The 144179-nt window shown below is 36.9% G+C and overlaps 2 long non-coding RNA genes across 2 annotated transcripts; one reads left to right on the top strand and one right to left on the bottom strand.

The window, feature by feature from the left end:
* Positions 1–39121: 39121 nt before the first annotated feature.
* On the top strand, positions 39122–119327 carry LOC311431915. Its single transcript, XR_014689704.1, has 2 exons — positions 39122–39301; positions 118794–119327. It is a non-coding gene; the product is annotated as an uncharacterized lncRNA (long non-coding RNA).
* On the bottom strand, positions 39124–120308 carry LOC311431914. Its single transcript, XR_014689703.1, has 2 exons — positions 118802–120308; positions 39124–39309 (listed from the first exon to the last, which is right to left on the bottom strand). It is a non-coding gene; the product is annotated as an uncharacterized lncRNA (long non-coding RNA).
* Positions 120309–144179: the final 23871 nt, after the last annotated feature.

Below are 144179 nucleotides of genomic sequence, written 5' to 3'. Positions count from 1 at the left end.
ACTATGAAAAAAAAGGAATCACAAAGGAGAGAAGACCATAGGAAATAAATACTTTGTTCACTCCTTTCTGTTTCCAAATGAATCTCATAGTCATTTGTCTTTCAGTTACTGCACTCAGCTCCAGCAGAGACTTTTTGACTAGCTGTTCTTATTGCTGCTCATTCATATTATATAAGAAATTATCCCCACATAAAAACGGAGATTCTTGTTAATTACATCTGCTGTAGAAAATGTAATTTGTCCCTTTTGAGTTAGATTGAGTTAGAGTTTGAATTAGGATTTCCAAACCCGTAGATTTGGAAGTGTATAAACAGTATAGATCAAGACTTTATGACTCTCCAAAGACAGAAAACCTGGAATTATTGAATGAAAATAAATAAATAAATAGATAATAAAAATTGAACGCAAATCCTTAGCAGATTATGAAAAAAAAAAAAAAAAAAAAAAAAAAAGTAATGAAAGGGGGAAAGGAATTATGCACAAAAGAAGAATCAAGAGAAAAAAATGAAGAATAAAGAAGAAATGATAACATTTGTTAGGACATTGTCAGAGGGAATACAAAAAATGGTGTAAACATTAGAATCTTCTCCCAAAGGCCCCAGATAAAAATGTCTGGAAGCTGGTGACCCAGATAAAACATGAATGAATACAAATGATCATCTGTGAAGGGCTGGAGATAATCCAACATGAGGATATGGCAGTTTTTGAAGTCAGTGATTAATCAGTGAAAGCATCTGCCTCTGGGGCTGCTGATTACATATACATGCCTACAGTTCAGAGGAAAAGCAGTAACTATCCTGTAACATGTAAAATTTTGGAGGATAGAGGTTAGTCTCAGGTAAAGCTTTTCATCTCACTAGTCTGTCATGATTCCTTCTTGCCTTTTCCATAAAGAAAATTGCCTTTCCCAAAGGTTCCTGAAATCACAGGCTCAACAAATTTCCTGATAGAAACTAGTGCACTATGAAACAGCTCTTTAGGAGCAGTAGAAACTGTAGGGGTTTGTTTTGTTGTGTTTTTCAGAAAAAAAAATCAGGAAGTGAGGACTCTGTTTTCATGCCAATTGTTGAAAAGAACTTTGTAATTTCACTGCCATTATAAACTTCATAAAGATGCTTATACCTTTGTTAAAAATTAACCAAGTTTGTAGGAGAGCACTTCACTTGTGTTATATATATATATATTTGTTTTCTTTCAGAAAAGCCAGTGTTACCCATTTCTACATGTCTCTTCCTTCACCTTTCTGTCTTTAGTGATATTGTCTAAACCCGTGTCCTGGTTTCAGTTGAGATAATTTTCTTCATGGGGACTGGTATGGTGCCATGTTTTGGATTTAGGAGAAAAATACTGATGTTTTAATTGTTACAGATAAGTGCTTAAATGGAGTCAAGGACTTTTCAGTTTCTCTTGCTTCCCTGCCAGCAAGGAGGCTGGGGGTGCACAAGAAGTTGGGACAGAACCAGGACAGCTGACACAAACTGTCCAAAGGGATATTCCATACCATATGGCAGCATGCAGAACAATAAAATCTGGAAGGAGTTGGATGGAGGGGAGAGGGCACTGCTCAGGACTGGCTGGGCATCATTTGGTGGGTGCTGAGCATTTGCATTGTGCAACACTTGGTTTCTATATTAATATTAATATTAATTACTAATATATTAATATTAGTGTTGTTGTTATTATTTCCATCCCTTTTCTGTCCTATTAAACTGTCTTTATCCCAGCCCACGAGTTCTGCTTCAGCCGCCTCCCTCCCTCCTCTCCTCCCCCTCCCTAGGTCTATCCTATCCCCATTCTCTCACCCATTCCCTATCCCACTGTGGGGGAGTGAGCAAACAGCTGTCTGTTTAGCTGCCTACAGCTAACCACAACAATGTGCTATATTGCTTCATGTTTAGCCCCTGTTGACTGTACCTGTGATGTTCCTGTTAAGCATGTTAACTTAAATGTAAGGGTCACCTGTCCTTGTCATTAAGAGGCATCCTGTCTTAAAGAAGTTAAAGTCCAAAGAGCAACATATCAAAGAGGTTAACAGCAAATGAAATGGTGCATTTCAGTGTTACTTTGGAAGTTCATTAACATTTAGTACTTGTTATTGGTATTTTCAAGATCTCAATTTCCATTGAATCATCTGATTTTGCCTTTCTAGTTTCGTTAATAATTCAAAAACTTTTGTTTTCAACACCTCATGTCAGCATCTCTGCCAGCATCATGTTAATAATTTTAACTTCACTGGAATATATATATATATAAAAAAAAAGATTAATACAGACACAGATTACGAAGCATAAATTTCAGCCTTGCAATAGTGATCAATCAAAAGAAATGTATTTTCGACTGAGGGACACTTGTAGGCTAAAGAGGATGTTAATAAATGAATAAAGAGATAAAAATCATATTTTTAAGTATGCTAAATAAAATCATATGTTTGTACCGCAGAAAACATTCATATAATGTTTAGCTATAAAATGCAAGCAGATCTTATCATGGAAACATACCATAGTTTGTTATTACCTACTAGTTAGTATCATATTACCAAACACTGACATTTAAATGGTGAGAAACAGAGTGACTAGATAAAATGAGTGATAAAATGTGAGAGAAAGAGGGGGGAAAAAGAGAGACTGTGTGTAAACCTTTGTGTTCTGATTCTGCTATTAGTTAGGCTTATACTAGGAAAGGAAAAATCACCCCAGAAATAATAATACTTTATCATAATTTCCTGTTTTTTTTTGTTTGTTTGTTTGTTTGTTTGTTTTTTCATTTACACTTACAAACTGCATTTATATATTTCATCTCTGCAGAGATGTCATCCATGATTCCTATGTTCTCCATGTGAAAATTGTTTTTCAAAAGAGAAATAAAAATATTTTCATAAAAAGAAAAAAATGGCTGTCATACATGTAAAATTAGCAAACTCCACCAACCTTTCTTGTTCCTTTATGCACTCATAAAGGAAATCTTTTCATATTTTAGTAGACTCCTCTTTAGGCTGAAAAAAAAAAAAAAAAATCTTTGGTGATAGGATGGAAACTTCCAGAAAAACTTCAGTCCTGGATATGGGGAGAGCAGACTTCTGGCTGTCAGGGGGCAATTTAGTAAGCTACCCTCAGAAACTGCTTTTGAAGACATTGGGGGTCCAGTGCTGGCCAATTTTTAAGAACCACTTAAGAACACAGGAACAAGTAATTTAAAAACGTCAGAAATCAAGCAGGTGTGACAGAAGTTCAGTTAGGCTGAGCAGGGATCTTCTAGATCTTAGGTAGAAAAAGAAAGTGTATGGCCTCTGGAAGCAAGTTCAGGAGGGCTACAGAACTGGTCCTTGCCATTGTAGGGAAAAAAATGTGAGGTTCAATGAGAGTTGAAGCTGGACAGTACTGTGGGGGACAATAAAAAGTTCTGCTTTAAGTATGTTAACAGCAAAAATAGGAGATAACATTGGTCCATTACTTGGTGAGGGTGGTCACCTCACAAATAAGGATGTAGACAAAGCAGAAATATTTAATGTTTTCACCTCTGTCTTCAACATCAATGATGAGCCCCGGGACCCAAGGTGCCCTGAGTTGGCACGGTACTTAGAGAGCTGGCTGATATCATTGCAAGACCTATCTCAATTATTTTTCAGTTGTCTTGGGAATCTGAAGTCCCAGTCAACCAGAAGCTGGCAAATGTTGTTCCAAGTGTCAAGAGGGGTAAGAACCCCTTAACCAGGACCCTGGTAATTACAGACCTCACTTCAGTGTCTTGTAAAATTGTGGAGCTTATTCTGGGAGTTATTGAAAAAGATCTGAAAGACAATGCAGTCCTTGGTCAGAATCAACACAGGTTCATGTGGAAAGCAGCAAGTCCTCTTTAACAAACTTAATTTCCAATTATAACAAGGTCATCCACCTAGTTGACCAAGGAATGCCAGCTGATGTAATCTTTTTGGATTTTAGCAAAATTTTCAATACTGTTTCTCACAGAATCCTTCTGAACGAAAAGTCCATCATACAGCTAGACAAAAACATAATGCGATGGGTGAACAATTGGCTGATGAGTTAGGCTCAAAAGGTTATCATAAATGTGGTTATATTCAGCTAGCAACCAGTCACTGGTGGTGTTCCCCAGGGCCAGTTCTCTTGAATGTTTTTTATAGATGATCTGAATGCAAGACTCAAATACAAATTAAGTTTACAGATAACATTGAACTGGGAGACTCCATCAGTGGTAGAGAGGCTTTGCAGAGAGATCTCGACACATTAGCAGGCTGGGCAATCACCAACGTCATGTAGTTGAACAAGAGCAAATGATGGACTCTGCGCCTGGGACAGGGCAACCCTGGATATATGAGGAGGGTGGAGAGCAGCTTCGTGGGAGCCAGCATTTGTTATTGTTAGTTACTGTTACCAGTCATCGTTAGCCAGCAGACAGAAGTGCCTGCTCTACTTGGAGCTGGTGTGACCTCACCTTGAGTAGTGTGTAGTTTGGGGTGTCACAGCATTAGAAAGACTAAAAACTATTAGAGAGTGTCCAAAGGAGGGCTACAAAGGAAGCTATGATCCTTCTCAAGTACCCGTTTCATCAGCTTATAGAAGAATAGAAATATTCACACTGAATTTGTTTATCCATTAAAAAAAAAATAATAATAATAATAATAGCTGTTACTCAAATGATTACAGAACAAAGAAAATATTTAAATTTTGCATAAAGTTTTTGCACATTTTACTTCCTTTCAAATGTAGAAGGAAAAATTGAATGACATCAGATTTTTCTGAAGAGGGAATTTTGGGAAATCTGTCACAGGAACTAGTAAGATAGCACGCTATCAGTAACAAATCCCAGACTTATTGCTATAACCATAACTGTGCTGTCATTATGGCTTCTCTATAAGGTGTTTTTGAAATACGTTCTCTGGCAAAGCCAGTAATAACTAAGAGACATGGAATGGATCTATGTGAATAAAAAATATCTGTGGGACAACATCGCACAGCTGTGAGGTTCCTGCTCTGACAGCCATTTAATTGCTCCTGGTTTCTGGATTGCCTCCCTTATGGAGTCACCAGCTCTTGCTGCTTCCTGACATTTAGGCAAACCATCAAAGCAAATCTTGGAAGGAGTCAGTAAGCTTTGAAGAATAAGTAAGCTATCTTCTTTTAGAGATACCATGTCTACTAATGAAACGTTCATAAAAATAAATAAATAAATAAATAGATAGGAAGAAAAATATTGCTTTTTTAGCTAAAGAGAGAAACCAGACACATTTTTGATGGACACAATCTTTATGGGGAAATTAGATGCTAGCATTTTAATGAGAACCCATGAAGTGATTGATTGTAATTTTTCCTCTGAAATGTTTCTGACAAAAAATGTCAAAATTGAAATCATTCCCACAAAAGTATGGCCTTGATTAAATTCTCAGTCAGATTGGTCAGATTAAATTCTCAAAAAAAAAAAAAAAAAAAAAAATATATATATATATATATATAGAGAGAGAGAGAGAGAAAAAAAAAACAAATTTAAAATTGTTAAATCATTCAACTTCCCACTTTCTTTAGTAGGAAACTTCTATATTAATTTGTAGAAGACTATTAATCTATAATGTTTTTTTCAGATGATAACATCTCTTTATTCAAAATTATAAACTATTCTCATTGTTATCATTTTTATATTCCTGATATTTCTTATTCCCTTTGGTTTACTAATTTTTGTATGAAGGAAAGATTAATTATTTACTTTGGGGATAAACTCTCCTGCACACTATCGTTTATTTGTATTGTTATATTTGCAAAAAGATAAAAAATAAAATGTACTGAACATGAAAAAAAAAGTAAAATGGGAGAGAGATCCTTAGAAGAAACCACAGTAGGTCTGGATGATTTCAGAAAATCAATATTGAATATTGATATCTGTATTTTTATTTACATATTTTATTTATTTATTTATGGTAGATCTTGTATTGCAAAGGTAGTTCTATGTTATAATGTTTATGAGTGAGTAATCTAGTCCCTGGTCAAGCAGAGCCATTTTATCCTTCAGGTTTGACATCTTTGTTCTAATAGGATATTGATTTCTATCACAGGAAAATTAAAAATGGTCAAACTTATTTTCAAAATATTTATATTCAGCATTCAGACAGATAATGTTTAATATTGATAGAAAGCACAGTTCACCTTTTGGAAAATAAATAATCTATTTAATAATTAAAATCTTTTACAGGAACTACTTTATAACATGTAGGATTGAGTATTTATTTTATTTTAATTGTCTTTCTCATTTTCTTTATATTTAGTTCCACTGAAAAAGTATAAAAATTGGTGCTATAGCAACACCTGGATACACAGGTGTCTTATGATAGACCTTTACTCTTTTGTCTTTTCTATAAATGCCTGACCTTGGGAGGAACAGAAAAAAGTAAGTAAACAGACTTAGTAGAATGTAAAAAGAGGGAGTTGGCAAGTTCCAGAAAACAAACAAACAAACAAACAAAACAAAACAAAAAAGCTCTTAAAATCTATTTTCATTTAAGGAAAATATTGTAAATATTACTACTAAATATTACTGAAATATTACTGAAAAAAAATAAATAAGAAAGTATTTCCCAAAGTTATTTCAAGGAAAGTTTTTTGTTTGTTCATTTTTCCTTTTTTTAACACTTCATCTTCTATTTATTTTTACATACGTTTTACTATATGTATTCACAATCTTACCAATATGTAAACATTTTCCATATTTGCAACAATATAATGAAGCACCATTCTGGCAACATCACTTTTTCAGGCTTGGTATGAAAAATCTTATCACTATATCTTATCTTCAGATTTCATGTTATGTGTAATCCAAAATTGTTGCTTTTTACTCATAATACTCTTGGAAGATTTTGTGAATTCCAACATGTAAAAGCTACTGAAATAGCCTCACATAAACTTGGGTTAGTTAAAATATCTACATTGTGCTTTTTCAAATCAGCTGAGGTGATCGGCTCTAGGGCAGACACGTTCTGCAGCGGAGTGGGGGATCAAGGTGGGCAGGGCTTTTTTTCCAGCATCGAGGCCACTTGAGGCAATCAAGGGAGCCTCCAGGACCCGGCAGACCTTGCAAGGGAGGCTGACAAGGTGCGGGTGGAGCCAACAGCACCCCCTCCCCTGCCGTTCAAAGGCAGCCCCTAGGGAGCTGGATGACCAGGACAGGCAAAGAGGGTGTGGCACAGCAGTTCGTGCAGGCAGGGTAGGAAGGGAGGGTATCCTCACTGCTCTTTTGCAGCAGTCTTTCCCATCAATACTTGTAACCTGCTCGTGAAGAGCCCAGCCATGGTATCCACCAGCCAGAAAAACATGGCCTCTGCATCTCTTGTGGCCTCTCCAGCCAGTCACCAATGTGGCTACTCAGACAGAGGTCTCGGGGAAACATGCAGCTGTCCAGGTCTTGGGCTGCAGGGTGTGCCCGGGTCTTTTGTCGGTATGCGACAGCAGTGGGTATGCCTGTGGGAGGTGTGCCCGGTTTGAAGAGTTGCTCAGCCAGGTAGTGGAGCTCTGGGAGAAGGCAAGTAGGCTCAGGAGCATCATGGAGTTAGAGAGGGAAATTGACTGGAGGAGATGTGCTCTACCCTCTCTGAGAGATTCATGAGCCTGCCACAGCACAAGTGTCTCCTGCTACACAGAAGACAAAAGTTCCCTCATCCCGCCAGACAGTAGGAGTCAGTACACCTAGTAGGCACCTAGGCCAAGGGGGGGAATGGAGGAAGGTTCCTGCTCAGGGTGGTAGGTGAGCCCTGTCCCTGCTGACCTCACCTTCCCATCTACCCTTATACAACAGGTATGACTCTCTAGAACATGACAGTCAAAATAACGACACAGGTGAAAGCCCATCCCAGTTGGAGAGGGTGCCTAAAGCAAGGCAACCTACTCCCTGCATTGCTACAACTTCTGTCAAGAAAGAAAGGTTATCGTCATGGGGGACTCCCTTCTGAAAGGGACAGAGGGCCCAATATGTCTACTGGACCCAATCCATAGGGAAGTCTGTTGCCTTCCTGGGGCTCGGGTGAGAGACATTGCTAGGAAAGCCACTTGCCTGGTACGGCCCACCCGTTACTGTTTTTTTCAGCCTGGTAATGATGAAGTAGCAAGTCTGAGAGCAATCGAAAGGGACTTTAGGGCTTTGGGGTGACTAGTTAAAGGTTCAGGGGCACAGGTTGTGTTTGGGGGGATTGATGCTGATAAGCAGACTTGTCATATTAATATGTAGCTTTGGAACTGGTTCAACCAGCAGAACTTTGGGTTTGTTGATCATGGGAAGGTCTATGCGACACCAGGCCTGCTGGCACCAGATGGGATGTGCCTTTCTCAGAGGAGGAAAAGGATTTTTGCTCAGGAGTTAGCAGGGCTGATAGATAAGGCTTTAAACTAGAGTCAAAGGGGGAAAGGGATAAAAACAAGCCCACCGATGATAAGCTAAGGGATGGTATACTAGAATCAGAGGGACTGTGTGCTAGTGAGGTCCTTCGGTCTGCTCTACAAGGTGCTGTGTGTATGGAGGCACATTTGAAGTGCTTCTACACAAATGCACACAGTATGAGGAATAAAATGGATGAGCTAGAATTGTTGGCCCAGTCCCACAGCTACGACATCATCAGCATAAGCGAAACCTGGTGGGATGAGTCCTGTGACTGGGGTGTCACAATAGATGGTTACAGACTCTTCAGGAGGGACAGGCAGGGTAGGCGAGATGGGGGCGTGGCGATGTATGTGATGCAGGGGCTGGACTGTGTGGAACTTCAAGTAGACAGTAGCAAAGTTGAGAGTCTCTGGGTAAGGATTAAGGGACAAACAAATAAAGGGGATGTCATTGTGGAAATCTATTACAGACCACCCGGACAAGATGACAACACTGATGAATTATTCTTTGTGGAACTAAGAGATGCCTCGAGATCAACTCCCCTTTTCCTTATGGGGGACTTCAACTTGCCAGACATCAACTGGGATCACCACACGGCTGACATGAGCAAGTCCAGGAGTTTCGTAAAGCACCTAGATGATGACTTCTTGGTGCAGGTGCTAAGGGAGCCAACTAGGAAAGGTGCCCTCCTAGATCTGTTGCTGGAGAACTGAGAGGGTCTTGTGGGGGATGTGGCAATTGGCAGCCATCTTAGTCATAGTGACCATGAAGTGGTTGAGTTTAAAATTTTTGGTGATAGAAGTAAAAGTGCCACCAAAACTTCAGCCCTGGATATGGGGAAAGCAGACTTCTGGCTGCTCAGGGAACTAGTTAGCGAGGTCCTCTGGGAAACTGCTTTTGAAGGCATTGGCATCCATCAGTGCTGGTCAGTCTTTAAGCACAGTCTTTACGCACAGCCTCCTAAAAGCACAGCATCAGGCAATTCCAAAATATCAGAAGTCAAGCAGGCAGGGCAGAAGGCTGGTCTGGCTGACCAGGGATCTTCTACTGGAGCTTAGGTAAAAAAATAAAATCTACTGCTGCTGGAAGCAGGGTCAGGCAACATGGAAGGAATACAGGGACACTGTTTGCATTTGTAGGGAGAAAATTCATGTGACCAAAGCTCAATTAGAGTTGAAGCTGGCCATGTCTGTTGGAGACAATAGAAAGGGTTTTTTAGATATGTGAACAGAAAAAGGAGGACCAAAGAAAACCTAGGTCCACTACTTGATGGGGAAGGTCACCTCACAGACAAGGACACAGGCAAAGCAGAGACGTTTAATGCCTTCTTCACCTCTGTCTTCAATACTGACGATGGGCTTCAGGACCCAGGGTGCTCTGAGCTGGAGGACCATGACAGTAGGAACGATAAACGCCCAACTGACCCTGAATGTTTGCGGGATTTGCTGCTCCACCTGGATCCAAACAAGTCCATGGGTCTAGATGGGATTCATCCCAGGGTCCTTAAAGAGCTGGCTGATGTCATTGTGGGACCTCTCTCAATTATTTTTCAATGGTCTTGGAAATCTGGAGAGGTCCCAGTAGACTGGAAGCTGGCAAATGCTGTACCAATGTTCAAGGGCAAGAAAGAAGACCCTGGCAATTTCAGTCCCTGGCCTGTCAGTCTCACATCAGTGATGGGTAAAATTATGGAGAAGGTGATCCTTCAAGTTATGGAAGCGCACCTGGGGGACAATGCAGTCACTGATCTCAGTCAACATGGGTTCACGAGGGGTAGGTCCTGATTAATAAATTTGATTTCCTTTTATGATAAGATCACCCATCTAGTTGATCAAGGGAAACCAGCTGATGTGATCTTTTTGGATTTCAGTAAAGTTTTTTACATGGTTTCCCATATGATCCTATGGGACAAAATGTCCAGCATACAGCTAAACAAAAACATCACACAATGGCTGCGCAATTGACTGATGGGCAGGGCTCAAAGGGTTGTGGTAAATGGGGCCACATCAGGCTGGTGGATGGTCACCAGTGGGGTCCCCCAAGGCTCCATTTTAGGGCCAGTCCTCTTCACTGTTTTTATAAATAGTTTGGATGTAGGACTAGAAGGTGTTTTGAGCAAATTTGTTGATACTAAGCTTGAAGTAGCTGTGGACTCTGTTGAGGGTGGAAATGCCTTGCAGAGAGATCTGGACAGACTGGAGAGCTGGGTGATCACCAACCGCAAGAAGTTTAACAGGAGCAAGTGCTGGGTCCTGCACCTGGGACAGGGCAACCCAGTCTGTCATCACTCAGTCTGTACCTCTGTATACGTACAGACTGAGTGATAAGATGCTGGAGAGCAACCCCATGGAGAAGGATCTGGGGGTTGTGGTTGACAGCAAGTTGAATATGAGCCAGCAGTGTGCCCTGGCAGCCAGGAGGGCCAACCGTATCCTGGGGTGCATCAAGCACAGCATTGCTAGTTGGTCAAGAGAAGTGATTGTCTCACTCTGCACTGGAGCAGCCTCACCTCGAGTACTGTGTGCAGTTCTGGGCACCACATTACAAAAAGGATGAAAAACTGTTGGAGAGTGTCCAGAGAATGGCTACGAAGATGGTGAAGGGCCTAGAGGGGAAGACGTAAGAGGTGCGGCTGAGGTCACCTGGCCTGCTAAGCCTGGAAAAGAGGAGGCTGTGGGGAGACCTCATTGCGGTCTACAGCTTCCTCATGAGGTGGAGTGGAGGGGCAGGCGCCTATGTATTCTCTTTAGTCACCAGTGATAGGACCTGCAGGAATGGTGTCAAGATGAGGCAGGGGAGGTTTAGGCTAGACATCAGGAAGAGGTTTTTCACTGAGAGGGTTGTGGTTTAGGTCAGCTGCCCTAGTGATGTTTCTCTCCTCACTTTTTGCCCACCCCTTAGGAGGGTCAGAGAAAGGCCCAATGCTGTGCCACTGCTTCTCAGCAGTAGACACAACACTGGTGTGATAACACTGCTGTTCCAGCTACAAGTACAGAGTACGGCACTGTATGGGCTGCTGCCAGGAAAGTTAACATTCCAGCCAGACCCAGTACAGTTGTCGCATACTGGAACAGGCTCCCCAGTGAAGCGGTCACTGCACCAAGCCTGTTGGAGTTTAAGAAGCGTTTGGACTGTGCACTTAGTCCCATGGTCTGAAATTTTGGGTAGACCTGTGTGGTGCCAGGAGTTGGACTCAATGATCCTTGTGGGTCCCTTCCAACTCGGGATATTCTATGATTCTATGATTCTATGGTTCTATGATTCTATGATTCTATGAGCTAAAACTGTTTGAAATTTTGCCTAATTTTCAAGATTAATGATTTTGGAAACTAGTGTTACTGCTATAGAGGTATGATTCTTGTAGTAAGGTTTATTGCAATGTATTTTAAAGTCTTTAGGATTCAAAGTAATCTGGTATCCAAATATTTTTTGAAATGTAGAAATAAACAAACAAACAAAAAAGTTTTAAACTGGAAAATTCTTTGGCATTCAATCTGTCATCACAATTTAATATTCAGCAAAATACTTATTTTTATCAGACAACTGATTTGTTTTGCTGTTATTTACAATGTTTTCTTTTATTCCATCTATATTAAAATAAAAAACTGTGCTGGAAATGTGATCATTTAAAATAAAATTTCTTATTACCTAGATTATGAACCTAACTTTAAAGTCATAGTTACAGATTTCATGATTGCTCACGGACAATGTTAAATACATACATAAAATTCATATTTATTAAAGCAGCATTTTACTCCTTCATTTACCTACCTCACAGAATAAATGTATGTACTTTTATATTTTCTCTTTTGTCCTATTTGTATACTGAACTTAAAAAACAAAAACAAACAAACAAACAAACAAAAAAACCCCACACTCTTACTTGGTAAAAGTTATAAAGTAAGCAGCTGTTTTAATTTTAATTGTTTTTTCCCAGCTTCTTTCCTGAAAGATAGGGTTGTAAATGCATAATGCTAGGAATAGTTTGGAAAAATAAGATGTTATAGTGTAGCTGGGAAACCAGCCCCTAGTAATCTGTATGCTGACTGACTTTTTATTTTGTAATTATATTGAATCCATTCTTAAACCCTTGGTTTTCTGGGCAGTGACATCTTTTGCATAACATACCATCAGTATGCCTTACTAATACATCATTTACATGACAGCTCCAATGGCATGCTGAAGCAACAGCTCATCAGAGTTTCAGCACACTGATGATTTATCACTGTAACATATCATCAGAAAGAGGCACACTAATAATATATGATTAAAAAAAAAAACAGAGGAATATTATGCAGAAATGTAACTAGTAAACTTTAAAAGCATCATCACTGATGTAAAAGCATTTATATTCTTGCACAATGTCTCCTGACTACTGTCTCCTACATGCTGTGTCCACTCACCATGAAGCTCTATGCACATACAAGGTTTCAACACTGTAGTACAATATCTTCAGCTTGTGTTGTCATGAGACAAAGGTTTAACTGTGCTCAAGCATCTGATTTAATTCTCATCTCTAATAACTTAACAGTCATAACAGTATGGACTATATGATGGACTAGTAACATGATTCTGAGAAGTGCTCTCAGCAATTATATACCTAAATATGATGCAGTCAAAGTGGACTGTGACATTTACATGTATTATTACTAGTTACAAGGTCAAAGTAAATGGCATAGGAAACATAAAATGAAAACTGGATACACAGACAATGTATTGCTTTAAGATTGTCTGCTAAGTATGTTCTTGTGTTTGGAAAACTTTGCTACAGTATTCAGTTTTTTGGTCTCAATCTTATTAACTTCTTGAGTAACTTCTTGGTAACGCTGCTCCTTTTCTGTAGAATATTTTGAGGTACCCATAAATCAATTCTCAATTCTTATGTATAATTTTTTGAAACATCTCATCCTTTTATATTATATTATTGTATTATTAGTGAGTGATATATAAAAAAAAAAAAATCCAATACGTGTAAGAAGTTGGATATTCCCAGCTATCCAGATAAATCATTCTAATTGAAAGAGTCATAAAAATGAATTGTTAAAGATGTTCTCATTAATTTATACACTTTTGTTTTGTTATCTGTTAGAAAACATCAGCAGACCAAGATAGTGATAATTGAAGAAGAATGTATTATAGAAGCATAGAAGCAGACATATGCACTTATGCACATACAGACCCACAGTTCATATAACAGCCAAATCAAAATTATTTGGTACCCAAGAATGGAATCATATTTCATTAGTTAACTGACCCAGAGAAAAATATTTTCTGCATTACTTATGGAGACCATTTAGGAATGCTTATATATCTTCAACATAGTGTACATAACTTGGCTAATCATTTATGCTAATCAATTTATTTAAAGCATTTAAATCTAAATGACCTTTATAAGTCAGATCTTTTTCTGTTTTCACAGATTTTTCTCTACAGAACCTTCCATTATGGGCCATCCTTTGTTTAACTGTTCTGTAATCACTGACGAAAGTAAAACTATTTTGGAGGTACCTGCATGTTATCTACAGTGCTAACTTTAGAATTTAAGACCAAAATGGACAAACCTTATAGTTTCACCTGAACTGCTGATTTGAATTTTTCTGTGCACAGTTCTAATCTCACTCTGAGATATCACACAGAGAACAATAGAGGAGGTGTAATGTTTTCCTTCTCTAAGGATCTCTACTTACATACATATATAGATTTAAACATTTTTTTTTTTTTTTTTTTGGGGGGGGTAGACTTATTTTTTGCTGTGTCTCTTTCTGAACTAAGTTCTTTCTATTTCTATTCTAAGTCCAGTAGTACTAGTTGGAATAGATAAATTAAGAACAAGACTAAATGAAATGAAATTATTCCACTCCTGTTAGCACTACTATCAAAGAGTTTTTAATTAGCAATGAATTAACTATACACAGGAATAGGAACCTTCTGATGACAAGGACAGAAAAAAGAAAAAAAAAAAAAAAAAAAAAAACGAAAAAAAATACCTGCTAGGATAAGGAACAGTAGCATATAATAGTTTTAACACTAATTGATATATTTGCCTAGTTAGTTTCCTGCTATGTCTTTTATGACTTAAATTGCTTTGATGGATCACAATCAAACAACATATTAATCTTTAGCCATATAAATAGATAAAAATAGAAATAAAAAATAGATAAATAGATATAAATATATCTTTTCATATGTCTAAACACAGCATATAGTCATATCAATAGATCAGGACCATCTTTTGTTATACATTACTTAATGGTCTCATAGTGCCATTAAGAACAATTTATTTTCTACACACTCAATTAATTTTGATTTTCTAGCTTTTTAGCTCACTCTGTTGTTATCCATGCAGGTTTGGTAATAATTTTAAAACATTTCTTGCCTTATAAAACCTTGTTTACCCTTGAATTCTCTTTGCTTAACAAGTTGTTTGTTCCTTTTACTATAGTTGAGTTCTAAACATACAAGATGCCAGTCTGCTAACTGTGCCAAAATTGAAACTGAATCAGCAAATGAAATTGCTTTGACATCTACAATACTGGAAACATTATGCTTTTCAAATCCAAACTGAAGTCATTTCAAGATTATTTTTAGTTCCATAAATTTGATTTATTAAATTAATGCATATCATATTTCATTTGAGAATGTTATCTCTAGAGATCCCTCCAGTTTTGGGCTCCCCACCACAAGCAAGAAAACAACACAAGACACAGCTTCCTCAGCTGAATGAGCTCAGCTGAGGGATACCAAGACAAGTATATGTCTTGCAAGTAGAGTCTGAGAGAGCTGTAGAATTTTGGCCTGGAAGAGAGACTGCTCTGGGTAGTCTTTATTACTGTCAGCATTCATGGATACAGACAGGATCAGAACAGACTCTTATTGGAATGTCAAACCATAGGACAAAAAGCAGTGGGTACAAACTGAAACATGGAAAATTTCAATTGCACTAGTATTTATTTATTTATTTACTTACTTACTTACATGAACGTGATCAAATATTCTCACAGGGTGTCCTGGTTTCAGTTAGAACAGAGTTAATTTTCTTCCTAGTAGCTGGTAGAATGCTATGTTTTGGCTTAGGATGAGAAGAGTGCTGATAACACCCCAATGTTTTAATTGTTGCAGAGCAGTGCTTATACTAAGCCAAGGACATCTCAGCTTCTTGCTCTGTCCTGCCAACAGGCAGGCTGGGGGTGCAGTAAGAGCTGGGAGGGGACAGACCCAGGACAGGTGACCCAAACTAGCCAAAGGGGTATTCCATACCATCTGACGTCATGCTAAACAATATATAGGGGTGGCTAGCCGGGGGAGGGGCGCCGGACTGCTCGGGGTTAGGCTGGGCATCGGTCAGTGGGTGGTGAGCAATTGCATTGTGCATCACTTGTTTGTACACATTATTAGTAGTAGTACTATTATCATCATTGTATTATTATTATTTTTTTTTTTTTGTCTTATTAAACTGTCTTTATCTCAACTCACGGGCTTCACTTTCCATTTCTCTCCCCCGTCCCAGAGAGGGAGGTGGGAGGGTGAGCGAACGGCCATGTGGTGTTTAGCTGCCGGCCGGGTTAAACCACGACACAGGGGCCTAGACAGGGTGTGTCTTCAACTCTGGAATTCTTCAGGTCTGACCTGGACACAAATCTGAGTAACCTGTTTGGATTAGACCTGTTTAATCAGGTGACCAGACTAGATAGCTTCTGGAGGTCCTTTCCAACTTGAGTTATTTTAAGATTCTATCATAAATATCTCATTCTCAGACTCCTAATGTGCAAATAAAACAGTACTGGGAATTGTTGTTTGTCTGCACTTCCTTTTTGAATCAACTAACTCTACACAACATATTAGATTGAAGATTAGAAGATTTGTTTCTTGTTTGGTTCTGTGCGTGTAACTTTCAGGAGAGTGAGTATAGCATAGCATTTAAAATTAGCTGAATTAGAAACAGAACAAAACACACATAAGAATAATGACAATAATAATAAAACCTATAGCTTGATGAAAGTAAATTTGTGTCAATTCTTGGGTAACAAAGACTGTAAAGAAGGAATGATATGGCCAACCCGTGCTGCTAGAGGCATATGTGGATAAACAGCAGGGAGGTTGTGCAGCCCATATCCTTACTTACAGGCAGAAGTTAGTTAGAAAGAACTGCTGGAACTAATATTGTTGGGCTCAGTTAAAAATCCAGTTTTGTGCCCAGCCCAGGTTCCTTACCAATGTGTCAGTAAAGAAGGAGGAGGTTCATTTATTTCCCAGATACTTCTAAAACTATCCCTTCTGTTAAGGTACTACAGCTTTTGGTAGAGGGAAAGTTTTAGCATGCAGTTCATACAGACTGGGAAGGGAAGGTTGGTCACACAGAGTTTATAGAGAATTAAAATATGGCTAAGTAAGTTTAGTTCATCTTTATATGTTATCATGTGCTATTTGTGTTGTACTATTGCAAATAACTGAAAGGTAAACATAAACCACTAACTTTCAGTTTTAGTAGCGTTTTCCATTTGCGTTGCATTCACTTTGTACTGATAGCATTATTAATCAAGGAGGACAACAGAGGTCTGTTTGTTTGTTCGTTTTAATAGTTACTATTAGTAAAGTCAACATTTGCTAACAGATGCCAGGAAATTATCATAGTTATGGCAATTTTCAATATTCAATATTTCAAAATTCAGGTAATAGCATGAATAAATGGGATAAAACTTAGTAGCTAATACTACTCACTTTTTACAGTGACCACATTGCTTTATTTTTAATGTGATAGACATAAAATTACCAGTCATGTAGCCCTGCAGTAGTTGCTGAATATTATTCAATAAAATGCAGATACTGTTTCTAATATCTGCTTGTTATGTTCATTGCTTACAATACATCCTGCTCAGAGATACAGAAAGATTATGACAGAAGCTACATGTGACATGTTTGTTTTATGCTTAGGAATGCTATAAAAATAAACATGCTGTGTACCAGTTTTCCTTTTTAATTTTGATTCCAGTGTTTGGAAAATTAAGTTTTTAATCAGTTTCTCCCACAAGTGTTTTCCAGGGACTTTATTCAGATATATTTAACAGCATGACAAAATGTAGCTTTAAGAAACATTTGTTGCCAAAAATTAAATTCTGAAATATAATTATAGTTTACCTATTATCTTTCAATGCACAGTATGACACTGTGCTATGCATGAAGAAATATGAAAGATAAGAGAATATAAAAAGGAATGTCTCCTGTAATGGGATTACAAAATCAAAACAGACTCTTATGTAGATTTACTAATTACTACAAGATTCTCCTAAAGTGGGATGTTGAAGAAAATCAATGATTACATTTTCTAAGTTTCATTACTAAATAGGGAGTGACTGAAAATTTTTAAAACTGTGTTTTAAAAATTATGTCAAGATAGGCTAAGGTAATCTAGGTATTTCAAATAACATCTCAGATACTTTTACTAATGGCATTCATCTTCAAGTCTTTTATTCTTCTATGGCCCTATAGCCATTCATTTTCCATTCCTACACCCTTACAGGTGTCATAGAATCATAGAATCATTAAGGTTGAAAAAGACCTCCAAGATCATCTGGTCCAACCATTCCTTTACTACCAATATCACCCACTAAATGGTGTCCCTAAGCACCAATTCCAAACTTTGGAACACCCCCAGGGACAGTGACTCCACTACTTCCTGGGCTACCCGTTCCAATGCCTGACTACTCTGTCTGAGAAGAAATGTGTCGTAATTTCCAAATGGAACCTCCCCTGGTGAAACTTGAGGCCATTCCTTCTAGTCCTATCTCTGGTTATCTGTGAGAAGAGGCTGACCCCCAACTCCCCGCAACTTGATTTCAGGTAGTTTTAGAGAACAATAAGGTTTCCCCTGAGCCTTCTCTTCTCCAGACTAAACAACCCCAGTTCCCTCAGCTGTTCCTCATAGGACTTGTGTACCAGACCCTTCACCAGTTTTGTTGCCCTTCTCTGGACATGTTCCAGGGCCTCAATTACCTTTTTTTAGTAAGGACCCTAAAACTGAACACTACTCAAGATGAGGCCTCACCAGAGCAGAATACAAGTGGACCATGCATCAGAGGACTGCATTTCACCATTATAATGATACCAGTCAAAACAGAATGATACTTTAGTTTTGCATGCACAGAGCATTAGTTCTGTAAGGGAGAGGGGGGCTGTTGCCTTGGTTCAAAGGTTAAATCTTCTTTTAAGAAGGTGCTAAATTCTATGCTATCCCAATTTGCCAATAATAATTATTGGCATTATTATGATAATAAATTATCGCAATCTGCCAAAACTCACCTACATATCAAATGTCGTCTAAACGACTACTGGTGTTTTGCTCAAGGAAAAGTGTCATTGAAATATTCAGAGTTATATATTTTTACATATATGCATATATATGTTTATATATTTGTATATATTTATAATAAATTTCTGGTTCCAAATAATGTTTAAAAACCATGCTGTTCATAAACAATGAAGCTGTTTCCATTTGTGAAAGGTGAAGACCTATATAAAGCCATTAAATATTTTTTGGATATTTATTTACATTAAGAGTGTTGCCTGTGTGTTACCAACTGTACATCCATAGCTTTCAACACCTAGAAAAGATATTAAAGGACAACCAGCATTCTTTCCCTACAAGAAATAAGAGAGAACGTTTTTTATTTTATATGAGTTATTTTCTATCTGAACAATATTAAGATGCCATCGAGAAAGAATATTACAGTTTCTTCAAGGAAGAAAACAATACCACACTTTAAAAATGAGTACATTTCTAGAGTTACTCACAGAAAAGGAGAGCAGTTATCATGCCTGCATGGAATTTCTTTACAGTGTTTAGAGACTTCATCTGTTTGCCTTTAAAACAATATTTAGGAATTTACTTCTCACCCAGATTTCTCTCCCCTTGTTTCTGTTTCTTGTTTTCATTTACCCTGAAGCATGGTAGCTTCTTTATAGCTAAAGTGGGACATCGGTGAATCAAGTTACATAACATTAAAAATATTTTGGGCTTTTCATTTCTGCACTTTCCTCACCCAGCCAGACTCAACCATGGTGTGGAACCAGTAAGAAATTTTTGTGGATGGAATGAATAATTATTGTTGGAAGTGTTCTCTCACATCTTTTTTAATTCCTAAGATAAATGAAATATTTATATACTATATATAAAATCATATATATATATACATTATATAGAAATATATATTAAATAATAATATTATATATAAGGTAAGAGCTATAAGCAAATGGAAACTGTGACTTTAATGTATTTCTGATATATTTAATGTATTTCTGATATATGTGTGGTTTTTTTTTCAGGTTCTGTATCCTATGCCAACATGTTTGAGTGTTCAGTAAGATGTGGAAACACTAAATAAGCTAACATTCTATTGTTTTATGAAAGAAAGTTGAAAGAAAGTTTATCAGAGTGCACACAGGTCTTCAGAGGTTTTTTTTTTTTTCTTTTTTTTTCTCCATCAATTTGTTTATAGTTTTGATGATTATTTTGTATGCCTGTGTGAAGTCATAATAGAGATAATAATTTAAATAATTCCCATTCAAATTCAATAGTTCTAAATTAAAAAAAAAAAAAAAAACATTCTGATGTTTTCAACATTATTTAAAATCTGTTTGTTACATTAATTTTACATTAATTTCATTAGTTTATTTGGAAAAAAAAAGTCTGAAATTGAAAGTTTGACACTAAAAAGAAAATCCATATTTTTACTTCCATCTAAACATTAGTTTATATATATATAGTGTTTTTAAAACAGATTGTTTGTAAAATTTAGGTTTGATCACATGAATAATATCAATGGGAAACAACAACAACAACAAAATCAGTCTAAACTATTTTTACCATTTCCATTATTATTATACCTAGTGATTTGGTTTTGAAAAAAAAAAAAAAAAAAAAAAAAAAAAAAAGTTTGGTAGCATACATGTTACTACTTTATTGCAAAGTAAACATATTTTTACATAAACCATTAAAATATATTAATGGTTGACAGCAGAGAACACAATCACTAAAATTCTCAAAAATTCTTCAATATTCTTCAACTGTATTAACATTTTAAGATATGAAATATATTTGAAACACTAATAAGAACGTATTTAATTAAAACATCTCAGCTGAGCAGAAGTAACTTCCTTCTAGAGGGTAATATTATCTTGCACCACCATTTCTAGTAGTATATTATATGTAGCATATATTGTTGTAGCATATATATATGCTACATATATGTTACATATATATTATTATACATTATATTATTATACATTACACATATTATACATATTATACATATATATGCATATATGTTGTAGCATATATAATTCCTACATGTTCCTGTTTATTCTGCAATGATCTACCCATGATTGTTTACCTTCTTTTGCAGAATGCAGAGATATAATTACTTTATCTATTATCTATTTTGAGAATGATTTAGTTATATGAAGAAAGTCACTCTTACCTCATGACGTTGATTATTTACAGACAAGTCTCCTGTTAACAGTAAAATCATATCCTTTAGTAATTTACAAATGTTGAAAGAAGTATGAAATAATTTCTCAGATTTCATTTAAGTTTTCATCCCATCATCTTCAAAACAGAGGATGAATAATACGTTGCAACCCTTTCTATAGGGTAGAGAAGAAATATGGAACTGATGGGCTAGGACAACTGTGTGATGGAGCATTCATTTCAGTAGCCATTGGATAGATGTTCTTCCTTCCTTCTATCACTAAGCTATTCTAAGTGGTCTCATAGTCTCAGTTGTTGGGTACCCTGCAGTAGAGAGGCTAGTTGTCGGGTTTTATGACAACCCTGGTAGCTACAGATGTGGAACTGGAGAGTCAGGCTCCTAGCAAAGTTGCACATCCTCCAAAATATTTCTGCCTCTTAGTGCTGTGACTCTTACATTCCATGCATTTTTCGTTCCCTGTATGTTTGGGCTGTCCATTTCCGGTTCCCTCTAACAAGTGCTTACTCTGTATCTTCTCACTGTTAACAGGAGCATCTGTGAGGGTTCCTGCTCTGAATAGCTAGAAGCCTCCTTGGGGAAAAAAAAAAAAAAAAAAAAAAAAAAAAAGGCTGTGGCACCATAAACACTCAAGGAAGACAACAGGCATGTGGCTACTCAATGAGCAGTGCAGAAGGCAGTCTGGGTACAGGTACTGTGCTGTCTCCTCCCCTGTCTTGACAAAGGGCTTATACTCTGCTGTTTCTCACTTGTTTCCAAGTCATACTGGAAGTGTTTTTAATACAATTAAACTGAAGGAAGAAAGAAGAAATGAAGGGGGAAAGCACCAACTCAAATATTTGAGTTGATTTGTTAAAATAATATTATGTGGTGGTGAGACAATATTGATAAACTTTGTCCTGATATAAATCTATATTTAGTGTCATTTTGTTTGGTTGCATTATAGAGTGTAAGTATTTATTTGAGTTTGAGTGAAGAATTCATTTGAGTTTATGTGCAGTTAGAAAAAAATACTATTATTGTAATTAAAGAACATATCAGGTTTTCTATATTTCTGGTTAATGATCCACTTGCTTTCATATGATACTGCCCTGTGTTTTGTGTCTGGTTATTGATATAAAGATTCTTACTATATATTTCTGCAAAGGAATTTTAGCATAGAAATGTCCTTGAAAAAAGATTTGTGCTAACAAAGCCAGCAGTTTTAATTCTGGAAAAGCATAGCACAGTTTGTGGCATCTCAGGGAGTGATGTTTTCAAACACACAGAATAAAAGTTTCCTATTCTTCATCTATTGCAGTAGAGACTGTAGAGGTTTGCTCAAATCCTAATACAGCATTAGGCAGTAATATGGCAGCCTTTGCATATTAACTAAGTTTTATTATTAACTTCTAGTTCATTAAAAAAAAAAAAAAAAAAAAGGAAAGAAAAAAGCTAATGCCAATGTAGTTGTGTTGGAAAGAAAGGAGCAAATGACTGTGAAATTCTGGAAATAAACTCAAGATTTTTCCTTAATGTTCACATGTTTCAGAGAGTACTCAAGCTCATTAACTTTCTTTTTTTGAACCTAGAATCAAATGGCTTGTGCAGAAAGGGGCACTTAGATGATATAATTTAGATATGTAAAATCTGATAATTTTCTTCCTCACTAGTTCATTTCCACTTAGGGCTCAGTAAAAGTAGAACTGCCTATCAAATTTTCATTGTACACTGAACAATTCTATTTTCTGCTGATGCTTAAGCAAAATTGATTGAGCAAGGAAGATAAATATTCCTTTCTTAATGCAATTGGCTTGCTTCACCCTCTCCAAAATAATATCAGGGCTTCCAGATTGAAAGCACCAAATTCATAACGAGAAAGAGATTCTAGTTTCATAATATAGCTAACGTAACACCTTCATTACATATGTATATATACATATGTTAGTATTTTAAGTTGATAGTAGTTAATGAGAAGACTCTGAGACTTTCCTTCTAAATTAAATATGCTAGTAATCAGTAATAGCCATTGGGATAGCAGAACAATTTTCTTATGAGACAAAAATCTTTTTTTCTTGAACAAACCTTGTTGCTGCCTTGTCTATGGGAAAAAAAAATAACATTAGAGCCACATAAGCAGCATCAAATACGATCAATAATGAAATACATTAACGAATATGATTTTCACCCCCATAGAGAAGAACTGCAGATTAATTAGCATCTTATTAAAGATTTTTTTCTCTTTAAATCTGGAAACTGCTTTCCTCTCCTTGTCATCTAATTTGGGGTCCAGATAATGTCAATTGCCTTAAGCCAATGTTGTGAGTTGTGCTGGGCTGCCTGCCTTGAGCATCCACCCTTTTCCCTCAGTATTTTTATGCCTTTAGCTATCCAGTTTGTTCCTTTGATCACTTTGTTCTCTCTTTGCTTTCTGTCCAGTAAGTGTCAGCTTTAGCTGTGTGAACAAATGGGACTTCCTGATGTCTTCTACCCGTGCAAGAGAAGACCCCCCTGCCTGCAGTCCTCTGGAGTGTTTGAATATAATGATATTGATCTGATAACCTTCAATACCAACCATTTAAGATGTTCTTTTTTGCCTGTTATAGAAGAACAGTTTGTATTTATTTCTCTTTTAAATATTTCTCTTTTAAATATTTCTCTTATAAATTTCAACTACCTATGTCTCTACAAAACAAATCTCACAGGGAGTGAATGAATATGCGTAGTTAACAATTCATGTTATAGAAATCAAAAAGGTTATTCCTTAAAGGCTATTACTGACTACTAGCATATTTAAATTAGAAGGAAAGTCTTAGGGAATTTTATGTGAGTGATATTAGATAAGAGGGACATTTAATATAAGGAGAATAATGGAATTACAGGTATGGGTCAAGAATTAAAAAATAAAAATAGAGTAAGATTGACTTTTGATTGGGAATAGGCAATATTTAGTGGACTCATTCTCTATATTTTAAAGTGACACTAATAAGGAACAACAGTTTTTGTTCCTGAATTTGCATTCAGAAATGATCTACTACAAAAATATTAACTGCTGAGTTTAATTTGCAGTGTAAAATAAAATTTGAAGCATACAATTTCTGAATGTTCCACCCAGTATAATAGATTTATTTAACTCATTCCAGACACATTGCTAGAACTTGCAATAGACACAAACTGATGTGTTGCACTACATTCAATAATCCCCATATGAATGCTTAAATGAAATAATGAATAAAAATGCCTATGATTTTTAAGACTGTACATACATAGCAAGGTTTTCAGAAAATGAATTAGCATGAAGAACAATTATAATTTTTAAAATGTCATGAAATATACAAATGCTGATTTCCTCAGTGAGATTTGAAATATACTCCCAACGTCATGAAAGTGAAGACAGAAAATTAAGTTATTTTAAATGAAATTGGTTTTAACATGGAAAATTATTCATATTTACCATATTATTGGGAAGTCTGAACCTCTTTGTAGAAGGAGAATGACATTTAACAAAATTTGAAAGATGGGATTAGCAGAGACAGTTCATATTTGACAATGCAGGGTTTAAGAAAAGGGAGTTTTCATTTAAAACATACCTTCAAAAGCAGACAGAATTATGGTGCTGGACTATACTTAAATAACATACTAGTTTTGCTTATAAAATAGATGCAAGAAATGTAGGAAAATGATCTTTCAGAGTTAATGATGGTAACAACTTTTTGTTTATTTTTAGCTATTTACTCCTAATATGTAAAAATTATCATTCATCCTACAAATATACTTATTTGTAGGATGAAGCCACCAAAAAAAAATCTTGCATCAGTATTCTTACTTTGTAAACACTAAAGACTTTGTAAACAATACTAAAATATAAATAGACATTTAAATAGAGGTCATTGTCCTTCATTTTTCTAAACAAAGCTTTGAAATACTCAAAAAATTAGATATGCAGCTACTCAGAGAGCACAGAATCACAGTATCATGGAATTGAAGGGGTTGGTAGGGACCTTGAAAGATCATCGGGTCCAAGCCCCCTGCCAAAGCAGATTGATATAATACTGGTAATACTCTAATCTCTACATCTCAGATTCCTTTCCCTCTTGTATTCAATTTATTTAATTGAATTTTTTAAATTTGAAGAAATTCTATTTATTCAAAAGTAAACTATGCTAACAGTAGAAAATGATAAATCAAATCCATCTCTTCTATGCCAGCCCCAGGCTACCAAGTTTCAAATTGCACTCTTATTTCTATTCTCTAATAGAAGAGCTAACAAAAATTCCAGCCAAAGATCAGCTCTGAAATGTGGAATTGTGAATTTGAAATATATATCTTGAATTGTCTCCTGCATGGAGCAGCCTTATATCTCCTATTTTATTGCCTGTGATAAAGGATAGATTTAGTATTTTATTTTATTTTATTTTATTTTATTTTATTTTATTAGCAATGGGAAGATAGCATTATATAATACCTTCTAACACTCTCAGTGACTAACATGATCAATTAGATGAACCATGGCAGAACTGATAAATACTCCTGGGAAATGGAAACAGTTGAAAAACAACAATGAGAATTTTGTAATTGCATAAAATTTTGAATGGAAAAAAAATGACATGATTTCATACATCTCCTTTTCTTGATATTTCTTTGATAATTCTTCTATTTACCAATGTTTCTTTCACCCCTTCCACCCTTTTTCAGCTATTCCATCTTTATTTTAGACACTTTCTCCTTTGTTACCATTCCTTTTCCCTTTCCTGTTTCCTTCCCTTCTCTCATGTACTTCTCTCACGTGTACTTTTCTTTTGAAATGTTACACTGCCTATTTTATTCTTCAGCTTTATCCTGTTCTTGTTTACTCTGTCCTTTCTACTTGTCCCTTCAGTGAGAAAAAATTACATTAAAACAAATGCTGATCATATTAATATTTGTCTAACTGGATTTGAACTGTGACCCTTCTCTCTATTTTCATTTGTTAAATAAAACCCATGATACCACATTTTGCAAGTCCTATGCATAACCTTGCAGAATATGGGTCTGCATTATTAATGACTTTTTGAGCAAAATAAGTATGTGTTCATGTAGATTACTTGCTAATTATGCTTGAAGCTAGCAAAGTAACTTAAAAAAATCTCATGAACTGCTTTTAGATTTTTTTTTTTTTTTTTTTTTTACGATAAAAATTCCTAAAGCTTTATTTTCAAGACAGCACAAGGACACTGAAAGTTCAAAAAAACTTGTTTATATAAGATAAGGAGACAAACAGAACAGTGATTATATATATTTTTAAGGCATTAGAATGATGAATAAGACTCATAATACTTTAATATTATAACAAGTTTTAATTTGGAACCAGAATGAAAAATATTAACTTATCCTATATAATCAACAGTTGTACTACTGGAAAAAAAACAAACTAATTAACAAACAAACAAAGAAACTTTTTGGCTATGGTTTTGACTTTGCCAGTGCTTCAGTGACAGAACTTTCTTAAGGTGCCCTCCCCCAATAATTCCCAGCTATTCTTTCTTGTCTCATAAACTATTGTGTCCCTTCCTAGAAGACTCTAAGCTCTGCAGAAAACATTTATGAACTGTTGGAAATAAAAAGTAAGTAGCTCAGATTGATTATAAGGAGACTTCTGACAGAAATCTTCAGATGAAAAACTGAATATGTGCTAGGGAAAACAAAACAAAACAAAAACAAAAACAAAAACAAAAACAACCTTCCATATATATATACACAAAAAAAAAAAAAAATAAATTGAAGCCACAGAAAGACTTGAAGCACGGTTTAGAATCATAGAGTCATAGAATGATTTGGGTTGGAAGGGACCTTAAAGATCATCTAATTCCATCTACTCCCCATGCCATAGGTAGAAACACCTTCCACTGTACCAGGTTGCTCAAAGCCCCATCCCACCTGGCCTTGAACTCTTCCATGGAAGGGGCATCCACAGCTTCTCTGGACAATCTGTTTGAGTGTCTCACCACAGTACTCCAGGTGAGGTCTCACGAGAGCAAAGTAGAGGAGTAGAATCATCACCCTTGACCTGCTGACCTTACTTCTTCTGATGCAGCCAAGGATAGCTTTCTGGGCTGCACATTGCCAGTTCATGTTGAGCTTCTTGTCAATCAAAACCCCTAAGCCCTCATCAGAGCTGCTCTTGCACTTGGCCTTGCTCAATTTCATGAGGTTCACACAGGCCCGCCTCTCAAACCTGTCAAGGTCCCTCTGGAAGGCATCCCTTCCCTCCAGCATGTTGACCACACCACACAGCTTGGTATCATCAGCAAATTTCCTAAGGATGCACTTGATCCCACTGTTTGTGTCACCAACAAGATGTTAAATGGTACTGTTCCTGATACCAGCTCCTGAGGAACACCACTGTTCTGTGCTTGGACATTATAGTCTGTTGATCACAACACTTTGAGTATGACCATCCAGCCAATACCTTGCTCACCAAGTAGTCCATTTATCAAACCCATACCTCTCCAATGTGGAGAGAAGCATGTCATGGGCAACAGCATGAAATGTTTCCATAAGTCCAAGTAGATGTTGTCAGTTGCTCTTCCCCTTTCCATCAATGCTCTAAGTCATAGAAGGCTACCAGATTTGTCAGGCACAATATGCACTCAGTGAAGGCTGTCTGTCACCAATCACCTCCTTATTTTCCATGTGCCTTAGCACAGTTTCCCAGAGGATCTGTTCCATGATCTAGCCAGCCACAGAGTTGAGACTGGCCTGTAGTTCTCTGGGTCTTGTTTTTTCCCCTTTTAAAAATGGGGTTATGTTTCCCCTCTTCCAGTTAGTTGAGAATTCACTGGATTGACATGATTTCTCTATTGCAAGAGATAGTGACTTAGCAACTTCATCTACCAGTTTCCTCAGGACCTGCAGATGTACCTCATCAGGTCCAATGGACTTGTGCAACTTTAGGTGCCTTAGCTGGGCTCAAACCTGATCTACAGTTCATCATTCTTCCAGTCCCAGTCCCAGTCCCAGTTTGTTTTCTCAGACTTGGGCTGTGTGGCTAGAGCTCTTGGTGAAGACTGAGGTATAAAAGTCACTGAGTACCTCAGCCTTCTCCATATCCCAAGTAACCAGGTCTCCCATTTCCTTCTGGAGAAGGCCCATTAGTATTTAATGATCATTTAGTAGTAATCAAAATTAACTTTTTATTGTGTCATCCTAAATATTTAATTCTGACCTTACTGAGAAAAACTACGTAAGAACAATCAGGTTCATCTTTTTTTTTACAGATTTTCATTTGCTTCTCACTGAGGAACAGCAAAAGGACTCCAACAAGTCCTTTATTTGCTGTGGGAGCTACTGTTTGTCTAACTCATCATCCAAACCTGATTTTATAAGCATGTCATAAAGGCTTGTAAAGGAAATCTCTTTAAACCGACAATTCAGAAAACATTGATGCTATTTTCTGAAATAAGTAAGCATCTTTAAAGTAACACTTTCTTTTTTTTCCCTAAAAATAAATAAATAAATAAAACATGTCACTGACACAATAGTATGTATTTCAATATATTTCAATGTATTAAAAGGCAAAGATGTCTATTAATGTGTTCCTACCTCCTCCCTCTTTTCCCAATGGAAAACTTATCTAGTCAGGTTGCAAAATCAGGCAGGTATCATATATAACTATACATGTATAACTATTGTCTTAGCTATACATTTATTTCAACGTTTCCACAATTTATACTTCAGAAGAGAATTTTTGCTGAACAACAGTATTAAAAAAGCCCAAACCTTTCCATGCTTTTAATGGTATTTCAAATAGTTTTCCAGACAATCTTTATTGTTATTTTATACGTGACTTTCATGTAATCATTTTCTTGTTTCATCTCGTCTTATGCATGTGTACTCCTCTGATAACAGTCAGTGCCCTGCCCAGTCTCCTATGACCACACACAAGCTAAACCCAAATCTAATACAAGGAGACTTATCTAGGAGGTGGTATATATCTAATATATATTATTAATATATATACTAGACATCACTGCCAGCAATATATTATTTTTGTAATTAAGTAGTTGTTTTTCTGGTATCAGTTTAAAATGAGAAAAAATTTACTGCAATGCATTATTTACACAGACTTTGATGCTTTTGATCTGATCTGAAAATGCTTAAAACCCAATAGGTTAAATTGTCAGGTGCAGGTTACTGTGGTTCAGCTAGCAAACACAGAATGATCCCCCACCCCCGCTGCCTGAAACAGCAGAGATTGAGGTCAAAGACCCCAATTTCTTCATTGAGACTTCTCTGTCACCATTTAAACATCATATTTTAACCTCTGAGTTTAAAGCATGAAGTAAAAATTACAAGCATGACCCTCCCTTAGCTGGGGTGTGTGTGGAAGGGAACAAAAGATTTTTGTTGAACTAAGGTTTTATAATTTCTGTAAATATACAAGAGAGAAAGAAATGTCACCAAATAGTAATTGAGGTGAAATTTGAAGTCATGTCCTAATTACAGCTTTGCAATCCTCATATATTGGCCCAAAAGAGCTAGAAGAAAGCTGTTTATTTCAAAAAGTCTGCAACTTCTTAATACTGGAGTCTGGCATATGTCCTTCAGCTTCCATTCTGTCACCCCATAGAAGGAATCTAAGGATAAAGAAAAAATAAATTAAAGTCTTAATACAACTAAGAAGGAGGATCTTTATCAAGGGAAAGGAAATAACAACACTAGCAGAGAGAAATTTGACAATTCTCCAAATCAGAGAATCACCTTTACTCACTTTTCATGAAACCCGAAAATTATGCACACAGGAAACATAAATCCATCTTCAGCCTGACTGGACAGATATGGGCCTGTAATAAAGCTAATTGCTGTGATGTTTATATATTACATGACAAGTCTGCTATTGCAACCTCCAGGTCTGCTAGGCAGGCTAAAGGAATGAGCAACAGGGACCTCATAACGTTCAAGAAGCACAGAGTTCTTCCCTGGGGTCAAATTCTGTAGCAGGGAAGAAACAGCCCCCTGCTACAATACAGGCTGGGGAAAGATTAGCTGGGAAGAAGCTCGACAGGAAAGGACCTAGATGTTTTGGTAAATGACAAGTATCTGGTTTTGGGTTACTAATGCAATAATAGTATTGTTAAACTGACATGAGATTAGCAGAGGACCCCAGGACAGTGCAGGACTTGAATACTTGCCCTGTGTGAAGAGGCTGAGGGCTGGTTCACTCTGAAGCAGGGATGTCTTTAGAGGCACCTAACAGCAGTCCCCCAGGGCCTGCAGTGGGGTTATTGAGGAGATGGAACCAAGCTCTTCACAGCTGTGCATGGTGGGAGGAAAAGGGACAATGGGCATACACTGAGATAAGAGTTGTTCAGGCTGGATATAAAGGAAAACCTTTTTCTCCCTGAGGACAGTGTTGCCCAGAGGGGCTGTGAGGTCTCTGTCCTTGGAGGCTTTCAAGACCTAGCCTTGAGCAAACAGGTCTGACCTCAAAGTTGGCCATGTTGTGAGAAGGAGGTTGGACTGAAGACTTCTTGAACTTCCTTCTCACCCGAGTCATCCTTTGAACATAACTGAAAGATACAAAAAATTTAAGTCATGACTTCTTTTTCAGGGCACAAGCATAAGAGCGAACAGAATTATACTCTTCTTCTCCCTAAGAAGCTTCTAATATGAACTTTTGCTACTCACGTTGTTCTTGCTCATTTAATTCCTATTATTTAAATGGGATTAAACCAGCATTTCTCTGCCTAACAGGTGTTATCTAGACAAATGTTCACTTACAAGCCTGCGAATATAGTAATGAAGCTCCAAATATGACAACAAGCACTAATTTTATACATGGTTGTGAGGCCATAACTTGAGTTCCGCTTCATGTGCTTTGAGCTTTGAGCTTTGTTAGCTATTACTTTTAGGCACTAGAAGCCATATTGACACTAGATTTTAATTAGTCAAAACCTAAGTGTAATTTATCAAATATTTAAGTCACAAAGCATCTTCATTTTCTCATTTGAAAAATAAATATATATATTAATAATTATCTTGTGTGAACAACATGGGGGGGAGAGGGGGGATGGGGTATTAAGGACTACACCAAGTGTACTGTGGATTAATGTAAGAAAATACTGAAACGTACACTATCTAATGGATCTTTTCTAGCTGTAATATCTCTGTTAAATAAGCTAGCAAAAGACAATCTAATTGAATCAGGAACTTCAGATGGTTTAACAAAAAGCTGTCACTTCTTCAAATTAGTTTTCTTCTTGGTTACATCAGTTCTGACACCAGTTAAATAGGGAAAAATAATAAAACATAATGAATGGTCATTTAATTACCTGGGAAAGTGTCAGATAACATGCAAATAGAGACCTTCTGTACTTGAGAGGGAGGATTTTAAGATAAAGATATCAAGGTTTCACAAGCACCATTGTTTTACTTTAGATGAGCAGTTGTTCCCATTAGAAAACATACATGCCCTTTAGAGAGCTCAAGATAAGTGAAATCTTACTTACTGATGAAAAAAAAAAAAAAAAAAAGTGAATTGCAAAGAAAAAAAAATGTTATCTTGTTAACGTTGTTGTATTTGATAAGCCTTAGAGTAATGCTGGAAGAACCAAACCAATGTTCCAGTCCAGTGAAGTCCTTATGTTCCTTGAAGACAAAGGCATTACTTGTATTACTTTAAAAAAGTCTTCTTTACATTGGATCGTGCTACCTTTGTACACCTTTTTTTTATTGTGCTACAACAAATGAATTAGTTCTAAAAATAGTTTAGCATTGCCTTCAAAAAAAAGCCTATAGAATCACAGCTTGGTAAGTTTTGCCCATCTCATCTTATTTGAAGCATCTGAAATGTGTCATTCATTTAGATTTTGTGCAAAGAGGTATGTTCTTTCCAAACACATTGATTGCTTGACTCGTCCTGCATTCAAAGACTGAGTAAATGAAGAATACTGCTTAAATTGCCTGAACATTCTCCCATTGCAGTACTGAGAAGTTAACTTTTCTCTCTTTTTATAATTTCACCGTATAGCAATACAGACAAAACATGACCTGACTAAAATTAATCTTTTATCTTCTCTACCTATTGGACTGTTGCACTTATATCATCCAACAATATACTTTCGGTGCATTACTCTTATACTGTTGTCATCAGATATAAGAGTTCAATTAAATGGTCTAGCTGGCATGCTCATCATTTGAGAAGTGGGTACAGTCCCCACATTAGTCCTAACCCAGAGAACTGTCACAAGGGACCCCTACAACAACAGAATAAAAGACAGAGTCATACTGCTTCACACTGCAATATGATAACTGGGAAGACCACAGACTGAAAAGCATGGCTCCTTGTAACTCAACGCTTGACACAAGAATGGCACACACACCACACACAGAGTGAGCTTTTTTTTTTTTTCCCTCTCTGTTTTATTTGTAATTTCATAACTTTTTTTTTTTATATATATATATAAAATTTCATAACTTATTTTTCTTTCTGCCAATTTTCAAGCCACTTATTGTATTATTTGCCTCCATAGAAATGTTTATCATTATCCCAGAATGTACAATATATTAAGAATGTAAAGTGTTCTTTTTGGTCACTGTAAAGTTTACTCATACACATGGAATACATGGTATAATAAACACACAGAAAAGAAATATATATATATATGACATGTTATAACTCCAAGAAACTAGTGGGATTTGAAGTACTGGTCATCTGTTTCTTTAAGAACAGGTATATACAAAACAATGCCTTTTTGTTGTTGTTGGGTTTGTTTTGTTTTGTTTCCTCCCATAGCAATTGAGTAGCTCTATATTTAACAATGGTGGAACATTGCAGTCCAGTTCCCAAAATATAAGGGCTAAACACTGATATAAATTCAGAAATAAATTGTTGTAGAAGATCAGGAAAACTTCTTTGACAACAATGATTTCCAATTTCTATTGAAAGGCAGGTCTTGGTATAAAATCTTTCCTATGAAAGATTTCATCTTTCCTATGATTTCATCTTTCCTATGAAAACACCATAGCCTATTTCACAAAGCACCAATTTCAGAAATTCTATGCATTGCTATGATGTGGATTTAAGTGAATGACAATGGGTTAAAATAATCAACAGTACAGAATTTGAATGAAATTTATATAAAAAGCCCTGTGTAATGTTTGTAAGATGTTAACTATAAACTGTCACAAACAGACAGAATGTTAGGAGAAAGGAAACAAAATTCTTACATATTTCTCTATGTTTTAACTAATTTCTAAGAGTAATTAAAGAAAACAAAACACTTTATTTCAAATGCTCTCTAAATCTATGAATCTCTAAATCTATGAATCTGGAATCAAATAGTTAGCTTAAAGCTGCTCCAAAGGAAAGAGCAAGGAGGCATACTAATATCTAGGAGAGAGGCACATGCATTTAAAAAAAAAAAAAAAAAGGTAAGCTCTGAAGACAGCTATTAAAAATACCAATGGCATATGAAATATGGAAACAGATGGAAATTAATCAGTGAGAATAAATCAAATGAAACCAGAAAATCCAGGAGACCATACCTATGAAAATCAGTGCTGCAGGCAAAAAGGGAAACTAAAGAGGGAAGAAATGCTGGCATGACATAACAACTAATAAGAGCTATCATATACCTAGCGAAGGGAGGTGTGCTTTTACTGATTGAAGGGAACTACTGTGTAGTGAAAATGTAATTAATCGTGGAGACCAAAACAGAAATAGCAATGCATTTTAAAAGATATCAACTAATGGAAGTACTTTAATATCAGTATTTCTTTGAAGTATATTCTAAATATGTATTAACACACATAGAACACTGATATACAGTTGCAAGAACATGTCCTCGTACATCCTGTGAATGAGGTGTAATGAAAAATAGACAAAAGGAGTAGTTCTGAGACTCTATCAATCTATCAAAGTAACGTATTCTATGCACCCCCCAGTGAGCATCCTAAGCCCAGAAAATTCATCTTTCAGGTCCAAACAAACTTCTCTGTGTCTGTGACCCTAGTTATATAATAAATAAAGGGCAGATATGGGCAGATAAAGGATCACTACATATGTATTAGGTATTACCTAATTCTTCAAGTTACATGATATAGCTTATATCAGGATTTCTTTGTATAGCTTTCTATATCCCATATATTAAAAAAATATACTTAGCTGAAACTCTATTTGGAGAGCGTATCTTGGTCTGAAATATCTGAGATGACTGCAGATTTAAAACATAAAATATAGTTTGTGTAAATCTGTATGATCCTGAATTTGCAAAGTGCTGAATTGTCCCGAATGACATCCAAATATATCCTAAAATCAGAAAAAGCAGAGAATACCTAGACAGATTTATTTGCATTAAAATACACACACATATATATGGTGGAAATATATATGTATATATATGTGTGTATATATGTATTATATTATATATATATATATTTATATACATATATTATATTATAAATCAAATATATATATTTATAAATAAATAAATAAATAAATAAATATAGGGTGGATATTTAATAGAAAATGAAAGCTTTAAGCACCATTTAGGCCATGTCCATTCAATTATATGAACAAGATTCTGCATAACATATCATCTGCATGGAACGAAGAAATTGTCCATTCTAAAGCACACCACAAGCTAGAATGTCATTAAAAGGAAATATAGAGATATTTAATATAATTTTCACTAAATACTGACCAAATATGTATATATTATTTTTTTCCTTTAAACATTTTAAATTGAACATTTTAAATGGAATTGAAATTAAACTTACCTAAAGTCATGCATAATTTATTATTCTACAAATGAACTGAGTATAACTTTGCCTGCATATTTAGCTTGCATTTTACAAGAGTGTGGTTGTGCAGCCCCTCCCTCACCAAGCCAATCCACAATCTTAGGATAAACTAACATTATATTAACTTAGTTACATTATATAAACTTAGTTACAAGAGATGAGGAAAAGGCGGAGGTGCTCAATGCCTTCTTTGCCTCAGTCTTTAGTGGCAATACCGGATGTTCTCTGGATACTCAGTACCCTGAGCTGGTGGAAGGGGATGGGGAGCAGGATGTGGCCCTCATTATCCATGAAGAACTGGTTGGTGACCTGCTACGGCACTTAGATGTGAACAAGTCGATGGGGCCGGATGGGATCCACCCAAGGGTACTGAGGGAACTGGCAGAGGAGCTGGGCAAGCCACTATCCATCATTTATCAGCAGTCCTGGCTATCGGGGGAGGTCCCAATCGACTGGCGGCTAGCAAACGTGACGCCCATCTACAAGAAGGGCCGAAGGGCAGACCCGGGAAACTACAGGCCTGTCAGTTTGACCTCAGTGCCAGGAAAGCTCATGGAGCAGATCCTTCTGAGAGTCATCACGCAGCACTTGCAGGGGAAGCAGGCGATCAGGCCCAGTCAGCATGGCTTTATGAAAGGCAGGTCATGCCTGACGAACCTGATCTCCTTCTATGACAAAGTGACGCACTGGGTGGACGAGGGAAAGGCTGTGGATGTGGTCTACCTTGACTTCAGCAAGGCTTTTGACACCGTCTCCCACAGCATTCTCCTCAAGAAACTGGCTGCTCTTGGCTTGGACTGGCGTATGCTTTTTTGGGTTAGAAACTGGCTGGATAGTCGGGCCCAAAGAGTCGTGGTGAATGGAGCCAAGTCCAGTTGGAGGCCAGTCACTAGTGGCGTCCCCCAGGGCTCGGTGCTGGGGCCGGTCCTCTTTAATATCTTCATCGATGATCTGGACGAGGGCATCGAGTGCACCCTCAGTAAGTTCGCAGATGACACCAAGTTAGGTGCGTGTGTCGATCTGCTTGAGGGTAGGAAAGCTCTGCAGGAGGATCTGGATAGGCTGCACCGATGGGCTGAGGTCAACTGCATGAAGTTCAACAAGGCCAAGTGCCGGGTCCTGCACCTGGGGCGCAATAACCCCAAGCAGAGCTACAGACTGGGAGAGGAATGGTTGGAGAGCTGCCAGGCAGAGAAGGACCTGGGAGTGATGGTGGATAGTCGGCTGAATATGAGCCAGCAGTGTGCTCAGGTGGCCAAGAAGGCCAATGGCATCCTGGCTTGTATCAGGAACAGTGTGACCAGCAGGGCTAGGGAGGTGATCGTCCCCCTGTACTCAGCTCTGGTGAGGCTGCACCTCGAGTACTGTGTTCAGTTTTGGGCCCCTCGCTACAAGAAGGACATGGAGATGCTTGAGCGGGTTCAGAGAAGGGCGACGAAGCTGGTGAGGGGCCTGGAGAACAAGTCCTATGAGGAGCGGCTGAGGGAGCTGGGCTTGTTCAGCCTGGAGAAGAGGAGGCTCAGGGGCGACCTTATCGCTCTCTATAGGTACCTCAAGGGAGGCTGTAGCGAGGTGGGGGTTGGTTTGTTCTCCCACGTGCCTGGTGACAGGACGAGGGGGAATGGGCTTAAGTTGAGCCAGGGGAGTTTTAGGTTAGATGTTAGGAAGAACTTCTTCACTGAAAGGGTTGTGAGGCACTGGAACAGGCTGCCCAGGGAAGTGGTGGAGTCACCATCCCTGGAAGTCTTCAAAAGACGTTTAGATGTAGAGCTTAGGGAAATGGTTTAGTGGGGACTGTTGGCGTTAGGTCAGAGGTTGGACTCGATGATCTTGAGGTCTCTTCCAACCTAGAAAATTCTGTGATTCTGTGATATTCTTGTTATTGTTACAAGTGCAGTGAATTTAGATGATTAGGCACTCCCTAACTGTAGCTGGAACTTTTGCTACCCAAACTGTAATTCTACCCAGAAGGTACCAGAACTGTACAACCTGCAAGGTACTAGAATTGTACAGATGGTAAACATCAGAATTATCCAACCTGAATTGTGGCCAGGATGGAAAAATACAGAGTAAAGCTAGTCATCTTGTGATGCTATAAATATTGCCGCTTTGAGCAGTATTCAGTGAAGAGCTTCTCTGAGCTTTTCACAGCGAGCTATGACCTAGGATCTCCCTCTGAGGTGGGATGCCTCTCAGGGCAAGACTTCCTGAGATACAATTGTCTGCTTTTTATGCTGATGTATAGGAGGGTAATTCCCCAAAAAAGGAAAAGTTCTTGAGCATGCAACTGAGTTTAGAGATCCCCAATACCGCTTTTGTACATAAATATCTAACATCCTGCTGCACAGAAGTTGCTAATACCTTACCGTAAGTCTTGTGAATGAACCTTGCCATTTACGAATCTTTAACTAAATCACTGCCTTGATTGTAGCAAACAATATTGAATCATTAAATCAGGTAATGATTAAATGATGATCAAGTGATGCCAAACAAACAAACAAACAAACAAACAAACCAAAAAAAAACAAACAAAAAACCCATCCACACAAAAAAAAAATGTGCAATTATTCTGTCAATAACCATAAATGAAATAATAAATCTTAAATTGCTGATATATCAGACCTGTGTAAAAATTTAATCTGCAAGACCATAACAGTAGGCTTCTACCATTAAATTCTAAGGAAGAAAATGAAGAAAATCTCCACTGGATTTCCCTAAGAAAGCATATTCCGCATATTCTTATGCGGAATATGGCATGTTTTCACTTTTGAAAGAAAAGTCAGGCCCAAATCTCATAGCTTTCCTGTTTACTTACTTTGTACATTCCAGGTCAGCTACATGGCAGACCTGCCTACAGAGACACATTGCTTTTAGATTGTTTTACCTAACCAGCATAAAATGTCACATCTCCAGGGAATGAGCCACACCATACACTACCTGATTTAAACTAGCTGTATATCCATGCTATGCCTACTTCTGTCTGGCAAACAGCAAAATAAGCTATACTTTGTTGAAGGATATGTAGAATTAATCCAATTTACACATCCAATTTCAGTATGTTAAAAATTGATTTATTTTAATGTATACCTCTGCCTGGAAATCATGGGAGAGGCACACTGTAAAAATATTATAAAGTTCATCTACTCATCAACTATATCAAATTTTAGATTGTTAAAAGGAAACTTCAGGTTTGGTATGAAATTATTAATTAATAAAATGTAAGCTAAAAATAAGAGAGAGAATACAGTGTGAATAAATTGAAAATATTAATGAGCCAATGTAATGAGATGCATTTATTTTTAATGTTAAGTAAAAATATGAATACTTTATGTGTTCTTTTTCAGGTTTTCTTGAGGCAGTGGCTCTGTACTTATGTAAATTACAATGAAAACATAATTTTCCTGGTCCTGTAGCAATATATATGACTACAAATCTCTGTACTTCATACTGTAAATAATACTTAAATTAAGAATTTATCTTCATAAATTTTTCTTGAAAATAGAACTTTCCTAAAGTATGTCAAGTATTTTAATGCTCATTAATACATAATGAAATATTGTGTAATTAGTAATGCAGCAGAAGCTTTCTGAGACTGACGAAATATTAGTTGTGACCATATATACATTTTCAAGATGTGCATTCACTTATAGCTGTTCTGTAAGCTCTAATGGAAGAGGCAGGGCATTGTCTCACTGAAGGATGTAAATGTGGAGTGAATGTGGAACTTCAAGAATGAAATTGTGCTTTTTGAGTTCCCATTTACAGTTTTGTCTCTCCTTGTTGCATGTGAAAAGACATGTAGAATTTCTGAAGAAATGTACTTCTCTTTATCCTGTTAATGGAAATCCAAGCAGAGAGTGTTTCTTACCTTGATCTTTCCCTTTCTGTCACTTCACAATGATAATGCCACAAAGTTAATCCTTCAGCTAATTTTGCTTTGTAATGTGGTATTTCACCAGAACTCCAAAGCTGAATTCAAAGAGTAAATCTTTATTTTATAAAAGCCAACTGTCTTCTCAGCCTGGCATATTTTAATGTCCCTTCTCTTAAACTTTTGTGGAACGGACGTGTTTAATTTTTTGGAAGTCCTGAACTTCATATGCAATGAACAACATTTAAGAAGTGATTAAAGTGCCAAAAAGTATGTGTACCAAACCATCTTAGAAGCATTTTAGAAGGATCTGGCACTCCAGTGTAATGTTTCCTGCTGACCCAGTGTCATTTACATCAGTTCCAATGAATATCTCCAGTATGGTGATAAATCTATTGTTTAGGAAATCTTTTCTCACCTTCTTCTCTTCAATGCAACTTTCATCTCTCTGTAGTGGGTTTACGTGGCAAGGTTTTGGTAGCAGGGAGCCATAGGGGTAGTTTCTGTGAGAAAGATCTAGAAGCTGCCCCATGTTTGGGAAGGGCCCCATTGTTTTCCAGATCTGAGCCAATAAGTGATATTGTTTTGCGCCTCTGTGAGAACATATTTAAGACAGGGAAAAAAACGCTGCACCAAACAGCAGCCGGGAGAGTGAAGGGAGTGAGAAAACAGCCTTGCAGGTGCCAAGGTCAGTGTAGAAGGAGGGAGAGAGGTGCTCCAGGCACCGGAACAGAAGTCCCCTGCAGCCTGTGGTGAGGACCGTGGTGAAGCAGGATGTCCCCCTGCAGCCCATGGAGTACCACGGTGGAGCAGGGTTCCACGCTGCAGCCCGTGGAGAGGAGCCCACGCAGGAGCAGGTGACCTGGCAGGAGCTGCTGCCCGTAGGGGAGCCAGGCTGGAGCAGTTTTCTCCTGAGGGATGGACCCAGTGGTACGGACCCATATCTGGAGCAGTTCTGGAAGAGCTGCTGCCTGTGGGAAGCCCACGCCAGATCAGTTCATCAAGGACTGCATCCCGTGGGTGGGACCCCACAGCACAGGGGATGAGAGTAACCGAGAAGGAGCGGCAGAGAGGAAGTGCTATAGACTGACCATAACCCGCATTCCCCCGTTCCCCTGCGCCGCTCGGGGGGAGGAGGTGGAAGAGGGTGGATGGGGGGAAGGTGCTTTTGTTTTTTTTTCCCCTTGTTTTCTCACTTCTCTTGCTTGTTAGTAATAGGCAATAAATCTTACTATCTCCTTATGCCTAGTCTGTTTTGCCCATTACAATAATTACTGAGTGATTTTCTCATCCTTGTCTCAACCCTTGAGCCCTTTTCACATATTTTCTCCCCATTCCTCTTTGAGGAGGGGGAGTGAGAGAGCGGCTGTGGTGGAGCTCGGCTGCCCACTCGAGCGGAACCACGACACTCTCAGAGTAAGAAACACTTTGCTTGTAGCAGCTTTGATGTTTGTTTCCCATATGAATGATCTGATTGAACTTATAGGAGCTTTGTCATTTGTGAGTCTGTCTTTTCTGTAGGCAGATGTGAGTAAAATAATGGCTTGGATGATAATTCTTTCAGATACAGAAAAGAAAAAAAGAAGAAAAAAAGTTGCAAATGCAATTACACGCCATCTCCTTTCAACAGATCAATGACCAAGCAGTCTCTAAGCTATGTTTGCTTCAGAAAAACTCTCTCTCAGTCTTATTGTTGAGCACAACATTGTATGGCACAGAGTACCCCTTTGGTCCACTGGGGTCAACTGTCCCAAGTGTGTCACCTCCCAGTCTCTTGCCCACCCCAGTCTACTTACTGCAGAGCAGAGGGAGAAACAAATCCACAACAAACCAATAAATTCAAAGTACAGCACCATGTGGCCTGCTATGAAGAAATTTAACTCCTTCCCAGTACACATACAGATATGTGATGAAAATGGGGTAGAGAATGAATTGCAAGTTACAGTCTGACAGTACTTTTACATCTACTCTTTTTCTTGGCCTGATATTCAGTGTTAAGCGATTAAAGCTGCAACTTTTCTTGTACTCTCACTCTCATCCATGTCCATGACAAAACACAGAAGTAGAGACTGTACTTCCCCTTATTCCTTGATGATTCCATACAAATTAGAAATAATAATCTTTTTTATATTTTAAATTTATATAATCATAGAATCATAGGATATCCTGAGTTGAAAGGGACCCACAAGGATCATGAAGTCCAACTTCTGCCTCCACACAGAACCACCACAAAATAAGACCATTTGTCTGAGAGCACCAAACACTTCTTGAACTCTAGAGTGCTTGGTGCCATTACCTTACGGAGCCTGTTCCAGTGCCCTGCCATCCTCTTGGTGAAGAACCTTTTCCTAACATCCAGCCAGAACCTCTCCTGATGCAGCTTCATGATGTTCTCTCATGTCCTATTGCTGGTCACTAAAGAGAAGAGATCAGTGCCTCTATCAGTGCTTCCCTTCCCTATCTCCCTCTTCCCAGTGTATAAAAAAAAAAAGAAGAATCACATTTCACTTGAAAAAGTTTGAATCAGAAATATTATTAGTAAAATTGGTAGAAAAATATCAATGTTATTTTGTTTTGTTTGTTTGTGTTTTTTTTTTTTTTTTTATTTCATGTGGTTAGTAGCACTAATACTAGAAAATACTTTATTTCTGCATAAATTACTGAAAAATTAACAAACTTGTTGAAAATTAGAAAACGAGAGGACAAAATATATTTTAACATTCCAATGACTAAAACACATATTTTTATCAATTCTGAATATCTAAATTGACAGGTTTAGTATTATTACAACATTAATAGCGAAAGGAAATTTAATAGATCTGTTTACATATGATGTCTTTATGAAGATTTTAATTTCTGTTTAGTCTAATGGCTAACTACTTAGCTGTGATTTTGTAAGCCACAATGATACTCAAGAGCCAATTCTTTGGCATTATATTATTTAGAAAATGAGTTAGGAGTATCCTTTCTTTCCCTTTGGTAATCTACTGGAATAAGTTTTCCTACTTCTTCAAAACCTCTTATGACTAACATATCATTGACAATTTTTGACAACAAAAGCTCTTGCTGGGAGGTGATGAAAATAGACTAACTGCCAATATATGAAGGTCAAAAAGATTGTGAGCACCATTACAAAAGCATGACTTAGACATGATTCATCTTATATTTGCCAATTTGTTGTCCCCTTGTGATAGCTGCTCAAAAGCTCTACTTGAAGAGGTGAGAATAAAAGAGGATTATATTAATGGGAATCGTGTAATATTTGCCAAGCTGGAAATTTCAGAAATCCTTCTAGACCAAAGAAAATATTGAACAAAAAAATGGCTTTTTTTTCCCTACCACTTTTTTTTTTTCTCTGTAGTCCCACATACCCACAGAAATAGATGCTATTTCTACAGTAATATCTTTTTTTCTTTCCCCTGAGTTGTAGTGGCAGGGGACGTTTGCCCTGTTTGTTGGACATTAAAAGTGGACTTGTACTATATTGCACTGTAATAGAAGTGAGTAAAATTAATTTAACTGCACTAACCCTTTGATCATGTGGCTGGCCTTTCCTTCACTTTACCTTTCTGGCTGGAATTTATTTTTGACAGCACAGCAGAAAGTGACATATAGCATTTTTGTTTTTACTTGAAATAATCTTCTGTAGATCAGCTGGATTTCCCAAGTGAGCATTCAACATTAGAGAGAGAGGGAGGAGATGAAAGAGAAGCTAACATCATTATGCCTTCCCTGACAAAGTTTCAGTTAAGCTCCCCCTTTTTAGCCAATGTATTTACTTCACATTTTCAACAAGTAAGCAAAGGTATAATCTCATTTGCGATGCATCAAAGTCCTGTGGATTTAGAAGGTGAATGCAGATTTTTTTTTAATTATTATATTTTTATTTTTTGTCATAATGTCTCAGGTATTCTTAAGCTATTAACTTATTAGTTTTTGTCTTTGTCTTTCCTTCTGATACATAAACAAACTACAGTTACGTATCACTCTGGATTACACCTTTGCTCCGACATCACTGCAACTAAATGCTGACCTGCCAACCTAATGGAATATCAATGAAAGCATCCTAACATGTGTAGCATCTCTGATTAGAAATTCAAAAATACAGCAATATTAAGAAAAAAATATACATAAGCCGTCACACATTGAGAATAATGAAGCTGATACTGTTACATACTTGGCACTACAAAATGTTCTCATTTACTTTATTGGGCAGCACAACACAGAAACTGCTCAGCAATTTGAATTCAGAGACAGCAATCTCTATTGTTTCTGCCCAACAGCATATTACATCAATTCTTTTCTTAAAGTTATTGCATATTGGTGGGATACTTTTCTACTGACAGGCAACAAAAAACGAAGTCAGCACTTATCCAGTCAAAGTGGCTGAATGAATGGGAAGGTTAATGCCTCAAACTAGGTTTAAATTAGTTCAAATTTCTTTAATAATTGCATTTCTGCATTAAACTTGTTTTAAACATGAATATGTTTGATTCACAGTTCCTAAAGGCTAAGTTATGAGTGTATGATGGAAGACGGTTATGCTTCAAAGCCTGTGAATTCAGATAAAAATTACCGTAACTTTTATAAGTTTTTCAAAGGTCAGTGAAGGGCTGGAAAGTTGCATGACAACAAAAAAGAGCTATGGGGGAAATAACTAGAACTGATAATGACCTTTAAGCCAATGAAGAATGAAAATCACAAAGTACCTATCGATATGGAAGAACAAAGACACTCATAAAAAAGATTCAACAACAAGATACAAAGTAAAATAGCTCATTATGACTGGAAATGATGGACTAGAATTGCACTAAGGAAAAAAAAAATCTTTTGCAGGAAAAAAAAAAAAAGAAAAAGTTTGCTTAAACAAGTAGTACGTTGTGTGTGTGTGTGTGTGTGTGCATGCTAGTCTTTAGGCTAGACTTGCTGAAGTCAAGACTAAGCTTCCATGTCCCATTGTTGCATGGACCTGGAGGTTTTTTTCTCTCTGTGCACTCATACAAAATCCATTGAAACCAATGCAGAATTTCATTAACTTACTTTTTTTTTTTTTTTTGGATTTGCTCCACACTGGTTTAGACAGGATTTCAGGATCAAAGTACTGAGTTCACTGGAAGCCAAGAAGGCTTATCAACTATGAGTTCTTAGTAATTGCAAAGACTCAATTAGTTAGAAAAATGAACAGTTAATTAACTAATAATGAATGGGCAAAAGAACTCCTTCATCTTGAAAAAATTGTGTTGTGGAGATTCTGTACTGCCTCACATAATTAAATATAAATAGAATACTCCATATAAAATATGGAATTCTGCCAATAGGGGGAAAGGATGCCATCCAAAGGGACCTGGACAGGCTGGAGAAGTGGGCCTATGAGAACCTAATGAAGTTCAACAAGGCCAAGTGCAAGGTGTTGCACTTGGGCTGGGGCAATCCCAGGTATTTATATAGACTGGGAGAAGAAGAACTTGAGAGCAGCTCTGCGGAGAAGGACTTGGAGATTCTGATGGACAAGAAGCTGGACATGAGCCAGTAGTGTGCACTTGTAGCCCAGAAAGCCAACTATGTCCTGGTCTGCATCAAAAAAGGGGTGGCCAGCAGGGAGAGGGAGGTGATTGTCCCCTCTACTTGTGAGACTGCACCTGGAATACTGTGTGCAGGCCTGGGGCCCCCAGCACAAGAAGGATATGGAGCTCTTGGAACGGGTCCAGAGGAGGGCCACTAAGATGATCAGAGGGCTGGAGCACCTCTCCTGTGAGGAAAAGTTGAGGGAACTGGGTTTGTTTAGCTTGGAGAAGAGAAAGCTCCAGGGAGACCTCATTGCGGCCTTACAGTACTTGAAGGGAGCATTTAAACAGGAGGGGGAATGCCTGTTTACATGTATTCATAGTGATAGGACAAAAGGGAAGGGGAAGGGGGAGGTTTTAAACTAAGACAGGGAAGATTTAGGTTAGAAATTAGGAGAAAGTTTTTCACTCAGATGGTGGTGAGGCACTGGACCTGGTTTCCCAGAGAGGTTGTGGATGCCCCATCCCTGAAGGCATTCAAGGCCAGGCTGGACTCATCTCTGGGCAGCCTGAGTGGCTGGCAACCCTGTCCAGAGCTTGGGGGGGTTGAAACTAGGTGATCTTTAAGATCCTTTTCAACCAAGGCCATTCTAGGATTCCATGATAAAAGCTAAAATCAACCCATGTTTAAGAACAAATTTTATACGGAACACTGCAACTTCTTCTGAGTAACAGACCAACCCTAAAGTTGAACAGAACAGAAAGACATTTTACAGAGAAGAAAAAAGAAGCAATACATGTTCTGAGAATTCAGTTGAAATAAACTCTGAATTTTTCATGCTCTGATGGAAGAGTGCACAGGAAGAATAGCTTGAAAAGGTAGTTCAGAGTTTAACTGGGAGTTTACTACACGTATGCTGAATAAACAGAAGAAATAAAGTTACTATGGCATTCTACTGTACTATTTTTTGTTACTTAAGAGGGAGAGTCAGTATAACAAAATATTCTGCTGGCCTTTTATGTTCCTCCACTTTATAACCTGAGCTGAGAATGAACTCAGAAAGCTTATTGCAATTTCATTTTGAGATAGACACCAACTTCTTTGCCAGAGTTTCAAAGATAGAAGATTGCTGGTTAAAAAGCAACCATTAAAATAATGTTTAGATTTTACAACTCCTTTCCTTCCTCCCACTCAAGACCCACCTCCCATCCCATATAATTTTTTATTTTTTTTTTTTGGCTTTAAAACAGGCATCAATCAAATTTGCACACCATGGAATATTATCAAATATACTAGCTATTCCAGCATGGACAAGCTAGTCCAATATGGCCTGCTTCCTTTATGTACAATTGTGGTTTTTGGGTGCAATCAGTTTTTCAAACTCTTACTATTGTACTGAACTGTATATTAGAAATTACAAATTATGCATTTCAAGACAAGTGAACAGATGCTCTGGCACAGAATTTTTGTCCCAAATATTGGAATACTACTGTTTAATTAATGGCTGGGAATAGCATCAAATTTGGCTGAAGTCTTGTATGTAGGAGTGCAGGTGCCTATTTAACAGATTTTCTTATTTCATGAGTTTGGTTTATCTCCAGGTATGTCCAGAGGCAGAATTATTGTGACAGAAACAAAAAATAAAATGTATTAACTGTCATCCACCATTTCAGAAGTAGTGGTATCTGTCCAATATCCAGTCAAGCACAGAGAAAACAGTGGATATTTACCATTAAGGGAAAAAAGTTATGATAACCCAGCTAAATACCTATATTAACTCTTACAACAAAGTAATTTTTTTTTGTCTGTCTGTTTGTTTGTTTTAATAAAGGTGTCTGAGACTTTGTTTTCATTTCCCATTAAAATTGGGATGTGTTGTGTAAAAATAAATAATTTTTCCTTTATATTTGAGAGCAGAATGGAAAGTGTAGTGATAGATCTGTGAGTCTCTGGTACTAAGGGTAATGATAGGTGAAGGGAGGAACTTATGATGAAAGTTGTCAGGAGCAGGGTATAACTGATCTTCTGTGTTAAATCACTACTTTTTTTTTTTTTTTTTTTTTTTTTTTTTTTTTAAGACCAGTATAGACTGTTTGCATTCAAGAAGTAAATCTATGCTTGTTATAAAACCCCTGTGAACCATTATAATTTACTGAATTTAACGATTCCTTCCTCTTTCAATTCTTTCAAGCTTCTGAGAATCAAATAGCCACCAAGCCAGCAGAGTACTTAAAGACATTAGTGGTTATGCTGCAAGTTGTAGCTGGGAAAAGAACTAGCAGATTCTTTAAATCAGATGTTTCTAGGGTAAAGTTATGCATTTTGGCTAGAACCAATCAGGACCAAATCTGGCAATCTATTTCCTGTTCTCCACACCCGGTTTAAATCTCTTGTCTCTGCCACATTAGCAACACTTTTTGACATCCTGTATGACTGATGTCACAAGGTGACACCTATCCAGAAGCACTGTACACACAAGTGAGCTTTTGACTACATTTTACTACCTCTAATTCATTAGATAGTTCTGTTATAGACTGGGAAGTAAAAACAAAACACAAAAACAACATAGAAAATTGTTGTGATAAAGCAAACCCAGGAGATCCACAGACACGAGCTGCATCTAGATATGCATATGAAAGAACACTGTCACAGTTTTACATCTTGAACATGGAGGAAGAGTAGAGAAAGCCATTAGAAACCAGGAAATTGCATTTGCTTGGCTTTAGATACAAAGGTAATAATTGTGTCAAAAAACTTTTATTTTTTTTTTCCATTTAAATGAAATAATTGTTTGTATATATGTACTTATATTTTTTCAAGCTTTCGATTTCAACATTAAGTGGGATTTTAAAATTAGCAATAAATTTGATTATGTTTCAAAATGTCTATCTGTAGTCAATTTGGTGTATAGTAGGTAAGGTTGCAGGCAACTTCTGAGAATTAAATCAAACACTGGTTGCAAAAATCAGCAGAAAAAAAGAAAACCTATATTTTCCACAGATGAAAGTTAAGTATGTTGCATATCAAGTACTCAGCTGTGAGGCAGAAAAATCTAAATGAGAATAATTCCTCCAGTTACTTCAAACTGATTGACAGAAATTAATGAAGTAATAGCCACATATATACACAAAGAAAAATATTGGTCCTCTGGGAAAAGAGCTATAGCTAACTGTTCTGCTATGTATTATAGTGTCTGAGAAATTATGATATGTATATATGTATGTATAAAATGATATAAAGAGACACTATTTTTAAATCATATGTTAAATGCAGAATTATTCTTTCAGGAGGAAGTATAATAAGATCTCTGAGTTATGAAGAGATACCATCAAGATACAGATTGCAGCGTTTTGTCCACTTTTCTTTGGTAGCCACAGCATTCATGCTACATACAGTAGTGTTACTTTCATATACCACTCAGTCACTACTGCAAAAGAATAATGATAACACTGCAAAGTAGGACATTTGTAAAAATAATATATCTGATAACCATTATTTCATAACTTCAGTCTTAAATAACTGATATCTTTCAGAATGTCAGTGTGGTTAAGGTGACATAACATGGTGAATTCAACTGGAGTCAGTGGAGCTGCTACATTGATATATGTCCCGCTGCGATCTTCACCTCACTTTTAATAAAATTTCTTAGAAGTAAGGTATATTCACAGAGGTAAATATTGATAACACTGTGGTAAACTAGAGTTGTAATTGTTTAAGCAGCAAGAGGAGATATTCTTCCTTACCACAGTTTAATTTATACTGTTTATTCTAGTATCTTGTTACAATATTTTTAAAGCTATCATTAGAGATATCAAGAGTTGGGGAATGGGGAATGTTTCTTTTTCACTTCAGCAATTTTTTTTTGTTGTTGTTCCAAAATTGATTTCACATTTTAAAGTTCACTTGTATCCAAGCAGAACAAAAAGAATTTACAAACAGAAGTCTGAATCTTTCAAAATGAGATCTGTTTACTCTGGTATATGCAATTCATCCATACTGACTTCAGTGTATCAGCACAAAGTACACAGGCTGGTGGTAAGAAATGAGTAAATATTACTGCATAAAAGTATATGTCACTGAATGCATATTATACAACTTTTCTTCTGTAGTAGGTGACACTGTAGCAAGTAAAGGGCATTTTTTTTCTTATTAACCTGTCAGTTGATGATTTCTTTGATGGCTAGGAAAAGTGATAGTTATTTCAATCATTCCAGTTATATCAAATCAAAAGAATTTGGAGATGGTACCCCTCCACAATCAGAAATTTATGCTTTGTGTTCTTCTGGACATTTCAGCACTATCTGATGCAGGTAAGGTGAATTAGCTTACATAGTAATGCCTGTAGTCCTGTTGTAAATGTGATACAGAGTCACTGGTTTCATGTGCATCTAACCTTCACAAAGTATGTGAAGTAAGTCATAAACTGAATGTCTGAGCTATATGAATTGGCTGTGTTTTTTTGTTTGTTTGTTTTTGTTTTTGTTTGTTTGTTTGTTTGTTTTGTTTTGTTTTTGTTATTTCTAATTTTCTTTCAAAAATCTCCTAAAATATAGCAAATCGGGGACCTGCTCCCTTTCAAGGCATAATAATGAGTGATGTAAATTGCCTCATTGTGGAATAATTGCTGGAGGTGACTTATTGAGGCTAAACATTTGTCCATATCTTAAGAGGAGGTTCATTGTTGAGGAAACTTTCAGGGTGAGATGCAGCAGATATGCAAGGAATCTGTTCCATGATAGTCCCCTTGGCAACCTAGCCTGCAGCCTTAGTTATTGGTGATACCAGGTGAGCTTGGTGTGCTGACTCTAAAGGTTATAACACAGAGGGTTGAGCAGAGTGAAGACACCACAGCTATGCTATTACTTCAGGGATGGGGAACTGGATGGTATTGCGAAACTGACAGACTGCATGGCCAGCCCTGACTCTTAACGGATAACCAAGTCATGTCCTCTGGGTGAACTTTGCTTGTATAATTTCATTATAATGCCAAAGCACAACTCCACCCTAAAGGCTTCCTGCCTCCAAGGTGTGACCACCCCTCTCTGAGCATGAACTCTGAATTACTCTGAGCCTATACCTTCAAACAGAAGCAAGAAAATCTATACCAGTCACAGCAAATATATATATGAGTCAGTCAAGTAAGAAAACAGTAAAAAAAATGGCGCAAGAGAGGAAAATGTCATCAGAAGACACCAGCTCAGACAAGTTGGAAGGACATTGCTGACTTCTGTGATCAGTTGATGGATTGAACCCCCATAGGGATGCCTATTGTCTGAGATTCAAACTCGTTTATACTGAGTGCTTCCCTGAGAAACCTAATGTTCTCTATAGTGTTGTTTCATTAGTTAGCACGTGTAGTTGGTTGTGTTTGTCATATTCTTGGTATTTGCATGTGCTTTGCAGACAGTGTATTTATCACTGGCAATTCAAAAGAACATGTATTCCTCTTGCTTCAATAAACTACACCAGTCATTTACAATACTGAAAGTGTATTGCACTATTTGCGAATCCAAGATAGTGATTAATGCAATTGGATTATACTGCCAATTGCACTATTTGTGCATCTGTGATTGTGATAACTTTATATAATTTAGTATATTGAATAAGACCAGATATATAGTGCCAAACTGGGCATCACCTAGAATCTAAGCCCAGCCACCTCTAGCCCCTCCGATATCTAAGGACAAGCTGGAACGCAAGGGGCTTTAGGTCCTGCCAAACTTCCTTACCCTTTAACGCAACACTAGTACCATTACATCAAGGACCTAATGCTCCTGTAGTTGAGTAACCAAATTCTTTCTCTCTTTTGTACTAACCAGAACATTGTGTATTAATATATTCAAGTTGCCCAGTACTTCCCTTTGTATTTTGTAAAACCTTAGTGCTACAACAATAAAGAGGACTACTAAAATGGAGTGTTCCTGGTGCTGGGTGGCCATATCCACCATTGAGATCCTGAAAGGTACCTCTCTACATCTGGAAGTTAAAACTTCCCCTATTTTTTTTATTTTTATTTATTATTTTTTTTTTAATATATATATTACCTTCTGTGAAGCATTGAAGGAATTTACATCCATGGTAAACACACTGTCCAAAAGAACAAGTACTGCAACGTACCATGTCTATAGGATAATAAAATAATTCAGGCTGGAATGGACCTTAGGAGGTTTCTAATCCATATCCCAGTTCAAAACAGGGTCAGTTCTGAGGTCAGATCATGTTACTCAAGGCTTTATATAATTTGATCTTGAAAACCTTTAGGGATGGAGATGGTAAAATCTTTCTAGGAAAAAACTATAGATCTAAACTGCCACTCTGTATTTTCAGCATCAACCCATTGTCTAGTTCACAGAGGTTTCATTGAAACACTGTCTTACTTCTTGGGAGTGGTGCATTTACTGAGCTCCCTTCCTCTCATCTTTGGAATGAGGCTGTTCCATGAAATGGCTGAGATAGTTTGTCTGCCTCAAAAAAAAAAAAAAGCAAATAAAGTAGGAGGATCAGTGGCAGCCTCAAGAGTGATGGATTGAAAGCAAGTCATCATTTTCTATAAGTGAGCAGAAGCCTCACTTATAGAAATATTATAGAAATATTTATTTATTGGCATAAATAAAGTCAAGAAAACATTGTTTTGAAGAGATGCACATGAGTAAATTATTCATCCCATGAGATACATAATGAGTCAAATTATATGCCTTATGGATGAGGCTCTGTCCTTTAAAAGGAAGAATAGTCTTGAGCAATGTATATGGAAATCATTTTGCTACCCTATGAACCAAGGAGAAAGCCCATACCTGAATACTTTTACCTGTGCAGACATAGCCTAAATCAGCAGGAAGCATGAGAGAACTCCCATCCAATACCTGTTTCTAGTCATGTCTGGTTTCCAATAACTAAATGAGTGGTGAAACACAAATAAAAGAAAAACAGTATTTCTTGGTCTCTGCAGTCAGTGAAAGTCAATATATGTACAGAATGAATTGAACAAGTTGACAAAAACATAATCAAATATTAATTTAAACAGACTCCTTGGACATAGCAATGAATGATACTCATACTCTCTAATCGTATACTTAATAAGATTTCTTCAGTCACATCACAAGAACATACTCATAGATAGGTCTCTCTCAGAGAAGAAATAAATCTATTTTATCCTCCATCCATCATATCCATTTTGTCTTTTCAGAACTATTGCTTTGTTCAGAGCAACAGTGATTTAGTAGGTTTGCAATAGAAACTTTCAGACTTGACAAATCAAATGAATTATCATTTGAGCTGTGTGATCAGCACAGGATCATAAAGTTAATTGAGATAACAGAGTAGAGTAGGTAAAAGAATTGGACATCAAGTCTTTGATTTTGTCCATGAGGTCTGTGTGATGTCACATTTGCAAGATATTTGCAAATATTGCTTAATATTTCCATGCTTATTGTGCATAATATGAAACAGAAAGGATCAGAAGATTAACGTGATTGGAAAATCTTTTGAAAATTTTAAGCAGTTTTATGGAAATAAGTTGCGTAAACAGGGAGAAATGGACTGTGGGAAACATAATAACTAGGACTGAAACAGAACCAGAAACAGACCTTAAGGTATACCTTTAAGATCCATTTTTCCAGCTTATGTAGAAGCAAGCATGTTGTTCAATTCCCTTCTTTCTGTAAGGTATCCATTTTCCTTTGATATTGTTCTTTATGAGGTAGTGATCAAGATTTGCAGTAATGTATATTCTGAGAAGGTTACACAATAGCATTACCACTTTCTGTATTCAGTCTACCACTCATAAAAGGAAAAGTGAAAACATTTTCTCACTAGATGACACTTCCATTGAGAAGGTAGCTGGGAGGAAAAAGTAGTCATTTCAAATGTAGGGGCTTTATATAGTTTGGTAATATAGTTTAACATTTTTTACAGAAAAAAAAATACATGAAAAAGTATTAAAAATGAGCCATTAAACTTAAGCATGTACATGTACTCAGCTCTGGTGAGGCTGCACCTCGAGTACTGTGTTCAGTTTTGGGCCCCTCGCTACAAGAAGGACATTGAGGTGCTTGAGCGGATGCAGAGAAGAGCGACGAAGCTGGTGAGGGGCCTGGAGAACAAGTCCTACGAGGAGCGGCTGAGGGAGCTGGGCTTGTTCAGCCTGGAGAAGAGGAGGCTCAGGGGCGACCTTATCTCTCTATATAGGTACCTCAAGGGAGGCTGTAGCGGGGTGGGGGTTGGTCTGTTCTCCCACGTGCCTGGTGACAGGACGAGGGGGAATGGGCTTAAGTTGAGCCAGGGGAGTTTTAGGTTAGATGTTAGGAAGAACTTCTTTACTGAAAGGGTTGTGAGGCATTGGAACAGGCTGCCCAGGGAAGTGGTGGAGTCACCATCCCTGGAAGTCTTCAAAAGACGTTTAGATGTAGAGCTTAGGGATATGGTTTAGTGGGGACTGCTAGCGTTAGGTCAGAGGTTGGACTCGATGATCTTGAGGTCTCTTCCAACCTAGAAATTCTGTGATTCTGTGATTCTGTGATATTGCTGTAATGAATTTCAGTAATGAGAGCTGTGGATTTTTTTTTCCTTAAAACATCTCAGTTATAAGATATTGTTAAAAACACATTTTGATGTTGTAATAAAAATACCACACTTTTTTTTTGTTTGTTTTTGTTTTTGTTTCCTGTGGTGTAATTTGTTAAAATCTCCCATTAACATTCAACAGCAGTCTATTCAGTCTCTTTGTAGTTAATAGACATAGAGTATGCAACTTCTTGCCCTCTGAGCAAGTACTAGCCATGTTCTCTGACCTATAATCTCCATTTAAGGGTTCAGAAGCTTTTTAGGAATGTTTATGAAGACTTTATTAATCTCCAGTAAACTTAGCTCTTCTATTTCTTTTCATGGCTGAATATAACACTATCTGCTTCCAAGACTAATTATAGAAGGCAGAGCATAACTGTCAAAATTATGCCCCTGGCATAATTACAATGGACTTTGTTTATCTGCATGCCTTTAAACATCATCCAACTATGCAATGCTTTCTTTTTGTTCTGGTTATTTGTTTCTGAGAAATGACATTTAAATTACTAAAAGAAAAATATTAAAGTGAGATGGCAAGCACAATTTAAATCTGATTGTAAGTGCAGCTAATGCTCCAATTTAGAGAATATTCTTTAATAAAAAATAAAATAAAAAAAGAATGTGTATTTGAATGCCATTTTTTCATACTTGGGTTCTTGTCTGCATTTTGTGACTAATTTACCACTGTTAGATGCCAAATATATCTCTAAAAACCTTGTACCTTACATTTTTATGCAACTTTCTGTTATGTGTAATATTTACAAGACAGTATGTATAAATGTACTCGAGAGAGAATACTATAGAGAGTAACTGAAGTATTAAAATTATAACCCCTTCCATTTATGTTGTAGAGCAAGGAGCTAAGTACTGGCCTAAGGGGCACTATAACAATAAAATAATGGAAGTAGCAAATACAGTATATTTCTGCAGTAGAGATTAAACACCTGGGACACCACCTGCATTAGTAGACGGGTTAAGTCTTAATGCTTCAGTAACAGAGAGTATTGTATAAAATCTAATTCATGTATGTAATTCCAGGCTATGCTCTTTTTCAAGCAGCGTAAACTTTTTTTGTTTATGCTTCTCTCAGTTTCAAGTACCTAAAATGGGAACATAACATGGTGTCATGTTATTCAAGTACATAAACCACTTTAGTATCCTAATACCAAAGATGTGATGGGTTTTATTATAGTATTCATTAATTATGAATAACTTAGAGTGTCAAGAACATATACATGCTATTATACATAATGCATGAGGGTGTAAACAAGACTCAAATACACAGAAAAGACTGTTTCTCTTTTGTCTCTTTAATCCAGTAATTCAAAGACAGAGAATTTATCTCTGATCAGAGATTCTAGCTTGTGGATTTTGCAGCTGTCCTTGAGGGATTTGGAATACATAAACTAATAACACCATCACTTTTCATTTTGTTACACCTTTTATCTGAAGATCTCAAAGTGCTTTTCAACTTGAATGAAACACACCTTACAACAGCAAGTGATATACATAAGGGACATAATAGGAATTTGTTCATACTCCCATTCCCCACTGAAGTTAATCCCCCTTACTGTTCTTTAAACATTTGTGGCAGCACTCTAGCAAAGTTCAACAGGCTGCAGACCTCCTCCTCCTCTCCCTTGTATTCCAGTTGTATAACATAATCAATTAAAGCTGCCAGAATTAAAGAAGACCTGATGCAACTGAGTTGCAATTTGTGTAAAATACAAGGATTAGTGCCCTTAGGTGTTGAAAAATGTCATGAAATCTAAAATAACATATATGGCTAGAAACCCAGTATTATTTTTTATTTTTTTGCTAAAAGAAATAAAAACAGATTAACCCAGGTTGGCAAATTAATTGAAAATGTTGCTACACTGTGCCAGCCAGAGATGTTGAATTCCTGTGGGACTGAAAGCAAGGTAGAAGGCCAACAACATTTCCAATTCAGGTAAACTGAATGTTTGTTTACTAAAATTGTCTTTTCACAAAGAAAAATCATATTTAAATATGTAGATTACTATCTGAGCTTTGAAACTACATTCATCCATGTAAATACTCATGTCAATTCAGCAACATATTTTTAAAGAAAAAAATCTGGAGGCTCTTCTCTATCATAATGTTGGACATCATATAAGTGTCATAGAATCATAGAATCACAGAATGGTTTGGGTTGGAAGGGATCTAAAAGATCATCTAGTTCCAACCCCCCTGCCATGGGCAGGGGGCCCTTCCTTATCAGGTTAATCAAAACCAGGCCTTAAACAGTTCTGGGATGGGATGGGGCTTCCGCAGCTTCTCTGGGCAACCTGTTCAAGTGCCTCATCACCATCATAGTAAATAATTTCTTCCTTATATCTAATCTAAACCTGCCCTCTTTTAATTTAAAGCTCCTTGTCCTGTCACTACACATCCTGACAAAGAGTTCCTCCCCAGAAAGGTGGGACTGTCTGGGAGGATGGGAGGGAAGGGAGGATGTCTGTCATAAGGACAGACAAGTAGGCTGTTACAGCTTACAGTAGTTAACTATGGCTTGGAAATCTATATATTTAGATTCTGATAACAAGATAAAACCACTGATTTAAGTATATTGAAAGTAAATACCCAATAAAAGCTTTTTGTTACCTTCCATGTCAGTATTTAATTGCTCCAGAAGGACAATTTTTTCTCCTCCAGCCCTTGGTTTTCTGCCAGATTTATTGAGACCACATTCATACTCTGAGAAGAACAGAAGTACTAACTTAAATGCTGGAAAAAGGTTAGCCAGGTAAGTATGTTAACTGTGTTAAAATGAAAAGTTTAGCTTATTTAGTATCAAACTGGTAACCTTGGCAGTTTGTTTCTTTCTGTAATAAAGATCTGACCAATTCATTATGTTTAATTCAAGGAATACAATACCAAATTTTCCCATTTCTATCTTTCTACAAATCCATTATTAACACTTACTGTCCTCAACACTGATGTACTGTGATAAGCAAGGACACTACAATGTTCTCTGCTAGACACAGAAAAGACCCATTACATTCAATGTTCATCATCATGTGCCTTCAAGGAAGTGACCATAACAAGAAATCTTCTAATTTAACAAAAGCAGATTTGAAATGTGACTTCACACTTTTAAGTTTTAATAATATCTAGGGAAGTTACTTCATAACAAGAAATATAGCATAGAACAGATTGCATATGCCTAGTCAAAATAAACAACTCCATAATTAATTTACTTCACAGAAAGAGCTTTTATTTGCTGTTGACATGGAGTTCTTTATCTTAATTTGTCTTTCTTGAAGAAAGGTTTTATATCTTCCTCATTATCATTATTTATTTATTTAGAATCATAGAATCATAGAATATCCTGAGTTGGAAGGGACCCTTAAGGATCACCAAGTCCAACTCTTGACACCGCACAGGTCTACCCAAAAGTTCAGACCATGTGCCTAAGTGCACAGTCCAATCTCTTCTTAAATTCAGACAGGCTCGGTGTAGTGACCACTTCCCTGGGGAGCCTGTTCCAGTGTGCAACCACCCTCTCTGTGAAGAACCCCCTCCTGACGTCCAGCCTAAATTTCCCCTGCCTCAGCTTAACCCCGTTTCTGCGGGTCCTGTCACTAGTGTTAATGGAGAAAAGGTCTCCTGCCTCTCGACACCCCCTTACGACTGTGATGAGGTCTCCCCTCAGCCTCCTCTTCTCCAGGCTGAACAGGCCCAGTGACCTCAGTCGTTCTTTTGAGACTATTGTGAAGGAGATCTCATTTTTAATTTTGATTTTGCAGTTTCTATTGGCCTTCACATAATCATTTTAAAATGCTTTTTGTAATATGTTTGGTATAAATAATCTAGTTCTTTGAAAGAAATTCCCTCCAGCATCAAAATATCCATTCTGAATTAGTAACAGTTGCTGTATTGGCCACACTGTGATAACAACTTTAATCACTTTCCTCAGGGTCTTATCTTGGATCATAACTTCAGTAATCATTGCCAGACTTGGATTTACTGGATGGAACTAAAACTGTATCCATTATGTGGCTTGTATTGTCTACCCATCATCTGTGCTCCTCCTGGAGAAACATTATTCTGTAGGTTTTCATGTTTCTTCTGAGATCATGCAGCATTATTGAACTCAGATGAAATGTACAGCATTTAGTTCTGCTTTGCTGTGCTGCACTATGTTATTAAGGATTTGTCTACTGCCACAAAGATTCTCCTAGGTATAAATTCAGATATCAGATAAAGTATGTGTATTAAAAAAGTACATTTTCCATAGTAAAAGGAATAAGATACATATTTTACAATTGCAGCAAGGCTGAGGGAACTGGGGTTGTTTAGTCTGGAGAAGAGGCTCAGGGGAAACTTTATTCCTCTCTACAGCTATCTGAAAGGAAGTGGTGGGGAGCTGGAGGTCAGCCTCTTCTTACAGTTAAGAAGTGATAGTACCAGGGGAAGTGATAGCCTCAAGTTTCACCAGGGGAGGTTCCGTTTGGAAATTAGGAGACATTTCTTCTCAGAAAGAGTAGTCAGGCATTAGAAAAGGTTGTCCAGGGAGGTGGTGGGATCACCGTCACTGGGGGTGTATAAGGAAAGGTTAGACGTGGTGCTTAGGGACATGGTTCAGTGGGTGACATTGGCAGTAGGGTGATGTTTGGACCAGATGATCTTGGAGGTTTTTTCCAATCTTTATGATTCTGTGATTTTATGCATGACCACCAATAAAGATATGGGCCTGCTGGTATCACTCTTAACTTAGGAAGAATATACTGTGGCCTTGCATTGTTTTGAGTGCATTGTTTTGAGTTTGTTAGTACCCTGAAAAACATTTCTGAAACACATTCTTTTTAGCCTGTGTTCTTAAGAATATGAAATTGTGCCCATGTTGCTTCTGTCAGTAGGTGTACATTTATACTTTGTCCAACAAAACTGTCTTCAGTCAAACACAAGAAAGGAGTAGAAGTTTCACGAATATTGTGTTTCTTGAAAACAGATAAACTGTTTTAACAAATGTTCTGCTACTGCAATCCACCAAGGGAAAGACTAGACATTTACTTATCTCCTATTAGATGTCAGAGAATCCCTATAGATGAAAAACATCACAAAGTTTCCAACAAATATATTAAATAAGATCTCTGATGCATATTTATTTGTTATCATAGTATCTTAGCATTAGCACTTGCAAAAATAATTTGTCCCATTACTCAAATTTGTTAAGTGTATGTAAAGCACATTTTTAAATTGTAATACAGACAGCTGCTTTGGAAGCTGTATTCATCATGATCTTTCTCTAACAGTTTGCCACTCAAGAAATCTTCTGTTCTTTCAGAAATCAGAGAGGGATGGAAAATTAGCCCCTCATCTCTACTCTGCCTGAAGGATATATATATTTTAAAATCTACTTCAGTTATTTTTATCCTTTCCCTCTCTACAGGGTGCATCATCTTGAAAACATCATAAGGGTTTGTTGTTGTTGTTTTTATTTTAAATAGCTTATTTCTCTGGAATGATTACCTTTTTAGTCCGTTTTTTTTGTTTGTTTGTTTGTTTGTTTGTTTTTTTCCCATCTGATTATTTACTCATATACACATTTAGTTACTCTTTGTACAAGAGACAATCCAGCACTACATTCTCTGGAATTATCTATTTGCTTTCTCTCTTAACAGATTGTATTTTAGGGTTACTAACAATATTTCTGGCAGTGACTGCAGGACAGTGTCCAATTTAGACAAAACAATGCCCAGTTTGTTTTCATCTTGATATTCTCTCCCTTTCCTGCTGCAGTTCTCAGCCAATTCTTCCCAAAGGAGGAAATTCTGCACAGGGAGTTCTGTTATCACTGTCTTTGTTTACACTGTGCATACTGTTGCTGCCTTCAGAACTTTGGAAAACAATGTACTCATGTGCATAGTTATCGAGGGTGGGTTGTGGTTTGTTGTGTTGTTTTTGTTGTTATTTTTTTTTTGTTTGTTTTTGTTTTGTTTTGTTTTGTTTTGTTTTGTGTTTTCTTGCTAGAATTGATTGTCACACTGTAAGTAGCTCTGTGTACTGTTTTCTGACTTTGGGTTCGGATTTAGCTACTGCCTGCAGCTCTTTTTTACATGATATTAGGAATCTCAGTGATAAACAGACTGATTCTGGCTGCTCACAGGCCCTAGGATGGCCTGAGAGACTTTTCATTGCTTGACAAAGTCTTATCACTAATTCTGTATCTAACAGATAGTCCTGCTTGGAGTTTTTGTTGTTGCTGTTGTTTTTGTTGTTGTTTTTGTTTTTTGTCCCAGACTCCAGTCTTTATTAAAATGTTCTTTCCTGGAGAATGAACAACTCTGTTAGAGGACCTGCTTCCAAGAATGAGAGTTCAGTGTGCATCATGGTCATATGTTAGTTGACTCCATACACGTACAGAGACTTGATGCTCATTGACCTTTGAGTCCTGTCTCCTATGACTGAGGTACAGACCAGACGGACTTTGGGCTAGGGCTAGGATCCAGAAAAAGGCTTTGTCACACACAAGGAAATTCATATATCACCTCAAAGCTATTTTATTGACTCAGCCATCAGGCACAGGCTTTCCTATAAACTTTTCTTTTTTTTTCCTTCTCTGTTCCAAAACCACATTGATATATCTCAGTTTTATATATGCTTTGGAATGGCATCCATCATATTTCTTGCTAGCACCTGTTTTAGTGCACACAGAGACCTGCAAACTCACTTTAGAAGTCTCTTGTACTTTTTTGTAGAGATTTCTACTGCTGTAGTATCTCCTTTAGGAGGCAGGCACAAATACATTTTATCTTTTTTTTTTTTTTTTTTTTTTTTTTTTCCCTCATAGAAACAGATGTTCAACAAGATATAAGATATTCAATATAAATGTTCTCTATGCAGAAATTGCTTAACACTTTCTATGAGTTGTCTAAAGTCAGCACATGCACTTCAGTAAAGTCTTTTAAAACAAAATGTTCTCAGCTGGGTTACACAGACACATTTTTTTCTGTTCCCCTTAATTTCCCTCTCTCGAGTCTCAGACATCATTATTTTACTTTGCATGAGATTGTATTACACTATTCTTTCCTCAGTCTTAAAGTAGGCCTTGAGATAGGACACTGTTAGCCCTGATTCATCTTACCCTGAGAAGTGAGCAATCACAGCTCTTGTCATCGAGTCTCTGACAGCACTAAACATGGCCTTTTTTACATCTGTTATCTTAGCAGAGATTAGTGTTGGAGGAAAAAAAAATATATATATTATATAATATATATATAATATATATCATATATATATATATATATATATATCTGCTGCATCCAAAGGTGTGTCCTTTTAGGCTAAGTCTCTATCTAACATGATAGGCATCTGTCACTGAAAGAAGCAGTCTCCCTCCTGCTGATAAGAAGTCTACCTGCTGATAATTCAAAAGCTTGCATTCATAGTTTCAAGTGAGACAGTTCAGCTGAGAACTGGCAACGTAATAGTGAAGAATTGTTTTCTGCTCGTTTAGTTGTCTGTATCAGTGTACTATGGGGGTAAGACGGCCATTGATGCTGACACAAGAGAAGAAATTGGTATCGAAAAGCTGGATGCAGAAGGGGTGGATTAGCCCTTTTGGTGTCAGCTTACTGCTCAGCTTTCCTCGGCACTGCTCTCTCTGTTCTCTCTTTTCTCCAGGGTCTTTGACTCACTCCTAGCTTTCTACTGTCTACCTAACCTAACACTGGGACACATTTTTTATTCAATCTTTGCTCTTTTATTTTACAGTTTTGTAGCCAGCCTGTCTGTCTGAAAGTAATTGGTAGGTTCATCTCAAAACAGTCAGTGCCATGGTTTATAACAACACTGTGAGTATTTTTTAGAGTGAATCACAGTATTCTTTCTGTTTTTGCATTCAGCACTGATGATTTAGCCCACAAAAATTATGCATTAAAGATCACAATAACCATGTTAATATCAAGTATTGATCAATTTTAAGAAGTCTCTATTTTATCCCCCAAATTAACTCTGTTAGTGTGTGTCTATATAAAAACAAATAAACACTCTTCTAGTGAAGGTGCAACTAGTACAAAAACAAAGTAATATTCCAATCTTTGGATAAGGTCGTAAGGGATCTAAAATTAACTAGAAAATAATAGCTCAGCCACCCATGGTCAAAAGCCCTTGAATGATTTTAAGAGGAATATGATGTATTCTGTAATAGAAAAAGAAATTTTGGAGAGGGGTAATTTCAAATATGAAAATCTAAAATAAGCTTTATAGCAAACTCCATTGTTCCAAGTAGTACTGCCAAATAGTGAGTCAAAAACTTAATTAAAAAAATTAATTCCATAACTAACCATTTTCCATGGCTGTATTTTTCTATGCTCAGCTTGCAAATATACTATATACTATGCTCAGTATAGCAAACCAATATGTTTTATATGTATTATCTAAGTGAGCTACAGATTTTGCTGTTAAGTAAATGTTAAGTGAGGTGAAGAGTGAAGAGTGCAGCCATCTCCTCCAGCTGCTCCAGCCCAGGACCACTCTGCCAGGCTGCTGTGGCCCAGCCTGGTGCCCCTGGACTCAGGGTCTCTGCCCAGGATGAGGAACGTGGCGGTCACCATCCTCTGCATGTTCAACCAGTAGCAAAGCTGAGCTTATATCTGAGAGACACAAACACAGAAAGGACACCAACATGACTGGTCACACAGGCTGCCCCGGCCACAGACTGCCTTCCACAGCACTTCTATAGGACTCAAATAAGAGAGAGATAGCCCTTCCCCTTCCTTCTCTCCCCATGGTAGAGATAGGAGTTTACTAGTGCAGGATCACACACAGCACTCTCCAGGTTCACAAGTACACACACATTTCGGGATTCCTGGAGTACCTGGCATCACCCCTCTGTCTGCCCAGCACTGCTGCGTGGATCCCGGTTCTGATTCCAGTAGCTGGTGCTGGTTTCATTTGCACACATGCAGGTCCACCAGTAGCTGTCATGTGGTCCTTCAGCACACATACGTATGGAATAGAGTGCAAATACACAGAGGGAGTTAAGAGAAGGTTTAATGACAAAATATAATAATGTAAGGCAAACTGTGGTGATCAGGCACAGGGCTCAGCCAGACAAGCACACCGATTGGCCCCCTTTTACATGCAACCGGCCATTTTATATACTTTTCTACCTATCTCCCTTTGTTCTTCCTGCTCCCTCTTCTCCCTGCATATCGTGCATGGATTTTCAGATCTCTGCAGTTTCTACACCCTCCCAGTCCAGGGCCCCCTGATTCACAATCTTATCAGCTACAAGGTTCATCCTTCGTGGAAATTATGCCTGTAGTTGGATAGCCCAGTAATTAGTAAGACTGGGATGTTTGTTTCTTGGGATTGATACAGACAAATATTGTTATTGATATGATATATCATATAGAAAAATGATATATCTATGATAGATCATATAGAAAAAAATATTGTTATTTCCAATAATGATTTGTTCAGGACAAAATTGTATATTAGTTTTAATATGACATTGTACAATGAGAAGTCATATTACATATTTTCAGTTCTTTTTAAGCAGTTCGCTCTTCCAAGGAAGAAAACACTAATTGGTATGAGGGATACCATCTGGATATTTGTTTCATCATTTTTGTGAAGTTCTGGCTAAATTTAAAAGTTTTACTACTAACTTCTATAAATCTAGACAAATATGTAATACTACTAAACATGTGAGGGCTCTTTGTAGGTCTAGCCTGTACTGATACAGTCTCTCTAGCTTATACTGAAACAGTTGCTCTTGTCCTTTCAATGTCCTCATTCCTTCACTGTAATAATTAGGAGAAAAAAAATAAGTTTTCTTGGAATACAGAGAAATTAGGTTGAAGGCTAGAGAGAGTTGCCTGAGTAAGGATCTGATTTGGAAGATGAAAAAAGTCTGTGTTATGTTGGAATATAAAACAGTGCAAATTTGTGGGGGAATGAATAAAAATAAAAGGTATGAAGAACAGAACATGCCAGGGCAGAAAGAAGTCACATTTAATACTGAGGTGAAAGCACAAGTGACTACCAAAATCAGGATCCACAAATCTCTTAAATTCCTTTTTATGGAATTCAGTGTCAGCAATGCTATCTCTTCTTCCTTTATAAAGTTGCCTACATAATGGGCAGTGAATTATGGCTTGCATTTTTTTTCACTCAGAGAGAACTCAGTGTTTCTTTTACAGTGGACAGCACTTCCTGTGGAAATTTGAGGGGAAGAAAGTTGTCATTTTGTTCTACTTTCTTTCCTCCTCAGAATCTAAGAAATTACAAAGAGAAAGTTATGTTAAACTATGTAGCTAAAAAAACAAAACAAAACAAAACAAACAAACAAACAAACAAAACAAAACAAAACAAAACAAAACAAAACAAAAACCACAACTATGGTTGAAAAGTTCAGCACTGTAATTAGGAAATGACAGAATTGTAGTAATGTGTCTAAAATAGTGCACTTTGAGTTAGATGAATGCTCTAGGGTTCTTTTACTAAATTTGACATCAGAAAACTTCGTTTTAGGAACAACAATATTACATATTATTGGACAAACTTAGGACAGAGATGTAGTAAACAGAGAATTCAAATGCTTCTGGGAAACACAGCTTGAATTTAGAATCACAGAATCATAGAATGATTTGGGTTGAAAGGGACCTTAAAGAGCATCTAATTCCACCACCATGGGTAAGGTATGCTATGGCACTCTTAAGTGTCACTTAAGGTATGTTATGTAAGGCACTCTTCTACTGCCATGGGTAAGGATACCTCCCACTAGACCAGGTTGCTGAAAACCCCATCCCACCTGGCCTAAAATACTTCCAGGAATGGAGCATCCACAACTGCTCTGGGCAACCTGTTCAAGTGCCCTACCACCCTCAGAGTAAATAATTTCTTCCTTACATCTAAACCAAATATATCCTCTTTTACTTTAAAACCATTACCCCTTGTCCTATCACTACACTCCCTGATAAAGAGTACTTCCACAGCTTTTCTGTATGCCCCCTTATGATACTGGAAGACTACTATAAGGTGTACCCGGAGCCTTCTCTTTTTCAGGCTGAACAACATGAGCTCTCTCAGCTTGTCTTCATACAAGAGGTGTTCCAGCCCTTTGATCATCTTCATGACCCTCCTCTGGACTCATTCTGATACATCCATGTCCTTGTGCTGGGGGCCCCAGAACTAAAAGCAGTACTCCAGGTGGGGTGTCAAGAGAACACCTCACAGAGGGGGAAAATAACCTCCCTTGACCTGCTGGCCATGCTGCTTTTGATGAAGCCAAGAACACAATTGGCTTTCTGGGCTGCAAGCACATATTACATGTTGACCTTCCCATCAACCAACTTGCAGAAGTCCTTCTCCTCAGAGTTGCTGCCAACACATTCTCCACCCAGCCTGTATTTGTGTTTGAGATTGCTCCAGACCAGATGCAGGACCCTGCACTTGGTCTTGTTGAACTTCATGAGGTTTGCACAGGCCCACCTATCAAGTGTGTCCAGGTCTGTCTGAATGGCATGCCTTCCCTCCAGGATGTCGACCATACCACACAACTTGGTGTCATAGAAGAAACTGCCCTCGATCCCACTGTTCATGTTGCCAGCAAAGATGTTAAACAGTGCCAGTTGGTTAAACAGTTCTGAACCTTAAGAGAAATCACCTATTACTGATCTCCTCTTGGATATTGAGCTGTTGACAGCAACTCTTTGAGTATGATCATCTAGCCAATTCCTTACCCACAGAGTGGTCCATCCATCAAATCCATATAGCTCCAATTTAGGGACAGGGTTATTGTGTAAAATGCTTTCCATAAATCCAGGTAGATGATATCAGTTGCTCTTCCCCTATCCACTAATGCTGTAATCCCATTGTAGAAGGCTACTAGATTTGTTGGGCATGCTCTGTCTTTAGTGAAGCCATGTTGGCTGCCACTCCTGACCTGGGAGGAGGTGACCACTGAATATTAACCATCTTTCTTGGGCCCCTCTTCCCTTCAGGGCATTGCCTCATGGTACTCTACCAAGTAAATCCCTAAAAAGGGCAAAATCTGCTCTCACAAAGTTCAGGGCAGCAAGCTTGCTGTGCTCCCTCCTTGCTGCCCTCTGGATCGTAAACTGCACCATCTCGTCATCATTTCAGCCAAGCCTGCCCTTGAGTTTCCCATTCCCCAACATCCCATCCTTGTTGGTAAGAATGAGATCCAGCATAGCACCTCTCCTTGTTGGCTCCTCTATCACTTGGAGAAGGAAGTTGTCATCAATGCATTCCAGGAACCTCCTGGATTGCCTACACCCTGCTGTGTTGTCTCTCCACAAATAACAGGGTGGTTGAAGTCCTCTGTGAGAACCAGGGCTTACAAATATGAGGCTGCTTCTATCTGTCTACAAAGGGTCTCATCTGCTTGGTCTTCTTGATCAGGTGGCCTGTAGCACACTCCCACTTTAACGTCCCCTTCTCTTTATAAGTACATTAAAGGAGGCTGTAGAGAGGCGGGGATTGGTCTATTCTCCCACATGCCTGGTGACAGGACAAGGAGGAATGGGCTAAAGTTGCACCAGGGCTGTTTTAGGTTGGATATTAGGATATTCTTTACTGAGTGGGTTGTGAGGCATTGGAATGGGCTGCTCAGGGAAGTGGTGGAGTCAACATCCCTGGAGATCTTTAAAAGACGTTTAGATGTTGAACTTAGCAATATGGTTTAGTGGAGGACTTGTTAGTGTTAGGTCAGAGTTTGGACTTGATGATCTGGACGAGGGCATTGAGTGCACCCTCAGTAAGTTCGCAGATGACACCAAGTTAGGTGCGTGTGTCGATCTGCTTGAGGGTAGGAAAGCTCTGCAGGAGGATCTGGATAGGCTGCACCGATGGGCTGAGGTCAACTGCATGAAGTTCAACAAGGCCAAGTGCCGGGTCCTGCACCTGGGGCGCAATAACCCCAAGCAGAGCTATAGGCTGGGAGAGGAATGGTTGGAGAGCTGCCAGGCAGAGAAGGACCTGGGAGTGATGGTGGATAGTCGGCTGAATATGAGCCAGCAGTGTGCTCAGGTGGCCAAGAAGGCCAATGGCATCCTGGCTTGTATCAGAAACAGTGTGACCAGCAGGGCTAGGGAGGTGATCGTCCCCCTGTACTCAGCTCTGGTGAGGCCGCACCTCGAGTACTGTGTTCAGTTTTGGGCCCCTCGCTACAAGAAGGACATCGAGGTGCTTGAGCGGGTGCAGAGAAGGGCGACGAAGCTGGTGAGGGGCCTGGAGAACAAGTCCTATGAGGAGCGGCTGAGGGAGCTGGGCTTGTTCAGCCTGGAGAAGAGGAGGCTCAGGGGCGACCTTATCGCTCTCTATAGGTACCTCAAGGGAGGCTGTAGCGAGGTGGGGGTTGGTTTGTTCTCCCACGTGCCTGGTGACAGGACGAGGGGGAATGGGCTTAAGTTGAGCCAGGGGAGTTTTAGGTTAGATGTTAGGAAGAACTTCTTTACTGAAAGGGTTGTGAGGCATTGGAACAGGCTGCCCAGGGAAGTGGTGGAGTCACCATCCCTGGAAGTCTTCAAAAGACGTTTAGATGTAGAGCTTAGGGATATGGTTTAGTGGGGACTGCTAGCGTTAGGTCAGAGGTTGGACTCGATGATCTTGAGGTCTCTTCCAACCTAGAAATTCTGTGATTCTGTGATTCTGTGATTCTGTGATCTTGAGGTCTCTTCCAACCTAGATAATTCTGTGATTCCCTTGTCCCTGCCCTGCCTGTAATCCTGACCCATCAGCTTTCTGTCAACTCCTCATCCATCCCCAAGCAGAGCTCCATGCACTCCAAATGCTCATTGACATAGAGGGTCACACCCCCTCCTCATCTCCTTGCTAGTCCTTCCTAAAGAGCCTGTATCCTTCCATTCCAACATTCCAGTTATGGGAGTCATCCCACCACTTCTCCATAATACCAATGAGATCATAGCACTGCAGGTGTGCATACATCTCTAACTCCTCTTGTTTATTCCCCATGCTACATTCATTAGCATAGAGACATTTGAGTTGGGCCCCTGATGTAGCTGACTTACTGTATTGCTCTTCAGATGCTCTCCTGACCTATAACCATTCTCCAGGCTCTGGGCATCTATTGCTGACACTGACATCAAACCAGGAGGAACAGGATGGGTTGAAGTTCCCTTCCCTCATCAACTCTAGTTTAAAGCTCTTTTCACCAGCTTGGCAAGCCTGTGATCGAAGAGGAACTTCCCCTGCTCTGACTGGTGGATTGCATTGACCCCAGCAGACCAGGCTTCTCAAAGTGACTCCCATGGTCTAAGTAGCCAAACCCCTCCCTGTCTGTGGCACCAGTCCTGCAAACATCTGTTTCTTTATGAGATATGACTGAGCCTTTCAATCCCCTCCCCTTTGACAAGCAGGACTGATGGAAAAACTGTTTGTGCTCCTGCGTGTCTTAGTACTGCTCCCAAGACTCTAAAATCTCTCTTGACACTCAGACTGCTCTTGGCTGCATCACTGGTGCCCACAGGGAATTGCAGCAGCAGATAATAGTCCTTAGGCTGTATGAGGTTTGGCAGTCTCTTGGTGACACACCTAACACAAGCCCCAGGTAAGCAGCAGAATTCCCTCAAGAGCTGATCAGGTCAGCAGACAGGTGCCTCCATACCTCTCAGAAAAGAGTCTCTTGCTACTGATACCCATCGCCTTTTCTTAGTTGGACTGGTTGTTATGCAGGGAGCAGACCAGGCTGCCTTACCCAGCTACACCCTCCTGCAATGGGTCTTTCCTTTTCAGTCCACAGAGGATTAAGCACCTCAGGCTTTGGGTGAAGACTTCCTCTTGCTTGTCCTTGTTGCCAGATTCCCTCCTCCAGTGTTATTGTCCCCCCTCCCTTCTGTGAGTGTTGGTGAGGGAGATTTTGGCTGTTTGGCCATGGGTTGTGGGTCCCCTGCAGACAGTGCTAATATCCAGCTGTCTAACACATTGTATTGGGTTTACCTGGCAATTGTTTTGGTAGTGGGAGTCTGCCAGGGTGGCCTCTGCAAGAATAATCAAGAAGGTGCCCCAAGCTAGATAAGGGCCAGTTTCAGTCAGTTCCAAAGGGACCTGCTGCTGCCCAGAGCCAAGCCAGGAAGTGATGTTTCTGTTTCTGTGAGAGCGGATTTAAGAAAAGGAAAAAAAAAAAATGCTGGGGAACAGCATCTGGGAGAGTGAGGAGTGAGAACCAGCCCTGCAGACCCCAAGGTCAGTGAAGAAGGAGGGCAGGAGGTACTCCAGGCATGTAGCAGAAGTTCCCTGCAGCCTGTGGAGAGGCCTCTGGTGGAGCAGGCTGTCCCCCTGCAGCCCATGAGTCCCACATGGAGCAGATTCCACCCTGAAGCCTGTGGAGGAGCCCCTGGTGGAGCAGGTGGATGTGGCCTGGAGGAGGCTGTGGCCCATGGAGAGTCCCTACAGGAGCAGGCCCTGGGCCAGAGCTGCAGCCTGTGAGAGGAGCCCATGCAGGAGCAGGGATCTGGGGGGAGCTGCCACCAGTGGAGTACCCGTGCTGGAGCAGTGTGCTCCTGGGGGATGGTTCCCTTGGCACAGACCCATGTTGGAGCAGTTCTTGAAGAGTTGCTGCCTGTGGGAAGCCCCCGCAGGCTCAGTTTGGAAAGGATGGCGTGCGGCTGAGGTCACTGAGCTGAGGTCACTGAGCCTGTTCAGCCTGGAGAAGAGGAGGCTGAGGGGGGACCTCATCGCAGTCTACAACTTCCTCGCGAGGGCTAGTGGAGAGGCAGGTGACTTATTCTCCATAATCACCAGTGATAGGACCCGTGGGAATGGTGTTAAGCTGAGGCAGGGGAAATTTAAGCTGGACATCTGGAAGAGGTTCTTCACTGAGAGGGTGGTTGCACACTGGAACAGGCTCCCCAGGGAAGTAGCCTGTTTGAATTAAGTAAGTTGTAGCCAGTGTCTTTTGAAAACAATTATGCCTCTCTTGTGATGTGGCAATGAAAGTAAATATATAGAAAAAAGCACATGTATATTTATCAGACTTAAAATAAATAAATAAATAAATAAATAAATAAATAAATAAATAAATAAATAAGCTTTTAGTAGGAGAACTTTAGCTGAGGAATGATATCAGATGAAAAAGCATTTCCTAGCAGGCAGGATGTCACTGGCTAGAGGAGCTGTGGCCCACAAGCTTTGCCTTAGGCTGTTCATGCACTCAGTGATTAACTGCCAGAAAGTAGCTGACCTACAGGTCATTATTATTATTAATATAAATGGTTATAAATATATCTGAGACTATTAAGGCAAAAATGCTGAATGTACATTGTCATAGATGTAGGAAGCTCAAGTTTGATCTCCTTTGCACTACTCTCATGGCATCACAACTCTGCTGATACCAGAGAAGTTGGATTTGATTTATACTCTTTATGTTTACTGAATAACTCAGTTATACTGAATTTCATTATTTATTTATTTATTTTTTGAATATTTGGTTTATTTTTAATATAATCTATAGAAAGAAATTGTAATTTTATAATTGGTAGCAGTAGATGCATGGACAAATACAATTTGTGCTCATACTGTAGTTTACCTGTGCACAACATAAAAAAGGTCTTAGCCCTGGTTCTTCACTGCTGAATTTCAACATGATACAGCACATGGAAGAAACAAAACATTGGGAAAGTAGGAAAGAGGTCCAAACCTAATGGAAGCAATTTGAACTGAGTGCGGAATTTATCTTCATGAAATGAATGACTCTTGACCGACTTTGTACAGAATCTGAATAGACAATAAGTATTCACTACCATGACAGAGAGGAGAAACCTTGTTATTTCTTTTTTCATAAAATGATCATGGAATTTTCTCATGTTCTCATGGGGGAGGGGAAAAAAAAAGAAAAAACAAAAACAGAAAACAATTCCCCTGGTGGAAACAGGTCTGAAACCATTGTGCTCTAAGCTTAAATTTAGGAAATTATTCTACTGCTGTTCAGGGCATATTTAGTCAATTAATTCTTTATTTTCTTTGAGCAGATATAGCCAGACAGACCAAAATTTTATGGCCAGATAAACATTAGGTAAAAAAAAATAAAAAAATCCACTGTTGAAGGAATTGTGACCAATCATCTAATATTGATTAAAAGATTCTGAAGAGAAAGGATAGAAAGGATAAGAAATGCTTGTCCCTTGATCAGACTCCTGGTCTTCATTAAAGACCTAACCCAAAGCACCAAGAAAGATTCTAATGCAACTTAAATTAATGCAACCACACAGGAAAGTGATATTGTTGACATTATTATCAACTAAGACCTGGTACCACTTTACTCAAATGATCCCTTATTATTAGACTAAATTATTTAAAAGTAAATGAAAATTAAAAAAATATTTTGGTATTTGGGTGGAAATTCATTGAGAGGAAAGTATGCTTTTTGCATTTTCTGTAATAGTTCTGCTTCTATTTCAAGAGATTCTTTTCCTATTTTTAGTGACTAGGACTCCTCTATTTTCTACATATATCTATATTTTATTTTATTTTTTTTTAATGCGCCCATAATCATAATGTAGGTAAGTGAAAAGAGATAAACATTAAATATATATGTGTCATACAGTTTGCATTATCTGTGCATTTAATATCATTCCTAGGATGGGTATTGTGCAAGCAAAGATAAACTGTGATTGAAAAATGCTGGACTGTGCCTAAGGGACCTTAAAATGATAGAGACATTTATTCTCTCATGTAATTCTAGCTATCTCTTCTGGAATCTACTTTTCTGAACTTCTTGAAAGTCTGAGAAGAGACTATCTTCAGTTCTTTAAAACACGTCAAAATGTAACAGTTAGAAATATCTAAAAATCTTGCTGTTGTAACTGAAACCTTTTTAAAGAGGAGGAGAGACATCTGTAAATCTTCTTGAAACCAGAACTGGATTTTATTTTGTTTTTAAGAGACGTGAGAGGTGAACTGAAAAGTCAGGTTGCTTTCTAAAATGTCAGGAACTCTTGGTAGAATTTGTCTATTGAAAACAAACCAAAAACAAAAACAAAAATGCCTTGCCTCTCCACCGGAAGTCATCTTAGTGCTATCATGTAGCAAGCAGTGTGTACTAACACAGATACAGCACAGGAGCAATTAATGTAAATGTCTTGAATACCTGCTCTTGTTGCATGAAGCTTGTCTTTAAGTATGATGTTAAAAAAAAAAAAAAAGGAAGAAGATGGCTCTTCGATATTACCGTAATATTTCCTTTCTTGATATTGAACCTATTTACTTGTTCTTGTATGCCAAAATAAATTATTTATATTTAAAAGAAAAAGGTCTGAAAGCTAGTTTTTCAGGGAAGCGTGCTGCTTTTTTTTTTGTTTGTTTGTTTTCATTTACTTCTTCCAGTAGTTAAGCTCTTCTATTAACTGGATCCATAAGTCTCCTTGGTTTTTGTCTGCTCATAATCAGGAATGGTTTCCAGTTCCTGAGCACACAGTGGTGTTTGGGGTTTATCTGGACCTGTCAATGTCAAAACCTTGACTTATGTCAAAACTTGTATTCTTCTCTCTCTTTCCATTCACCGTCTCCCCCACCACTCACAGAGTTAGTCTGAACAAGTGTCAATTTGGATATCCCAAAGACCAAGGAGGGTATCACTATACTCACTGTAATACTCTAATCACTGTATTTCAGAAGAACCAGGTACACAATGAAAGACAAAAGGGTTTCACAGTCTTTTTTTTTTTTTTTTTTTTTTATGTGAGGCTAGTGTAAATACATAACTATATGTCCCTTTAATATGTGAATGTCAGGTCCCTTATAGAATATCCCCGTATCACTTGCTTCTAGACTTACTCTCATATCCAAATGAAAGAGTTACATATTAATATTGCAAAGAAAATGTAGTGAGACTCTCTTATGCATGTTCATGACAATCTTTCTAGTTCAGCTAGCAAGATTTCTAAGTCTAGATGTTGGGAATTAGATAGGAAATAATAGCCAAACATTAGTTTCATCAGAATGTCTTGAATTCTCTCCTGCCCCTTGAACACTCTCCTGCCCCTGACAAAGTAATAAAAATAACAATAAAAAATGAAAAAAAAAAAATCTGCAAAAAGACTTTAGAAAGTACTTTCTCCCTTTTTGAAATATCACCCTCAATATTATCCAGTTTTAATAGATCTCTAACAGTGATTCCACTAACATGAGAGATATGAGACATTTTAAACTAATGATATTAGCTACTTTTTGAAAATCTTTTCCACTTTTACGTTCAATACCAAATTTCTCTAAGGATATTACTATGTCTTATGTGTTCAAATCAGAACTGCAAAAAGAACTATCAAAAAATAAATGTTATTGCTCGGGAAAAAAAAATCCACATTAAGTAAATAAAAATTAAAAAGAGACAAAAATAATGGAAAACAGAAAGCAGTAACATAGCTTATTCTAAAACAAAATAACAGAAAGAACTGATGCTGATATTATGTTAATTAAATGTCAGTAGTATGTAGTGACACTAGGAAAGAACTGGGACACATTATGTAAGAGTATGTGCGAGTATGATAAAGTGTTACCTTAAGGATCTTTTTTTCCTTTTCTATGACAGACAATCAACATGGTGATGCAGAAATTTGGCCTTGTAGGATCCCTCAGAGCATGTAGGAAAAAAGATGTGAGGGGAAACAAATACAGTCAAAAGCAAAGTAACTGAAACCTTGTAGTAAGTCTGACAGGAAGAGCTTTCTCTGTTCACACCTCAGTATCCCACTGTCAGGATCATGTAGCTGTACTAGAACAATGGAGAGAAAAAGAAGTCCACAGTGTTTCTAGTTAACAAGTGCCAAATTTGCCAAATGAAAGAAAAAGATGATAATAGGAAAGGAAGCAAGTATTATAGTGACAGAGAAATAAAAGGGAATATTAAAGCTAAAGATAACATTCTTATTATTTTGGTAACAAATGCAGTTTAATTTCCATTTTGGCCATACACCCTTTGTATTTATCTACGTCTGAAAACACTTAATGTTTTCTTATTTTCTGGCACAACTAATGATGGCTGAATTCAATGAGAACAGATTTAGCTTTCACATAAATCCGTCTCATGGAATAAGCTAAGAAATAAGTCCCAAAAGATGAGGTACAACTGGATTTCATTTAGAAGCCCTGTTTATCTTCTTTTGTAAATACTTTAGACTAATTTATTTCTCTTTTGAATTAATGGTCTGATGTTTCATTTGAACCCCATTAAAATCATGTGAATGAAGCAGATGCCAGCCTTTTGTAAGTTGAATATATATGAGTTCATTCAAGTTCTCTGAAAACATTTGCTTAGAATATGCTCTTTCACTCAGAAAGCAGCAAAAAAAAATTAATATTGTAATATCCAGCTGATCATGTTCCAAACACCATTTCAGATTCAAGTACTAAATGGGCAAAAGAGCTTATGATGAGAACACACTGCTAACTGAAAATATTTCAATAAAAACATGAAGTATAATAGAAATTATGGCCAATTCAGTGATAAAGAATAATCACTGTTAAACCATATTTTTGTGCTTTCTCTTCCTCCACACCTAATAAATATAAAGATCCACAACTTGACAGGTAAAAATACATGTATATGTTTAAAGTAGGGAATTCATCTAATAATTAGGTAAAAATCAAGTCTGCATTTTCCTTTTGACTCCCAGGATACAATGACTGACATATCTATTATGTGAACCACTACTGATAAATATCTTTTTAATTCAGTTTTTGCACAAATCTGCTTTGATAGAATGGAACATGCTTACTAGGCATATAATTCTTTCTTTACACAGAGTATAATTACTAAAGGAATTACTGATCTAAATCTACATAGCCATTAATTGAAAAAGCTCATCTTTCAACAAAGAACACTCTAATAACCTTCAAACCCAGATGGCAAACTTGTTTAACAGGTTATTTATTTATTTACAACACTTTGTAAGTTTCAATTCCTTGGACATATTTGCTGAAGTTGGCAGACCTTTATTTTATGATAAACTTTTATCTCTTTGTTGTAATGCACAAAGGAATTTCAAACACAATGTTTTATTCATTTTTCAAAGCCCAAAGCTCCTTAAAAGACTCTGAAGATTTTTTTTTTTCTTCCTCCTCTCCCTCCTTTCTTTCTTGATTTGCCTTTCTAGCAATCAGCAACAATAGGGCTCTTGTGATGCTCAAAATACAAGTACATACAAATACACTTTTTTACATTTTTTTTTTCTTGGTGTCAAGGAGTGACCATCTTGGAGACTCTAAAACCAGATTTGTAGCTGGGGTTATTTGGAACTGAAAAGTGTTACTCAGCTTCTACTCTCATCTCTTTCATGGGAGCAAGGAGCAAAGGTGAAAGGTTGCTACTAGGAATTTGAAAGGCTTGTTTCTCTTCCATAGCCTGAAGTCATCTTGTGTTACCAGGAAAGACAATGTCCTGATCAGATAAAATCATTCATTACACTGTGAAATGCAACCTAGTTTTTAAAGAGAACAAAGAGAATGAGATCAAAAATAAGAAATAAGATTTCTAGATTTTTATAGCACAGTCTCTCTTTTCCTAAACAAAATAAATAGATATCATATAAAATTATATCATGTTTCCTTATATTTTTCAATTAACATTGCCAGGAGTTATGAAAAGTGGTTATGAACACTCATTTTATTTTTATGTTTAATGTTTTCTTACTAAAAGAACTACAACATCTTCTACGACAAAGATTGGTTCCAACAGGATTTTCTTGTACTTTTTAATAACATTCACTTAAATATATATATATACTTAAGCTAGCTTTCATATTATTTATATTTTTACACAAATTGGATGTTAGCAGACCAGAATGGAACAGCAGATTACCTAGTATGTCCTCCTATACAATTTAGCTCCATAATGTTTTATTCACTTACTACTACATTAATCTCAAATGTGCTCAACTAAAAATGTCTTTTAAAAAGCTATAATAATTCAAACTCAGAACATTACAGGTCCTACACAAGAGATACTGTACAGATCACAGTAGAATATTTCCCCTGGAATTAGAAATATTCAGGAAACTGAAAAATGTTATGATACCTGCTTAGAGGGACAGATCACAGGACACAAATTACTGGGAAGGCAGATTCATAGGAAGGATGTTAGAAGAGAGAAGGAGGTTTGTGAAAGTGACAGACATTCCTTCATCACACATTTTGTGGGAAGCAAATAGTCTGAAATCAAAACCAGTTCAATCTGGCAATGCAAGTTCTTGTTTTCATTTAAAGTCACTTTGAAAATAACAAATAAAAAATAAGACACTTTGGAAATAACAAAGTTATACTGGAAGAAAGAGTCCCTTGTTTGCTTCCTATAGAAACTTGGACATCAAAAGAAAGTTAATTCCTTTTCATATTAAGAAAGTCCAATCAAGTTGACAGAAGTGTTTGTATGGTGAGATTGTTTCAGCTCCAAGCATTGGTAGGTTTACACATGTGTACATGAATAACGGCAGGGAGAAGGGTGACTGAAAAAAGGCATGGTGGCAGAGGAGCATGGAGGTCAACTGGAAGAAATTTGTAAAGGCAGATGATAACTAGGAGAATTTTGTTTGAGTTTAACAACAAATTTGTAGACAAGATTATTCTTCACATTACAAAGAAATGTTCTACTCTGTCCTGCTCTGTTAGAATACAGTAACTGGATTTATCTCCAGATGAAATCATTTCATTTGGCTTGTGAACCTGGCATGCAACAATTAACTGAAGCTTTGTTTACTTTAGTAGACCTTTTTAGGTTTAAGAGTATGTTTACCTTACATATGCATAGGTTTCAATTTATTTTTTATTTCTTTATTTTTTATTTTTTATTTTATTTTTTTTAAATCCCCTAAGGGATTTATTGTTGGTTGTCTGCTTCATCTTTATCAACAAGAGAAATATCTGAACATAACATACCAGTCTATGGTTCCAAAACTCAGTCATATCTTAAAAATCAAACTTAGGAATTGCATAGAGATATAATTCAATTCTTCCTAATGGAAACTTTTACAGCAAAATTTACGATGTTAGAACTGTCAGTCTAAGAGAGGTGAGTCTGTTGTAACTCCGTGCCCTGGGCCCAACTAGTATCAAAGCAGAAAATATATTGCCAGTTGGCAAAATGCATGTAGGGCACATGCATATATCACATACACTTACATGGCCAGCCACATGGATAACAGATGGACACAAAAAGCACTCAACATGCGTATTCCTCTATATTCCTCTTATCCCTCTATTTTGCCACACTTACTTCTCCCTGTATCACATCCATTGCTTTCCATAGAAAGAAATTTCCTTCACATTTATCTTGCCCTCTCTCCTCTCCAACTCATACTCCCCTCCCCCCCCCCCAAAAAAAAAAAAAGGAAAAGGAACATGTCAGCTTGATTTACTAAGCAGGAAAACAATTCACCAGTAGAAAATGGGAGTGCTGTGGAATGAGAGATGGAAAGAAAGAGAAAGAATACATACATAACATACTCTCATGTCTATCAGTTTATTAGAAGAATAAGATTTACTGTTGATTGGCTCACTGTGAATGACATTTTACTTTATTTTGGTACATTCTCAATACAAAACCATCAAAACATACTTTCTGAGATCTAGAAGGGGAATCCAGTTCCCTGCCACATTCTTAAAGAACTCTTTTAATCTTTCCTAAATAATTTAAGAATTTGTTTGTTTGTTTGTTTTTAATTTTAGGAAGTCTCTAAAGAAGTATTCGTCATGAACTGAGACCTGCATAGTAAATTTATTTTTTTTTATTTTTTAAATTTAGTATACAAATAAAAGTAAAGTAAAAACTAAGTAATTAAGCAATTACAGCGGTTAAAAAATAAAATAAAATAAAATAAAATAAAATAAAATAAAATAAAATAAAATAAAATAAAATAAAAATAAAAAAATAATAACAAATGTCCTAATGAATCAAACCGGTGTTATAACTAGATGGGAATTTTGTCTCTGACTAGGACAGCAAAAGAAAGCATTACATGTCTGTCGTCTGATAAGGAATGAGTGACTAACAGTAATTATCCCCACCAGCATAACCCCTTAAACGTTTTGTGTATGGCAATGTGTATTTATATTAAGATATTTAGAATATTTAGAATGATATACATGTATAAGATAAATAAAGATATATAAGATATACATATATTAAGATTTACTTAGCTTTAGAAAAGCTTTAAGATATACTTAGTTTTAAGGTATACTTAGCTTTAGAAAATTTGTAATGAAATTGAGAATACAACTATGCATATCTATATACATTTATACACATAAATTTAATATAATTAAGTAACCACTAAATCTATCCTTTTGATCTTTTGATCCATAAATAATAAGTAATTTCAGGAACAGTGACTTAGTGACTTTTAGTTTCTCTTTCAGGAAAGCCTTTAGGAAGCTTATTCTGCTTTTTTTGTTTTGTTTTGTTTTGTTTTGTTTTGTTTTTGACTGCAAAAGATAATTTTCCTCTTCTTTACATATTTTAAAATTTTTCTATTTGCAAAAGTGTCATGATTAATTGCTATCACACTTCACATTTCTCCCATATAAATTTATCTCTGCTTTCCTTCCTTCCTTCTTGCCTTCCTGCCTTCCTGTCTTCTTTTGTTCATTCTCTCTCTAATAAATGGGTGATAGGTTCATGATAGGTTTCATCATTTGCTATCATCTTTATGATAACAGATGCCAAACTGATAAGCTGATTAAATGTATTGTTGATTCATATGACTGATTCATCATGACTGTGTTTCCCTTTACTTGTGGATATTGCAGGGTTTGGGTTAGTTGATTGTTCAGGCTGCACTTGACAGAGAAAACTACCTTTGTGTGGGTTTGTACTGGATATGTATGCATATACTGAAGAGAGAAACGTAACTGGCATACAGCTAGGTCTAGACTGAATCAAGTTTTTGGAAGGTGAATACTCCCAAGTTCAATATTACAGATGCACCTTTTATTTGCTACATATACATGTATATATACATTTCTAATATCAATCTACAGGTTTCAGCAGGCAAAAGCTTCCCTATAATACCAATAATTTATGCAGTTATTTGTGTCTGAAGAGGGGATCAAAATAGAACAGTGTCAACTTTTTTTTTTTTTTTTTTTTTTTTTTCTGAGAAAAGACTCCACATAATTACCTTAGAGAAACTGATATAATGAAAAGATTCTAACACTCTGAAAACAGGTATCTTAAAACCTTGCCTTTGCCTTTGCTTTCATCATGGTGTCACATTTTCTGGTATTGTACAAGTCTTTGTTTTTGTTCTTTTGTTTCTCCACCTGAAAAACTGGGATGATACTCTCTTCTGTGACATAAAGCTAGAAAGAAACAAGTTATGGTGCTATGGTGCTTTATAGTGAAAGGACTAGTACCAATACTAAATAATGCCTCTTTTTTTTTTTTTTTTTTTTTTTTTTCTTTGTGCAGAGAGGCAGAAGAAAAAGGAAAGACAGTGGCTCAATGGAAAATAATCATCAGCATAATTTGAAGAACTTTGGACTGAAATTTGCCAAAGGAAAAAGCCCCAAGTAATTTATCATGAGTTTTTGTTTCATTTTATTATTATTATTATTATTTAGAAAGTGTGACTCATTTAATTCCTTATAATTCCTCATAGCTTTATATACATATAATATACATATATAGAGAGAGACACATATATAATATGTGTCTATGGGTGTTTATCTATGTACGTGAATAGCTATATCCTGACACATATTTGTTGCTGAAACAATAAATAAATTGAATAAAACAATTGTTCCAAGTGGAAATTTTAACTGAATGTGTTTTACAGGTCAAATGATGTTTTATCTTATAATTTTGATATATTTTTTTCTTAACTAGAAAAATAAATATGTCAGAATATTAGGTATCAGAATTTCTGAGGAAAGAAATTTATGCTTTCTGAGTTCTTCTTATCTTCATTAAATGTAATTATCTTTATTTGTTATAATTTGATTTGTAACCTCTTTCTTTTTCAAGTTCCTTCCTTGAAAAATATCTACTTCCAACTGTACTCAAACTCACCAATGTATTTTTAGTTGCTGTTTAACGTTAGAGACATGACTGTCTGTGGTGTTATGGAACATAACACCACAGATGTTCCATAACACCACAGATGTCAAATTTGGAGTAAAATACCCTCCTATTCATTGTGATGGAGCTATATTACAAAACCACCTTAAACAAAACAAAACAACCAACCAACAAACAAACAAAAAACACCCTATAGGACTTCCAGCAAGGAATATTTCTGGAAAATTTAGTAACCAATTCAATATGGTGTTCACAAATGACAAATAATCCTCAAGAAATATATCTGTGAAAAATCTTTGGGAATATCTTGAGATACGACATTGCAATCATTTTTGGAAATGTTCTTTGGAATTCCTTAAGTTCCTTTAGAGCTACTAACTTAGCAATCCACCCTTATTATAGAAGGATCATCAAGATATTACAATTCACTTTGACCAACTGCATATATATTTTAGAATCAAACCTTTATCAGTATTATCTGCCTCTTACAATTGCCAGGTGCTCTGACAATTTTCCAAGAAAAAACAGTCTAAAACGAGTTCAGACCTTTACCTCACTCTCCTGTCTCTCTTGCACAAAGCAACTGACTCAAGTGCCTATCCAACAATACATTGGTTAAAGCATCCACATTATCTGTCCACTAATGCAAGAAGGTGATGTGAATTTTCTTCTCATACTTTCTGACCCTTTTTTTGCCTATTTAATGTCATTAAAAGCAAAAAATAGTTGCATTGTTTGTCTTAATGATCTCTTGGGGTAATGAAATCTTGTGATACATTATGCACTACTCTATTTCCTCATAAAATAGAGGTATTAGTCTTTAGTTTTATGGATTTTTTATGTTGCATGGTAAAAGAGAGAATGGAAAGATTGGATAGTGTTCATGTGTTCTTAACAGTTATCACAAACCTCACTCAGATTCCCTCTAGCCCTTGTCTTTTCAAATAATCCATGTCTTCACAATTTTATGACAGGATGAACTGATGAAAAAAAAATATACTTTAAATAGCTTCAATTATATAATGACCTATTTGCATTTTAATAGAGATTTTGAGAAGAACACCTGAGACTTCCAATAAAATAGGGATTTAAATTTGAAGGTAATTAAGGGTTGAGCAGATTGTGAAATTTCTGTTTGATCTATTTAATAAACCTATTTATTGTCATAGACAATAATGTTGCTGACCCCAACATGTCCCATGTTGTCAAAGGGAAAAAAATCTTCTTTTGACTGCACTAATTACTCAGAGTATTATCCGTGTCATGAATATCCTCTTAATAGAGATGCTATTTTAGTAATTGTACCTATAGCTACAGATGAATGAAGAAAACAAACAAACAAACAATTGAAGACAAAAAAAAAATAAATAAATAAAGCTGAATGTATGGTTTTAATCCTCAAATTACATATAACACCCTAGCTTTTGGCCAGCAGTTATTGACTCTGGTCAGCTAACAATGCCTAGTGACTTAACCCTACGTTAATTCCATTGGCATTAACAAGGCTTAGTCCCCAAAATCCCATGAGTAATGATTGCAGAATGAAACTTTACAGTAATTAAAAATGGGTCAGAAGAAAGAAAATTCTAGTCAAAAACTCCCATTGGGAAAGACTACATTGGGGATGAATATTGTTTTCAGTTTAACGTCTTTGATATAAAAGTGCAGGTTTTGTCCTCTTCTTTCCTCTTCTTTAGACACTTGATCTAGGAAAGGGCAGGTAGTTGGACTCAGACAAGTCAACTTGCTCTACCATGCAGTTTGGTGCCTATGGGATTTTTTGGAATTTACATCTAATTGCCCTAACCATAGTCAGGAGCTCTTTGCTGACAAAATGCAATCTTTAAATTTCAAGCAGGTAGCCTTCCCAGACATATTTTATTTTTTCTTTTCTAATGGAGATGGTAGAGGTGCAATAGAAGTAGGAGAATTCAGAACTGTAATGACGGCAGTGAGGAAACAGACTCATGCAGACAAAAACATTGTTATTTTATCGTTTCTCCTCTGCGTCCATGAATAGGTACCATTGTATTTTAAGACTGTTAAACTCTACTTAAAACATAACAGATCACAGAATCACAGAATCACAGAATGATTGAGGTTGGAAGGGACCTCCAGAGATCATGTAGCTCAACACCCCCTGCTCAAGCAAGGTCACCTACAGCATGTTACACAGGATTGCATCCAGGCAGGTTTTGAATATCTCTGAAGAAGGAGACTCTACAACATCCCTGGGTAGCCTGTTCCATCCCTCTGTCACCCAAACTGTAAAGAAGTTATTTCTCATAGGCAATGAAACCTGTGGTTCAATTTATACCCATTATCCCTTGTCCTACCACTGGCCACCACTGAGAAGAGCTTAGCCCCATCCACTTTACATTGTCCCCTCAGGTATTTATGGAGGTTAAGATCCCCTCTCAATCTTCTCGTCTCTGGGCTAAACAGGCCCAGCTTGCTTAGTCTTTTCTCATAAGACAGATGTTCCAATCCCTTAATCAACTTTGTGGCTCTACACTGAACCCTCTCTAGAAGTTCTATGTCGATGACCTTGAGGTCTCTTCCAACCTAGAAAATTCTGTGATTCTGTGATTCTGTGATTGTACTGAGGCGTCCAGAAATGCATACAATTTTCCAGGTGTGTCCTCACCAGAGCTCAGTAGAGGGACAGGATCACCTCTCTTGACCTGCTGTCCACACTCCTCCTGATGCTGGCTAGGATCCCATTAGCCTTCTTGGCCACAAGGGCACACTGCTAGCTCATGGTCAACTTGTTGTCAGGTCCCTCTCCTCAGAGCTGTTCTCCAGCAGGTCAGCCTGCAATCTGTACTGGTGCCTGGGTTTATTCCTCCCCAGGTGCAGGAGCCTACACTTGCCCTTGTTTAACCCCAAAAGGTTCCTCTCCGTCCTACTCTCTAGCCTGTCGAGGTCCCTCTGAATGGCTGTACAGGCCTCTGATGTGTTATCCACTCCGCCAAGCTTTGTATCATCTGCAAACTTGATGAGGGTGTGGTTCATCTAGGTCATTGATGCATAAATTGAATAGCACTGGACCCAGTATTGACCCCTGGGGGATACCACTATCTACAGGCCTCCAGCTAGACTTGGCACTGTTGAGCACAACCCTCTAAGCTCTGCCACCCAGCCACTTCTCAATCCACCCCACTGTCCACTCATGGATCCCACACTTCTGGAGCTTGCCCAGGAGGATGTTATGGGAGACTGTGTCAAAAGCCTTGTTGAAGTCAAGGTAGACAATATCCACTGCTCTCCCCTCATCTAGCCAGCCAGCCATCTCATCGTAGAAGGCTATCAGGTTGATTAAACACGCCTTCCCCTTAATGAATCCATGTTGACTGTTTCAGATCACTTTCTTTTCCTCCACATGCTTACATCTGCTTGAGGACGAAGACTGAGTCATGTGCCATGAACGATGAATGAAGATTTACCTTTGCGAGGCAAGAAATTAAACTAAACTTTATCAGAAACTTAAGGTAACAGCATGATAAATCATAGCTTTCTGTAAGTCATAGAACATTTCTAAGTTAGAGCTAATTATGTGTATCTGGAAAAAAAAAAAATAAAAGAAAGAAATAAAAAAAATCTCAGAAAAAAAAGTTAACTGTGAATATTGGTTTTGCAAAATGGGTCACAGGCTAAATTGCCTGATTTATGGGAAAGTGCTGCCTAAAGTTAGAGCTCAAACTGTTTCATAAAATCAAATACAGTCCTTGATTATTTGATATCCTGAATTATTCAGCTTGAATCCTCTATTAAAAGCTGTCACTAAAAAATAATTTTAAAAACTGCTAATTTGTTTTGTTTGTTTTTTGAAGGCAAATATATTCAAGGTATATTTGTATAGTTACATGTATATACATGTATGTTTCAATATTGTCTCTTATGTGTATCTTATACTCTGGGGCTCTGTTAGCCCTCTGTATCACCTTGACAGTGTATAGAAATATGACAGTGTATAGAAATAATACGTTTTTCCTTATTAGCAGTCTAGCAGACATTGGAAGCTATTGATTGCTTATGGTCAGTTGGCACTGTTTGATTGCCTGCTGAGCATATTCCATCCACAAATAGTTAATCTGTATCATTCATTGTCAGTATCTGCATGCATTTGCAGTAGATGGCTATCTAAGGAAACATGACTAATTTATGTTCCACTGTTACACTCAGATCACAACAGTGTTATGGAAGGTTTCTGATGAACTAAAAGGACTTTTTGAAGAACAACATATCAGAACCCCTATTTTACTTTGTTGCATTAACTGTATAAAGGAATGATAATAAATAAAGAAAGAAATTTCAGGTTTTACCTTTCCCTCAGTGGTGGTTTTGGATGATATTTTCAAGCCCTCCTTAAGTCTTCCATTTATATAATTGACTGCTGCAACATGTGAAAGCCTGATCAAGAACTTGGCACTATCAACATACATGATTTATGAATGTTCTCTTCCTATACTTCTCTTCCCATATGATACTGTAGAATCAAAAATGAGTGCTGTGGTCAAGAGACCACAGACAAAAATTAGTAGCAGGAAAAGGTATATAAAAATATTTTTACATTTCTGTTGTGCAAAAACTGTATGGAGATCTTTAAAAGATAATCAGATGTTAGCTGTGTCCCTGTGTACCATAAAGTAAATAAATAAATAAATCTTTGATGCATCTTCTTCTGGTAAAAATCTGTACGTTTTTATTTAAAACAAAGTAAACCTTTGGATCTTACATATGAATCTAATAAATAGTCTCAATACTATACAATATTTCAGATTGAACAGAAAAGATGCATTAATTTGATTACAGCAATGATATATATATATGGTATATATACATATATGGTGCATATATATATACATATATACATATATGGTGTATATATATATATATACATATATATATATATATATATATATGGTGTATATATATATATACATATATATATATATATCACAGAATCACAGAATTTCTAGGTTGGAAGAGACCTCAAGATCATCGAGTCCAACCTCTGACCTAACGCTAACAGTCCCCACTAAACCATATCCCTAAGCTCTACATCTAAACGTCTTTTGAAGACTTCCAGGGATAGTGACTCCACCACTTCCCCGGGCAGCCTGTTCCAATGCCTCACAACCCTTTCAGTAAAGAAGTTCTTCCTAACATCTAACCTAAAACTCCCCTGGCTCAACTTAAACCCATTCCCCCTCGTCCTGTCACCAGGCACGTGGGAGAACAAACCAACCCCCACCTCGCTACAGCCTCCCTTGAGGTGCCTATAGAGAGCGATAAGGTCGCCCCTGAGCCTCCTCTTCTCCAGGCTGAACAAGCCCAGCTCCCTCAGCCGCTCCTCGTAGGACTTGTTCTCCAGGCCCCTCACCAGCTTCGTCGCCCTTCTCTGCATCCGCTCAAGCACCTCGATGTCCTTCTTGTAGCGAGGGGCCCAAAACTGAACACAGTACTCGAGGTGCAGCCTCACCAGAGCTGAGTACAGGGGGACAATCACCTCCCTAGCCCTGCTGGTCACACTGTTTCTGATACAAGCCAGGATGCCGTTGGCCTTCTTGGCCACCTGAGCACACTGCTGGCTCATATTCAGCCGACTATCCACCATCACTCCCAGGTCCTTCTCTGCCTGGCAGCTCTCCAACCACTCATCTCCCAGCCTGTAGCTCTGCTTGGGGTTATTGCGCCCCAGGTGCAGGACCCGGAAATTTTATACATTACACAAAAACTTCCAAAAATTTTATTTCAGAAAAAGCTGTATGTATTCAGAGTTTCATAGCCTCACAAGAGAGAGTAGATTTTGGAAACAAAGAAATAAATGTGCAAATCCACTGTTTCTCTGTGTGTATAATATTAGTAGGTTTTGTACTATTAGTATAAAGTGACTAAAGTGTTTCCATTAACTCTTTGATATTCATAACATATAAAATCTGAATTTATTGTTATTTACTGTTTTGTTAAATCATGACATATGATCCAAATCTATTAAATTAAACAGATATCAGCATGTTTTCTTTGCAACATCTGTTGCAGATTAGACCCATGGGTATTAATTGGGTCAAAATGAAAGAAAGTAGCTTAGACTAGTAATAGTGGGTTCAGCACAGAATCACATTTCTGTAAACAAACACACCTTACAAACACCTGACCTTACAATTTCTTACAAGTTCAAATTTAAATCACTCTAAATCATTCCCTCTGTATTCTTAGGGCAGAGAATACTAAATTCATAGAATCTTAAAAAGAAACCATAATGATAAGTGGTGGTAGAGAAGTACTGAAAACAAATTGGGGACTCTACTAGAAATCATAATTCAATGTCATTCAATGAATATACTATACAATCATGACTATGAATAAAGTAGTCACCATGACTGCTTTATTGTAACTTTTATATTTAAACTAAAATGACTCCTTGCACACACTATTTATTTTTTTCTTCTAATTTCAGTGTAGGTCACAAATGGTTATTCCCAATGCCATTTTTTATCATTCCAAACTTTATACATATTTAAAAATTTAATTAAATCTCAGGAGATATATCAGATTAGAACAAATGACTTCAATGGTGATATCACTGCCACCATGGACTAGGCTGAACAAACTTTCAACTACTTTCCAGATGATTTGAGATGATGTAGGCAAATGAATAACTAATCCAAAATGTACACATCAGTCACATATCATGTAGAAACAGATGTATTGTGGACCTTAAATAAATATTAGATAGAATTCATAATAAAATCAAAATACAGGAAAAATAAGTTCAGAAGTAACTATGTGATATCTTGTTCTTCTTTGCTTAATGGACAAGAATTTTAGTGAAAGGCAATATATATATTTTTTCTGTGTATTTATTCTCACTAACAAAATAAAGAAAAAAACACAGACTTGGCTAAGCAAATTTACAAAACAAAATCTATCCCTTTCTAAGCTAGTAATGAAAATAGGATGAGCCATAAATTGCATAATAATGTTATGTTTCCCATAATAAATCTTCTTCATGTTTTGCAGAAATCCTTTGTATTACTTATCAAAATATATGGGCAAGGAGCAAGACATCTTTAAAAATATTGGTAAGTCCTCAAGAATGCAACATGGGTTTATCAGAGAGCTCCATAACTCTTCATATCACTTCACCTAGTAATAGTAATAATAATTTAAAAAAATAAAGCTGGCAAAATTAGAAGGTATGAATAAATTATAGATTAGATCTGGCAACAGGCAAAAAGCTACATAACTAAATTTATTAATTATAACATACATTTAAAAATATAATGACCTAATAGTTCTTTCTTGTTTGTACCAGCTATCCCTCTGAAGCCAATGGCAAAAAATATTTCTGAGTTAACGCAAGTAAGATAGGCAAAAATAAATTCAAGATGTTTGTAAATTACACAATTTTCTACAGAAAAACAGGAGATCTTAGAGGTCTTTGCATAAATCTTTCAGTAGTTTCGTAAATTGATTTTTTTAACGAAATTTAGATTACTTTTTTTTTTTTAAATATATACATTTTAGAAGGAAAAATTATTCACATTACATAAGACTATAATTCTTTTTCTCACAAATATCAAGGTGTTTTGAAATATCTAACAAATTTCTAATAACATAACAACACAAATATCTAGTTTGCTTAAGTAAAAAAAACACAGAAGTTATCTGTCACATTAAATATCATTTAACATGGAAATGAAGCAAAATTATACTGAAACTGATTTCAAAGCAATTGGCTAGATGTTTTTATTAGTCAATGATAGACTAGAATACACATGGTATAATTAAGTTTGTCTCAAGATCAAAACCTTGAAACTTTAATAATTTATAGAAATTAAATATCAAGAATGAAAAAATACACAAATCATTATCATTTTTTATGTAAAACTGCTCAAGTAATCTTATATAAAGCTTTTTTGTATCTTTATGTGACTGTTAACTGTGTTGAAATTTGTCTGCTTGTAGCCTTTCAAAAAAATTAAAAAAAAAAAAAAGAATCTGCATACATATGTTTATGTCTGTATGTATTTGTATAGATATATTTTTTGTTTACCTCTGTAAGTCCTAAAGCTTCTCATTTGTTTTATCTGACATACTATACAAGAATACAGTAACTTTATATCAAAGACGAACTTCTTTTCATCCTCTTTTTCAACCAGATTTTCAGTAAAGCTTTGGGTGCCCATTATGCAAAAGACCTCGGAGCATATTGTCAAAAAAATTAAAAAAGAAAAAAGAAAAAAAAAAAAAAGACACATTTTGGTTTATTTTCTGCAAAGAAAATAGAACTAAAAGGAAAGGTAATTGGAAGGCCACTTATATATATATATATATTGACTCTCTCTGCTTTAATATTTAAGAAGTTTGGAGATAAAAGGTGTACTTTCTTTGACAGCAATCATTGTTCAGGCTGTTATCACTCAAGTCAGCAATTTCATCAATGCACAGCAAATGTATCATTAAAAATAAAAAGGGGAGGGGGAGAAAAGGAGGGGGAGGTCGAAATGAACCACATTAAAAAAAAAAAAGTCTTACTTTTCTCCATACGAAAGGTTTATATATTTTTATCAAAGCTGCAGGTGTTTCTGATATGATTGTTGCTAAAGAAAATCTTTGTTCATGGTATAAAAGAGGATACTTACAGAAGCAAAGTTTATTCCTTAAAACAGACTGTGGTAGCACTTTAACACTGACATAAATGAACAAAGGCATGCCAGATTTTTTTTTGTTGTTGTTGATTATTTTTTGTTTGTTCGTGTTTTCACTTACTAATAGCACGTGACTAATAAAATTCCTTTCCTGTAGAAAAGGCAGAAGAAGTTATGGGAAGCTCAGTTCATTTTTACTTATTTTTAAAGTTAAGAAAAAGTTGTTGATGATGTCAGCACTTGACAGGCAGGAAAAGAAAAAAAGAAAAGAAAAGAAGAGAAGAGAAGAGAAGAGAAGAGAAGAGAAGAGAAGAGAAGAGAAGAGAAGAGAAGAGAAGAGAAGAGAAGAGAAGAGAAGAGAAGAGAAGAGAAGAGAAGAGAAGAGAAGAGAAGAGAAGAGAAGAGAAGAGAAGAGAAGAGAAGAGAAGAGAAGAGAAAAGAAAAGAAAAGAAAAGAAAAGAAAAGAAAAGAAAAGAAAAGAAAAGAAAAGAAAAGAAAAGAAAAGAAAAGAAAAGAAAAGAAAAGAAAAGAAAAGAAAAGAAAAGAAAAGAAAAAAGAAAAGAGAAGAAAAGAGAAAAGAGAAGAGAAGAGAAGAGAAGAGAAGAGAAGAGAAGAGAAGAGAAGAGAAGAGAAGAGAAGAGAAGAGAAGAGAAGAGAAGAGAAGAGAAGAGAAGAGAAGAGAAGAGAAGAGAAGAGAAGAGAAGAGAAGAGAAGAGAAGAGAAAAGAAAAAAGAAAAGAAAAGAAAAGAAAAGAAAAGAAAAGAAAAGAAAAGAAAAGAAAAGAAAAGAAAAGAAAAGAAAAGAAAAGAAAAGAAAAGAAAAGAAAAGATGGAAAGAAAGATGGATTATTTAATTCAGACAGGAAGGCTGGTTTTTGTCTAGCCCTTATTATATTATAAATGCATATGTAGCATTGATATCATCTCCCCACACAATATAACTGGAAAAACATCAACCAGTTGTTACACATCTCATCATTCTAGTGGTCAAAAGTTCCTCTCCTTTAGTCCATTAGTCCTCTTCAGTAATGATAATGATAATGATAATGATAATGATAATGATAATGATAATGATAATAATAATAATAATAATAATAATAATGTGTTCCATTAATACTGCATCTAGATTACAGTTTAGGTATCTTTCTTGTTGCTTGTCTTAGCAAATTACTGTTCAACCTGTTCACACAGGCTACTGAGTTCTGGCTTCTTGTAAGGAGATGCTCACTCCAACTCACTGCCATGGCTTCCCATGTAGGCAACTTCCTATGTACAGCTGTTTTGGGTGGACTGATCTGTCTGCCAATCATTTTGTCTCCTTTAGTACTTTCTTGGGTTGTCTGCTATGGACTCTGATTGCAGCTGGACAACCTTTGATCTTCAGTTCAGATGAAGTCCTTTGACTGTCTCTGCATTTTCTGCTAATTTCTTTCCTAGTTTCAAAATAAGATTCTATGAGTTTAGGTAAGAAGGTGTTAGAACTATTTTTTAATGTGCATTTCTATGACCTGAAAGAGTAGTGTCATTAAAAAAATATATTTTTTTTATCGCTATTCTGTAAGAAGCTTCTTGAATTCAGATTTCCCTGTCTTCTCCCTCTATTTTATTGGAAATCTTTTAATGGAGTCAGAAATGAGTTTAAGTCTGTCTGGCATTGCATTATTGTTTGTCCAACACAGCTTTAGTAATAATATCAGAGGTGAGCAATTAAATGCAGTATAAAATTGCTAACTAGAATTAATTCCCACAGTTCTTAAGAAAGTGTCATTGGAGATTAAATGTGATAGTAGCCATTCACAAGGGAAATGTGGATGTGCTTTCTCAAGCATGCTTTTTTAAAAGCCATGAGGCAATAATTTCATAGTACAGAGGTCTGTTGGTCAGGTCTTCTTATGCATTTAGTCTTTCAGAGTTGAATAATAATTTCTGACCATTTGTTTCCAACACTACATGGGAAGTGATCTGTATGGAGGGGGCTGGGAAAAGGAGTTGAAAGTTTCATTTTTTTTTATGCCTTTTTGTTGTTGTTTTTTAATTAACCTAGTTCAGTTTGTTGATGATGTAGTGCCACAATTGTTATTAGCATGAAAGGTAGGAAGATGCCTTAGGCAGCATAGATGCCTTATTTCAAATAGATATGGTAGAAGGCTCAAAAGTCTACAGTTATTTCTGGTCTTGCCACAGCTTTTTGCATGTTATCTTAGACTGTTCCACTTAACTTCAGTCCTCAGATTCTCCAGTAATGCTCTGCTTTGCAAGGATGCAAATGTAAGCTGGTTTGGAAGACAGGTAACTAACACTAATAGGATTCTAAAGGAAACCCTGATCTTACAACCATATCCTCTTCTATCTAAAATGTAGGCAAAGCTTTTTCTCTCTCTATTCTATCAGTTTCAGATGGCAAAAATTCCAAAACATGTCTGTGTTTCATTTACTCCAGTTAAAGAATATGCAACTAGAGGCAGTGTTATTACAGGTGAGAAGCATTCCCATTCAGTTGCAACACCATTTAACTTTAATCATGGAACATGGTAGCTAGTAAATAGAGTCAAGGTTATTGTATTTTACTTATGCCTAGCATCAATGGTAACAAAATTGGATCACATGTAACTTTTAAGAATTTATGAAGATCTGTGTCATGAAAATAATAGTTATCTAAATATTTTAATGGGGTTATAATAAAATTATGATAATGTTTCACAATCTTATGGTGTGTTGGGATATGTGAACAGAAGCTAGATGATTTTCATACTTCTCAATTTTCCTTTAGATAGATTAAAGGTTAATTGATTCAGATTTTGCTCCTAATTGATTTAAAAAAAAATAAAAAATCATCAAATCAGGCTCTTAAATTTGTTTATCAACTATATTTCATTTGTGATTACATACTATATTCAAACTGGATAAAAAGATACATTTTCAAAAGCGGGAAAATATTTAATAAGTATTGAAAATAAGACAACATCAGAAAAGCAAGTGAAGCATTTATTTATTTATTTATCCTGGTAATAGGCAAGATGATCTATATGGCAAGTCAAGAAATTGCATTAAAAGACTGGCATTTTTTCCTGATACCTGATCCAATAATATGCTTAATAGTTTATTGCATATTAAGAAGTATTTTTTGAAAGGAAATGTAAATTGAGTTTCTGATTCCATTTAGAATAACCTTTACTCACTCTCTCAGATGTTCTTAAGCCCTTGCATACTTATTGTATACATGACAGGACAAAACAAAACTAATTATATATACAAACTATATACACAAACTATATAAATGCAGGCATCTAAGAATGGGACATTTAGGAGCAGTGATTGCATTGAGATATGGAAGTTGCATATAAAATAGATATTTTTCATTTCAAATTGGAAATGTCTGAATGTAGTTACCCACTTGTCATATGACTTCTACACTAGAGGTAAACAGACGGAGGACAAGAATGGATGTGTGGAACTGCAGATAAGCTATAGTGTGACAAAAACATCTCTGACTCTCTAGATAAATACCACTAAGCTTGTACACTGACTTGTGAATGAGGGAAATACTAGAGGGACTGTATTTAAGGTCCAGTGAAGGTGTGCTTGATAGGCATCATACCATTGGAGTAGTATTCTGTGGTATCTAAAAATTCCTTTGTTCTCCTTTTCTAGAATAGCAAGAAGAAGAAATAGAACCACTTACTTCTTATTTCCATAACACACAAAAAGAAAATATCAGCAAATTCACTTCACTTACTCGATAATATTTATAAGTTTTGAGTATTTTAAACTTGATGGTCACTAAAAAGTGCCTAAGAATACTGTAGGTTTAAGAGAGAGAAAGAGAGAGAGAGAGAGAGAGGGGCTATCAAACCTTATTCATTTATGTATTTATTCATTTATCAGTTCCCCATGAAGAATCTCATGGTCATAGGTTTTCTTAAGGGATGAGGTGTCAGAAAATATAGATAAGCTGGCAGGATCTTGCTCTTCCAGAAGTGCTTTGTACTTGTACAACTACTTTAAAATTGATAATGCTTGCTCCTTGGAAACCTTCACTAGGGAAATGATCATTTATCTTTTGAGATATATCTAAGGTCAATGCTCATCCATGGCAGGCCATGCATAAGATAAGGCATAGATTTTTAGCCAAGATACTGCCCATCAAATAAAAGATAACACTACAGAGTTTGTCTGCAAATAAGATGTGTGCACTTTATTTTGTAAAAGGGAAAGTGATTTGGTCTCTGTTTTCATTTGTCTCTATTATTTTGGCAGTCATTCTTTGAAGTTTATCAGATTTTCAGATCTGCAGAGCAGCGCACTCTAAGCACTATCTAAGGAGACAGAAAAAAAAAAAAAAAAAAAAAAAGATTTTAGGGGATACTTTCCTTCTTACCTTGAATAACATCGCCATTTTCATGTATTTCGTTTAGTCTCAAAACTTGGGGACAGTTTGGTATCTAATTTCAGAATAAAAGACCAGTTTATCTTTGAATCTTTGCTGGGAAATCTGAGATCCAGGCCTTAGTGCAGAAAAATAATGGTAATGAAGGATCAGTCTGGTGAGGAAATGGAGACTGATTTGAGAAATCTATATTGCCTGAGATTCGGATCGCTGCTCCGCCTAGAAATAGTGATTCTGCTTCCATTTTGAATTTGTGCCTCTCTCTGAACTGTTTAACTGCAGGAAGTAAACAAACAAACAAACAAAAACTCTGTAAAATGTATAACCTGAAGTCTTTCTAAAAATACCCTGCAGACCTTTAGGTTTTATAATAGCAGGAGAGCAAGGTCAAAGGTCCAGGAGGAATGTGTTAATGAACTGATGTGAGTTTCAGCTGTCAGAATTTCTTTACTAGTGCATTGCAGCAAACATATTTATGGACAAGTCAATGTGATAATTAAAAGATATCATACTATAGTTGACTAGGAAGTACAAAAAAACTCTTATTAAATACTACATTTTATGAAGTGTCTTGTTTATTCTTTGATTTCGTTTTCCTTAATTTAATGACCTTTACGTTTTACTCAACAGTGAGATGCATAACTCACCAATGCAAGGATGTATTTCAATATGACAGAAGCTTACTAAGTATTATAACTTACAACACCATATACATCAAATACATACCTCATTACTCCTATAAGATAATATAATTATTTTTTTTTTAATATGATGAAATTTTGAATCATGGTTGTTTCTTAGATGGGGTAAATGTCAACAAATTTTGTCTGCAAATATGACAAGGATGATACACAACTACCTTTAAATCCTAAATCACACTTGTGAAATATTGCAGAACAATCAATTATCAGACTTTGACTAGATAGGACATTTTGGCTCACAGGCTATTCTCTGAGATTTAGTTATGTAAAATATTTCTTCAGAGGTGGATGTGAAGTTATTTGTCTGTGTGAGAACTGAAGTCAAAAACATTATAGTCTTAATACAAAAACATTTAATCTTTTCTTCTTCAGTTTTGATACTTAATTTTTGTATTAGAAGTACATAAGCTTCTTACAGATATTTATGAATTTTGTAGAATTTTGACCTTTTCCTTATTTAAACCACTTTTCCCTGAGATTCAAACTGCTATTTAACAAATTATTGGATTTTATTGTTTTGTTTTGTTTAAAGTTAATCATGTCAATAGAAAATGAGTTCCCTTTAAACAGTGTCAGCCTGGACATGCAAAACTAGCATTTATTTCTTTAGTTAGTTTTAGGTCTCTTAGCATGGTCTTCAAATACTAAGTGAAGGTCATAAAGAAGCTGGAGTCAGACTTCTCACAGAGGTACACAATGAGGATATGGACAATATGAGGTGATGGGCACAAGTTTTAATAAAAGAAGTTCCAACTAGATATTAGGGGAGGAAAAGAATCATTACAGGAGTGATCAACCACTCAAACAGAGACATTTTGGAAGCTCCAGCCGTGGACATGCTCAAAACTTGACTGGGTATAAGCCTGAAAAACAAGATCTATCTTTGAAGTTGGATCTGACTTTGAAATTGTATCTGCACAATTGATCGGGGAGCTGAACTATCTGACTTTCAGAAGAAATGCTGGATGTCTCAGCAAAAGGGCACTGGAATATCGTCACACTCCTTCCAAGAAATAGGGCTTGAAGATTAATATGCAACCCACATAACATGAATTTTGTCCTTTTCTTTACAGACAATTGCTATATTAAAATAAATTAAAAGTTCTAAGTAGTATCTACATTAATATGTACAAAAGGAGAATAAGTGTAAGAAATGAACTACTCTCTCTACAGGTAGCGTAAATACACAAAGGTCAAGAAAAAAAAAAAAAAAAAAAAAAAGAACTGTTTTGACAGATGGTTTCTATTTGTTCTCTTCTCAATATTTCTTCTTGTAAGGAACACAAGACACTAGGACAGAATGCTATTAATTTGATATTGACCTTAATCTTATTTAGAAAGTTACACAAGATGTCTCAGTTTAAACATAGATAATGTTTTCCTTAAAGGAAAGGAAAGGTTATTGAGCTAAGAAAAGAGTATGACTGTTAAAACAAAATAAGTGTGCATACCCTGATGTAACAGAGAATGGATCAAAGCATTGTGTATTTTCAGTCCACAAATCTACTAAACATGACTATTTCACACTCATTGATGTTACTGACAAACATGGTCAGAAAGAAACAATAAACAGCAATTTACTGTTAGCAAAACTCTTATTTTCTTACACGTTAAAAAGCAAAACAATAATGCATTTCAGGGTTAGCTGGAGCCAAGGAATGCCATACAAAGGCAAGTGTGGGAAAGAAGACTCAAAAAGACAGGAAAAAGAAGACTTGAAAAGCAAAGCCATTTGTCATTTGCCACTTGACAAGCTGACCAGATACAAGCTTCATCATTCTGAAGTCATTAGGATACCTGTTTTCCAGTTACAGTGTACACATCAATAAACTTTGTTTTAAATAATAAATAAATAAACAACAGCAACAAAAACAAAATATTGGATGAGCATTTTAGAAGCACTGCCTCAAAGAGAAGTGAATGTTAACATGAATCGATTAAGGCCAATTTCAGCTTGCATATAACAAGGCTGAAAAATGTGTAATCATCTGATATAAGTGGATAAGAAGGATCACATAAAAGATCACAAAACACCAGAAAAAAAGACAGAAGCAAGAGCAGTTAAATCACTGTAAGTCCTATATAATAAAAATGATTAAACAAGGCATCGTTTAGTGAAGTGCATTGTAGTGGACTTCAGCATTTAAACCTATCAGGAATCTTATCTTTACCCAATCACAAACTCAAAAAGATATAATTATGAAGAATGTGCCATGGCCAAACTTAGCGAGTAAACAAGCAGTTCATTTCATGTTTAAAACATAACACCTTCCAGAAAAAAATGTTAATAATAAATATATATATAAAATAATCTCAGATCACAGAACTATGATTAAGATACGGCTACTAGCAGTTCAGCCTTCAGACCAGAACCAGATGTTCTAAAAGACAGTCAAATCCACCATTTTTATACTTTTGAGTATTGAAGTAGTTCTCATCTATGAGAGTTCCTGTGAGTTTTCTGTTCAACAAATTTGACCTGGAAATACTGATTTTATTTGCTAGAAATGGCATGGAATCTGAGCTTGGTGTTATTCAAGAGGCTAAAATTTGCAATAATACAAATCTCAGTTGTTGCAAAGAAAAAAAAAACAACAAACATTTTCTGTACAACTAAATCATATAATTTATTATATTAATATACAATATTAAAATATAATATCAATATATAAAACATATTAAATTTATAAATAATTATATGAATACAGTATTATATTGATATTAATATAACATTTCTCTTATAACTAAAGAGCATGATTTTTTATTTTTAAATGGTATCTATCTGGATTTATCTGGCCTTACGTGTCTCCATGTTGTGCTATGCTATAATGTAAAACACTTAACATGGGATATGCCTGTTGTTACAAAATACATTTTTGTAAGTATGCTTATATGAATGAATAAAGCCAACATAGTTACACAAAGAACAGAGACCATGAATAAAATTGCATCCTTTCAATTTAGTCAATTTTCAACACTTTTCTAAACCTCAGCCCCAGATGTCAAATGTTTTCCTTCACCCCCCCAAAAAAACCTTTTTTTTTTCAAAAAAGTTTTTTATTGTAGCATTCACTTTAGAGAGTTCTTCTACTAAACAATATTATAATACATCCAGATCAATTTTAAATGACCTTCTTTTCAGAGATACTAAGCATGCCTGCCTATTCTCCCAGCAGAGTAAGAATTCTCAGTTGTGTACAGCTGAGTAGATTCTCAGCAATTCTGAGAATTACATAATTTAGATAGATGTTACTGTAATAGCAGATAACCAGCTTCTTGCACTTCTAATGACAGATTTTGTTTTTCTCAGTTTCTCTCATGAAGGGAATTAATATGTTCTTTTATTCTGAGATGAACAGATGTAATACGTTATGAAGACTGTCTTGCTTCTGTAAAATAAATAAATAAAATAAATCAACTAATCAAGATATTAGCACAATTCTGTTCTGATATAACAGTATGAGGACAAAAATAACATCTTTCATACTACATCTAATAACATTTAGAAGATCAGTTTTCAACTGAGACAATATTGTGCTTTACTTTATCCTATTTTTGACAATCCCAAATTCAATGATATTTTCTCCCTTCACATTTAAACTAAATTCTCTCTTATATTTTAGAGGTATAAACTACATTTTGTGAAATTATAGTAATGCAATATATACAATATAGTACAATATAGTAAAGCATTGACATGATGAGGCAAAGTTACAAGCAAGGCAAGGCTCTAGAAGTGGTTTTATATTTGCATGTATATATTCATGCATACGTGTATGTGTATGTATCTGTATGTATCTGTATATGTGTATAATATCTTAGGAGTATTCTGTTTAGATATATCATAGCAAGTATGTTAATAGAACACTGCTAACGTTAAAAAGTTAAGTACTTCAAAATAACAGAACCAATATTGTTCATGCAAGAGTAATTAGCTGACTCTTATGTTTAACTATCTATTTGTTCCTCATTCTCCCATTTGTGCTCAATGTCTAGAACGGACATTTCCTAGAAATTAAGCCAGGTTAAGTGATACAAGGGAATGTGGTTTTAGGATGTTTCTAATCTTTGACAAAAATAAAAATAAAAATATAATGAATTTGAAAAAATATAAAGAAAACTTTTTATTTATTTGTTTATTTATTCATTGCAATACTATGCTATTAAGCAAAATATTCAAAAATATTTAAAAATTAAGCCAGTTGAATGTTTATTATTTTCTTGGCACACAGATTTTCTTGGGTATCCCCAAGAACAAAAGAAGAAACTATTGTAAGAAACTTGAGAATTCAGAAATCCAGCCTAAGCCAATTGCTGTTTTTCTTTGTTGTTTGTTTTTTTGGTTGACTGTTTTGTTTGTTTGTTTGTTTGTTTTTGTAACCTCTGGAAAACTGTGTGATTACAATTAGTAAGAAATATGGTCAACAGAAGCAAGTTATGAAAATCAAGAAATTAACAAAGAAAAAAATGCAGATACTTTGGCATTATTCTGTGCATCAGCTCTCCCTTTGTGAAATAGTTACGGTGTCTGATGAAGGTCTTTGAGGATATCTTCTGATTAGTTCATAGGCAAAAACATAACATAGACAGTGAACACGACATAAATAAAAATAAAATAAAAAAATAATATAATGAAATAATTAACTCTGTCTTCAGAGCAGGGTTGAACTTTCTGAAATGAATAAGACAAAAGCACAGCTCACAAACATGCAGTGAAATTTTCACTTTGTGCATTAAGTGATATATATATATATATGCATATATAGATACGGAGAAAAAGTATAGGTAATGGTGTTAAAAGTTAAAAGGTTTATAGAAACCTTTATTCTGGAATATCACCCTCTTGACAATTGATAAGTGGACTTATTTTCTGACTGCTATTTTGACCTGTATTATATTGTTTATTCAGTGGATAGTTTAAGAATAAATGTTCCCTTATTTATTAAAACACAGTATGTTTTGTTACAGAAATGGGATAATTTTCTTGTGCCTTGATTTGAACACAATTTTAGGGACACTGTGGAGGAACAATAACTCAACCCATTAATCAGCAAGTAATTCATTATTATTGTGAGTAGCATATTCAGCATAAACCTCATGGTTTCATTTTTAAGCCTGTGTGCAATGAAAGAATCCTAAAAATCTTTCTAATATATGAATTCAGACATCTCTAACTTGTAACAGGAGCATAGCATATGAGTAGCATACCTCATTTGTGTAAATACCATCATGCAGGAATTACGGTTTTGCAGAAACAAAAGCATAGACTTTTTTTTGTTGTTGTTAAATGAGAATTCTTGACAGTGTATTTGAAATCAGCCATAAAAGAGATGGTACAATTTAAATTGAAAAAAATAAAGTTGTTGGTTTATTATTTTTAATTAATTATACAGTACTGAAAGTGATTGTAGTATTGCATTTCTTAAAAAAAAAAAAAAAAAAAAAAAAAAAGGGGTTGAGCAACACTTTATTTATTTATTTATATAACGCCAATAAAACAATTAAAAGTTATTCACTTAGCTTCTTAACAGCTTGTTGATAGTATGGAGTTAATTAATGGAGTCCATGGAACTTCTGTTTTTCCCCAGATTGATTAATGATTACTGACGCTTTTGATTCTTGTGAGGATAAATCATTGAATGTTGTTCCCCTCAATTCTCAATTGATTTTTTTCTAAAAATTTTTTTTCCTATCTCTTTTGAGATAGCAAAATAGAAATGCAGACCCCTAAGTTACTATCTCCACTTTTGGTTATACATACATTTGGTTATATTCCACGTACACTTCACACTGAGTTTGCAGTCCACATGGAAACATTGTAGAAAGGATTCCACATCCTGAGTAGTGATGCTTGACTGGATTGGAAAGTACAGTCTAGTCAGCACTAGTGACTGGCCACCAGCCTGATGTAACTCCATAACCCTTTGAGTCTGTGATGTACTTAGATATGATGCACTTAAAGATGAAAATGTGTTAAGGACAGTAAATCTACAATTATAACCTGTACTTCACAGCCAGTAGTGTAGTTTTATATGCTGATGCTCATAAAGAGCTAGTTTAAATATCTTCAAGTTGAAATAACTTTCCTATGAAAAACAAGAATATTTGTGTTGCTTAGATGCTATGTGAACATTTTTAATAGACACATGCATAATCAGGTTTACCTGATACCTAATTTAAAACTCATTCTCAGATTATAAATTACACCATTAATTTTTTCTCTTTGTGGTGGGCTTGACATTCGTTGGCTGACAGACCTCCACCCAGCTATTTTATTTCCCCCCTTCAACAGGACAGATGGAGAAAAACAATATGGAAACGGTCATGGGTCAAGATAAAGACAGGGAGATTACTTACCAATTACCATCATGAGAAAAACAGATTCAACATGGGGAATGTTAATTTAACCTATTGTCAACTAAAAACAATGTAGGATAAGAAACAAAGACAAAAGTAAAATCACATTCCCCAACCCCCTATTTCCACATTCATTTTCACTCCTTCATTCCCAACTCCTCTGCTTGCTACTCTACTCCCAGCCCTCAAGCAGTGCAGGGGAACAAGAAATGGACCACAAGGTCAAATCCATAACATTTCCCTCCCACAGGATGCAGTCTTTCCAGAACTGTTCCAGCATGGATCCCTACCATGGGGTACAGTCTTTCCAGAACAGTCTTTCCAGAGTGGGTTTCCCATGGGCTGCAACTCCTGCCAGACCACCTGCTCAGGAGTGAGCTCCCACAGGCTGCAGTTCTTGCCTGGAGTCTGCTCCTTCACAGTCTCACCACAGGCTGATGATTCCTTCAGGGCACATCCTCCTGCTCCAGTGTGGGGACCTCCTGAGGCCACAGTATAGATCTACTCTGACTTGGACCTCCGTGAGGGACAGCCTGTTCCACTATGGTAACCATCATCATCATGGCCTTCTCCATGGTCTTGTCCATGAGCTGCAGGGGTATCTGGAAAACCTCCTCTCGGTCTGACCTTACTGCCTGAAGAGCTGTTTCTCACGCCTTTTATTTATTTATTTATTTTTCTTACCAGCAGTCTTACAGCTGCTGCAGTGTTCCTACCCCTGTCTTCCAAAGGCTCTCCCAGAGGCACCCGCAGGTTGGTTGCTGAAATCACATATCTCTATCCTTATTAAGGCTGTCTGAGTTAGAAGAAAGACACTGTTTGGACTTTAACCTATTGTGTGGTTGTTTAAAACTATACATAGGTAAAAAATAATTTTGTATTCTTTACAATTTTTATATCTGTAGGCTTTTGACAGGAGCATTTTCAAATGCTGCATTCATCAGGTCTATCATTACATTCAGGAGGAACTTTAAATGAGTTGTATTTAATGAATAAGTTGAATCCAACATAGCAGTTTACACAGTATTATTTATTTTCATTAATTTGGAATCAATGAAAATTAACTTTTTTTTATTTTTTTCCCATGAAATCCTTTTATATTCATTATGATTTTTTTATTATTTTTATTATATTTTTTCCTGGAAAAAAACCTTTATTGTGTACCTAGATAATTCCAAATAAAAACTGAGGGAAAAGCAGCTACTTCATGAAGTAGCTAGCTAGAAGACATACAAACTTTTAACTCAGTCTTGAAGACAGTCAGCAACTAGTTAAAATGTTGCTGTTGACAAGCTCCTCTAGAACAGAAATTATAATGTACTTGCATTGAATGTCCTTGTAGAAGCAACAAAAGCCAAGAAATCCAAGATTGTACGCATAATTTCAGAGTGGTGAACTACATAATAATACCCTAGGGACTTCAAAAAATGTGAAAGAAAGTTCTCCTGGTTAAATTGCAGAGTCATAGAAAATACTTAATTCAAGAAGATATCATTTGAAAAAAAAAAAAAAAAAAAAAAGTGAAATTCTGTAAAAATGAAGAAAATGAGCAACAAACTCAAGCAGGTTAAATATAAAAAGCAAACCAAAATAAGAGTTGGAGGACAACTTACAAAAGGCATAAAAGCCTTTAATAAATTATTTCCCAAAGGCATCAGAGGCAGAAAACCTGCTCAGATGTTTATTTAAAAAAAAAAAAAAAAAAAGTTTTCATGAGAATGTAAGGTCACAGAAGAAAAACTAAATGAATATATTGCATCCATACTTACTGTTGAAGAAATTGAAGAAGGTATGAATCTTGACCCTTTACAAACAGTGCCTCAGGTCTGTTTATAAGTTGAATGCTTGGTAGGAAGATTTACAAAACTATACAGCAAAAAACTCATAGAATCATATAATGATAGAATGGTTTGGGGTGGAAGGGAGCATCTAACTGGCAGCCCATGACTTGGAGAGGTACACTCTTTGCTGGGTTAAAAACTGGCTGGACAGCCAGCACCACATAATGGAGTGAAATCCAGCTGGTGACTAGTCACCAGTGGTGTCCCCCAGAGGTCAATGTTGGGGCTCATCCTCTTTAATATTTTTACTAATGATTTGGATGAGGGAATTGAGTGCACCCTGAGTAGGCTTGCAGATGATACCAAGATGGGGGGAAATGTTGATCTGCTGGAGGGTAGGAAGGCCTTCAGAGGGACCTGGACAGGATGGGTCAATGGGCTAATGGGCCAACAGGATGAAGGTCAACATGGCTAAGTGCAGGGTACTGCACTTTGGCCACAACAACCTCATGCAGCACTACAGACTTGGGGGAGAGTGGCTAGAAAGCAGAGGAAAAGGATCTGGAGATGCTGATTGATGCTCAGCTGAACAAGAGCCAGCAGCGTGCCCAGGTGGTCAAGAAGGCCAACAGCATCCTAGCTTGCATCAGGAATAGTGCAGCCAGCAGGGCCAGGGAGGCAATCGTTCTCTTGTATTCTGCTCTGGTGAGAGACCGCACCTTGATTACTGTGTTCAGCCTTGGACCCCTCACTACAAGAAGGACATCTGGAGAATGTCCAGAGAAGGGATACAAAGCTGGTGAGGGGCCTGGAACACAAATCCTAAGAGAAGCGGCTGAGGGCACTGGTGTTGTTTAGTCTGGAGAAGAGGAGGCTCAGGGGAGACCTTATTGCTCTCTACAACTACCCGAAAGGAAGGTGTTGTGAGATGGGGGTTAGCATCTTCTCACAGATAACTAGTGACAGGACCAGAGGGAATGGGCTCAAGTTGCACCAGGGGAGGTTTAGGTTGAAAATTAGGAGACATTTCTTCTCAGAAAGAGTAGTCAGGCATTAGAACAGTTTGCCCAGGGTAGTAGAGTCACCATCTCTTTGGGCATGGTAAGGAAAGGCTGGTCCCGATGCTTAGGGACATGGTTCAGTGGGTGATATTGGCAGTAGGGTGATGGTTGGACTAGATGATCTTGAAGGTCTTTTCCAATCTTAATGATTCTATGATCTAATTCCAACCCCCTACACCTCCCACTAGACCAGGTTGCTCAAAGACCCATCCAAACTGGCCTTAAACACTTGCAAGGAGGGAGCATACACAACTTCTCTGGGTAACATATTTCAGTGTCTCACCACCCTCATTCATACCACCCTCCCCTTTTACTCCTTATTGGAGTAAAGAATTTCTTCCAAATATCTAATCTAAATCTACCCTATTAGAATCTAAAGCCATTACTCCTTATCCTATCACCACACTCCCTGACAAAGAGTCCCTCCCCAGCTTTTCTGTAGGCCCACTGTAGGTACTGGAAGGACACTATAAGGTCTCTCCAGAGCCTTCTCTTCTAGAGGCTGAAAAAATGTAACTATCTCACCTGCTTTTGCCAGGAGAGTTGTTCCATCCCCTTGACTGTTTATGTGACTCTCCTCTGGACTTGTTCTAATACTTCTGTGTCCTTCTTGCGCTGGGGGCGTCAGAGCTCCAGGTGGGGTCTCACAAGAGCAGAGCAGAAGGGGAAAATCACCTCCTTTGACCAGCTGGCCACTCTACTTTTGATGCAGCCCAGGATACCATTGGCTTTCTGGGTTGCAAGAGCACACTGCCAGCTCATGTTGAGCTTCTTGTCAGACAACACTCCTTCTCCTCAGAGCTGCTCTCAATGTGTTCTCCACCCAGCCTGTATTTGTGCTTGGGGTTGTCCCAGCCCAGGTGCAGGCACTTAGCCCAGGCACTTAGCCTTGTTGAACTTCATGGGGTTCTCACAGGCCCATCTCTCAAGCGTGTCCAGGTACCTCTGGGTGGCATCCCTCTCTTCCCTCCAGCATGTCTACCGCACCACACAGCTTGGTGTCATAGGAAAACTTGCTGAGGATGCACTCGATCCCACTGCCCATGTCACCAACAAAGATGTTAAATACTGCTGGTTCCCATACTGACCCCTGAGGAACACCATTTGTTACTGTTCTCCTCCTGGACACAGAGCTATTGACTGCAACTCTTTGAGTGTAACCATCCAGCTAATTCCTTACCCATCAAGCGGTGCATCAATCCGTCAAATCCATGACTCTCCAGTTTAGAGACTAGGATACCATGGGGGACAATGTCAAATGCTTTCCACAAGTTCAGGTAGATGACATCCCCTATCCACCAGTGTTCTAACTCTATTATAGAAAGACAACAGATTTGTTAGGCATGTTATATGCTTAGCGAAGCTCTGGTGGCTGTCACTTATCACCTTCTTATTTTCGATGCGCCTTGGCATAGTTTCCAGGAGAATCTCCTCCATGATCTTACCAGGCACAGAGGGAAGACTAATTGGCCTGTAGTTCTCTGGGTCTTCCTTTTTTCCCTTTTTAAAAATGAGGGTGATATTTCCCCTCTTCAAGTCAGTGGGAACTTCACCGGGCTGACACAACTTTTCAAATATGATGGATGGTGGCTTAGCAGATATATCTGCCAGTTCTGTCAGGACCTGTGGATGTATCTCATCAGGTCCCCTGGACTTGTGCACCTTTAGATTGTCTCAAACATGATCTTATCCCACAGTGGGTGGTTCATCATTCTTTGAGTCCCTGTCTTTGCCTGCTGGCACCTGGGCCATGTGGCTGGAGCTCTTGTTGGTGAAGACCAAGGCAAAATAGTCATTAAGTACCTCAGCCTTCTCCATATCTCAGGGTGACCAGGTATCCCATCTCCTTCTGGAGAGGGCCCACAATTTTCCTAGTCTTCCTTTTATCAGTGATGTACCTATAGAAGCCTTTCTTATTGTCCTTGATTTTTCTGGTCAAAATTAATTCTAAAAAGGCTTTGACTTTCCTAACCTGATCTCTGGCTGTTAGGAAAATGACTCTATATCCCTCCCATGTTATCTGTCCTTGCTTTCACACTCTGTAGGCCTCCTTTTTCTCTTTGACTTTGGTCAGGAGTTCTTTGTTCATCCATGTAGGCCTCCTGGAGTTTTTGCCCAACTTCCGCTTTCTTGGGATGCATTGCTCCTCTTCCCCCAGGACTTTATCCCATCGTACTCTACCAAGAAGGTCCCTGAAGAGGGAAAAATCTGTTCTTCCAAAGTACAGGGTAGCGAGCCTGCTGTGCTCCTTCCTCACTGCCCCCTGGACCATAAACTGCACCATTTCATCACTTTAACCAAGCCTGCCCTTGAGTTTTCCATTCCCCAACATCCCATCCTTGTTGGTAAGAATGAGATCCAGCATAGCACCTCTCCTTGTTGGCTCCTCTATCACTTGGAGAAGGAAGTTGTCATCAATGCATTCCAGGAACCTCCTGGATTGCCTACACCCTGCTGTGTTGTCTCTCCACAAATAACAGGGTGGTTGAAGTCCCCTGTGAGAACCAGGGCTTACAAATGTGAGGCTGCTTCTATCTGTCTACAGAGGGCCTCATCTGCTTGGTCTTCTTGATCAGGTGGCCTGTAGCACACTCCCGCTATAATGTCCCCTGTCCCTGCCCTTCTTGTAATCCTGACCCATAAGCTCTCTGTCAGCTCCTCATCCATCCCCAAGCAGAGCTCCATGCACTACAAATGTTCATTGACATGGAGGGTGATGCCCTTTTAAAGACATAGGCACTTTCATTGGTCAGAAGTCTGCGCTGCAGCCTCACCCCTCAGAAGCTCTGTCTGGGTGGAGGCATCAGCCACCACTGGGGTAGTTACCATGCAACCAGAGCCTCAGCCTTTGCCCTGAGACACATTTCCACCATTCTGCCTTGAGGATCAGGTAGGGTTCTTGCCCTTGGTTTGTGCAGATCCAGGTGCAGTGTTAAGGAGTACTTGGCATACCTGGTGCCTCCTGCTTGGCCAATGGAGCAGCCCTCCTGGGTGAGCTGCCATGTCATGCTCTGGCTCATGTACTATGTCCTTTTTGCTAGCTCTGTTCACTGCACTTCTGGTCACTTGTGCTTCCTAGGGGCTGCCTATGGAGGAGCAGGGGGTGGCTGCCATTACTGATGGCCCCACTCACAAAACATCAGCCTATCTTGCACAAGCTTCTGGCCCCTGGCCCCTGGCACCCTCTGCACTCCCTTGGGGCTGTGCTGGCTCAGGACCATCCCCTCTATCCTGCTATCTCCTGCTCCACTGAATATGCCCACCCACAGCAAATTGCCTCTGTGACTCAATTGCCATGACATTTTTCACCAAAGAGTTCTAGGAGAAGATGGCAGCAAAATAGCTGAACTTCTAATGGTGGCTTGCCCAATATTTCTGGGTAACCGTGGAAAGACAGATGAGAAATGTGATGTTGGTTTTAAACAAAATTTCAAGATGATCATAAGAACAGCAGAACTGACCATAAAGTTATTGACCCTGAGATAGATCATCATTGAATTTGCAGTTTGTAAAAGGTGCAGCAAGGTTTAGTAATGCATACAGACATATTCCTTGAGAAATTCAGGACCCAGTTGAAAAACTGTTACCTCTTTACCTCAAAATGCATCTAATAGGTAAATGTAGTTGATGTTTTCTCACTCATTTACTGCAATCATGGATTTGCAATGAAAACTGGCAAGAGACAGAGTGGAAAGCCTCCCTAATCCAACCTTCCCTGCTGGAGACAGCTTCTCAGACAGTGACCTGTCACTAGATGACAGGTGTTAGTTCCCTGAATAAAGTGTTGAAATAATCTATTTTATGTGAAGTTGGACATCTGCTGTGGTATGTCCCAGAAACAACAACAACAAAAAAGAGCAAAATCATAGCTACGGAACTGTTCCTGTGCAAATAGCTTCAGAGTAAGATTTTTAATGAGGAAAAGAGGACATTAAGGAAATTTCTCTATCATGAGATGTATGGTGAAGACCAAAGAGTACTGGAGGTGTCGAAGAGTCTCTGCATGAGACTAAGCTCTCTAGCTTGAAAATAGACTGCTCCCTTATCCTTGACTACATCTGTCTATCTCCTCTTATTGACTGGTTTAATCTGTTATGAGCTGGAAAACAAATAATCAGTAGTCAAACTTTGTTATGTGACTGTTGCTAGCAGATTTTATAGCACTTTTGGGATGGGAGACCAAAGGATGAAAAAAATCTTGATCAAAAATCAACCACTAAGTTGGCTTTAGATATGGAGAAAATCTAGGAATACTTTGGCCCAAGAAAACATGATTAACAAGGCTGTTATCTTCCATTGATCTAATTTATAAAACTATAATTAGCTAAAAATAGATGAAAGGAATATAAACTGAGACTGAGAGGGAACCATTTCATGTATGGGCCCATCCAACAGCTAGGACTTTGTCATGTCTACCATTTGGACTGTGTACTATTCCCTATGTACTATTCCCACAGTCTATAATGTGAATATGAATTGGACCAGAAGGTCTGGAGCCTTCATTGGTGTCACTGTGTAGTGTCTGTGTGTCACAGAAGAGGAATCCTAGAACAGAAAATGCCTCCCACATACAACCTGCTTAATAAATAAATTTAGATTAAATTTAGACCTCACCTAAACTGCCCTGTGAAGACAGGTAAACAGGAAAATTGAGACAGAAACATGAAAGAATAGAAAATGACCAATTGCTATGACTTTCAGTGTTGGGACTGTGTTAAATTGAACTAAAGAAAAATGATTAAAGGCAGAAAATACCTTTTTTTTGACTCAGAAATGTCACAGGTCATAGATCACTGGAAACTGGAAGGTTGTTCTAGAAAGACATCATTACAATGCATGCCCTGGGCATTTCTGGAATCACACACTGGTATACCTGCACCTTTTGCCTGAATTATGAGGGTGTTGTTAGGGAATGGAGAACTGTGAAGGAGCAGTATGTACAGTGCAGGCAATCAGGCAATACAAATATATATATATATACATATATATATATATATATATTATAGGCTATCTAGTAGCAACTCAGAGGTAAAGCTCCAACTAGGCTGGGAAAAAAAAAAAAAAAAAAAAAAAAAAAATACTGTTCCTTACTTGCTGATAACTCAGTGATTAGAACAACTAAATGAGATACAGGAATTTAATTCTCCCCTCTGTTTGAGGCAATTTCAGTCCGTAACATTGTTAATGCATGTCAGACAATTGGCTATAAGGTATTCTGTCATGAGCGTGCTGTCTTTTGTGTATTTAAACTGGTTAAACTCCAAGTACCTCAAATGAGACCATCTTTCTCTATGACCACTGACTAAATTCTCTTGCTAAGTAGGGAAGCTCTAGGAGGAAGAAATAAAGGAGCACAGTATCAGCAAACCTAATATTCCAGTGATTTTGGTACTCACCAAAGAGATGGGACATCTATTCTAAATTTTGAATGCACTTAGATGGTAGTAGAGTTGTTTTCATCTTTCTTCCTGAGGGCTTTTTAGCACCTTGTTTGTTTTATATGATTTTCCTATGGATATAAAGTTGCTACTCAAAAAAATAAAGTATACATATATACACAAAATAATCACAATCCAGTCTCCTATGAAATTAAAGCATTCTCAGTAGAGATTAAATTAAAAATTACTAACTGCAATGTCATAAAATGACACAGCATTTGAATGATATCATTTTATGCATGAATTCTTTAGTATGATTCTGTACATCTAACAGTAATCACAGATCACTTGTGGTAATGGCATTCCCTATAACTAGCTATAACGGAGTTATGTTACAAACAGTATGACCCATTTCCTAACATTTTAATGGCAACAAAGCAAGGGAAAACAAACAAAAAAACCAAAAAAACTAATCTTTCACGCTATTTGGCTATAGAACTGAAAGATTCAAAATGGTAATTACCTACCATTTTGCTAACATACATATCAGTGGTTGAGTTCATAGCTATTTTTTAAATCAAACTTGCCAAGTCTCTGCTTGTCCATGAAACACCACCATGGTTACAATAAAATGTCTAAAAAGGTCCTTAATGTTGTGCTAGCTGGTGTTACCTTTTAGAATTTGAACTGTAATTACATCAAGCAGCAAAAAACAGTTATGTGGGATACTACTATTATTATGTTCATATGGAAGAATGACTCTAAGTCATGAAGTCTAACAAGGCTAAAAAGTGCTGAAATTAAACACGGATGATAACATTAGCAATTTGGGTTACATATTAGGAAAAAAAGAAAAAAAAAAAATTTGAAACACATCAGTAATAAACAGATGCAAACACTATAAGCTAATGACTGTCATAGGTATAATGGTGAGAGAAAGCATCAAACTTCCTTATAAGACCGTGTCACTGATATCCAAGATTAACATAAAATCTACATCCATGGAATTCTTATAGCTAATTATTTGAGTTAAATACTGCAATATTTCAAAATATTTCAAAGTAACATTGCATATATCTGCACAAAATCTATATTTCACATAATTGCAAAGATGCCTTTTTTAAATGAAAAGAATCAATAAAATAGTAGAACATTAATATATATACACACACACAAATTTTAAATACACTAAAGGTAAAATATTATTTATTGTTTTAGCTACTTATACTGTCAAAACATGTATCTAGATGTTTCTGCAGAGAAGATAGTACAGTACTGAAGGACTCATTTTTAATGGACAGGTATGATTTTAAAGACTCAGCTATGTACACATTCAGCCTATTGGAAGTGAAGTGATAGGTAACAGAGATAGCGCAACTACTATACCAAAAATAACTACTACAGCAGCTATTCTTGATACAATATCTGTGTTCTCTCAGCACAGCCTTTTGTCATAGGAACAAGCTTTTACAAAAAGAGTAAAAATTGGTTTCAAATAATAAACAATCAGATTCTTGTCTGATCTTTCAGCCCAATCATCAGTTGGTTGTGGACAAGTGAAATCACTCCAAAACAGATATTAAATATATATATAAAGAAAAATAAATCTTTCAATATACTTTCATATACCATATCCTGTGGAAGCATCAAATAATAATTAAAAAAAAAAATGATTCATACAGTATTTCCAGGTGAAGAACACTTATTACTCATGATGAAACTAATACACACAAAAAAAAATAAAGAAAGAAATTTGAAGCTAAGCAAATTGAATTATTTTAAACACTTATTGACAACATTACAATATGAAATAAGTATGTAAATGCAATCTCTCATTCCATCTGTTTTCATAGATAGAAAGAGTACCCATTACTCAGTGGCCATTGACTCATAACAGGTATCTGTGTAAAAGGAACTGAGATGGAAAACCATCTGAAATAGTCTGAAACCATCTGAAACATTTGCAAGAGAGAAAATGAATTATTATTCTTTTAGGGGTGATTAAGGTAGATAGATTAATCACTAATACATCCTAGAGTAAACAGAGCAATGCAAAAATAGTTGCAATGCAGTTCACAATTGATAGCATATATGTGAAGGCAAGTCATTCCAGCTAACTAGGCCTTTTAAAACCTCAGACTGTCTAGTAGCAAACCTGACAACAAAATTCAAAATCATACTTCAAACATGAAGCATAAAGACTACACTACTACTATGCTACTAAAAGAGCCCTTTGTGTGAGCATTCTTCCACAGTGAGAGAGCTCCATTAATCTTCCTGAATTTTCTTAAGAGCTACATAACTCACAATTATTATGGCACAGATATAACTCTAGGGGACTGAATATATACATGATAGGCTTAGCAATGCATAGGAGAAAAGCTTTAGAGAGCTTTTTCATAGCCAGTGTTATTCCTCATAAGTACCTTACTGTGTGCCTGCAATTATGATTCTGTCTTGATCAGGGAAGGGAAAAGGAACTAAGTTTGAAATGTGTGAGCTGAACCAGACTGCACAGACTTTCAAAAAATAATTTCCTTAGCAGGCACACAACTTTCATCTTCATTCACAACTGAGAAGAAAAAAAAAATAAATAAAAATTTCTATTACCACCTAGGAGAAAGATGAAATGTAACAATGAAAATGTATAAGCAGTTCAATCAACATGCAGCATCACAATCACTGCAAGTTCAAGACATCACTTCTCAGAAAGATAAGTATTGTTTATATCTATTACAGAACTTCTGTATAATTTTCTAGTAATTTATGAAACATGGGTATATGTTGATTCCATCTGAAATCTCTCTACCTTGTGTAATGTCTAGCTATACAATGATACATAGACACTTTTAAATATGCAGAAACTGCCATGGGTCTTTTTGAAAAATATTCTACACAGAAATAAAAAATAATTAAATTAACCGTTGATTAGTTTTATTACACATAAAGCAAAACAGAATCAATTCTCAGAATAATTATGCTCTGTTTATCCAAGTCACTACAATCTAGAACAGTTATTTCTATCAATTAATGCCTCTGCACTTCATTTGATGATACTAACAATTTGTGTTAATTTGATATTGATATAAACACAGTATATTTATGTGATAAACCCTAAAGCTCTTATACTTCTAAAAAAAATACTGACAAGAAATTGTAGAATTATATTCAAAAGAGAAGAGTTTAAATTATATTTCAGACACCAGAAACACATAAACAGGAAAACATGTTTCTAAACAAGCAGATAAAATACATATTTTATAATATGACCCACTCATTTCTAGATATCTACCTGTATGGAAACATAAGATATAATTTCTTATTCCCTTTTTCAAAATTACAAGCCCCTTACTGCATTTCTTGCTTTGTATAGGAAAAAAAAAAAAAAAAAAAAAAAGATATTTTAGTATAATGTATATGAAAATAATGTTTTAACCAACGGATAAATTTATTTTTATATTTACCATATGTAGTAAAATGATAGCTATATTCTGCCACTATTAGTTTCAATAGTAAGAACTGCTTTTGGTGAAGAATATGAAATTACTTCATATTAGTTTAGTAATCTTAATTACTAACCTTATAAGCAAGAGTGACAGAATTTGATTTTAAGTTATATGCTTACAAATATAGTGTAAAAGTCAAATGAATATGACTAAGGAAAAAATATATTCTCAAATGTATTCAGGAATGAGCCTGAGGCACATTTTCATAGCATGGGCTTATGTTACAAAGTATTCATTTTAATTCAATGTGATCATTTAAATTAGTTTCCAAGGGGGGGTGGGGAGGAGAAGAAAACAAACAAACTTTAATGACAGTTTAGGAGGTTTTGTTTAGGTGCATTCTACTGTTTCTGACAGGTAGTTTTCTATTTTGTATAAAACTTTCCCTTCATCTTGGAAAGCATGAGAAAAATAGCCTGTGCCTCATTGAAAATCATACTTTAATCACTGAAGAGCTCACAGTAAAACTTAGGTGTTCACATTAAGAAGCTCTATGGAGATAATGGATTGAAATAGTGAAAGGAAGAAAAGCTATAAAACTCCACTGCTTTAATCTGTTCTGAATTTCAGGGGGAAAGAAAAAAAAAAAAAAAAGCACGCAATATATTTTTAAGTGTCAGTTGGATAAGATTACTATATGAGGTATGTTTTAAATGTGGGGGAACTGCAATTTTGTAATGAGTCCAATTAACAATTTCTCTATGCATGCTAAGAACAGAAAGCACTTAAATTACTCTGTTTTCTCAGAACTGATAAGGGGTTTGAGCTGGGCAGAAATGGTTTTCTTAGCCAAACTGTGGAGGGCCTCCCTGTTTAACATGCAAAGTATGTCCATGACACTCTTTGCTTCCATGAAAGAAAGCTTTGCAGTTTATGAAATGTGGCTACTTAATACCAAATGGCTTCACCTGGAAGCTTATAACTGTGGAAGAAAAAGTACTAAATAACTCTTCATAACATCGTCGTCTATCACAAACCCTGCTGTTACAGGCACCAAGGACACTGGTAAGAATTTTAATGTCTGCTGGTCTTGTTTTGTCACAAATCATAATTTTGAAGGTTTGGGAGTTTTATATTAATATGTTAGAGACTGAGAGCATTCTGGAGCTTGTAATACAAAGGAGCATGGAACAAATTTTTTCTTTTCCCCTTCTAGACTGAAACGGTTACATCAATCTTTCCATGTCCAAAAAGCACAGCATCCGAGGCCGTTGCCAATCTGACAATGCACATTAGAATTTCGCTTAAGTATAAATTAACTTTTCCCCTACCTCCATCTTTGTGGTGTCCATGACCAATCTGGGTACATCACATAGGTGGAAAGTATCAGCTTTTGAAAACTACAGCCTTAATGATATACAGTGAACTCAGTGGGTAGACTTAAACACAACAGATCTATAATGTAAACCATTCTTCCCAACTCTGTGTTTCTTCCACAAAACCCTTATCATGATCCAGTTTCCTGTTGATGAACAGTGACTTACTCACAGGAAACATTTATCCAGGGTTTAATTAGACAAGTGGAAAAAATAATAATAATAATAATAAAAAAAAAAAAACTGTAATTCAGTAACGATTTTATAGAAAATATTTATTTCTTATAAAGGGGAGTCAGGCACTCCATTACAAATTAGTAAAATGAGATAAATGTACTCTTCTAGAGATAAAAGTACTCTTCTAGAAGCAGTGTTTGCATGCGCTGTGCAAGTCCTGGAAAAATTAGCATTCAAAAAACCTCCAGAGGGGCCCTCCATTGATTTCCTGTGAATCCCCCAGAGGTGGAAAATGTCACCTTCACAAAACTAGAGACATTTTTGATCAATTCCACTCCCATATATCTTTCTTTTATATTGTAAATGTTATAGTTATTTTTAAAGTTTGAAGACAAAAAGTAATGTAGTCTTAAAATGGAATGAACAAAGATCAAAGCTTTTACATGCTTTCCACATTTTTTTTTGTTTGTTTGTTTTTTTCAAGCTGAAACGTAAGCCTCTAATAAATTGATACAAATTAAAATACTGGTAATTGAAAAAAAGTGTTTAAATAGCCTAAACAAAATGAAAAGGAGAGACAGCGTGGGAGAAAGAAAAGGCAGAAACGTCTCTGAGATGATGTCATGCAGGCATCCCAACCAAGTGTATGTCTCATACTAAATATGAATCCAAGAAGATTATTTTTTAAGCTAAAACTCAAAGATTGAATGAAAACAATGTAGATGGGAAATATTTCTGTCTTTAATTTCCCACTCAGCCCACTGAGTATCTGAATGATTAAAAAGACTATTCTGAAATTTGTATACTTCTGTCTTCTCCAAGATGTAGAAATTGTATGAAACTTAGCAAAATATTTCCTAAAATTCATGACACATTTTTAAAAAATATAAAAGCATTTTTTTTTAACTTAAAACTGTCATATTTTACCTAATCATATTTTTTTGCCATATTTTACCATTTTGTTTCATTGCTGATGAGTATGTTATGCTTATTTCACAAAAAGATGCATTACTATAATTTAGAGAAAGAATCATAGAAAAATAGAATCATAGAATCACAGAATGGATTGGGTTGGAAGGGACCTTAAAAACCATCTAATTCCAACTTCTCTGCTATGAGCAGGGACACCTTCCACTAGACTAGGTTGCTCAAAGCACCATCCAACCTGACCTTGAACACTTCCAGGGATAGGGAACCCACAACTTCTCTGGGAAACCTGTTCCAGTGCCTCACCACCCTCATGTCTAATCTAAGTCTACCATTTTTTAATTTAAAGCTATTACTCCTTGTCCTATCACCACACTCCCTGACAAAGAGTCCCTCCCCAGCTTTCCCCAGTGGGACTGATGGCCCACTCTAGGTACTGGAAAGCTGATATTAGGTATCCCCAAAGCCTTCTCTTCTCCAGGCTGAAGAACCCCAGCTCTCTCAACCTGTATTCAAAGGAGAGTTGTTCCATCCCCTTGACTGTTTATGTGACTCTCCTCTGGACTTGTTCTAATACTTCTGTGTCCTTCTTGCGCTGGGGGCCTCAGAGCTGAACACAGAGCTCCAGGTGGGGTCTCAAAAGAGTAGAGCAGAAGGGGAAAATCACCTCCTTTGACCAGCTGGCCACTCTACTTTTGATGCAGCCCAGGATACCATTGGCTTTCTGGGTTGCAAGAGCACACTGCCAGCTCATGTTGAGCTTCTTGTCAGACAACACTCCTTCTCCTCAGAGCTGCTCTCAATGTGTTCTCCACCCAGCCTGTATTTGTGCTTGGGGTTGTCCCAGCCCAGGTGCAGGCACTTAGCCCAGGCACTTAGCCTTGTTGAACTTCATGGGGTTCTCACAGGCCCATCTCTCAAGCGTGTCCAGGTACCTCTGGGTGGCATCCCTCTCTTCCCTCCAGCATGTCTACCGCACCACACAGCTTGGTGTCATAGGAAAACTTGCTGAGGATGCACTCGATCCCACTGCCCATGTCACCAACAAAGATGTTAAATACTGCTGGTTCCCATACTGACCCCTGAGGAACACCATTTGTTACTGTTCTCCTCCTGGACACAGAGCTATTGACTGCAACTCTTTGAGTGTAACCATCCAGCTAATTCCTTACCCATCAAGCGGTGCATCAATCCGTCAAATCCATGACTCTCCAGTTTAGAGACTAGGATACCATGGAGGACAATGTCAAATGCTTTCCACAAGTTCAGGTAGATGACGTGTACATGATGTATAAGAAGGGACACACCACTTGAGTGTAATATGGGAACATTGTCAGAGAATGCAGGGATGCAATGGGGAAGGACAAGGCCTGGTTAAAATTAAATTTAGCAAAAGACATCAAGGATAGCAAGAAGGGATTTTTCAAATATATCAGCAGCAAAAGAAAGACTAAGCAAAATGTAGGTGAGCTGCCAAACGGGCGGGTGCCTTGGAGATGGCAGATACAGACAAGGTGGAGTTACCGAATCCCTTCTTTTCTTCAGTCTTCACTGCTAAGACTAGACCCTATGCACTACCAAGCCCAGAAACAAGAGAGAAAACCTGGAAAGAGGATGACTTTCTTCTGGTTGAAGAGGATTTTGTTAGAGATTATTTAAGCAAGCTAGACACCCACAAATCTATGGGACCTGATGGGATGCACCCAAGGGTGCTTGCTGAGGGAGTCAGTGGATGTGATTACTGGGCCACTTTCCATCATCTATCAGTGGTCATGGGCATCTGAAGAGATCTCAGATGACTGGAGACTTGCTAATGTGATGCCTATATATAAGAACGGTCACAAGGAGGACCCAGGGAACTACAGACCTGTCAGCCTGGCCTCGGTTCCAGGAAAGGTGATGGAACAGGACATCTTGAATGCAATCACACGACATGTGTGGGACATCCAGGGGATGAGGCCCAGTCAGCATGGGTTCATGAAAGGCAAATCCTGCCTGACCAACCTCATCTCCTTCTATGACCAGGTAACTCGCCTGGTGAATGAGGGAAAGGCTGTTGATGTAGTCTACCTAGGCTTCAGCAAGGCCTTTGACATATTCTCCCACAGTATTCTCCTGGAGAAGCTGGCAGCCCATGGCTTGGACAGGTATACTCTCTGCTTGGTTAAAAACTGGTTGGATGGCTGGGCCCAAAGAGTGGTAGTGAATGGAGTGAAATCCAGCTGGTGACCAGTAATCAGTGGTGTTCCCCAAGGGTTGGTGTTGGGACCCATACTCTTTAATACCTTTATTAGGAGGAGGGAGTTGAATGCACCCTCATTAAGTTTGCAGACAACACCAAGTTGGGGGGAAGTGTTGATCTGTTGCAGGATAGGAAGACCTTGCAGAAGGACCTGGACAGGATGGGTCAATGGACAGAGAACAACAGGATGAAGTTCAACATGGCTTCAGTCTTTACAAAGTTCTGGGTTCCTCACTTTGATCACAACAGCCCCATAAAATGCTACAGGCTTGGAACAGAGTGACTAGAAAACTGTGCAGAGGAAAAGGATCTGGAGGGAATTCTTGCCTGAACATGAGCCAGCTGTGTGCCCAGATGGTCAAGAAGGCCAACGGCATCCTGTCTTGTATCAGGGATAGTGTAGCCAGCAGGACCAGGGAGGTGATCGTCCCCCTGTACTCTGCTCTGTTGATGCCACATCTCAAGTACTGTGGGATTTACTGTCTTCGTTGATGAGTTGTATATTTCTGTTTCTCCCTCTGCCTGAATTATCGTTCATATATCATAAGATAATTGATAGAAGACAAGTAGATGATTTTACTAATTGTTTTTAATGGTTTAAATTATTTTTTTCTGATATTTAGCTGAGTATGGTAATTTTTGAAGGTCAAATTAAACAAAATATAGTAATCTTAGCTAATTAGTGTGTTTGTATTGCATTAATATAATTGATTTTATTGTTTATTCAGTGCAATGCCTTCCTTGTTACAAAGAAAAATATGTTTCCATTGTTTCATTAAATTTCTAAAGGGCTCCTGACTTTAATTCTCTGTATTGTGTGCCACATGAATCTATCAGGGACTGAGAAAATGTGATTTATCTGGTGGATAGGACACATTTTCTTCTTGTTGCTTCTGTTGTGATCAAACCAAGCAAACGATATGTGGAAACAAAGAGAAAAAATTAAAGAAGCATCAGATGGTTCTGTCTAAATCAGGTCATTCTCTGTCTCAGTAGAAACGTTTTTCTCACGTTAAAGGGTTCTTTTCTTTCCTCATGTTTAGTCGGCTGTTAACCAGTCTTTCATATTTAGACATCTTAATTTTCTTACTCCAGTTTGAACTGCCTCTGCCTGATGCTTTCAGAGTAAAGCCAGCTTTTGTGGTGATGGATTCAGTAATTTGCAACTCTCTTCTCTTTTTGCAACTTCAGTTCACCTTTTCTGTGAAGCTTCATTAGCAGTAACATTTTTTATGTTTCCAATAAATTATTAGACTCTTGGAAATTCATTGAAATGGTTCAATTTCCCTACTCCGTGACTAGTTTTGTCAGGAATATCAGTAATAAAAAAATCTATTAAAAAAAAAAAAAATCTATTTTTTTCAGAAAGGGGATATTTTATTTATTTATTTTTTTTCTTTTTACCAGAAAGAGACATAGCCTTTGGAAAAGCAAAAAGAGCAATTGGGAAGGAATGGGCTGAAATGAAAGGATTCAAAACTACTCTAATGGAGTTTCTCAATGAATGTGCTAAACGAGTAGTTTTGAGGCTACAAATGAAACACTTCAGAGTGTAGAAGCAATGAAACTGAAGTTACTGTTTAAAATCTCTGTCAGTCACATTCTATCCTAATGTGTTAACAGAAGCTGATATTTAGCTTGATGGCACAGTCTGAAGTATAAGACACATATGCACATAATGTTATGCCTAAAATGTAAATTAATATTACTTAAGTTAATGTTCTCCTTTTATAGGCAGATTTGGAGCTTAGTATATATGTGTGTATTGTACACACACACACATGCATGCATGCATACACACATAATATGTTGCATATGAGTGTTCTTTTAGTATGATCTCATTGAAGTGTAACCTAGTATTTGGGGGCAGAGGATACATGACAGGAGAGGAAAAAATGGCACATAGCTTTAATGGACTGGTTTACAAAAATTAGTTATTTACAGTTTTTCTGAAGACTACTACTCTTTACATATTCTCATTTTAGGCATATGTACACCCACTTGCTAGTTGGTTCTGCTATTTAATACAAGGATGTCTCCAGGTGACAGCAAAAGTAATGTTTATTAGAGTCTTTTCTTCCTGCAATCTTTCTTAGATGGAGCTAAACTAAGTTGATAAGTGACACTTAATTGTTGGTACAGGAAGCGTATAAATCTATAGTAAACTTCATTCAAATCTACCTGCCACTTGCAAATCTTCAAGATTTCCTGCTGCTAAATCAAAGACTTTACTTGCAAAAAGGGTGAAATTTGCACCAGTAGTAGCTCAGTAAATGTTCAGTGCAGGCTGTTGCACTTTAAAATGTACTACTTGTTAAGATTAGAATAATATAATTTAGCCTGCATTTAATACAGTTTAGTCTGCATTTCAGTGGATGCTTAAATTCTATTAAGTTAATGCATTTTTATTAATATGACCCAAAAGCAATCAGGAGACAGCTCCTGCAGTGTAGCATAGACATATTGAAAAATCAGGTTACATACATGTTCATAATTGACATTTACTTGTACATTTGGGTAATTGTCTTCTAATCTAACTGTGATCTGTAAGAGGTTTGCTGTATTTTCTATTTTTAAAAGATACAATTCTTACAAATTTTCAAGAAATGACAAAGGGATTCTGCATTCATTTTTTGATTTTCAAACATTTAAAAACTGAACACAAAAGATACACTGCTTGAAGAACAAGAGGTATATCAATGAGAAACAAGGCAGAAGTTCCAACAGAAATGTGAAGTTGCCCTGACATCCTGTAAATTGGAAATATTTTGATTCAGTCTCCTGTAGTTACTTTCAGAGCTTTCATAACCCTTTCTTCAAACATGTCTCTCATAATATAGATGTCTATTTCTGAAAGTAGTTTGAAGACATGATATATCAGGTGGTCCTTATAAAGTATTGAATTTAAGATTGTTACATTTAATGGATTTGTTTGTTTGTTTGTTTGTTTGTTTGTTTTAAGTTACAAAATTATCCTTGCATTTAGGGAGAGTATTACTTCCCAGGTCAAAAAAACCACGTGTTTTATGTTGACAAAGATCTTAAGATTTTCAAGTAGATTTGTGTAGTTTCTATGCAGGATATAATTTCTATATTTCTGGCAATCAAAAGATGCTAATGTAATATGGCATATCTAGCTGGTAATGAGTGAGAATTGAAATTTACCTTTTGGATAGGTTCACAAGAGGGTTACAAATGAACTACACGGTTAAAAAAATATAAAATAAAAGAAAATATGTCAGTGAACCTTGTCCTCATCTTGCAGAAAATAACAACATAAATTATGAACCTCACAGTATTCAATAGTTTCTGAACATTCATCAATCTTTGGCTATGGGAAAAGAAGATTGATACTTCCCACCCACTCTGTGCTCCTGTAGTGGGTTTACGTGGCAAGGTTTTGGTAGCAGGGAGCCATAGGGGTGGTTTCTGTGAGAAAGATCTAGAAGCTGCCCCATGTTTGGGAAGGGCCCCATTGTTTTCCAGATCCGAGCCAATAAGCGATGTTGTTTTGCGCCTCTGTGAGAACGTATTTAAGACAGGGAAAAAATGCTGCACCACACAGCAGCTGGGAGTGAGAGAACAGCCTTGCAGGTGCCAAGGTCAGTGTAGAGGGAGGGGGAGAGGTGCTCCAGGCGCCGGAGCAGAAGTCCCCTGCGGCCTGTGGTGAGGATCATGGTGAAGCAGGATGTCCCCCTGCAGCCCATGGAGTACCACGGTGGAGCAGGGTTCCACGCTGCAGCCCGTGGAGGAGACCACGGTGGAGCAGGTGGCCCTGCACCGACGGAGGCTGCCGCCTGTGGAAGACCCCTGCCGGAGCAGATTCCGGGCCGGACCTGTAGCCCGTGGAGAGGAGCCCACACAGGAGCAGGTGACCCGGCAGGAGCTGCTGCCCGTAGGGGAGCCAGGTTGGAGCAGTTTTCTCCTGAGGGATGGACCCCATGGTACGGACCCATATCTGGAGCAGTTCTGAAAGAGCTGCTGCCTGTGGGAAGCCCACGCCAGATCAGTTCATCAAGGACTGCATCCCGTGGGTGGGACCCCACAGCACAGGGGACAAGAGTGACCGAGAAGGAGCGGCAGAGAAGTGCTGTAGACTGACCATAACCCCCATTCCCCCGTTCCCCTGCGCCGCTCGGGGGGAGGAGGTGGAAGAGGGTGGATGGGGGGGAAGGTGCTTTTGGTTTGCTTTTTTTTTTCCCTTTGTTTTCTCACTTCTCTCGCTTGTTGGTAATAGGCAATAAATCTTACTATCTCCTTATGCCGAGTCTGTTTTGCCTGTTACAATAATTATTGCATGATTTTCTCGTCCTTATCTCAACCCTTGAGCCCTTTTCACATATTTTCTCCCCATTCCTCTTTGAGGAGGGAGGGGGAGTGAGAGAGCGGCTGTGGTGGAGCTCGGCTGCCCACTCGAGCGGAACCACAACAGCTCCTCAGACTTTTTCTAAGTAGATGATAAGAAAGCTTTCTGATAGCACACTTGAAGTTCAGCATTGCTGGTAGCTTCTTTTCTTCTATTCTGGATAAAGGAGAGAGTGAGAGAAGCTTTTGGAGATTTTCTATTGCATGAACAAACAAACACACTGATATATTAGAGGATGTGGAACTACAATTAAGCAGAAAGATGATGTTGTTTATGACAGTCCTTAAATCTGATTCTTTGGTCTTTTATGTGTTGCATTTGTAGGAGGTAGAAAGCTGAGAAGAACAATACTGCAGTAAAAAAGCAGTAAGTAAATTATTTTGGGAAATGAGCTTCACTGGTTGAGGATATTTTGGGACAGCTGTAACAATATTGCTGATGTTTTATTAAATAGTTTTCTGATTTAATCCCAGCTGTGACAGTACTCATTCTTTTTCAGGACTTATACTGAGAATTGTTTTGTTTTCCTGTGTGCATCAGCATACCATGAAACAACAATTTAAATCTAGCTGCATTTTTAAACTAAAAATATCAACTGTATTTTACATTCTATCATTAGCATAATTACACATTGTCCTGCAAGAATGGCATTTTTCGTTAGAAAGAAGTACAAATGGTAGATTGGAGTAAATATTGGATGCAATACCTTTAAAGACAGTGACTCAACTTCATTATTTAAATGAAAACATTATATATATACTTCTAATACACAGACATATACATATATATATACACTGTACTTTGTAGGCACACATAAGTTATTGAATTTCTGGTAAATATATTTTGGTATTAAACAAAGAAAAAATGATTAAATAATTGCAGCTGTGATGAATGTACTTCAGAGTATTCAACATACTATATAAAGCTTAGCATTTTCATATTCATAGAAAGCTTGAGTCATGACCTCGTCCTCATTTAATCTACATATTTACATACCAAATCTGTAATGAACACTGATAATGTTAAAAAGAGTTACAAAGCAGTGTTGAAATGACAGCAGCAGGAACTCTGTGGAGTCAAATATCTATCACTTTATGCAATTTTATGTTAATTCTGAATGTATTATAGGCTATATACATTTGTAATGAAATTGACTTGGCATATTTTTGATTGAACACTTGTATTCATGATTGTGCATAGTAATTTGTAGGTACTCCCAGACAAATATTTTAATATTATAACAATGTGTATAGACTGCTAAGATCAAGAATAAAAAATAGATAATTCAGAAAAAAAAAAATAATCCATTCTACTTATCTTGATTTCAGAGTTGTTACCTACACAAACAGTATTGTTTTAATAGAGTGACTATACATCTATTGGATTTACTCCATGTATGTAAGACTGCTTAAATACAAGTAGTCACTCTGTAGTTTACATATAAATCATACCATATTTGTTGTCAGTTTTTATTATTTTTATTATGCATGACAATCAAAATATGTCTACTTACAGTTTAGACAAATAGCATAGATTTTCTCCGTACTTATTTGTTGGTATTAGGATTGGAATAAAATAAATAATATTAAAAAAAAGTCTGGAGAATAACATTGCAGCTTAATTGCTCATATTTACAGACAGTGCTGCCCATGGATTTAAGTGCTTGAATACATAAATTGTGACTCTTCTATTGCAAACTGAATTGTCAATATAAATCCATTAGACATAATGATGTAAGTATTGGCTGTTTTTACTGAGCCAACAAAAACGGAGCAGTAATAATACTGTTTATTGATATAAATACAAAATTAAGCATTATTTGATTAAAATTATTTATTTTTATTTTTATATTATTTATTTACTATTTTATATCCACAGTATACTCCATGTTATAAAGAACTATTAAAAATCCCAAACCAAGCTGACAAAGTTATCTTGTTGAAATATTTTTGGAATGTTCTTTCTTAATTTCAGAATGCAGGGACTGATCATGGTACACTGGGAATGTTTAAACAAGTAATTCTCTATGTCAGGCTCATAAGTCGAATTTTCTCTTGTTTTCATTCAGAAAGATGTGCATTAAGATATCTATGTGTTGCTAAATATTTCAGTTACTCATTTACATATATATATTTCCTGATTACCTAAGGGTACGTATCATGTGACGTGATAATTCCTTCCCCCTTTAAATCATAATGCAATCATAATCTACATTGTATAATTCATTATGTTAAATGAGCTTGGTTTAGATGTTACATTATAGTTATATAGTACATATAGTCATATATAGTTTACATCTGTTATAATATATATACAGTTATATATGAACTAGTTGACTTTACTAAAGGAGGCAGAGCTAGCATGGATGTGTCAATGTATCCTCGCTATTGGACGAGGGAATGAGCTATTCATTTTTCATCAAAACTAAATAAAATAAATAAAATTCTGAAAATATAGAATATTCACAAAGAATCTGAGATCCATGGATAGCTGTATTGCATGTGGGATACACAAGGAGTGGATGCTGGTACACAAAACTGATAACAAATGATGTGAGTTACAACCAGATGGAAATGAGAGTCCTGAGTGTACAATGTCAAAAGAAAGGTTTTGTCTTCTACCTCAGACACAGGATGAGAATGGGAAGGGGAGGGGAGGGGAGGAACTCTTATGCAGAGGCTCTCTGCATATGAGAGCCTCTACATTTTTAGCCAAAATAAATGTCGTGGTTTAACCCGGCTGGCAGCTAAATACCACGCAGCCGTTCGCTCACCCTCCCCCCTCCCTCTCTGGGACGGGGGAGAGAAATGGAAAGTAAAGCCCGTGAGTTGAGATAAAGACAGTTTAATAAGACAGTAAAATAATAACAAAATAATAATAACAATAATAATAATAATAATACAATGGTGATAATAGGAAAATAATAATAATATGTACAAACAAGTGATGCACAATGTAATTGCTCACCACCCGCTGACCGATGCCCAGCCTAACCCCGAGCAGTCCGGCCCCTTTCCCCCGGCTAGCCACCCCTATATATTGTTTAGCATGACGTCAGATGGTATGGAATACCCCTTTGGCTAGTTTGGGTCACCTGTCCTGGGTCTGTCCCCTCCCAGCTCTTACTGCACCCCCAGCCTGCCTGTTGGCAGGACAGAGCGAAAGGCTGAGATGTCCTTGGCTTGGTATAAGCACTGCTCTGCAACAATTAAAACATCGGGGTGTTATCAGCACTCTTCTCATCCTAAGCCAAAACACAGCATTCCACCAGCTACTAGGAAGAAAATTAACTCTGTTCTAACTGAAACCAGGACAATAAATTTCATAGAACACAGTATAAAGCCAATGGCTCCAGAATTGCAACTCAGCAGGTATTGAACTCAAGTATGATAGAGTTTCACTCTATCAAGGAACTCTATCAAGGAACAAGAAACAAAAGATGAGAAGACATCTCTTTCAATATTTCTTGAACATTCTTACTCTAGTATTAGTGTTTTTCTTGCAAGTGTTCTTTGTAACACAATACAAAACATGTAGTGTGGGGAGAATTTATAATTGCAGTTTACAAAAAAAAAAAAAGTAAAAAAAAGTGACACAGCTGGTGATTTTGAACTAAACTGACTTAAAATGTTTCACTTTATTTTGTAAAGTATTTTTTACTTTTTTTTTTTTATAATTACATACACATACATAATTATATACATATACATATACACACATATATATACATAATATACATATATACATAACATACTTCTCTCTCTCTATTTCCCCAACAAGTGACACATTCAAAAGTTTAGACTTCATCATTTTCCTGTTTATACTCTAAATTAACAATGTTAAAAATTGGAACCTTTATGAAGTGAAAATATTTCCAACTAGTGCTTTTTTCATGTAATCCAGTGGAAGATTGCAACCAAAACTCCTGAGACAAAAGAAAAAACAAACAAAAAGCACTATCTTCTGTTTTGTGTGTGTGTGTGTTAATTTTGCAGACTTTGATGCAAAATCTTTATTTGCAAAGTATGTCATATTGCAGTTTTATACTCTGAGCTTTGCAAAAAATGGGAACAATGATATTATTTACAGGAACCTATTTATAATGATTAATGCATAGGTCTGGCAGAAGTAAGACTTCAGGCTTTCCTTGCAAATAGTGGTCAGATTGTGCCAGCCTTTTCCTGGAGCAATCTGCAATTATACCAACAAAGATATTAGTTAACTCTTTTGTACCAAGGGGTTCTTAACATTTTGTATCCTTCCCTCTCTGTCATTGTTTCAAAAATTATTGTACACCTTTTCAGTTACCCTTAGCTATGCTTCCACCCTTGCAAAATTTGAATGTGTATTTACCTTTGTGAGGTAAAGTATTTACCTTATTGTGTGTACTTAAGTACATACAGCACCTCTTTCACCACCTTAACTACTATCCCCTAATTGCAATCTACACAGCTCTTCATTCTGTTTCAGCAGTCTCTGCTCTGTTCTTATCTTCCTTCTTCACCGTTCATAAGTTGAAAAGTAAATTGCTTTTTCATATTGTCCTTCTACTCTGACTTTTGTGTTTTATTTTGTCCTGTCTACTATCTGCTATGCTACTTTTGTTGCTATCCACATAACCCTGAAATAAACTGCAATTAAATGATCATTCTCTGTAGCAAGTTTAGGTACTTTTCCCTATTTATGACAATCTGTATATTACAAAGCCTAGTAATTCAGTGGAATTCACAGGTCAAAATTTCTAACTTAGCCACATACTCATTTATTAATGAGCTCAGTAAAAAGACGATGTATGATTAAAAGTCAACAGATGCTTTAGTGAGACTAAATTTTGATATCTCAGGAAAAGAAAGGAGGTTTGGGTCATAAAATTTATTTATATATATATATATATATATACATATATATATATATATAATCAAAATTTGGACTTAAAAATGCTTGCTCTAGTTTACCAGTATCTATATCTGTCTGTAGAAAAAGAAGTTTATAATAAATGATTCTTTCATGAAACAAAAATGTTAACATGACATGCTTCCACCCCATAAATTTAGATAGGTACAGGTAGTCCATCTTGCATTCTGTTTTCTGTTTTCATTTGTTCCTCCTTTGTTCCCACCTTGCTTTCTCTCCGTGCCCTACCTCCCCTAAAACAAACAAACAAGGAAGGAAGGAAGGAAGGAAGGAAGGAAGGAAGGAAGGAAGGAAGGAAGGAAGGAAGAAATACCTCAGTCTTAATGTCATCAGAAGTGAAAAGTGAAAACTTGAAGTGGTACATAGCGGTACGTGAAGCCTCAAGGAAAGGGTCGTTTTTGTCATGCTATGACGTACAAGGTCTGATAAACTTTTGGACATCTGGGTTTTGTAACAGTCTGCTGCCAGGTGTGAGAGAAAAGCAGATTAAAACTATGTAAAGTGTAAGGAAAGGAAGGCATTCCCAATGGTGAAGAAAAACTACACTGAACCACTGTTCCACCAGACATTGAACTAAGAACCAGTTCCTGGATACTAGTGTATAACTGAGGCCATCCATGGAAAAAATAAATCATGTAGATCATAATAATCATCCAGGACATTTGTAGCTGGGTGAGGAGGTAAATAGTGCAAGACAAGATCAGCTTTCTCTTAGCCAAACCAATATTCTGAGTCCTACCAATTACATCTTCTGCTCTGGTACAAAGGGCACATCCTGCTGAGTGTTCTGCTTTCTTATACTTTGTACGTAGTCTTTGGTGGTTTGGGAGGATATTGCTGTAACATGGCTCAAATTGTGCCAAAAACTCAGTTTGTGGGTCTCAGCTAGTTAGACGCTCAACCTCAGTGTCTCAATATGCTGAGCATGTGGGGGGAATTGAAGTTGCTAAGGGCGCTTGTACTAATGTATGTTTCATACGTCTAATATATTCAGTTCCTCCCTTCCTACAAGACAGACTACAGTACTCAAAGGCTTTTTCTATTACTCTGGGGGTAATTCTCAACTCCCTCTTCAATCAGGGAAGGCTAGTGAAGCATTGACATTTCCACAGGGACATTTCCATTTCCATTTCAGCTATCTTACTTAGGCAACATTCTCCTCATTACTTAACCCAGTGTCACTAAATCCTTATACAGACCCTGCAGCTGTGGTCTGTATGACATGGTAAGAAGGAGAGCATAAGGGATATTCATCAGCTAATGAATCATCCTATTCACAGTTCTTATTCAAACATTCATCCCTGGAGATGGTTAACAAAGGAGTAAGTCTATGTCTGTACTCCTTAAAGAAATCTTTGCCCTTGAGAGTTAGGGGCCTATGAAGAGGCTGTCACACAATCAACAGAGCAATTCATTGTGTCTTCACAGTTCTTTAAGACTTTTAATCTCTCCACATATTTTTCTGGTGATTAAGGATCTGCTGAAATGTTCTTCCTATCCAATCTCCTCCCCAGTGTAGGAGAAATTGGAAAGAGAAGATAGTCAGGCCATCTGTACTGTGTCTACCCTGGAACACAGAAGTGAGAAGGCAATGCAAAAAAAAAAAAAAATACTTTACAGCTAAAGCAACAACTGAGCAGAGCAGATAGCAATGTTTCCAGTTTCTACAGAACCATTAAGCTTTCCAGATAGAAAATGGTCAGAAATATTTCAGACTGTGTGTTATTCCTGAGCAGATTCTCTGATTTACATCAAGTCTTGATGTATTTCTACTCATTCCTGCTACCTTTGTCTTCAGAAGTGCCAAGAGATTTTCAAAAAGTTGTCTTAGCCCTCCCACAGAAGTATGGCATATGTGGTAGAAGATACCTGAGATTACTTCTATCCCTGAAGTTTTTCTGACCACAATTCAGTTGGCTATGATTTGTTAATGTTTGCACTGCATTTTCAAAAGGTATGTTTGTTGTGAAAGGAGTACTTAGCCCTGTGTCAGTTGTATCAGTGCTGGTAGGTATGTTTTCATGTACTGTTTTCTGGTCTCTGCTTATGGAGGTATGTTTCCAAACACAGAGGTATAGCTGAAGAATCTCCTTTGGCCATTTATGACTCCACAACTGTAGAATGGCAATATTTGAGGTAGGCCCAAGCTGGAAAGTATGGGTCAGCAATGTTTATGCCATAAAAACAAATGGTCTCTATGATCGTATTAGATACCCCAATAACCCCCAGCTGGGAGGCAAGTCTACCATGATGGATAGGGAGCACATAAAGCAACCAGAAAACACCTACTTTATTTTTTCACTGTTAGTTATGTCTGGAACTTTATGTAACAGTGTTATAGGTGACTATCCATCTTTTTGAAGAGGATTTCAAATATGGTCATATCTGCATGAAAATTTTGCTCTTACTACTGGTCTTTTTAGGCTGACAAGACAATACAGTTTCAGCAGTCAATTCTGCCCAGCACACAATTTTCAAAAGGTCTTATAAACTGATTTAAGGTTGTCCTAGACAAAACACATTTTCTCTTATATCACCAGACTCCAGAATGGCTGTAGTGGCTGTTTTAGCTTTTGATCCATTGCACATGTAAACTGGTGCAGTTCAGTCTCATGGTTAAATCTGGCCTAGCAGAATTTCATGTGTTTAACTCTGTTCTCCCACGAAAGCTCTTTATATATATATTTTTCCCCTTGGTGTTCGTGCACAGCGTATGGAGAATAGGTGCTAAATAAGTATAAATACCAAATGGATGATCATAATTAATCTTTTATCAACTATTTGTATGATAGCTTTTCATTGCACCAGTGTTATGCCACTATGACGCCACTGGAATTGACAATTGAAGCTTTGTAGGCTGGACATTTATTTTGTTAAATATGAAGAAGTTCAGGCAAATGATACAGTGTCAAAGTATATAAGTGGGGATGTTGAAAAAACAAAATAGATGGGGAAATGATTAAATCTGTCACTTGTTTTATTTTCTTTACTCAGCAAAGAGTAGTTTATAAAGAACACTGGGCTTATTATAAATCTACTAAATGATGAGGAGATCTCATCACAAAACCCACTCCCCTAGTTCTACAGTCACCCCTATGTCTACTAGGATTTTAATTCTGGTTGCCACACAAGCAGAACTTTCTAGCATTATAAAATCTCTAAGGGCAAGAAAGAAAGCAATGACAATGAAAATCTACTACAACTCTGCCAGAAATGACTGATCTACAAATGATAGATAGGGCTTAAGTATTGGATGAGACTGACAAGGATTGTTTTAGTAAAAAGATTGGCTCAGGTCATCTCAGTAGCTGAAAACTCCTAATGTGTTCAAACAGACTGTAAGAAAAAAAGCTGCAAGGAAAGACAGGTAGTTGTACAATTCATCTTTCTTTTATGTTATATTTCACGGGTTGTGGAAAGTATATCTATTTCCCAGGACCAGTTTAGAAAACAGAATGTAGAGCTTAACATATTCCTCTTTACAAGACTAGATTTTCCCTTAGTTAGAAGAATAACAGAATACTTCTAACGTAAGAATCATGATGCTTCTACTAATGATTGACTGGATTTTATTGGTAAGTATTCACAGTTTAAAGCCCTGATTATTCTGAAGTTCCTATAACATAAAATATGAAAATAAAATATGTTGTTCCCAACATGCTGTAAATTACTGTCACAATATACTTCTGTTGCTTAATACCAAGATGTACCAGTAATTATTCTTACAATTATAACTGGGATGAAGAAAGAGTGGAAAGACCAGAACAAATTATCATAACATATCATATCATATCACAGTCATGCTATTCTAGTATAATTAACATTTTCTGAGTAATACTGTTTTATAGAAATTTACCTCTGCCAACTGCTTTTATAATCATTTGACTACCTTATTTTACTTTTCCAGATTGTTTCCTACATTAATCCAACACAGATTCTTTTTCTGTTTCTTCTTCTCATTTGCAAGATGCGTTTATATGTGAATACATATGTAAATATATGTGAATGTATGTGTGTGTGTGTATGGAAATATATATATACAGACACATGAAACTACATGAAATATTTATCATGAAAAAAAAAAAAAGGTCATTGTGACTTAAAAAAAAAAAAAAAAAAAAAAAAGAAAAAAAAAGAAATCTGATCAGAGTCAACTTCAGCTGGCTCCAAAAGGGACCCACCACTGGCCAGAGCTGAGCCAGTGAGCGGTGATGATGGGTGGGCCTCTGGGAGAGCAGAATGAGGAAAGGGAGGAAACTGCTGTGCAGCAGCAGCTGGAAGAGAGTGAGGGAGTGTGAGAGAACCCACCATGAAGACATCAAGGCCAGTGCAGAAGGAGGGCAGGAGGTGCTCTAGTCACACAGCAGCAGCTCCCCTGCAGCCTGTGGAGGGGCCCCTGGTGGAGCAGACTGTCCCCCTGCAGCCCATGGGTCCCACATGGAGCAGATATCCAAGCTGCAGCCTGTGGAGAAGGCCCCGGTGGAGCCTGTTGATGTGGCCTGGAGGAGGGTGCAGCCAATGGAGAGGAGCCCACACAGGAGCAGGGCCTCTGGAGGATGCTGCCACCCGTGGCAGACCCATGCTGGAGCAGTTTGCTCCAGACAGATGGACCCTGTAGTACAGAGCCATGTGGGAGCAGTTCTTAAAGAGCTGCTGCCTGTGGGAAGCCCACAGAGGATCAGTTTGGAAAGGACAGAATCCCGTGGAGCAGGGGCAAAGAGTGACTGTGAAGAAGCAGCAGAGACAAAGTGTTAGGGACTGACCTCAGCCCCCATTCCCCATTCCCCTGTGCTGTTGCAAGGTAGAAGAGGATGTGGATGTAGTAGATGGAGTGGAAGGTGTTTTTAATTTTCTTTTTTGTTTGTTTTTGTTTTTCACTGCTCTAGCTTGTTAGTAATAGGTAATAAATTACATTCATCTCCCTGTGCTGAGTCTGTTTTTCCTGTGATTATAATTGTTGAGTGATCTCCCTCTTGAGCCCTTTTCATCGTAATTTCTACCCCTGTCCTCTTGAAGAGCGGGAGTGAGAGAGTGGTTGTGGTGGAGCTCAGCTGCCCAGATGAGTAAAACCACCACACAAGCAGAACAGACTCATAAAGATGAAACGTGGACATATATAATTCCAGCTCATTTCTTAGGTGGGAAATTAAAATTTTAACTTGGAAACATATTCATCTTTGAATAAAAGTATGAGGACAAAGACTGAAACTCTGTGTCCCAAGTCACTGACCCTAACTAATATTCATTAATGTGCAGTCATGACATCATAATGCCAATAGAAATATGTGCCAATAGAAATATGCAAATATGTGTGCCTGTAAATCTCTTTTGTGAGATTGTTCAATACAATTCAAAACATACTTAATCCAAAATATTTTACCAACATTCTGCAAGGTTTTTTGTTTGTTTTTTTTAGCCTTATACTTACTTTTGATATAGGGAAATAATTCAATTTTTTTAAAAAATTATCATATATACTTCATCTTTTGCAATGACATATAGACATGACTAGAAAATGGGAATTCATTTCAATGTATAAATGACAACCATAATATCGTTTTTCCTATCAAATTTGAAGTTAAAAAAAAAAAAAGAGAGAGAGAGAAAAAAGGAAATGCAAAATGCAAAAAAAAAAAAAAATAGACTAATTTCATTCAGAGTCAAGACATAACATTTTTTGCTCTGACTCTTTGTCTTTTTAAAATTTTATTTTAGTGTAATCTCAGTAAAACAAAGTCAAGGTAAAAAGTTAAGTGTCAGGTGGTCCTAGTACAAGAATTATTCTTCTGTATGCTGCTGTTGTATCTCTGGAGGCTGCAGACTATTAAACACACTGATTATACCTGTTACCCTAATGCATTATTCATGAAATTGGCACCACAACATCTTTAAACAGTCTGTCATTTTCCATTACTTTCCATCAAAGAAGCCATATGCTGCTCTCACAGTATATTGATACCAGGTCATGCACAAATCAGACAGACACACAGAAACACTATCTGTTTTTAGATGAGCTTTTCAAATAATTATTATTAAACACCACTTTTAATGGCCTGTTTGATTATTCAGTGCTTAAGCTATGGAGCTTCAACAAGGAGAGCAACTGATGACTGCTTTCTCTACAGTGAAAATGATGCAATTCTCTTAAATATAAACAGCCTGTCACTCAGTGGAACTGCACTACAAGATATTTTATGAAGGGTGTTGTACATCGAATCTTGTTTTGAAGTTTTGTTCTTCAGGTATCTCTCAATTACACTTGGAATATCTAAGAAGCAGTGCTTCATTATGAGAAATCAGGCTTGTTCCCCTCCCTACTCTCTGTGAAGTAAATCACGTTTTTGAAAATAAACTATGTTTTCATGATCATTTTTAAGTTAATCAACAACAGTCTAATTGTATGCATTAAACTTTGCTGAAAATTTTGTGAAATTGTCCAAACAATACATGATCAAGGGGGAAGGAGAAACAAACAAACAAACAAACAAACAAAAACCACTCCCAACTCCCCAAACCCTTTAGGTATCTCATGTAAAAGAAATGATGATTTGTTTTTATAGACATCTAGTAATTCCACTATCCTTTTCTAAAGAATGTTTTTGTAGACAATTATTTATTTTATAATGTAATTTCTGTAAAACAGTAACATATATATATACATTGACTTCTTTAAAGTCTACTGATTATTTATTTATTTATTTGTTTGTTTTTTATTATTTTTGACTGGATTTCAATCAACATTTAAATCCATTATCATCTGAGTCATCAATCATATCAAGACATTCCACTAAGATTTTAGCTTAACACTGTATTCAGCATATAATAATTTTATGGGTTTTAAACAAAGAGGAATCAAATTCAGATGTACAGAAGGAGTTTAAAATTAATGTTGGCTCCATTTTTCTGTGTCCTTTTTTCCTTTGATATCCCTAAATTAGAACCGAACTGAAAACTCAGAGGCTGAGTCACTAGTTGTCTACACGTTTGCTAGGAACAGCTGAGGTGTATTCAGTGGAAATACACCTACTTATTGTCCATGAGACTGAGTTTGGTCCTAAATGTCTAAACCAAGTCATGACATTAACAAGATGTGGTAGGCACTTGAAAAGACCATTGTGATGGGTCCAAGTCACTGTTACCTCAATGGGATTTTGCATTCTCCACTCTTGAACATGTTTACACACACACACAAGTTAATATCCCAAAAGCTCACTTCAGCTATATCTGGATGAAATTAAAAGAACCTGAGCAAATAATCTGTTATATTAAAAACAACAGATTAGTCGTTATCTCATATTTAAAAGTCAGTATTCAAGGCATCTAATTTTTTCATATTGCTTTCCCTTTAATGGACCTTAGAGATAAAAAAATATTTATAGTGGAGGTAGGCTCAGCATTTTAGTCTCCACAGGCTTAATATATGGGGGGTGGGGGAGGTGTTTTTTATGTGAACTAGTATTTAGGACTAGTTGATTCACGCTCACTGGAGCCACAGAATCATACAATCACACCTCCTACTTTCTGCTTCCGATAACATAGAATATCATCCCAACTGCTGTAAACATCCTAAAAAGAAAATTGTTTGATTTGGCATTACAATGAAGGAAAGATTTGAGTGCCACCTAGATCAAAAAAGCAGCCATGTGTCAGGGTCCCGCATGCACCAATGGGTTTTGCAACTTCTTCCACCCTCCAGAGGTTGGAGTGGGAGTGGTAGGGACAGCTCTGCTGTGGGGTGGACATGACCTGTGATGAGGTCTGTGAGCAGTCTTACTGGGGCCTCTCCTCTTCCCATGAAGGCTGCACAGGACATCAGGCCCTTGCCGGTAGGAGTGCCTCTTCTGTGAAGGAGTGCCTGTGCACAGTTTTCTTGCTGCGCCAGTGTGGTGGTTTTACTCGAGTGGGCAGCCAAGCTCCACCACAGCTGCTCCTTTACTCCCCCTTCTCAAAGGAGAAGGGGGAAAAAATAAAGTGTAAAGCGTTCAAGGGTTGAGGTAAAGATGGGGAGAATCCTCAACAATTATCATGACAGGCAAAACAGACTCAGAGTAGGGAGACGGTAAGATTTATTGCCTATTACTAACAAGCTAGAGAAGTGAAAAACAAAGGAAAGAAACCAAAACTGCCTTTCCCCCATACACCTTCTTCCACCTGCTCCCCCCGAGTGGCGCAGGGGAACGGGGGAATGGGGGTTGTGGTCAGTCTTTTACACTTCATTTCTGCCCCTTCTTCATGGTCACTCTCTGCCCCTGCTCCACGTGGGGTCCCTCCCACGCGATGCCGTTGTTCCCAAACAGATCCTGCAGGGGCTTCCCACAGGCAACAGTGCTTCAAGAACTGCTCCTACAGATCTCCGTACCATGGGTTCCATCCTGCAAACTGCTCCAGCACAGGTCCACCACGGGCAGCAACTACCCCCAGACAACCTGCTCCTGCGTGGGCTCCTCTCCACGGGCTGCAGCTCCAGCCCAGAATCTGCTCCAGCTGGGGTCCTCCACAGGCCACAGCCTCCATCAGTGCAGGTCCACCTGCTCCACCGTGGGCCCCTCCACAGGCTGCAGCATGAAACCCTGCTCCACTGTGGTACCCCATGGGCTGCAGGGGGACAGCCTGCTTTACCATGATCCTTAGCACAGGCCACAGGGAACTTCTGCTCCAGTGTCTGGAGCACCTCTCCCCCTCCTTCTTCACTGACCTTGGCACCTGCAAGGCTATTTCTCACTCCTCTCTCTCTCCCTGCTGCAGTTTAAAAACTTTTTTTTTTTTTTTTTTTTTCCCTATCTTATATATGCTCTCACAGAGGTGTAAACAGTATCACTTATTGGCCTGATTCTGGCAGTGGGGCCCTTATGTAAAATGGGGTAGCTCCTGGATTCTTCTTGCAGAAGCCACCCCTATACAACTCCCTCCTCTATACAACTCCCTCCTCCCCCCACCTCCCCTGCTACTAAATCCTTGCCACATAAACCCACTACACCCAGACCTCTCACCTCAGCAATACCTGTCTCTGTCCCTGTCCACATGGCTGTGCCCAACCACCCTGGCACTTTTTCTGACCCAGGTTACTGTCAGTGGTCTTTCTCTGCTGTCCTTGTTGAAGCACTACAGGACCAGACTACACCTTTTTTTCAATGAGGTCCTTGCTCTACCTGCCAGGATGTCACCCGCACTCCTGAATTGCATCCCTCATGGAGTTGCCCGCCCTCATGGCTTCCTGGCACGACATAGTATCACACCCATACAACATAGAAGGAAAAGGCAAAATGGAGTTCAGTCCTTTGTACCCTAGAAGACTTGAATAGAGTCAAACAAACATGACAACGAACAGTTGCAAACATCTGTGAAAGTAATGACAAAACTGTTACATACACAAGCAATCTACTTTCTGCCTATTAGAAGCAATCTCTTAATTTCAGTGCTGAGCTATGCTTAAATGGCAATTTTCCCTAGAGAAAGTTCACATGCAAAAATGTTTGAGATTTGTTGAAAGCCTTGTTAGGAAATCTTGTATTCCAGTAAATATTATTTGCAATTAATTACTGTTTCATTTTAGTTTGTTTTGGTTTGTTTGTATTGGTAGTGTGAAAAGTTCATAATGACACTAGGATTTTTGAATTTTTTGTTAAGGCATGTATATGGATGGCATATTCCACACTGTCAAAAAAAATTCCCTGTCTACTCAATAAATGAGCGGTATTACTGGTGGGAAATCTGTCCATTTTTTTCAGGACACACATATCTGGGGATGCAACAGATGTAGTTTCATGTACACACTATCCTTACTTTATTTTGTTGCATTTTATTAGGTGAAATTTGCCTTTTTCTCTCCATGTGTGATAACACCAGCTTATGTTCTCTGTTATAGCAGATGACCTTTAATTGTATCTCATATTGGGAGTCTGATGCTGTATGACTGAAGATTTACCTTGAGATTGTCTCAGTAATGTTTAATGGGTCAGTCTTAACCATTCATTCTATTTAAACTGTCCGTACAAAATGCTTACGGATGATTGGCTATCTGATATATGCACCAGATGTCTGGTATAACTCAGCTCACAGGAGCATTGCTTTGATACTAACTATAGGCAATACTCTAAGACTCAGTGTTCAAGACATTTAACCTTTTTGTACTAAGAGCATGAAGACAGCTGATGAGTGACTCCTAAAACATTTGACGTGACAGCTCTGAAAAAAAGACACAGACATGCAAAGAAGTGTTAAGAACTGTACAGTACCCAATTTTATCTGAAGCCAGATTTTTTTCTCTGCCAAATATGCTGCTTTTCACAGTTACTCTACCAGCTTTTACTGTCCCAGGTGACTTCATTTTGAGGCATGTTTTCCTAAGCACACAATGCTGAAGTATCAGACTTGTCCTCAAATTTCAATGTGTACTACTGGTTTAACTTGTTTTCCATCAACATTCTGAAAAAAACACTTCAAGTGAAATAATTTGTCATAAGTAACATATTTTTACATACATATATACATGAGACCCATGCATAAACCTGCATAATGATAAACAAAACCAGTGCAGGAACAGTGCTTTGTCTGGTGCCATTTTTGGTAACAAATGTTTCCAACATTTTTGCTACTGACATTTTTTTTCTGACATCTTTGCTACTGAAACTTGCTGTCTTAAAATGAGTAACTATGGACTTGTCTGGACAGAAACCTCTGTAGATGTTTTCATAGATGCTAGTAAAAATGACTTTTGTTAGAGGCAAGGAGCATACATACACCTGATTTTGGTCTTTGAATTTTTCTTGATTTTGAAAATCAGATTTATTATTTTTTATTATTTTTATTTTTATTTTTCCATTGATCAGAAAATCACATCAACTTGGTCTTCACCAGACACATTGCCTTTAGCAAGGACTCTTCTAAACATATTCTGCTGCCTCTTATTCTGTCAAGGACATCTTTCAGAAGCTGAGAGAAACAACATAAGAGTAGTTTTCACTGTCACTATCACGCTTGAAAGGATAAATGACATTTCCATTTTAAATTTCCAATCTATTGTCTCTTTATGCCATATGCTAATGGCCAGTTGCTATGGTGTGGGGAAAATATAAATAAATCTGTATTTGAACACTTAGTAAGAACTATCACTGACTTTACTGGCAGCCACTGCCTTACCCTGAAGCATCTGGATAATGATTTCAAGACTTACTGATACAGCACTCCCAGCTGATCCAATCCTGAGCTGGTTGCTGTGGAACTCAGTTTAATGCTTTCCTAGTTATAGCAGATTGACAGGTTAATAAATAATGTGCACTACATCTGAAACCTCTGATGAGGACTTTTCATTCCAATTCACTACCTTCAGCTTTGTTCAGTCACTGAATTATAGCTGTGCCTAGAGATCAAGTCAGACATCAGCTGTTTTAAATATTTCAGTGTTTAATCCTATTAGGAGTTTGATTTAACTAATTTTGAAACCATTAGACAGTTATTGACATATGAGTCTTCATTAATCAAAGATCGGACCAGAAATCAGGACCAAGTATAACTTCTTACAGAACAAATATCAAAGTGACATCACCATGTGACCATCCTCTTTCAGTCAGCATGTAACTGAATATCAACACTGTACCAGTGAGGCCAAGCTGAAGATCTGAGAAACATCAAGTAAAGATGCTATTTGACTTTTCTATGCCACTAACATAACAACTGATCAATTTGTATATTAAGATTTGCAATGTCATACAATTCATTTAACTATGCTATTCTGCAAAGATCAGAAGGTTGCTCTTGACCTAACCTGTCCAAGTCATAGTCAATAGATAAACAGTACTCATGGTGCTATTAGACTAGGATATTCATGTCAGTTAACCAGCTGACATGTTGGTTAACTTACATAGTGACACGACAGTGATGTTCACTCCAGTATTGCCCGTTCAGGAACACTGAGACACATTTTCTAACATGCAAACCCAGTATGAAATACAGCTGGAAGAGACTTATCAACAGAGAGGAAGCTATGAAGAGCTTTGAGCTACAAGAATCAAGCACATGATGAAATTCTGTTCAGTTTTCAGGTTGTGTGTCAATAGTACAGTGAATTGGTTATTGACACATTTAAGAACCTATACAGATATTTGTTTTTGCTTTTTATAAAATTGATTGCTATCTTGTTGTTGTTGTTGTTTGTTTGTTTGTTTGTTTGTTTATCTCCAGAGTGAGAACAGTAACAACATTGAACTCACAAATCATATGACTACTGTAAAGGATATGAAACTTATTGTTCTTCCATATCCCTGATGAACGATGACCTCTTTATATACAGTTTGCTATTGGGTGATTTCTAGCAACATCCTCTGCTGTTTACCATTTCCTTTGCCTCAAGATCTCATTAAGGACAATATAATAAGGACAATAATAAGACACAGAAGGGTCCATGCAATTAGTTAACTACAGTGAGAAAATACCAGTCTTATCTTATCTATGAATGTAATTTCTTCTATCAGTATAGCAGACTAAAAAGTGTTCAACAGTGAATACAGAGATAAAACTGTCAAATGGGAACAGTATGCCTTGTTACCAAATTTTTCTGTCTCTCAACTCATATGGACTTTTTTATTGTTATTATTATTTTTAAGATAGCAGTTCAGTTAAGAACAGAGAACACAGGTCTCTAATAAATCTTTGTTTCCATGGTTGACCATTCTCTGAAATCATACAATCATAGAAAGTTAAAAAACATTAACAGAGGCAAGAATTTACACTTGCTAAAAATCTAATTAAATTTAAAAACAATACTCTTTTTAAAAAAAATAAATAAATAAATTTAGCTATTTATTATATTATCAATAATTCTGTATTTGTATTTATTAATATAAATATATATATAATTCATTGAAAAAATCCTGCTAATTATTAATTTACAGTGGTACCTGTGTAGTTTTAGCTTATAATTGCAGACAGGGATGACGCAAAACAAAAATGTAATGAAAAACCTGAAATATATATTTAGAATTTGTACCTTTAGTTTTCTCTCTTATACATTAGAAGCGCTTGTAACATAAAGGCCTTTAGAGAGTTCACATCGGATCTTTAAATGTTCAAAGATGTTGTTGCTTTAATTTGTTAATTTCTGGAATATTTCTTTTACAATTGAAAGTCATTTACCATATATAAAAAACAATTATTTAATGAAAGTCAAAGTGTATTAGAAAAACTATTTTTAGAAAACCTTCCAAATGGGTGTACACAATTTAATTATCAAGAGTTGAAGTACAGGACATTCTTGTGAAGAACATAAAGCCTGTGGATTAACTGAAGAATAAAGGTAACTGTGCTCAAGGTATCTAATTCTCTGTAAGCAAACTGATAAATACTGTCCTTAGTATTAATCCCCTAGCCTCCACAATGAAATGAATGGTTGCTGCGGAGTTTCCCAGATTTTTGTGTCAGTATAGAATTAAAATCCTGAATACGTGATTAACCCTACATATTTATTCACTTCAATTTTGATGTTATGAAGTTATTTTTGTATTTATATATATGTACATATATACAAACACAACCTTGCCTATACAATTCTTATATACTTATATATTTCCCTATACAAATTTACCTTATTTCTTAATAAGACTTCTCCTGTAATGTTTACTGCAGAAGTTTTCCAACGCTGTCAATATTGGATTTACACTTGTCCCACTGAACACAATAGCTGACTCAAATTTGAAGAACAAATTTGAAGACTAAATTTGAGCTCTTTCGAAATCTTGTCCTAACTTCTAAGATATTCATTAAAATTTACCATACTGTGTTTTGTACTAACAGAAACCTGACACAAACATTGAGGAATTTCAGGACTCAAAGAACAGCTGCCAAATGAATACATAAACAGGTACTCTGATTTTCCTTTGTCCAACATCTTTATGTTCATGTCATAATTTACATTTTTAAGGTTCCACTTCAACATTATAAATTTAACATAAATATAATTTAACTATAGTAAACTGAGATTACCAAATCACAGAACCATAGAATATCACAAGTTGGAAGGGACCCACAAGGATTATTGAATCCAATTTCTGGCTTCACACATCTTTAAAACCACGTCTGAGAGTGTTGACCAAACTCTTCTTGGCAGGCTCAGTACTATGACCACTGCCCTGGGGAGCCTGTCCCAGTGCCCTACCACTCTCTGGGTGCAGAACCTTTCCCTAACACCCAGCCTGACCCTCCCCTGTCCCAGCTCCATGCCATTCCCTCGGGTCCTGTCATTGTCCCCAGAGAGCAGAGCTCAGCACCTGCTCCTCCAATCCCCTCGTGAGGGAGCTGCAGACTGCCATGAGACCTCCCCTCAGCCTGCTCTGCTCTGGATTGAACAAACCCAGAGACCTCAGCTGCTCCTCATACATTTTCCCCTCCAGACCCTTCACCATCTTAGTACCTTTCCTTTGGACAGTCTCCAACAGTTTTATGTCCTTTTTGTACTGTGGTGCCCAGAACTGCACACAGTGCTCAAAGTGAAACTGCACCAGCGCAAAGAGGCACAATCCCTTCGCTTGACTGGCTAGCAGTGACATGTCCAATGCACCCCAGGATATGGTTGTCCCTCCTGGCTGACAGGGCACACTGCTGGCTCATATTCAATGTGCCGTTGACCAGAACTCCCTTCATGCGGGGCTGCTCTCCAGCCACTCTTTGCCCCAGCTGTATAGATATTACACAGAAGACAGCTACAGCCATTACTAACTATGCTGTAATTTAGGTGATAGTGCACTATTTATGTGTGTATAAAACATTTTCATATTTAGAGTTGCTCACAAAGGGAGGTCAGACTGAGGCTCTTCTGAAAAGTAATAAAAATTCTGAGGCAGTATGTGTATCTGAAGAGATCTGTTACTATGGTAAAAATAACTAAAACTGTTATTCAGCAACAGAATGATTTTTATGACCATCCTAAACCAGGTGTGAGTTTGACTGGTAATTTTATTTTCCCACACGAGCACAATCAAGGTGGAATTCTCTTTAGTTGGACATCCATTTTACTTTGATTTACATATCTCATGAGTGCATAATGAATAACTCATCTCAAATAGAGGGAAAGTCAATGAATAACAGAAGAGCTTGTCTTACTGTTAGGAAAGACCCTCAGTAAGTTTGCAGATGACACCAAGCTATGCGCGTGTGTCGATCTGCTCGAGGGTAGGAAGGCTCTGCAGGAGGATCTGGATAGGCTGCACCGATGGGCTGAGGTCAACTGCATGAAGTTCAACAAGGCCAAGTGCCGGGTCCTGCACCTGGGGCGCAATAACCCCAAGCAGAGCTACAGGCTGGGAGATGAGTGGTTGGAGAGCTGCCAGGCAGAGAAGGACCTGGGAGTGATGGTGGATAGTCGGCTGAATATGAGCCAGCAGTGTGCTCAGGTGGCCAAGAAGGCCAACGGCATCCTGGCTTGCATAAGAAACAGTGTGGCCAGCAGGGCTAGGGAGGTGATCGTCCCCCTGTACTCAGCTCTGGTGAGGCCGCACCTCGAGTACTGTGTTCAGTTTTGGGCCCCTCGCTACAAGAAGGACATGGAGGTGCTTGAGCGGGTGCAGAGAAGGGCGACGAAGCTGGTGAGGGGCCTGGAGAACAAGTCCTATGAGGAGCGGCTGAGGGAGCTGGGCTGAACAAGCCTGGAAAAGAGGAGGCTCAAGGGCGACCTTATCTCTCTCTATAGGTACCTCAAAGGAGGCTGTAGCGAGGTGGGGGTTGGTTTGTTCTCCCACGTGCCTGGTGACAGGACGAGGGGGAATGGGCTTAAGTTGCACCAGGGGAGTTTTAGGTTAGATATTAGGAAGAACTTTACCGAAAGGGTTGTGAGGCATTGGAACAGGCTGCCCAGGGAAGTGGTGGAGTCACCATCCCTGGAAGACTTTAAAAGGCGTTTAGATGTAGAGCTTAGGGATATGGTTTAGTGGGGACTGTTAGCGTTAGGTCAGAGGTTGGACTCGATGATCTTGAGGTCTCTTCCAACCTAGAAATTCTGTGATTCTGTGATTCTGTGAAAAACAGAATTTCCACATCTTTCTGATAAACAGGAAAGATAGAACGTTAAAGATTTCATGAAATAATTTCTGCTTGTTACAGTATGTTTGTTTGTTTGTTTGTTTGTTTTTCCTGTGGGGGGAGGATATCAGTTGCTACTTTATTAATGGATCTAAATTGGAAAACAATCATGAGTAGAATTCTATATTGCCACTGTTTCTATTTAAAGCAAGTAAAATTTCTTTCATAGCATTTAATCTATTTCTTCTTTTGCTTTCAGCTCCACTGCAAATTGCATTTTGATAAAACAAGATCTTTAATAGAGGGCATCATGTTAAAATGGACAGACCTTTTTGATCTTGCTCCAGGAAATTACCACATCAGAAAGAAATCAGGAATTATGTAAAATACTCGTAGTAAAATACTCTCATTCTTCTTATGCTTCCAAAATGGCTTTCTTCCCATTTTCTTTTCTTCTTGATATAAGCATAAGTAGAAGTTCTTGAGATGTAATCAGCTCACTGGCAGTGGTTGGCAAAAAAATTTCTATTGGTCTGTGGAGAAATGGATACTAACTTGATGAGGGGTATTGTTGATTTCATCTCATAAAAAGCATACTAAGAAACTAAATAAACTCCCTCCACCACCTCACTTATTTCTTTCATTTGCAAAGAAATACAGTAGCTTTTGCTATTTTTATGCTCTTATTCTCATGTCAATACCATTTAGCTCACACAGCTGGAGTTATTTTCTCAGAAAAGTTATCACTTTTTAGTTTAAAGCTATTCTGCTCTAGTCTTCTGATATTTCTCTACCATAGAATCACAGAATTGCTTGGGTTTGAAGGGACATTAAAGATCACCTAATTCCACTCCTTCTGCCATAGGCCTCTGCTAGACCAGGTTGCTCAAAGCCCCATCCAGCCTGGCTTTGAACACTTCCAGGGAGTTCACAGCTTCTCTGGACAACCTGTTCATCACCACTCTCATACCTATTTCTGCTATTCTCCATGCTACTAGGTTAATATTATGTTATCGGGAAAACAAAACAAACAAAAAACAAAACAAAACAACAACAAAAAAATGAAGCCAAAACAACAATTGGATTGCAGATCTTTCATGATTAAAAATAAATTAATATATTCTGGTGTATATATATTTACCAATTTATTGATGCTACCCATGTAACAATTCACAGATATGTAGTACTATAAAGCATTTTTTTCTGTCAAATAAATTATTTTTCTGCTTCTACCATGACATTCAGTTGACATATAAAAGACTTTAAAATTATAAATTTAAAATATAACTATTATTGACTTTATAAAAATGATTATTTTTTTTTTCTATCATCTGTTGCATGTTACTGGAACTTATAAATGAATATGTAAAGAAAGATGCATTTTTATTAGAATGTCTCACAGCACATTCTTTAGTCTCTAGAATACTGGAAATATTTGTAACAAATAAATATACTCAAATTGATTAGATTTGAACAACTCCAATGGCAAGAGATAACATCAGCAGATATTATATTTTAAGTTGAATGTTTCTCTAGAGTGGTTCCATTCCAACATATTTCTGCTACAGATCTCTCTTCTCAACCTGGGTAACATTCACATCTCATTGAAACAATTTGTTTAAATGCATACTTGGTTACCTTCTTTTCTCCACCCTCTAATCAAAATAGAAACAGAACTATCAAATATTATATCTTTGTTTTTGAAACCATAGGGGAAAAAATAATAATAACACTGTGTTTAATGGTTTTAGACTAGACTATTATACTAGATTAGATACTGGGAACTAGAACACTGCAGAACACCTTGAAGGCAATGTAAGAAAATACAAAATCAGGGAATGTTCTGTTTACCCGTTCTTTCTTAATACTCTTATTTTATCCTCAAAAAACTTTATTTTAAATAAATAAATAAATATCACATTGTATAATTTAGGCATGGAAGAGTAAGAAAAGTATGGACTTTTATTGAAGAAAAGTGGTGCTAATAAAAGGTGGATTTTTCTTCACAGGCAGAAATCAAAGATATTTCATTATCATTTATTCTACAGATGTAATTTTTTCTGCTTTCCTTTTAGGTTTCTAATGGAAAATATCCCCTCATTTTTCATCCACTGAAATTAATATTGCTGAAGAATTATCAATTCATTACCAAAATGGCTTTTCGCTTGCATTGTAAAACTGTTAACGATTTTTTTTTCTCTTCTGTTAGTAAGGATGCTGAACTTTATTTGTTTAGTCTTTCCAGAAAAGGGCTTATACCAAATATAAATGGAAGTCTTTCATTTTTATATGAATTAGTTTTTAAAAGCAGAATATTGGTATTACTTTTAGAATTTTCAAGCCCAAGCCCAGGACTAATACTGCTTTTAAGTTGCTAAACCAACAGTGTTTCTACTCAAGTTTGTTTAGAAAATAAGAAATAAAAACAGAAGTTGCTTGAGCTTAATGATAATTAACAAGCTGCTGTTTAGGAATAAAACATTAATACTTATTTGACTGCAAGGCTTTTCTTTATGACAGAATCTGTGTTGTAAGAACAAAGTTGACTATACAGATAGTCAACACATATAGATGATTTTTTTCTTTCTACTGAAGGGGGAAAATATTTCAATTAAACATTGCATAAGGCAATGAACATGAACAGTGATTAACTGAACTTCAGTCTGATTTGCTGTATTTTTTTATTACTCTATATGATGACGGTATTAATGATTTGAGATCGCATAAACTTTGTGATCCAGGTTCAAATGCCAAGACAATCAAAATTAAAAGTTTTTTGATATTTCCTCACTGAAGTATTTTACGATTACTCTATATGATGGCAGTATTAATGATTTGATATCATGTAAACTTCGTGATTCAGGTTCAAATGCCAAGACAATCAAAATTAAAATTTTTTGTTTGTTTGTTTGTCTGTCTTTTTCTCGTTGGAGTATTTTACCAATATTTCTTAATGTTTCTTCAGTGTTAAGACAATTAACACTAAATGAGCAAAAAAAATGTATTCAGGCAAATGTATCCCAAATACTAGATTTTAAGGTCTTTTGTAAGGTGCAATTTTAAGGTCCTGCATATTAGAAACAATATCTACAGTTCCATGCACTCTTGTTTCACTTAGTAAGGTGCGCTGAGCCTGAAAGTTTGAAAGAATGAAATGTGAAACCTGCATAACCTCCATTGACATTTACTTCTGCATGCAGCTCTACTGAAGTAATAAAATACATTTTTCAACATGGAAAGGAATGTATTTTGCAAACACACTTGCAAAGTGTCTTTATTCTGCTGTCTTAATAATAAGTAATAAAGGAAAATGTTAATTAATTTATATCACTTTTTTTTTTCCTTCTTCTGGTGTCTTGAATGGAATTATTATTATTATTATTTTTTTTTTTTTTTTTTTTTTTTGAGAGGTGATACTTGGACCTTTATTTATTGATTCAGACTCTGGAGTTATACAATACCAAGATTTAGTCTTTTGATAGTTGTTTTTGTTTGTTTGTTTGTTTCCTTTTTAGTAGTATGAATGCTACTAAGTTATGCAAATATATGGCTAGCAATTCAGACTATGTTTAGCCCTGGCCCAGAGAAACTCTTGATGTAAATAAAGCAACAGAATACCGTTTGCCTTTCTTAAAGCTAACATTTGTTTCACAATTTAAATAGCAACATTTTGAGTATTTTTTTTCTTGTAAAATAGATCCTTCATAGAAAAAAAAAAAAGTTGCGAAACATTAAAAAAAAGAACAGTTTAACTTTTATAGTAGTCATCTGTAGTCATCATTCATAGGGCTGTTTCTTTACACATTTCAGGTCTTCTTCAATACT

This window comes from Aythya ferina, assembly GCF_964211825.1.
Source record: "Aythya ferina genome assembly, chromosome: 2".
Lineage (NCBI taxonomy): Eukaryota > Metazoa > Chordata > Aves > Anseriformes > Anatidae > Aythya > Aythya ferina.
Note: the sequence above shows the minus strand (reverse complement) of the source record. Positions and strands in the feature narration are given on the sequence as shown.